The sequence below is a fragment of the Oncorhynchus masou genome, chromosome 17 (genome assembly GCF_036934945.1).
Source record: "Oncorhynchus masou masou isolate Uvic2021 chromosome 17, UVic_Omas_1.1, whole genome shotgun sequence".
Taxonomy (NCBI): domain Eukaryota; kingdom Metazoa; phylum Chordata; class Actinopteri; order Salmoniformes; family Salmonidae; genus Oncorhynchus; species Oncorhynchus masou.
The window spans coordinates 37,941,769-38,067,488 of record NC_088228.1 but is presented as its reverse complement, the minus strand read 5'-3'; the positions used below and the strand labels follow the sequence as shown (position 1 = coordinate 38,067,488).

The following is a 125,720-nucleotide window of genomic DNA, read 5'->3' as shown; positions in this document are numbered from 1 at the left end:
AGTTGGACCGCAGATTGAAGGTAAAGCAGCAGCAAGTGCTCAGCATGTGGGAACTCCTTCAAGACTATTGGTAAAGCATTCCAGGTGAAGCTGGTTGAGAGAATGCTAAGACTGTGCAAAGCTGTCAGGGCAAAGGGTGGCTACTTTGAAGAATCTCAAATATAAAATATATTTTGATTTGTTTAACACTTTTTTGGTTACTACATGATTCCATGTGTTATTGCATAGTTTTGATGTATTCACTACTATTCTACAATGTAGAAAATAATTAAAATAAAGAAAAGCCCTTGAATGAGTAGGTGTGTCCAAACTTTTGACTGGTACTGTAAGTCACCTTGTCCGAGAGAGATTTACACAGTTATCAAAACATCATACCAGGGAAAGCCTACATGAAAGACGTACCTTGTTTGAAGTGGTTCTAAAATCCCCTATGGGAAAAATGTATGTTGAAAAAACGGTTGGAACCATTACCATGTTTGACTTCTAGATTTTATGTTTTTATTTATTTATTTATTTATTTCACCTTTATTTAACCAGGTAGGCAAGTTGAGAACAAGTTCTCATTTACAATTGCGACCTGGCCAAGATCAAGCAAAGCAGTTCGACACATACAACGACACAGAGTTACACATGGAGCAAAACAAACATACAGTCAATAATACAGTATAAACAAGTCTATATATGATGTGAGCAAATGAGGTGAGATAAGGGAGGTAAAGGCAAAAAAAGGCCATGGTGGCAAAGTAAATACAATATAGCAAGTAAAACACTGGAATGGTAGATTTGCAATGGAAGAATGTGCAAAGTAGAAATAAAAATAATGGGGTGCAAAGGAGCTAAATAAATAAATTAATTAAATACAGTAGGGAAAGAGGTAGTTGTTTGGGCTAAAATATAGGTGGGCTATGTACAGGTGCAGTAATCTGTGAGCTGCTCTGACAGTTGGTGCTTAAAGCTAGTGAGGGAGATAAGTGTTTCCAGTTTCAGTGCTTTTTGTAGTTCGTTCCAGTCATTGTCAGCAGAGAACTGGAAGGAGAGTATTATGACTCGTCCACTGTGGGGCTCTATCGGTCTACTGCAACACAACCTTGTTTTCGGTGTTAGTGAGCCCCCGAGTGGACTCATTCCTTTACATGTTCATGAAGGGATGTCAGATTTCATAACTTGTTGCTGGAGGGTATCTCAGTTCTGCGGTCTGGCAGGGGCAGACCAAAGGCACTTTTGTAAGACTTGCTGTCTCTGATGAACACATCAGAAAAGAAAAGAAAAAAAGCCTAACTGAAAGTGTAAGTGAAGAACTGACAGTCGTCATTGCCGCAGACACATAAGATACAGGCCGAGAAGCAGGTCACCCTTGCAAAGTAGACAACAATGAGTTAAACAGGGAAGGGGAGAGGGAGACCACGATTGACGTGCCAACGAACCAATTGTTACACGGTGTGTCCTCCAATGACCTTGTTGGCACCCGCCTACTGGGCATGGCTAATCTGATAAAGAGGAGGGAATTGACATGGGAGCAGAGCTAGCTACAAAGAAGTGTTTGCTATGGTACTGTGTGTGTCGATACAACATAAACCACACACCCTTACCCAAAGTTAACTGGAGTGCATTGTTGTGTGGTGACAATAAAAACTATTTGGCCTGACATCCTTTGGCTCTGTTCTTGTCATACATCTCTGTGGTCCTTCACATATCCCTGAATCAGTGCATTGTGTTTATGAGAGGTCATCCAGACCTTTTCAGTTGTACAATTCCCTTTCGTTACCACATAGTAGTTTATCTTCAACCTCATATAGCTTTGCAACAATATTGACAGTAGCTGTGTTCGAATACTCATACTAACCGCACTAACCGTACTATTTGTGACGTAAATTGAGTATGTAGTATGCTTATTGGTCATAGTATGGCTATAGTTAGTATGCCAAAAGTTCCCGGATGTCGAACTACTTTCGTCAAAATTCGAAGTATACATGCAGTGGACACTATTTCCGTGCTTTTAGGGCCATAATGCAATTCTTCAGAAATGGGCGTGGCTTCACAACGTTTTCAGATTTCAAGAAAATGGCGAAATATATGCAGTCAAAGTCCGACGAGAGCGGATGCAAAACAATTAATTGCAAAAACAAGTGCAAAAACAAAACAATTAATTGCTTTAACTAATTGTGACAAATGTTAAGAAATTAAAAAGTCATGACTTTTCAAATAAGTTACGTTACACGTAATGTTGGCTGACAATTCATTAGCTACGCTAGCCTTACTAACTGCATAGCATATTATAACAGCAGTTGCTTTTATGTACCGGTATGTTAGCTAGCTGCCTAACATTGAACTTGCCAGTATATTAACTATATTCTAACTACCCAAAGTTTATTGACTTGATTATTCACGTAATTGGTTATGCATTCTCAATCAACATTGTTAATGAAGTCGCAAGATGTCTAGCTAGTCATTTGTTATGCTAACAAGAAGTTGCATAATAACAGCATCAACTTCCGGTAGACAGGCGAAGCGCTAGTACACTCAACTGAAAGGATACCATTTGTTTACAATATACTAAAATTAAATTGTAGTATATAGTATGTAGTATATAATTATTAAGTATGTATTAAGTATGTAGTATACAGTATGGGTATTCGAACACAGCTATTTTCTTCTAGTTATTTGACAGAAAATCTAGTATAAAATAGGCTATGTCACATGTAACCTACAGTGTATACCATTGTGGCATCCAATAACTACAGCTTGGGAAACAAAATGCCAGCCACTGTTTTGATGACACAGTGTACCTGCATGCATCTGAGTCTTGACACAGAAACATCTGAGGGAGGAATCTGTTATTCACCCTTTTTTTTTTAATTCTATTTGACTAGGCAAGTCAGTTAAGAACAAATTCTTATTTTCAATGACGGCCTAGGAACAGTGGGTTAACTGCCTATTCAGGGGCAGAATGACAGATTTGTACCTTGTCAGCTCAGGGATTCGAACTTGCAACCTTTCGATTACTAGTCCAACACTCTAACCACTAGGCTACCCTGCCACCCCTGTGCTGTACACTCTTCACTTGAAAAGAAACAGCTGATCAAGTTTTTGTGAACAGACTGCATTATGCCTTATACATTATACCATGAATCGTGGTCACAGGCAGGCAGTGGTCAAACACAGGAAGACAGTCAAAAACAAACAATACCTCACGACCATACAAACAGAATCAACTGAACTAAATAGGGAGCTGATGAGACCAGGTGAGAAACAAACAAAGGTGAAATCAATTAACAAAAATGAAAGACAGGGCAAACGTTCTAGAACACAAAGAAACAGGGCTACGTTCAAGAACACAAAGAAACAGGGCTCGTTCAAGAACACAAAGAAAAAGAACACAAGGTTGACTAAGAAAAGAAAAGTGGATCCTTACACTGAGACACCATCATTAGAATAATTCACTGGATACTACAATCAAAGTCACAAAACAGCTACCTTTGCATGGAAGTGTATGGTTACTGTGAACAGAAGGATTAGTGTTTCATAATCGCGTTGTGCATTTTCAGACAGGCATTGGGAAAGAAAGTGATGGACACAGGAAGGTCTGAACATGTGTGTGGTAAGTTATTCAGTGGTATCTGCCTGCACTTTTAGATTTTGAGATACAGTAATATCCAAATTGTAATGCAGTAATACTTTTGAATTCTGAACGATAGTGGCTGGGATGTTCATCTAAGGGAGTATGGAATGGGAACAAACCGGTTGCATCACCTCAGGGCAGAAGCGGAGCTAGAGTGTGATTTAAAAAATACATTTTCAATGATGATGTACCAAAACCCAAAGAAAAAACATTATTTAACACTAAAAACAGGACAAAATTTGTATATGATATCATATATAATATGATTTCAGTAAATCCTGCAATTGGTCTGAGCTGATATTGCTTATTTTATTATGCAATGTACAGCTAGCTGAGTCTGTCTCAATATCCCCTTGATGGGCCCCCTGTCCTGGAACAGATTATTAGGTTGAACTATAGCTAACAAGCACTTGGGATTCAGTTCCTTGTGCTAGTCTACAGAAAGCAATATCAAATATTGATGTGGTGGTGTCTGATGCTTAATGCTTTATAGGTAGGTAGGTAATTTATGTGCCAGCAGGTAAATCTGTCTGTCTGTATGCCTGTCTAGATGTCACACCCTGACCTTAGAGAGCCTTTTTATTTGAGAGCCTTTTTAAAATGTTCTATTTGGTTAGGTCAGGGTGTGATTTGGGTGGGCATTCTAGTTTTTCTATTTCTTTGTTGGCCGGGTATGGTTCCCAATCAGAAGCAGCTGTTTATCGTTGATTGGGGATCATACTTAGGCAGCCTTTTTTCCACGTTTAGTTGTGGGATCTTGGGGGGCACACGGGGTGGCGAGCGGAGCAAAGGTGGGAACAAGAACCAATTCCCTGTAATTACAATGAGGAGTTGGTCACGGTTCAGATACCATGTTTTCCGGTTCTGCGCACCGTGCCTCCAGTGCGCACCCTTAGCCCGGTGCGTTCTGTGCCTGCTTTCCGTACTTGCCGTGCTAAGGTGAGCTACTGTCCAGGACGGATTGTGCCGGCTTAGCGGTCTTGGTCTCCAGTGCGCCTCCTCGGTCCAGGATATCCTGCGCAAGCTCCACGCACGGTATCCCCAGTTCGCCAGCACAACCCAGTGCGGCCTGGCCTGTGCCAGCTCCCCGCACTTGCCGTGCTACAGGGGGTACTCAGCCAGGACGCGTTGTACCAGCTCTATGCTCCAGACCTCCAGTGCGCCTCCACGACCCAGTGGTGATCCATGGCACGAAGCCTCCAGTGATGATCCATGGCACGAAGCCTCCAGTGATGATCCATGGCCCGAAGCCTATAGTGATGATCCATGGCCCGAAGCCTTGATCCATGGCCCGAAGCCTCCAGTGATGATCCATGGCACGGAGCCTCCAGTGATGATCCATGGCCCAGAGCCTCCAGTGATGATCCATGGCCCGAAGCCTCCAGTGATGATCCATGGCCTGGAGCCAGCAGTGATGATCCATGGCCCGAAGCCTCCAGTGATGATCCATGGCACGAAGCCTCCAGAGACGATCCAAGGTCCGGAGTCTCCAGCGATGGTCAGCTGTCCAGAGCCTCCAGCGACGGTCGGCAGTCCAGAGCCTCCAGCGACGGTCGGTGGTCCAGAGCCTCCAGTGGGTGTTCCCAGTCCGGAGCCTCCTGCGTGATGATCCATGCCCCGGATCTACAGTCCGGAGTCCCCGGCCTCAGTGATGATCGATCTGGTGATCGATCCGGATTCCCCTAGAGCGATGATCCACGGTCCGGAGCATCCGTGATGATCCATGGCCTGAAGCCTCCAGATCCACGGCCTCCAGGTTCCTCCTCCAGAGACGACAATCCACGGTCTGGTTCCTCTGGCGACGATCCACGGTCCGGTTCCACAGAAGCGGAGGGATCAGCTAGCGGAGCGGGGTCTACGTCCCAAACCGGAGCCGCCACCGTGGCTCGATGCCTACCCGGACCCCCCCCCCCATAGATTCAGGTTTTGTGGCCGGAGTCTGCACCTTTGGGGTTACTGTCACGTCCTGACCTTAGAAATACTTTTTATTTCTCTATTTGGTTAGGTCAGGGTGTGATTTGGGTGGGCATTCTAGTTTTTCTATTTCTTTGTTGGCTGGGTATGGTTCCCAATCGTTGTCTCTGATTTGGGATCATACTTAGGCAGCCTTTTTTCCATCTTTAGTTGTGGGATCTTGATTTGTTAGTTGCTGTATAGCCTGCAGAACTTTACGTTTGTTTTTGTATTTTGTTGTTTTTTTTTGTGTTAATTTTAAATAAAAGTAAGATGTTCGCCTACCACGCTGCACCTTGGTCTAATTCATCTAACGAGACGTAACACTAGAGGACTATCTGTTGCTCACTATCTGTTGGTGAAGGAGCACATCAAGCTTCTGGGTATTGATGCATGGAGACATGCCCTGGTGATGTTTAGCTGGTGTTACTCGCTGGGGGACACCACCATAGGGCAGTTAATTGAGAGTGAGGGGAGAGCCCTCCAGTGGCTCCTCAAGAAGTGTGACAACAGATACCACACCCTCAACATCAAAAACAGGGGTGATGTCACTCAGGTCACAGAGTTTTTGGAGAGGATTAAGCTAATGGTAAAAGTGAATGGAGTGCTAAAACCACAGAGGAGCAGTCTGGTTAGGCAGATATATGGGTGGGGGAGGAGATCATGGAGTTGCCGTGGAGAACGAGGGATTCACTTATTGAGTTGTTTGACGAGGTGTGCTGTAGGAGAGAGAGAAAGTTTCTTGAAGACATCAGGAGGTTGCTGTTCAAACCAAAGAGAGTAAACAGCTTAACTGAACCGTCATACAGTGAGTATCCATATATTATAATTCTAAACAAAATATATGTCCAATTATACATTACTTATTACATTTATAGAACGTGTCATGTTGCATGAATGGCCAAATGTAAACGCAGACATTTTCTGGGTGAATTCTCAATCAGTGAATTCTATTGTGCTGTGTTACCAGTGAGCTCGGCTGAACACGAGAGGGTGTCTGACTGACTGAGAGAGGGGACGTCTAGGAATGTTGAAGATGTTTCCGGATATGAGACCAGTGAGTCCAGTGAAGCAGAGAACTAGGAAAACAAGTAACCTTTTACTAGGGGAAAATAAATTTATGAAATCTTGAAAGTGAAACTTGGTATCCACATGATCAGACCATGTAAATTCATTTAGCTAGTTTGACAAAAACAAAAGCTGTATGTAATGTAGGCCTATTTCTCTGTGTGAAATTGCCCAATGTTGTTCCTACATGTACTGAGACGACATGGCTTGCTTGTGTCGTGTCGTGGAAATTCTTACACAGGGACACTCAAAGTTAATCTTAATGAATTATTGTTTATTGTCAGCGCACCTGAGAGGTTCCAACCAACTCAATGCACCATAGTACACATGTCAATCAGGAGCTCTCCCTGGGCAGGCCCAGCAGTTGTCTTATATACGGCTATACACAGACAAGTTATATTTGCATGAATAAGCATAAATTAATTCATCATTACCGTTTTGTTTCATTCATTTTGACTGACCAATACTGGTTCATAACATGTGACAGACCAATGAGGGTTCTTCTCTCTAAGCTGAGACCTTGAAACTGAGATATCTTTCGTTCTCAAAACAAGGTCTGGGTGGACTGCCAAATTGCAGCTACTGATAGTGAGGATTCGTTCAGTCAGCCACTTGTATGAACACAGAAATTGGTTTATTAGAACAGCACATGAATTGAACACAGAAATTAGTAATAAGAAAAGCACAAACATTAAAATTCCCATTATACTTGTTTCAACTTTCAAAGTGTACTGTGCCTTTATAAAGTATTCACACCCTTTGACCATTTTTCTACTTTTTTTGTGTGTTACAGCCTGAATTTAAAATTGATTAAATATAGATTTGTGTCACTGGCCTACACAAAAGACCCCTTAATGTCAAAGTGGAATTATCTTTATTGAAATGTTCACACATTTATTACAAATGAAATGCTGAAATGTCTTAAGTATTCAACCCCTTTGTTATGGTAAGCCTATTTAAATTCGGGAGTAAAACTGTCACATAATAAGTTGCATGTACTTATTAATAGTGTTTAACATACATTTTGAATGACTACCTCATCTTTGTACCTCACACATACAATTCTCTGTAAGGTCCCTCAGTCGAGAAGTGAATTTCAAACACAGATTAAACCACAAAGACCAGGGAGGTTTTCTAATTGCAAAGAAGGGCACCTATTTGTAGATGGGTAAAACAAAGCAGACATTGAATATCATTTTGAGCATGGTGAAGTTATTAATTACACTTTGGATGGTGTATCAATACACCCAGTCACGACAACGATACAGGTGTCCTTCCTAACTCAGTTGCCAGAGAGGAAGGAAACCGCTCAGGGATTTCACCATGAGGCCAATGGTGACTTTAAAATGGCTGTGATAAGAGAAAACTGATGATGGATCAACAACAGTGTAGTTACCCCACAAAACTTACCGAATTGACAGAGGGAAAAGAAGGAAGCCTGTACAAAATACAAATATTCCAAAACATGCATTCTGTTTGCAACAAGGCACTAAAGAAATACTGCAAAAATATGTGTCAAAGCAATTAACTTTTTGTCTTGAATACAAATTGTTATGTTTGGGGCTAATTCAATACAACCCATTACTGAGTACCACCCCTTATTTTCAAGCATAGTGGTGGCTGCATTGTGTTATGGGTATGCTTGTAATCATTTAGAACGGGGGAGATTTTCAGGATAAAAAATAAACGGAATGGAACTAAGCAAAGGCAAAATCCTAGAGGAAAACCTGGTTCAGCAGGCTTTCCACCAGACACTGGGAGATTAATTCACCTTTCAGCAGGACAATAACCTAAATCACAAGGCCAAATATACAGTGGAGGTGCTTACCAAGACGACAGTGAATGTTCCTAAGTAGCCGAATTACAGTTTGTACTTAAATCTGCTTGAAAATAATATAATGTAAATAAACACATGAGAAAGAAGATAAACATGAGATTGTGAGCTATATAACAGGGTCAGTGCCATGAATAATTTACAACAATTTTATGTGGGAAGATGCACATAATTTGTTGAGTATTGTAGAGATATTGATATTAATAACATAGACTCAGTTGAAACAGAAAGTATTGGCATACTCAAGTACTGTATAGTAGGCTATAGATAAATACAATTGCTAATGCAAAGTGTCTGTATGCTTCTCCATCACTGCATTGTGTATTTTTTCTTTATTTTTTTCTCCCTTTTTCTTCACACCAAATACAAACATAAACATACTGACAACAACTTACAGATGCACACAAACAATGACTACATCTCCTTTGCCCAGAACCGCATGCTCACACCCCCATCCCTAGTGTCTGCATTATAAATAGCCACATGGCATTACATTTTACAAATTTGTTTTTCTCAGTCACCCATGCTATTTCAATAATAAATCATTCAATTTTCCATTGTGTTACTGATGGTGGATGAACTGATTTCCAAATGTTTTGAAAATGTATACACTGAGTGTGCAAAACATTAAGAACATCTGCTCTTTCTATGACATAGCCTGACCAGGTGAATCTAGGTGAAAACTATGATCCCTTATTGGACTTTTAAGTCTTGAGACAATTGAGACATGGATTGTGTGTGTGCATGCCATTCACAAGGTGCTTTTGAACAAGGTATGGTAGTAGCTGCCAGGCGTACCGGTTTGTGTCAAGAACTGAAACGCTGCTGGGTCTTTCACTCTCAATAGTTTCCCATGCGTATCAAGAATGGTCCACCACCCAAAGGACATCCAGCCAACTTGACACAACTGGGAAGCATTGGATTCAACATGGGCCAGCATTCCTGTGGAACGCTTTCGACACCTTATAGAGTCCATGCCCAGACGAATTGAGGCTGTTCTGAGTGCAACTCAATATTAGGAAGGTGTTCTTAATGTTTTGTACACTCATTGCATATGCCTAACGAGAGTCGGCAACCTGGCGAGTTTAAGCAAATGCATTCACTGGCCTGCCACACAACCTTGTTTTTGGTATTAGTGAGCCCCCTAGTGGACGCATTCCTCTACACTTTCGCGAAGGTACAGTATGTCAGATTTTATAACTTGTTGCACGAGGCTCTTGGTTGTCATCAGTGCTGGCTGGGTCAGACCAATATACACTCACCTAAAACATACCCTTGCTATCTCTTATGTGCCTTGAAGTGTGAATACTGTCTAAAACACAATGAGAGACTATATACGCCGGGTCTGATAAGAACACATACACACCGCCTGATAACAGTTGCTTTGGTGGGGAGTTCAGTAGGCCGACACGCCTGACAGAAGACTGATGATGAGCATGATCATTTACATAGACCTGTGTGTGCGAGATGTGGGGTGACATTTTGACTGCTAAAATGTGTCACTGACTGTTGTAAACGTTCTTCATGTCATGTGCCATTTATGTGCCGTTTATTTTTCTAAAGGCCTATGCATTCTTTCCATGGTCCATAATGAATTTCCTCTATGAATAGGAATAGAATGGGGTCTGTTCCAAGAGACATATAGGACCATTATTATGTTATAGTCTAGTAGTTGACAAAAATGATAGCCAGATGGAAAAATAACAGTCCTGCATTGGAACTTCTAGGTTAGGACCTATTCAAATAGTTCCTAGGTGTTAGGCCTACACGAGATTTGCACAATGCCCCCATGGATTTAATACGGGGTAGATATGTGAGTCGGTAAAAAAAAATGTTCAGTCGGTAGGCAAGTCTAGTCGTGGTCAGTCTGTGTCCTATATAGTACAAGTCATGGTGGCGATGAATGTCATTAATTACAGTGGGACAGGGTCCGGATAGGACGAACAGACAGCCGCCACTGCCGCAGAAACCAGACACAGACCGAGAAGCAGGCCGCCCTCGCCAAATAGCCTACAAAGAGGATTGAAAAGGGAAGGGGAGGAGGATGACAGGAATACTAATCCAATTCCCTTTCATTACCGCATAGTAGGCTAGCCTATCTTCACCCTCCCCCGCCTCTTTCTCTGGGTCAGTAAAAACAATGAATTGATACATTTAAGATACCAAATAGTCCCTCTACACTGCGACGATATAAATAAATAATTTGCCAATGCGGTGTTCCGCCCGTCTGTCTCAGGGACGACTGCGCATCTTTGTGGCTGAATGCCGGAAAAGGCTATGTCGATGTCCCGACTGGGAGACTTAGCCTATTGCCCAACATATTTTATCATTTTGTAAACCACAGTCAAATATCATCGATTCTAACATGGTGAGTAAATTCCGTTATTTTATTTATGTCGACGACGCAAACGAGGGACATGAGCAATTTGTAGCGATATTTTAGGGCAGTCATAATAATTTATGAAATCATAACTTGTTATGATCGGTGCGCGCGCACGCATGCAACAGGTCGCCGGTACAGTAGCGGGACAGCAGAAGTTATAGCGCTGTTCTCAAGCGTTTTTAAAATGTTAGATCGTCGATTTAAATGTCATGGTGCGATGCTACGAAAAACACAAATGCTTTGTTGGCACAATAGGCTATGCTTAAATATAATTAAATAGTTTGCGATACACGAACAACGGTTTTGATATATTCATCGTTTTTTTTATATACTATAAAACACTGTTTCTAGTGATGAAAGGTTGTAAAAATATATCGTACGTCTCTGAAAAACGAATTCTAAAATGTATACGTGTAGGCCACATCAAACAGCCAAATCAGGATAGGCCTATACATCACTGTCTGGCAGCAGACACGTTGATCACAACACATTAAGCTATACATTCAATGTCCAAATTATGGGAGGCAAGGATGACAACTGTATTATGAGGAATACATTGTTATTGACTCAAAGCATAGCCCCCAAATAGAATAGTCCTACTCATGGTGCCAACTGTGAATGGGAAACCTATTTTAGAGGTAACCCAAAATAGGCTTGGTGAATAACTGTCTTTTTTATTTTAATGTTCAGATATTTGTAGGCCTATAATCCACAATACCAAATTATATTTAAATTGCTTGATATTTACAAGATGTATGTTTATATCAATCGATTTTGAATGGTTCTTTAAAACTGGTTTGGGGAAACAGCAGAGGGTGTGTGTGTGTGTGTGTGTGTTTGGGGTGGTGATGTGCGTACCAGATGTGCGGGCCTATGTGGAACAGGAGGATACGGTCAAAATCAGGGCAAAGAAATGTGCATTTTGGGCAAAAGATTACACAATTGTGCACAATCCTGTTCACACATGATATGATGCACTATAGCATACTGTACATTTCTGAAAGGGTTTCATGTTGACCATAATGTGATGTAAGTGCAAGTGCAACACAGGGAACTAAGTATCCTATAAAATAAATGAAGAGCAAGCTGCCCAGCTTTGTGGGCACTACAGCTATATAGTAGGCTAAACGTGCGTCATAAGGCCTTTCATTTCTTTAAGCCTTCTGTAGCGTTTTCTGTTTGTTTTCTGTTAACTTGTCATGCAAATCGACTGTGTGGCAGGCCTGCAATGTAGCTGTGCATATGCAATTATGGCCTTAATGTAAAATGTGTGTGTGGTAAGGTAAGGGTTCTCCACCCAGCAGTAGAAACTCAAGGTTTATAATCACTAAATAGTTGAAAACACGCCTAGGTGGATTAGTATGTGATTAAAGGCTATTATAGTTTTGCAGTTTTTCTGTTTGTTTTTATTTCTATTCGTTGTTCGATTTTTTTTATTTTATTTTAGTTTAGTTTCACTTAGTTTCCGGACGTGATTTACTATTTTTTATTAGGTATTAGTTTGATAAAAACATTCCTATTTCGTGTTTACATTATTTTGTTTCCGTTTTAGTGTTAGTAAAAGAGAGTATTCTACTGGTTTGAGACCCACTGACCCTGCCCCTGGTTAGAGGGGAATAAGACATGCCCAGAGTTGATACACACAATAACTTTATTGACACACTCTGGAGATGTACATGGGGATGAAAAGTAGGAAAGGTAGTGGTTCTATAATGGACAGAAACAAAGGTAATGAAGACACACATACAGTGCCTTGCGAAAGTATTCGGCCCCCTTGAACTTTGCGACCTTTTGCCACATTTCAGGCTTCAAACATAAAGATATAAAACTGTATTTTTTTGTGAAGAATCAACAACAAGTGGGACACAATCATGAAATGGAACGACATTTATTGGATATTTCAAACCTTTTCAACAAATCAAAAACTGAAAAATTGGGCGTGCAAAATTATTCAGCCCCTTTACTTTCAGTGCAGCAAACTCTCTCCAGAAGTTCAGTGAGGATCTCTGAAAGATCCAATGTTCACCTAAATGACTAATGATGATAAATACAATCCACCTGTGTGTAATCAAGTCTCCGTATAAATGCACCTGCACTGTGATAGTCTCAGAGGTCCGTTAAAAGCGCAGAGAGCATCATGAAGAACAAGGAACACACCAGGCAGGTCCGAGATACTGTTGTGAAGAAGTTTAAAGCCGGATTTGGATACAAAAAGATTTCCCAAGCTTTAAACATCCCAAGGAGCACTGTGCAAGCGATAATATTGAAATGGAAGGAGTATCAGACCACTGCAAATCTACCAAGACCTGGCCGTCCCTCTAAACTTTCAGCTCATACAAGGAGAAGACTGATCAGAGATGCAGCCAAGAGGCCCATGATCACTCTGGATGAACTGCAGAGATCTACAGCTGAGGTGGGAGACTCTGTCCATAGGACAACAATCAGTCGTATATTGCACAAATCTGGCCTTTATGGAAGAGTGGCAAGACGAAAGCCATTTCTTAAAGATATCCATAAAAAGTGTCATTTAAAGTTTGCCACAAGCCACCTGGGTGACACACCAAACATGTGGAAGAAGGTGCTCTGGTCAGATGAAACCAAAATTGAACTTGTTGGCAACAATGCAAAACGTTATGTTTGGCGTAAAAGCCACACAGCTCATCACCCTGAACACACCATACCCACTGTCAAACATGGTGGTGGCAGCATCATGGTTTGGGCCTGCTTTTCTTCAGCAGGGACAGGGAAGATGGTTAAAATTGATGGGAAGATGGATGGAGCCAAATACAGGACCATTCTGGAAGAAAACCTGATGGAGTCTGCAAAAGACCTGAGACTGGGACAGAGATTTGTCTTCCAACAAGACAATGATCCAAAACATAAAGCAAAATCGACAATGGAATGGTTCAAAAATAAACATATCCAGGTGTTAGAATGGCCAAGTCAAAGTCCAGACCTGAATCCAATCGAGAATCTGTGGAAAGAACTGAAAACTGCTGTTCACAAATGCTCTCCATCCAACCTCACTGAGCTCGAGCTGTTTTGCACGGAGGAATGGGAAAAAAATTCAGTATCTCGATGTGCAAAACTGATAGAGACATACCCCAAGCGACTTACAGCTGTAATTGCAGCAAAAGGTGCCGCTACAAAGTATTAACTTAAGGGGGCTGAATAATTTTGCACGCCCAATTTTTCAGTTTTTGATTTTTTTTTAAAGTTTGAAATATCCAATAAATGTCGTTCCACTTCATGATTGTGTCCCACTTGTTGTTGATTCTTCACAAAAAAATACAGTTTTATATCTTTATGTTTGAAGCCTGAAATGTGGCAAAAGGTCGCAAAGTTCAAGGGGGCCGAATACTTTCGCAAGGCACTGTACAACATGAATACACCAGGGCACAAATGCACAGATACTGAATCTTACAGACTATAGCTGTAAGGACTGTATAGATTGCATATGCCACCTGCAGAGTATTACACAACACAGTAAACTCAGAGGGGCAACATACAATAGGCAATAGTAGTAACTAACTATGAAGAACAATATACAAATGTACAAACTCACTTTGGGCACACACACCATCCCATAAGTCCAGATATATAAATGAGTCCAGGTGTTGATGGGCAGAAACAGAGATGTTGCTCTCTGCCACTGCCTGAGGGAGACTTCCAAGTATTTTGTGACCTGTATAATCAAGAGGATGGGCAGATGTCTGGCCCCCTAGTAAACTCCCTAGCAACCTATCACGACACAGGTCAAAGACAGTTTGAGAGGCAGGTTACCTCCTAGACTCTCAGGAACTGGTCATGGGGGATGGAGAGTGGAGTTCCTAACACTTAGGGACAGAAATAAGCATATGTGAGAGAGGCATTTATGTGGTGTAGGTTGCATTTCTCCCCTGTTAGCTAGTGATAGCTAGTAGTCTCGGAAATCCCAGGTCTAGAGCAACAGCTCTAGGTATGTGGAAGATATCAGATTCTCTATGACTTTTCGGAGAAGAAAAATAATCTGGGAAGGGGCAAAACCTTTGCAGTGGTTTTAGTGACGGGAGATGATGCAAACTAGCCACTTGCAAAATGCACTCATTAAAAATAAGCTCATCTTTTTCCATCTCGCTAACTAGCTAGCTACTAATTTGTGTCCGATGGGGATGTTGATGCTAGGGCAACAAGCTGATAAGGCTGTGATGTCACCAGATAAGCCAGTGATGTGCTTCCCTGTTCCATAGAGATGTATAGAGATCATTACATGGAAATAACACGTTCTTCCACCATTGTAAAGCAGTCAACTGGGTGGGGATTCCTATGGGTTGGATTGATTAGCCAGTGATCAGAGCCGTCTTCTTCTTCAAATTGGTTTGCCTAGTTTGTAAATGGCTTTAAGCTATATGACCGCCATCTAGTGGGCACAATAAATCAATCATGCAGACTCCAGCACTGCAGGTGGCGGTTGGTCACCAAAATTAGCTTGACACTTTTTTCAAACATAAAAACAAGAAGAAAATGGACAACTTTAAAATGGGGATAACCTCAATGGCGAGCCCAGAAGGGATCAACCAATTAATTATACTTGTGAGCAAACATTCCATAATTGCAGGTGGCAGTAAATCACCAACCTTGGCTTTATACTTGATCAAACAACACACTCCAGGTGGTAGTATGCACCCTTTCATTTTTTTTAACCAATTTATAGAAGTAGTAGAAGAAGAAAATAGGCTACTTCAAAATGGAGATGGCCTCAATGGTGCTGCCCCGTGCGCTCACAGACGCCATAATCTCACCCACCAGCCTCTGTTGAACCATCTGGTTTCCAAGCGCCTCAGATCGGGAGTAACCTTGAAGCCTATGGCGGGAGCGGACCAAAAAAACACTGGTTTTAATCTCTCAGTCCGTCATCATCTAGTGCAACCCTTAGAAAGAGGACTTGGTTCGCTCGCGAAATATGGATATTCTTTTTCTCAAAATAAACCGCCTATTCCGGCCAATTCAAAGACACGTTTGTAGTGTCTTCTAAGAAGGGTTTTAAAGAAGAGTTTGACACTTCGCAAACTGCCTGTGGCAAGCCATCTCCCACAGAGATGTGTCCAACAATTTCCCCCAGGGCTTTAAAGTAGTCTTAGCGTTCTGCATCATTGCCATTGGTACGGAAATGACTCGTTCTTGTACTTTTTACCGGGGATAGTGTTCCGCACAACTACGACGCCTTTTCTATTTGAAGGGAAGGAAAAGGGGATACCTCTTCAGTTGCACAACTGAATGCATTCAATCATGTTACAGGACGGCTAGCAGAGTTACGCTGGCTAGCTATGTATTAGCATGAACAGCAATATTTGAATTGAGTATCATGTCACCCAGTAAGTCCACACCCCAAACAGTCCCACACTGTTACCAGGCTCTATGCACCAGCAATTTGGGCCTGGGGACGAGGAAACAAACACCACAATGGGACAGCTACAACGTTGCGATCTCTATTCATCTCTAAGGCTGGAAAATTGTTACATTGTGGGAGGCACTAGATAGCTAGTGATAGTGATTTGAAACATCACCATCTCCTGGCACAATTTACCTGCCAGGTTCATAAGCGTGTTAACCCCATTGGAAAAATAAGACAAGGTGTATGTGTGTGTTTTTAGTTTTATTATCCTTGTGGGGACCAGAAGTCCTCAAAAGGACAGTAAAACGAGGAAAATATGGACGAGTGGGGGCATTTTGGCTGTCTCCACAAGGAAAAAGGCTATTTTAGGCTTAGGGGTCAGGTTTAGGGTTAGGAGTTAAGGTTAGGTTGAGTGTTAGGGGTTTAGGGTTAAGGCTAAGGTTAAGGTTAGGTTTCAGTTAAAGGTTTAAGGGTTAGGGGTTAGGGAAAAGAAGATTTTGAGTGGGAATCAATTGTTTGGTCCCCACAAGGATAGAAAAACAAACGTGTGTGTGTGTGTGGTTGGGTGAGCATGTTTCGTGCATGTTTGGGTACAGGTTGGCCTACCCATAAAATAGCATCCTCCCTTGATTATAGATATACTATTCAAAGAGCTGAGTCCAGTCAACTCTTTGTAATGGATGATTGACGGACGGTGAGCAGCGGTGTCCAGCCAATCTATTGGTGGAACCCCAACTTGGAATTCCATCTACCTCCCTTCCAGCGTTCCCGATGCGAAAGCTCCATTAACAGGCCACTGAATGAACAGGAATTCGCGACAATGGCGCTAGGACACAGCTGAGTGAGCATCACCCTCCGTGAGCCTCTCGAATACACAGGACCACTGACGCGAAGCACAATGCTTCCTTTTCAACATCCGGCTCTACTGCTTACCACGTGGAGAGGTAATGAAAATGAGGGGCAGCCAGAGTGAGAGATTTTTTTAAATGTTTTTTTTTACTGGATCTACCCCCCCCCACACGCACGCACGCACGCACGCACGCACGCACGCACGCACGCACACACACACACACACACACACACACACACACACACACACACACACACACACACACACACACACACACACACACACACACACACACACACACACACACACACACACATAGCTATGCCTTACTATACTTGTGAGGACTTTTTGGGGACCAACAATTGATTCCGATTCAAAATCCTATTTTCCCTAATCCTTAACCATAAACCTAACCATAACCCTAATTCTAACCCCAACCCTAAACCTAACCCCTAAAATAGCCTTTTAATTTAACAAGTGAGGACCGGAAAAATGTCCTCACTTCTCTGAATTTTAGTTGGCTTACGATTCTTTTGAGTACTTCTGGTACTCACAAGTATAGTAAACCGTGTACACTGATACAAAGAGACAAATGAAATCAAGTGAGAGGTGTAAATTCATTGGCCTACTGTTCTTCATCAGATGGAGGCTATATGGACTAAGATAAAATGTAGTGCAGTATTGAGGTTTTATTTGCGTCATGGGGATGCAAAACTTTAGTATTTAAATCAATGGACAGCACTTTTTGGGGTCCACATGATTATGTTTGTCTGAATGACAGAACGTGATGGGCTTTTGTGGGTGAGGTGGAGGCAAGAGGAGTGAGGAGGGAGTCATGGCTCAAAAGAAGTGGTGTTCATTCGCCATTTGAATGCAAATGTAGTGGTTGAACAAGAGGACTATGTGTGTGTGTGTGTTTTGTGAGAGAAGGGGGGGGGGTCTAACGGTGAGTTTGAGAAAAGAAGACTTGTTGAGAGAAAGAATTGAAACACATGCCTGTAGTCTTCACAAGTTTTTCACTTTTGCACCACGATGCCACCAGTGGAGTTGGACATTTGTGGTGGAAAATTCACCTGTGCTTCTCTTCTAATTCGCGTAATTTAGTTAACCACTTTTTCAGTGTGCAGGGAGAAAAAAATCTAAGCATTCTGTTGGCCCATGTACCGCTGCATCAGTCGCGTCCTGCTGAAGCATGTCTCGTCGGAAACAGAAACGACCCCAGCAGCTCATGAGCCCGCTCCCTGCCGCCTCTCCAATACTAGAGCATGGTGAGAAATGGACTATTATTGATATGCAAGTCAACAGCTGAATACAGTAGCTATTAGTATGGAAATAATTCACTTTTTTTATGTTGTGTTGTCAAATGTTTGTTTTTCTCCATTTGTGTTTTTCAAAATATAGCTTGACATGATTTTTAAAATAAATAGGCCAAGTTGTTATGCTGTTTTTTGGAAATATATTTTTCTGGGTAGTTAATAACTTGATTTCCTCCACAGAACAGTGCTTGTGTAGTGGCACATGTTTAAAGAGGCTTAAAGAGACAGTATATAGTACCTGTCACCTGGAAAGTTTTGGCGAGAGTTTTTAGTGAAAACGTTGACCCTATCTCTGTCAGTTCAGAATCTAAAGGTGTGGGGATGCTATGATGCTCATTTTAATATGTCAGCAATGGTGTGATATTATTGCAATGATTGTGTCTGAGGAGTCTTGTTTTCTTCTTTCTAATCCTATGTATTAGTGTATGTGTTTCTTTCCTTCTCATTGCCTTCACCAACCCCCCCCCCCCTTGTATTGGCAGATTCAAAGACACAGACCACCCAGTTAGTTGGCATATGAAGAGGAGGAAAGATGAAAACGTAGAGGCAATAGAGGATAGAGAAGATGTTACAGTGTTACACTAAAAAGTCAAATAAACTCTATCGTTCCAAATATGCATGTTTTCGATTTTGGAATGCCATTTAGGAGATGAGAGGGAGATGGTACAGGAACTGATGAACGCGAGAGGTGCTTTATAAGGTGTTGTAACTGCAATAACATGCAATCCCATTGTCCCTCTAGGGCTTTGTCGTTGAGCAGTGAGGCATGAACACACCCAAGAACTAGTGTGTGTGTGTCTATATGTGTTTATATGCGTTGGTAAGTCTACAACCAGTCACTGAGGGCTAATTAGGTGTAATAGTTTAGTAGCATTGTAGTGGTAGGTTTTAGTAATATTGTGTGTGTGCGTGTGCTTGTCTCTGTGTGTGTGTGTGTGTGAGTGTGTGCGTGTCAGGATTCCCCAACTGCCGGCCCACGGCAGTTTAATTTGGCCCCCAAGTTTTCTGAGCCAAATATATGTATATATATGTGCTATGTATATATATATATATATATATATAAAATATATATATATAAAAACACCAGGATATCAGATCCAAGCGATTTTAATTTTGGAAATATGTTCCCAAGTATTCCCACGAATAATAGAGAGATGTGATCGTATACAAATAATAAATGATAATTGATTGGATTTATATAGCGCTTTTCTGCCAACTGAGGTACTCAAAGCCTTTTACATACAGTGGTGGGAAAAGTACCCAATTGTCATACTTGAGTAAAAGTAAAAATACCTTAATAGAAAATGACTCAAGTAAAAGTAAAAGTCACCCAGTTAAATACTACTTGAGTAAAAATCTAAAAGTATTTGGTTTTAAATATAGTTACGTATCATAAGTAAATGTAATTGCTAAAATATACTTAAGTTTTTGAAAGTAAAAATATATAAATATATAAAATATATAAATCATTTCAAATTCCTTCTATTAAGCAAAACAGACATTTTCCCCAAAATATTATTTCAAATCCAACACTGACATAATTTACAAATGAAGCATGTGTTTAGTGAGTCCACCAGATCAGCGGCAGTAGGGATGTTCTCTGTTTAGTGAGTCCACCAGATCAGCGGCAGTAGGGATGTTCTCTGTTTAGTGAGTCCACCAGATCAGCGGCAGTAGGGATGTTCTCTGTTTAGTGAGTCCACCAGATCAGCGGCAGTAGGGATGTTCTCTGTTTAGTGAGTCCACCAGATCAGCGGCAGTAGGGATGTTCTCTGTTTAGTGAGTCCACCAGATCAGCGGCATAGGGATGTTCTCTGTTTAGTGAGTCCACCAGATCAGCGGCAGTAGGGATGTTCTCTGTTTAGTGAGTCCACCAGATCAGCGGCAGTAGGGATGTTCTCTGTTTAGTGAGTCCACCAGATCAGCGGCAGTAGGGATGTTCTCTGTTTAGTGAGTCCACCAGATCAGCGGCAGTAGGGATGTTCTCTGTTTAGTGAGTCCACCAGATCAGCGGCAGTAGGGATGTTCTCTGTTTAGTGAGTCCACCAGATCAGCGGCAGTAGGGATGTTCTCTGTTTAGTGAGTCCACCAGATCAGCGGCAGTAGGGATGTTCTCTGTTTAGTGAGTCCACCAGATCAGCGGCAGTAGGGATGTTCTCTGTTTAGTGAGTCCACCAGATCAGCGGCAGTAGGGATGTTCTCTGTTTAGTGAGTCCACCAGATCAGCGGCAGTAGGGATGTTCTCTGTTTAGTGAGTCCACCAGATCAGCGGCAGTAGGGATGACCAGGATGTTCTCTGTTTAGTAAGTCCTCCAGATCAGAGGCAGTAGGGATGACCAGGATGTTCTCTGTTTAGTGAGTCCACCAGATCAGCGGCAGTAGGGATGTTCTCTGTTTAGTGAGTCCACCAGATAAATGTAATGTTCTCTGTTTAATGAGTCCACCAGATCAGAGTTGTTCTCTGTTTAGTGAGTCCACCAGATCAGCGGCAGTAATGTTCTCTGTTTAGTGAGTCCACCAGATCAGCGGCAAGGGATGTTCTCTGTTTAGTGAGTCCACCAGATCAGAGGCAGTAGGGATGTTCTCTGTTTAGTGAGTCCACCAGATCAGCGGCAGTAGGGATGACCAGGATGTTCTCTGTTTAGTGAGTCCTCCAGATCAGCGGCAGTAGGGATGTTCTCTGTTTAGTGAGTCCACCAGATCAGAGGCAGTAGGGATATTCTCTGTTTAGTGAGTCCACCAGATCAGCGGCAGTAGGGATGACCAGGATGTTCTCCTGTTTAGTGAGTCCACCAGATCAGAGGCAGTAGGGATGACCAGGGTGTTCTCTGTTTAGTGAGTCCACCAGATCAGCGGCAGTAGGGATGACCAGGATGTTCTCCTGAGAAGTGTGTGAATTGGACCATTTTCTTGTCCTAATAAGCATTCAAAATGCAGCGAGTACTTTTGGGTGTCAGGTAAAATGTACATTATTTTCTTTAGGAATGTAGTGAAGTAAAATTAAAAGTTGGTAAAAATATAAATAGTAAAGTAAAGTAAAGATACCCCCAAAAATGACTTACTTTCAAGTATTTTCACTTTCGTACTTTACACCACTGTTTACATAGTAGGAGGAAACTCTACTATTCCTCTAGGAGGAAATGTGTAGCACCCACCTCAGTGATACACGGCGACCATTTTTGTGCCAGAACGCTCACCACGCATCAGCTATCAGGTAGAGAGTGATATATGCCAATTAGGAAGGAGGGGGATGATTCGGTGGCCATGATGGAATGTAGCCAGGTTGGGAATTTAGCCATCACATCGGGGTGAACACCCCTACTTTTACAATATGTTCCATTGGATTTTGAATGACCACAGAGAGTCAGGACACCAACTTTAACGTCCCATCCGAAAGACGGCACACTACGCCAGGCAATGTCCCCAAATGTAATCAAGGCTTGAAATTATTATATTTTAGTCAAATATTATATTTGTTTAGGCTTCTTGCAGTCAATTTGCAATCTAAAAATCTTTGTTTTATTATGTTCCGGCCCTCTGACCAGCCACTCAAGAAGTAAATTGGCTGGTGGTTGAATCTAGTTGATGATCCTTGCTATACGGTGCATTCAGAAAGTATTCAGACCCCTTGACTTTTTCCACGTTTTGTTATGTTTCAGCCTTATCCTAAAATGGATTAAATAAAAAAAATCATCATCAATCTTTTTATTTATTCCACCTTTATTTAACCAGGTAGGCAAGTTGAGAACAAGTTCTCATCTACAATTGCGACCTGGCCAAGATAAAGCAAAGCAGTTCGACACATACAACAACACAGAGTTACACATGGAGTAAAACAAACATACAGTCAATAATACAGTATAAACAAGTCTATATACGATGTGAGCAAATGAGGTGAGATAAGGGAAGTAAAGGCAAAAAAAAAGGCCATGGTGGCGAAGTAAATACAATATAGCAAGTAAAACACTGGAATGGTAGATTTGCAATGGAAGAATGTGCAAAGTAGAGATAGAAATAATGGGGTGCAAAGAAGAAAAATAAATAAATAATAATTTACACACAATACCCCATAATGACAACGTGAAAACAGGTTTTTAAAAATGTTTGCAAATGTATTAAAAATAAAAACAGAAATATCTTATTTACATAAATATTCAGACCCTTTGGTAAGAGATTTGAAATTGAGCTCAGGTGCATCCTGTTTCCATTGATCATCCTTTACATCTACCTGTGGTAAATTCAATTGATTGGACATGATTTGAAAAGGCACACACCTGTCTATATAAGGTTCCACAATTGACAGTGCATGTCAGAGAAAAAATCAAGCCACGAGGTTGAAGGAATTGTCCGTAGGGCTACGAGACAGGAGTGTGTCGAGGCACAGATCTGGGGAAGGGTACCAAAAAATGCCTGCAGCATTGAAGGTCCCCAAGAAGACAGTGTCCTCCATCATTCTTAAATAAAATAAGTTTCAAACCACCAAGACTCTGCCTAGAGCTGGCCACCCAGCCAAACTGAGCAATTGGGTTCAAGGGCCTTGGTCAAGGAGGCGACCAAGAATATGATGGTCACTCTGACAGAGCTCCAGAGTTCCTCTGTGGAGATGGAAGAACCTTCCAGAAGGACAACCATCTCTGCAGCACTCCACCAATCAGGCCTTTATGGTAGAGTGGCCAGACAGAAGCTACTCCTCAGTAAAAGGCTCATGACAGCCCACTTGGAGTTTGCCAAAAGGCAACTAAAGGACTCTCAGACCATGAGAAACAAGATTCTCTGGTCTGATGAAACCAAGATTGAACTCTTTGGACTGAATGCCAAGCGTCACATTTGGAGGAAACCTGGTACCATCCCTACGGTGAAGCGTGGTGGTGGCAGCATCTGTGGGGATATTTTTCAGTGGCAAGGACTGGGAGACTAATCAGGATCGAGGGAAAAATGAACAGAACAAAGTACAGTGAGATCCTTGATGAAAATCTGCTCCCAAGCGCTCACATCCTAAGACTGGGGGCGAAGGTTCACCTTCCAATAGGACAACGACCCTAAGCACACAGCCAAGACCAAGCAGGAGTGGCTTCTGGACAAGAATCTGAATGTCCTTGAGTGGCCCAGCCAGAGCCCGGACTTGAAATCAATCAAACATCTCTGAAAATACCTGTTCCCTATCCACCCTGACAGAGCTTGAGAGGATTTGCAGAGAAGAATGGGAGAAACTCCCCAAATACAGGTGTGCCAAGCTAGTAGCATCATACCCAAGAAGACTCCAGGCCGTAATCGCTGCCAAAGGTGCTTCAACAAAATACTGGGTGAAGGGTCTGAATGTGATATTTCAGTTTTAGATGTTTTATACATTTGCAGAAATGTCTAAAAAACTGTTTTTGCTTTGTCATTGTGGGGTATTGTGTGTAGATTGATGAGGGGAAAAAAATATTTAATCCATTGTAGAATAAGGCTGTAACGTAACAAAATGTGGAAAAAGTCAAGGGGTCTGAATACTTTCTGAATGCTCTGTGTGTGTATATATGCATGTGTAGGTCTGCAAGCAGTATAGTTGGGTCTAATAGTGTCTGGTATGGTGGTATGGTGTAGTAATATTGTGTTTGTTATTGTAGATGTGGGAGTGTGTGTGTATTTGTGTGTGTGTGTGTTTTGGTAGTGAAGTGTGGTCGTTGCCGGTCTGCGAGTCATCGAGTCTGGTAGCCTGTTTGTTTTATTTTGCCCCCACCTCTTCCTCTGCCTGCCCAGAACTAGAAGGAATGTGTGACCCCAGTGTTCTTAAGGTCAAGTCTGCCTGCCAATCACAGCCACTGTCCAGTACCCACAGACTGCCTGTCCCTGACACCCTACTGGGTTATGGGGGAAGGGTGCAACAAGAGATGAAAGACAGAACAAATGGAGAGAGAGAGAGAGAGAGAGAGAAGGAGAGAGTGTGATAGAGGGCATGTCTATATATGCGTGTCTTTTTCAGAGGTCAGGGTTGTAAGAGGCTTTAGGGACCATTGTCCTCTGTCCTGTGTTGCCATGGAAACAAGGTAGGCTGCTCAGTGTGGATGGTGTAGTCTTGCAAGCCAGGGGAATTTGTGTGTGTGTGTGTGGGGGGGGAGTTGACAAGGAAAAAAACCAATAAAGGGTGAAGTAAAGAGGAAAGAGAGGGGGAGTTTGGATGATGAGGTGGTGGAGAAGAGAATAAAGAGGCAAACTGGGCAGGGTTCTGGTGTTCACCTGACTGCATGGTCTCCGAATGTATAGATGTTATCTGAGGGCTTCGGTCCTATCTGCTACTAATTGAAAAATCAAATCACAATTCTCAGAGGGACCGAGGCATTTAATTTACTCGTAGTTGTTACCTGTATGATGGATTTGCTTCAGTTGCTTTTCTTTGCTATCCACTGATCATCATTGGTGTGTCAACACTCACTGTCAGATAAGGTTGACTGGTGGAAAACACTCTCAAGAGGGCATTCTGAGCAGTGCTCAAATAGATTTCACTGAGTTTTATGAACCCAAAGTAGTAAAAGTGTGTTAAGTAGATTCAAAGCTCTGTCTTGCTCAAAATTACAATAACTAAGTCAACCTTCTCTCTTGTCTTCTTTCTCTTCTTTTTCAGATGACCAGTTGGCAGTGAAGTCATTTTCCTTTCCTCTGACCACAGACTCCTCCTCCTCTTCATCTTCCTTCTCTCCTCAAAGATACCACCCCCCCCTGGCTCAAGGTCCCAACTTCGGGGGGCTTCACACCCCCTCTCTACCAAGTGAGGGCTCCCCCCTCTCCCGCTCTCCCTGCCAGCCCACTCCCTGCTCCATCTCCCTCGCAGACCCCCAGTCCTCCCTCTCCCCTGACTTCCCCGATCCCTCCCTCTCCTCCCAGACAGTCCTGAGCCTCCCCGACCTCACCTCCACGTCACCTTCCAGTCAGACCCACCCTCCCCGCTCTCTCATGGCCTCTCCCAAGCTAGGCGTGTCAGCCACTACCACCTCCTCCTCCTCTTCATCAGCTTCCCTCTGCCCCCCGCCCCACCCCGGCAGCCCTAGCCCTGTTCCAGAGGGCCCCCCCAGCCCTGTGACGCCTTCCCCAAGCCCGGGCACTGCCTCTGCCCCTCCACCCCGTGCCCACCTTAGCATAGCAGTGATCCTGGAAGAGCTGCGGGTGCTGCAGCAGAGGCAAATCCACCAGATGCAGATGACGGAGGAGATCTGCAGGCAGGTGCTGCGGCTGGGTGGGGCCTCCTGTGCCCTGGAGGTGCCCCAGATCCTCCTGCCTCCTCTGCCCCAGCTCTGTCTGGAGGGCAGTGAGAGGACGTCCAGTCCTCCCCAGCCTACACCCACTCAGCCTCCTAACACTGTAGCCCCTCTCCTGGCCTGCTTCTCCACCTTGCTCCCTCCCCAGCCTGCCTCCAAGCCCTCCAAGCCCAGCCACAGCCTGTCCCATGTCCTGCGTCCACACAAGCCTCAGATGGAGGGTGCAGGAGGGGCTACTGGGTCTTATCTTTACCCTGGGACCAGTGTCCGCCCTTCCTCCTCCTCTTCTTCCTCCTCTGCCTCGTCTGCCATCTCCACCATGGCTTCCTCCAACTACCCCCTGGCCCTCTCCCTGGCCTTGCCCACTCGTTTCCTCCATGAGAAATCCCCCAACACCACCTTAACCAGTGGCCACAGTGGTCTGCCCTTCCTCACCCCGCCCCTGCCCACCACTGCCTCTATGGCACCGCCCTCCTCTCAGGAGCCCCACCTGTCTGTCTCCTCAGCGGGGTCCTCATCATCCTCCCTGGGGCGTCTGCAGCATGCCTGTCGGTTCTGTGGGAAGCTGTTCAGCAGTGACTCGTCCCTGCAGATCCACCTGCGCTCCCACACGGGTGAGAGGCCCTACCAGTGCCCTGTCTGCCTCAGCCGCTTCACCACCCGCGGCAACCTCAAGGTGCACTTCCTCCGCCACCGCGAGCAGAACCCAGAGCTCTCGCTCTCCCTCCTCCCCCCCTCCCTATTTGGAATGGGTATAGGACCAGTGGGGGGGTCTGAGCCCCAGGGTCAGCCAATAAGCAGCACTGGCCTGAGCGTAAGCGCAGCGCAGGCTCAGAGGCGTCGTAAACGGCGAGCCGAGGATGACCCGTATGGAGACGGTATGGAGGTGGATGGTGCCGGAGGGGGATTTTCTCTGGGGATATCCACCGGTGCTCCCCCTCTTCACTCCCCCTGCCCCCCAGTGTGGACCTGGCCCTCATCTCCACCGCCCACTCCCTCCTGCGGCTCAACCAAGCCGCTGCTGCAGCGGCCGCTGCCTCCATATCCTCTGCTGCTTCCTCACTCACATCCTCTTCTTCTTCCTCTGCGTCCTCCTCCCTCGCCTCATCTCACCTCTCTGTCCCCTCCTCGGCCGCCTCCGCCATTGCTGGGTTCTTTAAAGGGGCCAAGCAGCAGTGCTTTGATGAGAACACGCCTCCTCACCTTCCCATGATGTCTCACTCTGCTTACTCCCAGCTGGCCCACCTCCCTAAACTCCTCTTCCCCTCTGGTTCCCCACACCATCACCCTGCTTTGGGCCTACTCCGCCCTCCACCCCCTGCTCCAGGCTCTTCCCACCTCTCCTCCACCCACTCTCAGCTCTCCTTCCCTTTCTCCCACTACCCCAAAGCCCAGGCCTTCACCACCTCCACCTCCTCCTCCACTCCCTCCTCAGACACCTCCAAGTTGCAGCGGCTGGTGGAAAAGCTGGAGAAGGAGCCTCCCACCTCCTCTTCCTGGGCCTCCTCCTCAGGGGAGACCTCTCACAGCAGCATGGCCTCCACTGGGTTGTTCAGCAGCGGCCTCATGGGTGCTAGTACCTCCAGTACCTATGTGATGGCCTCCCCATCATCCTCCACCCACGTCCCCACCTCTGTCTCCAACTTCACCAGAGAGATGGTGGCCGCTCTGGGCATGAGTGCCAACGGGGGCAGTGCTCTGGCAGGCACCATTCTCCCCGGCCTAGGCATCATGAGCACTGGCTCCCTGGCCCCCAACCAGTGTGGGGTATGTCTACGTGTGCTGAGCTGCCCCAGGGCACTGCGTCTGCACCAGGCCACCCACCTGGGTGAGCGCCCCTTCCCCTGTAAACTGTGTGGACGCTCCTTCTCCACCAAGGGCAGCCTGCGGTCCCACCTGGCCACCCACCGTGCCCGCCCGCCCAACTCCCGTGCCCAAAACTCCTGCCCACTGTGCCAGCGCAAGTTCACCAATGCACTGGTGCTACAACACCACATCCGCATGCACCTGGGAGGGCAGCTGCCACCGGAGGGAGCTCCGGAGTCTCTGTCAGAGCCAATAGCAGAACCAGACGCTGTATCCCAGCCCCAGCCCAATGACACCTCCGATGTTTCTTTTGAGAGCTTCACTGCAGCCTCAGGCAGCCAGTCAAAGAGCTCAGCAGCGTCCACCCACATTCAAACCCTAGTAGGAGCCTCTGCCCCCATATCCGTCAGTGTGACATCACCAGCGTGTGTCGGGGAGCCAAGCAGATCTCACTCCTCCAGCCCTGACCTGATCCCACCCTCTGACCTCAGCCCTGACCCTTTCCTAAACCCCACCTCACTTACCCCTCCGCCTGGCAGCGCCGACCCCCCGGTCCTGTGTGTCAGCGTGCCCTCCCCACCTCCAGCCCTGGGCGATTCAAGCTCCCCAGTCAGTGATGGCAAACATGCGGAACTCCTTGATACAACCATTGATACTCCAGCGAGTAAGACAAGCCCTGCTCACACTTCCTCCAGTGTTCTCAAAACCACCCCCTTGTCCAGTCTCATGATGTCAGACTGTCTATTGGGTGAGAATTCCCTTCCTCTCGATGTCTTCTTCCCTGGCCCAAGATCAAACCTGGAAGATCTACTGAGCACTCCAACACTTGGTGCCCCAGTAGCACACCCTAGCCCAGCCCCCTCCTTTACCCCTGTCCTTAGCCCAGAGTACCCTAAAACCTACCTAGCACCCACACGAGACCCTGAACAGCCTACTAAACCCAACACCCCAGAGCCCACAGAGGAAGACAGGGTTGAAACCTCCCCACCTGCAGCACCAACGCAAGCCCCTGTGCTTGATATGGACCACAGAATGGCACCACTGTCAGAGTCTACAGAGACAGGCAACACTGAGGCTGGGGATGTTCCCCAGAAAGCTGTCGCCTACACCAGGGAGACGAGGCTGGGGGCGTACCTCAGCTCCCATGGGAAGGAGGATGGGATGGGTGGTGTCAGAGACCGACTGGAAGGCACTGTTCCAATCAGTCTGGCTCCCACTCTCCCCCCTCCCATGTCTCGCCCTGAGAAAAAGACCTACAGCTGTGTCGAGTGTGGGAAAGAGTATGCCAGCCGCAGTGGACTGAAGGTAAGAGAATGTGGAGAGAGAATGATGTGGGTATAGATTGGTGTGGGGTTGGTAAAAAACTTGGTCCTCTCTTATGGACTACATGTTTAATGGACTACATGTTTATAGCTGCTTTGAAGTGGTTTATTAATATGTTGAATTGTACATTCGATGTCAAAAACATTGCAACCTATGAACCTGACATTACTTCTAAAAACTAGTTTGATCCGATAGTTGGTTTTCAGGTTACATTGAACTGAAACATTCACTGATGAGAAGGCACCGTCCAGACTGAGGTGAATCAGTCAAGCTAAATGTTTGTGATATAAATGTTATATCCAGCCAGGGTGACTCAGTGGTTGGTCGGAGTGGCACTTATAAAGTCTGTTATTTTCATGTTCATCCACAGGGACACATGAAGCATCATGGAGGGGTTGTCAAGGCAACACGTCCCCCTGTACGGAGCGGTCGATCAGCGTCTGAGCGACTTCCTGCTAACACACCTACAATGTCCTCCACCCCGCCAGCCACCAGGAGCAATGTGGGCTTCTGGAACCAGTACCAAGCATTCCTCAACACTAGCAATGACCCGGCAGACGACCCAGCACAAGGCCCGACCAGTGGCAGCCAAGGAGAGGACGGGGAGATGCCCCGATTGGCTGAATCTCCTGTTAGATCCCAACTGTCAAAGGAGCCGACCACTGGGAGGGGCTCAGGTGAGGGATCTGATGAAGGGCCTACTCTAGAGTCAATGTGATTGGCTCTGTGATGCTCTGGTGCTCTCAATGGACATTCACTGTTCCTTTGGGTCAAATCGTATGGGCTTTTGTATTTGTATTGCTTCCAAAATAATTTGAGTAGTCTGTCGGTTTGGTAGTCCCTGAGTAAATTGCTTAGTTAGTTTGTGAAAACTGTAAGTTGGCCATCCTGGCCTTTTGTTTTAAAAGAGAAGGACAGCTGAAGAATGCAAAAAGATGACATGACTCCAGGATTGGGAGCTTGAGGAGGCTAGAAGTCACTGTCAAGATGATGAGAGTTGGAGCTGGTTTCTAGAATGAGAGCTCTGTTAGACAGAGACCTCTGTTAGCTCTTCTTTAGCTAGTTTTAAAGGTCATTTTCCTGAACAGAGTCTGACTCCATGTTTATTTGATAGATAGAATCTCTAATAAAGACATGCATTGGAAAATGAGGCAAGGTAGAGAGGAAGTAACACTGTTCACACATAAACCATTCCTTCGTTCAATCATAAAAGGGTAAGGTAGGTGGAACAGATTGGGAGGGGTCACTAAACTAAACTCGTACAGCAGCTTCAACCCTGACAGCCTATGGAGATGCAGTCTCTCATCCTCAACCTGCTACTCTACAAAACCTAATTGTTTATGTCATGGTGAATAACTCTAGATTACTCCAGACTCTTCTTCCAACTGATGGGCAGAGAAGCGCAGAGTAGAGGAGGTTGTGGTCTGCCAGATAGAGACCCTTTCCTTTGGATCTTATGAATCAGCTGATTGTTGTTTGGTCTCACAGTGATGTCCGTTTTCTGTAACTCGTTGTCTTCGGTTCATGTTTGTGTCTTTACAACGACAGCAAAAAAAAGAAGAAAAGAATCAGAGGTGTATGTCTGATATTGTTGTGAGTTGTACTTTCAGTGTATGCCAGAGAATTAAGATTGATTACAAAAATAAAGAAACAACAACTGGGAAGGATGACGGTTTCTCTGTGTTTTGGACGCCTATCATGCCTGTTCTACATTCTGCTGCAGAGCTGTGTGTTTTGTTGATTTGTGACATAAATATGTGTGCGACACACACCGCCGTTAGGGACAACAAATAAATGGCTACATGCACGCAAGAACATAGTGTGTGACCGGGCGTGCGTGTTGGCACAGCACTGTAGTAGACCCTAACTGCCTTCATCTTGGCAGGTTTCCTGACACACAGGCGTCACTAATTCCTGCTCTCTTTCAACACAATTCAACTCCTCTGCCTTCTTCTGTGTCTGTCACATCAACCGAAAGGAAGAGAGGGGAAAGAGGCCAGCTGTCCCCACTTCAGCCCCTAATCTCTTCAGCCATGACAACCAGAGCAGCCATGTAGTGTGTGTGTGTGTGTGTGTGTGCGTGTGCGTGTGCGTGTGCGTGTGCGTGTGTGTGTGTGTGTGTGTGTGTGTTGCACCCTGCACGTGCATTGTGAATGAAACCTGAATCTCTGTGTGAAAGGTCAGGAGGGGGCTGATGGCTCAGACAGTGATCACTGGCCATTGAGAGTTGCAAGGATAGCCAAGGTGTAAGCATTACAATTCTAGAGTGTGAGTGCAACTAAACACACACAGATGCACCAGGTACTGAATATTCTGTGAGTTTGGTGTCTGTGTGGATCTATTTAGCTAGTGCCAATTCATCTAACCACTTACAAAAGAGCATTGGTGCATGTGGCATACAACTGATCACCACATGCATGACATGTATACTAAGTAGGAAAGATTAGTGTGACTGTACAGCAGGTGGCAGTGTGCACAGTTTCAGATGCCTTCCGGACAAAGAGGTGAAAGGAGGAGTGGAAGTGGTGGAACAAAACAGCCCATAGAATAACCTCAAGTATGACTGGCAAGGCATTATTGTACTGTGTCACTTTTCTTCGAGAGTTTGGGCAGAAAAAACAACAACTTGATATACAGTGCTGTACACAACCTTCAGGATTTTTAAAAAATGTAGTTAGATACGTTCAATAATATAGTACTGGTTAAAGCCACCAGGTGACAGTGTTAGGCCTTCAACATGAGAACTTGTTGGATTGTCCAACTGAACTAACTGACCCATTTGGGCTGAGGTAACCTAACTAGCAGCTTTTCTCTCTTTTTGGCCCTGACCACAAAAAAACTGTCTGGGAAGGTTTTCTTCTGAATTGTTGAACCAATCCAGTAAATGTGGAGGAGGAGTTAACATGGTGTGCTGCCTTGTTAACCCTTTACACTCATGGGAATTGGCCTATATGGATAGGGCTTATTTTAAATGTTTCTGACAGATGAAATATTCAAATGCATAACCTTTATAGAAATTGAAAGGGAACAGTTGGGAGATAGTGGGGAAATTATTAGACCAAAGGTGAGGACACAACAGTTCACCTGACACCAGACTGAATCCAAACATTACACTGTTTATTTTATTTGCATTTTACATTTACTGTACTTTTCGGCTGCATTTGTTGACAACGAAATCTGATAGTACTCTGCATACATTCAGTACCATGATAAGAATATTCCTGTAAAAGTGGAGTAGGTGCAACATAAGACAAAAAAACTGGCGTCTCCAAGTGGCCACACACCTCTCCAAAGTGTGCACAGTTCCTAATCAATTTCAATGCACTTTTATGACTCAAACAAAAGTATTTTATTATAAGGTACTTAAAAAAAAAATAATCTCCTGGCTGTGCTGTTTCGGAACTACAGCAAGTACAAATTTGTAGATGTTTTGTTTGGAGCGCAACCCTGCATCCCCGCCATCACACAATTACTGTTGTTGTTGACGCCGTCCAAAAACAGACCATTCTAAAGGTGGACATGATTTGAAAGCTTGTTCTATTGCCGACATGACTAGCTAAGTTTTAAAAATGTGGCGCGCATAGAAAGGAGTCAGGAGCGTCAGCTGCTGCGAATGTTCTTTTCAATAAACAAACATAGGCTCATTTAGTTCAGAACAACCCAGGGTATGACGCAATGTCAACTTGGAATTGTACATCAAACATAGTGATCATGAACGTTGACACGGTATATGACATCAGTGTTAGGATATGGAAATGGGGAAGTGCACATTTGGACTCACAGGTGTTTGGCTTGCTCGTATGACATCAAAGCGGTATTTATTATAATCCTCAACATATCATCTTTCAAAACACATAGTCCTCTTAATTTTACAGCATTTCCCTCACTCAAACAACAAACATTTAGCAAAAGTTGCCCAATCAGCTGGAGGGACGGAAGACATGAGCAATGCTCAAGTGCAGAACATCTGTCAGTCAAAACACATACAGCACTTTGAAGCGCAGAGCCAGAGCTCTGACATCATGTATAGCATATTACTGAACAGCAACTTCCAATTTAGGTGCTTGTTAGTGCCCAAATCTACGATTATCAAGCCGTATACGTGTACAAGTGTAAACGGCTACAGACATGCTCTGGAACTTTGGCAACTAGTAAGTGTTTTTTAAACCTCTCGCTTTGGGCTGGATGTGTCAATGTGTCGTTCATACATGCAGAATCTATGAGCATTTCTGTTTTACCTCAATTAGCTACGAAATCCCTAGTTTGAAAGCGACTATTTATTGGAATCTGTGCAGCGACATTTTCCCTACATTTTCCTCCCACACAATTCTAGTTCCAGTCGAGGAGGTACAGCCCCTCGCCATTTGAGTAACAGCTAGCAAAATGCACACAGAGCAGAGAGAGAGAGAGAGAGAGAGAGAGAGAGCAATGACGTGGTGCACACATCTGAACATATGTGACGGAGTTTTCCATTTTCGGGGACCACTTTTGACTTTTGAATGCTACTTTCAGGACAACTAGCTAATAAGTATACAACATCACTGGAGAATCTTTTTCACGTCCAAAAGCGGAACTCTTGTTGCAGGCTCTCTTTCCATTTCTCCTGAAACCCGGATGCATCTGGTTGTTTCGACCCCAATGAGGGTGAGGCTGAGGTGACCCCTCTACCCTCATTCCTTAACAAATATCAACGGCCCATACTACCTACCATTACGTATGACTGCCTGATGAGAACTGTGTCATTTATCTGGGAGCAACGATCTTCTATCACAGAACATTTGAGCATGTCCCCAGACCATGCTACCGACGAACATTTCAGAAAGAATGTGAATCGTATTCATTGATATACCTATTTGCATAATACTTGAAATACATAATAAACATTTATCTCATGTATTGATACTTTTATGGAATGACCTGATGTGTGACTGTAGACAGTGTTGGTGATATGCTTATTAACTCGTAATAACTCCTTTATCATGTAATTACTCAGAGGTAGGCTTACAGAGGCTGACTGAGCACCATTTTCCCTAGCAGAAGACAGCCATACATCTCTGCCAAGGTCATGAGCTAAAACGTTGACCATACCCCTTCATGCAAAAGCAGAAGGGAAGGGCCAATGTTGAAGGGGGAGGTTTTACTATTTTCTAGCAAAGGCCTCGCGGGACTGTCAAACTAGCAGTTGCTGTGTGGCAGAGAGAGAGGGGGTGAAGAAAGAAGAATCAAAACATCCCGACCATCCCGACACAAGAAACATTTAGGGGAAGCTGCAAATAAATATATAGGCCTAAAACGCTGAGACGGCGACAAAGAGAAACAAGGTTGTCGTTTATAATTATTGTGGAATGTGAGCTGTTAAAACGTTGCCAAATTATTGATGCAACCTCTCGCAGCTCTTTAATCAAGTTACTCCTCAGTTTATGTTTACAAATACATCTGGTTTTGATTTTAGAACAAGTAAAGAATGTCCGGCTTTCATCCAACGCAAATTGCTGTTTAAACAATTATATTTTTGATCCATAATTTTGAATTTGGAAGCGTTCTTCCAACCGGTGTAGCTTCTTCAAGAATCAAGGAAAAGTGATACAGGGAAAACAGAGCCTATTTGGTCGTTTTTGCCGGTGTCGTGGTCGAGGAATGGCACTCCGTGTAGAGGCATATGCCCAATTGCTGTTGCTCGTGTTGGCTTTGGACCTGAGCGTGCAAGGAGCGGCGCCACAGTATCAAAAACCAGAGGTGAGTGAGTCATAGCCTGCTCTTGGGAGGTCACTCGAAAGTAAATAACAGGGATTGATCGTTTGTTGCCAGATTCCTCAGAGTTAACGGCTACCCTGGAGCGATGGGGGTTATGTGCCTTGCTCAGGGGCACAGCGACATATTTTACACCGTGTCGGCTCCCGGAATCGAACCCGTAGCATTTCAGATTACTGGCACAACGCTAGGCTAACCACTTGGCAATAACTATGTAAAAATATATATATATATATATATGCATTGTGATTGATGTTTTAACCTGATATATAGCAATGGGCCCTACTGTTAACCTCAAAAACGCAAATAACTTATTATTAAATTAAAAGAGACAAATTGGTAATGATTGCAGAGAGAGACACGGTCTGTCAAGCAGTAAGACTTTTCATTTGATTAAGTAAATGGTTTAAATTCCGCAAAATAAGCATATATTTTAAACTGTTTACACATTTATAGTCCAAATTGATGATTCAAAATAGACGTTTTGAACAGATATTTTGATCAATTTCACCCATAGGCAATTTGTATAAACATTTGTGTATTATTCATTTAAAGTGTTGTGCTTCCGTCATACCCAGAGCTGAGAAATTGGAATTGAGCTAATCTGATATTTTTTAAATATGTTTTTTTTTTTTTCACTTTTATAGCCTAATGGTATGACCTAAGATGTCAAACCTATATGAGCGATATGCGATATGCCATCAAACTTTTGGAACGGTATAGTCTATCAACTCAGTTCCAACTGCATCTGAAACATCAGACTCTCCACTTGATATAGAGACATTAACTGGAAGCTAAATATGTATTTACATTTAAGAGTTATTTTTGATATATAGTGGCTGCCATGTTCCCCAGGGGCCAAATCTGGGCTGGCTCCATGCCTATATCTTTTCGGGGTACATACATCGACCTTTGTGCCAAATCTGGTGCTTTTAACACGTTTTTCAATTGAGTTCACATGTTCAGCTTAGCCAGCTTAGCCACACACCACTAGTATACACAATAGATCATTTTGAATTCCTCCATATTAACACAGAAATCATGGTAAATTGGGGTGTTTGGTTGGTAACGAGTTTTTGAATTTGTTACATTTCTGACCTCATGGGTTCAGAAATGTACCCTTGTTGGCGCTTTTAGGGTTAAAAAGTTGTACCCCAAAAAGCAAGGAAATAATTTCCCAGGTCTGGGATGTCAGACTGTCAGTAGAACTGGGGGGATGGATCTGACCTCAGCTAAAGGACGCAGACCACAATGAGGATGGCTCACATGACAACATTTAGAAATGCTGAGGAGGCAAAATAAAAGAAAAAGAGAAGAAGGCACATGGGGAGAAATACCATGGTCTCTGTATTGTGGTCAGGTACAGAGGCACTTCCTGAAAGGATAGGGGATTTAGAGTTGTGGGTAGGACCCAACTTCAAAGACATGCGGAAATATAATTGTTGACATCTGTCCTGAGTTAGGGTTGAACTGGGGGAAGGGAGTTTTACAGAGAGAAGGGCTGTGTCTGAAGAGATGATAGTCTGATGATGGTCAGCAGTGGAGGAGGGCTCACCAGCGGTCAGTATCCCTAGCCAGAGAGATATGAAGTTTCTTTGTTTCAACTACAGGAATTCACCATCATGTTAAACCCCAACGCACCCCATACTCCTACTGACAGACATCTATCATTTATGAAAACAGTCAGCTAAATCATGTCACATGAAGCTCTGACAACATCACTGTAGATGTCAAATGTCCTTTTGATGTTTTTAATCTGACTGCTGGCGCCTGAACTGTAATCTGAGCATACTGTAAGGGGCCTGAATTGCATTTCCAGCTGTGCAAATGGAAAGAATAATTTATCTACACCAGGGATGGGAAACAGACTTTTTCCAAATAAAAAAAACTGAAACTCAGTCGGGAATAGTAGAATAAAAAAGGTGCAAATTTGAAATGTGATTGTGCATCAGCTGTTTTTCTCTTGTTATATCAGTCAATGACAGTCACTCAATTAGCCCATGTCAGCTGAAATGTTTCAGAATGGTAAATTAGTCTAGCGGCCAGTGCTTTTAAATAAAACTATACTAAATATATATTCACGTCACCAAATAATTGATTATAAAACATTGTTTTGCAATGAAGGTCTTGTAGCCTCAGCAGCACTCTGTAGGGTAGCACCATGGTGTAGTCGGAAGACAGTTAGCTTCTGTGCTCCTCTGGGTACGTTGTCTTCAATACAAAGCCTAGGAGGCTCATGGTTCTCACCCCCTTCCATAGACTTACACAGTAATTATGACAACGTCCGGAGGATGTCCTCCAACCTATCAGAGATTTTGCAGCATGAACTGACATGTTGTCCACCAAATCAAAGGGTCAGAGAATGAATCTAGTACTGAAAGCATAAGCTACAGCTAGCTCGCACTGAAGTGAATAAAATGTGGAGAGTAGCTGACTCAAAGAGAGAGAAAGACAATAGTTGAACATTTCTGAATAAATTAATTTATTCCAAAATTTCTGGAGAAGCAGGAGAGAGAAAGAGAGCTATCTATATTTCGTAGTGTATATTTTTCTCACTGTCAGTTACTTAGCTAGCATCGAATGAAGCTAGCTAGTTTCGCCTACTCAAACACCTGGCTCAAATAGAGACGGATGCTATGTTAGCTAGCTGACTATGGCTATTCAACACTGGAACTCTTCCAAGGCAAGGTAAGCTTTTGGTTTTATAAATGTACTGCCACCGGGGCCCACCGGTGTAACTGCTGAACTGCTTGTTGCTGACTATACTATACTGCATGATTGTAGTGGGTTTACTAACACGTTAGTTCTAGTAACTTTGTTGACTACGACATGACAACAATGTAGGCTGTGTGTGTAGCGCTTAGTGCTCATTATATATGAAGGTTTGGCTTGGCTTTTTTGAGTTGTCACAGACAGCTGATGTGTTGTACAATGAAGTCCACAAGCAAAGGGGAAAAGTGAGAGGAGGAGAGCGCGTAGATATATGCTAGAAGGAATTACACATGCAACAAGCTGTTTGAATGTGGCTGCTATGAAAGTGAACTGTATGTGAACAGGGGTGTATTCATTGCGCCGATTCTGTTGAAAAACGTTTCTTAAACGGATGCAAAAGGAAAGAAACGGGGATTAACATACCTGAACCAGAACTAAATTTTGCTTAGGGCCCCAAAAAAGGCTAGGGCCGACTCAGACTGCGTGTGGGGGTATGGATGTGGGTATGCAGACTCGTAAGTCACTGCGGACCCTCATGAGTTCAGATTTTTTGTGGCCCCCACCTCCATCAAAGTTGCCCCTCCCTGACCTAGATTAGACTGTCAATTTAGCAGAATGTAGGCTGTTAGGTCTCTCAGAGGGAACTGAAGTGCTGATAATTGTTACATCTGCTCCTGCCACACCCTCTACTGCTCATCCTGTGTCTACTTGACCCGCCACAACTCCCCCAGTGCTCTCCCACTCTCCCTATCTCTCTCTGTGTGTGTGATTGTGTGGGTGGAGACAGGTGTGCTGGAGTATAAGCACATCCCCACCAGCTGCAACCTGTTCCATAATTAAGACCTCTACAAATACTCAGTCCTGCCACTTCCACACTGCAAGATCGTAATCTCTGCTCAGTCAGTCTACGTTTCTAGCCATTTGTTACTATTTAGATCCTGTTTTCCTTGCCTGACACGGTTTTCCTCTCCGCTACAGTTTTGCCCGCTCTGACTCTGGTCCCTGTCTCCAGTCCCACGTCTCCTCATCCTGCTACTCCGCTCTTGACTCCCCCACTCTACTGCTCCCTTGGATTCCATTCCGGACCTGCTTACCCTGTCCCAACCACTCTCACTCCAGCCTCAGCCTCCGTACCTGGTTTCCTGCAACCCGCCCGAGCTTCCCCTGGCCTGCACTCCATCTTCCCCCTGTGTTTCAATAAATAACTTTAACGTTACTTCATTCCTGTCTTCTTGTCTGAGTCTGCTTTTGGGTTTCCCTGTTCCACTCCACGTAACAATCATGTCAGTCAACGAGTTTGCCATTTAGACAGATAAATCCGTTTTTTACTTGAGAAGCAAGTAAAGAATGCGCAGCTTTCATCAATGAAAATGGCTCTTTAAACAATTATATATATTTTTAAACCGGGCCTTTACTACCCGGGCCTTTCTTTACTTCACGGGTGTCATGGTCGAGGAATGGCACTCCGGATAGAGGGAATGCCCAACTGCTGTTGCTCATGCTGGCATGGGACGTGAGCGTGCAAGGCACCGCACACAACTCTTGGGGGGTCACTCGAAGAGAAATAACAGGGATTATTGACTTATTGCCGGACTCACCAGAGTTAACGGCTACCCTGGAGCGATTGGGGTTATGTGCCTTGCTCAAGGGCACATCGACATATTTTTCACCTCCCGGAATTGAACTTGCAACCTTTCAGATTACTAGCACAACGCTCTAATCAATAAGCTACCTGCTGCTCATTTGAACACAGCAATCCATTTTTTAATAGTTAGAGGGGCAATATCCTCTGAAACTATGCATTGTGATGCTCTTACCTGATATAAAGCAATAGGCCCTACTGTTAACCTTAAAAGTGCAAAGCTTTAAAGTGCCAAATTGTTAATGATTGCAAAGAGACAGTCTGTCGTCCATTAACACTTATTTTTGTAACAGTCAAATGGTTTACATTCCGCAAAATAAGAATATACACTATACAGTACCAGTCAAAAGTTTGGACACACCTACTCATTCAAGGATTTTTCATAATTTTTACTGTTTTCTACATTGTAGAATAATAGCGAAGACATCAAAACTATGAAATAACACATGGAATCATGTAGTAGTAATTTTAGACTCTTCAAAGTGGCCACCATTTGCCTTGATGACAGCTTTGCACACTCTTGGCATTCTCTCAACAAGCTTCATGATGAATGCTTTTCCAACAGTCTTGAAGGAGTTCCCACATATGCTGAGCACATGTTGGCTGATTTTCCTTCACTCTGCGGTCCAACTCATCCCAAACCATCTTAATTGGTTTGAGATCGGGTGATTGTGGATGCCATGTCATCTGATGCATCACTCTCCTTCTTGGTCAAATAGCCCTTACAAAGCCTGGCGGTGTGATGTGGGTCATTGTCCCGTTGAAAAACAAATGATAGTCCCACTAAGCACATACCAGATGGGATGGCGTGTCGCTGCAGAATGCTGTGGCAGCCATGCTGGTTAAGTGTGCCTTGAATTCTAAATAAATCACAGACAGTGTCGCCAGCAAAGCACCCCCACACTATCACACCTCCTCCATGCTTCATGGTGGGAACCACACATGCAGAGATCATCTGTTCACCTACTCTGCGTCTCACAAAGACACGGCGGTTGGAACCAAAAATCTCAAATTTGGACTCTTCAGACCAAAGAACAGATTTCCACTGGTGTAATGTCCATGTCTCATATTTCTTGGCCCAAGCAAGTCTCTTCTTCTTATTGGTATACTTTAGTAGTGGTTTCTTTGCAGCAATTCGACCATGAAGGCCTGATTCACACAGTCTCCTCTGAACAATTCATGTTGAGATGTGTCTGTTACTTGAACTCTGTGAAGCATTTATTTGGGCTGCAATTTCTGAGGCTGGTAACTAATGAACTTCTCCTCTGCAGCAGAGGTAACTTTGGGTCTTCCTTTCCTTTGGCGGTCCTCATAAGAGCCAGTTTCATCACAGCACTTGATGGTTTTTGCGACTGCACTTGAAGATACTTTGAAAGTTCTTGAAATGTTCTGCATTGACTGACCTTCATGTCTTAAAGTAATGATGGACTGTCGTTTCTCTTTGCTTATTTGAGTTGTTCTTGCCATAATATGGACTTGGTCTTTTACTAAATAGTGCTATCATCTGTATACCACGCCTACTTTGTCACAAAACTGAATGGCCTTACTGAAGAGCTCAGTGACTTTCAATGTGGCACCGCCATAGGATGCCACCTTTCCAACAAGTCAGTTCTTAAAATTTCTGGCCTGCTAGAGCTGCCCCGGTCAACTGCAAGTGCTCTTAATGTGAAGTGGAAAAGTCTAGAAGCAACAACGTCTCAGCCGCAAAGTGGTAGGCCACACAAGCTCACAGAACGGAACTGCCGAGTGCTGAAGCGCGTGGCGTGTAAAAATCGTCTGTCCTTGGTTGCAACATTCAATACCAAGTTCCAAACTGCTTCTGGAATCAATGTCAGCACAAGAACTGTTCGTCGGGAGCTTCATGAAATCACCATGCACAATGCCAAGCGTCAGCTGGAGTGGTGTAAAGCTCACCGCCATTTGACTCTGGAGCAGTGGAAACGGGTTCTCAGGAGTGATGAATCACACTTCACCATCTGGCAGTACAACGGATGAATATGGGTTTGGTGGATGCCCGGAAAACACTACCTGCCCGAATGCATAGTGCCAACTGTAAAGTTTGGTGGAGGAGGAATATTGGTCTATGTTTCTACAACTTGATTGGAGTCCACCTGTGGTAAATTCAAATGATTGGACATGATTTGGAAAGGCACACACCTGTCTATAAGGTCCCACAGTTGACAGTGCATGTCAGAGCCAAAACCAAGCCATGAGGTCGAAGGAATTGTCCATAGAGCTCCGAGACCGGATTGTGTCGAGGCACAGATGTGATGACGGGTACCAAAACATTTCTGCAGCATTGAAGGTCCCCAAGAACACAGTGGCCTCCATCATTCTTAAATGTAAGAAGTTTGGAACCACCAAGACTCATCCTAGAGCTGGCCACACATTTATAGTCAAAATGTATGTTTCAAAATAGACGTTTTTGTATGTTTGGACAGATATTTTTTAATAAATTTCACCCATAGCGACTTTATTGTAAACACGTGTGTGTTATTCATTTAAAGTGTTTCTGTGATACACAGAGGCTGAAAAATCGGCAATTGAGCTAGTCTGGTATACAGTCTACCGGTATGACCTAAGATGTCCACAGATATGGGCCGTATGTTATTTGGGCGCCAGTGCCATCAGACTTTTGGAATGCTATAGTCTAACAGCACAGTTCCAATTGATAGCTTTTCACTGTTTCTGTTCTACATTTGGGGTAACTCACCAACAAACCAAATATAATACTACTGGTAATTTGAGTGACGTTTGGCCATAATCTTTGCACCAGTACGCTCACTAGTATTGAGAGAGAGATAATACCCTAAAATAACAGTAAATCAAGATCTGCAGGTCTGTGTAATAGCCAATTAGCTTTTTCAAGACCATAGTGCCAGACAGAGCATGGAAGGTAGGTGTGTCATATATTGTGGCCTCATGGAGAGCGAGAAAGTGGGCAGAGGATTTCTTCTTTGCTTGACAACACCTTGTATTGGTCTCACTGTGGCAATATGCCTGCAGCCTGACAATACACAAAGCGAATGACACAGGAAGGTGGAGGAAGGCGGAGGGTCAGCCAGTACAAAGAGGGAACCAGTCTGATGGAAATGTGAATAAGTGGGAAATGACGGAAAGCAACAGGAAGGAGAGAGAGAATTAGAGGTAAGGAGGTCATACCCACAAGAAGGAAGAGAACATAAGTAATTGTGATAATGCAATTTGGGAACAAAACAGTTTAGGTTTATGAATGGTGCAATTAGGCTATACCCAGTGGGACAGGATGTTTAGTCATTGGTCACAAATGCATAGTACACTTCTGCAAGCAGGACTGCTGGGTACAAACATGGCCACCTGCCTACATCCCAGGGACCAGGAAAGTTTCCTGACCATATGACCTGAACAGGAAATACTCAGGATCTTAGTTATAACCTTATGATAGGTCAAGTCATCTATTCATAAAAAAAACCTCTGGACCCAATTGTTGGTAATGATACGATAATGAAGGAGATTAAACTTTGACCATCTGTAACGGCGTTCTTCGTTTGTCGCAAGAAAGTCGGACCGAAATGCAGCGTGGTGGTTACTCATGTTTTTAATGAATGAATCGCGGTACATGAAATAACTGATGCAAAATACAAAACAACAAAACGGAACGTGAAACCTAATTACAGACTATCTGGTGAAACTACACAGAGACAGGAACAATCACCCACGAAATACACAGTGAAACCCAGGCTATACGGTTCCCCATTAGAGACAACAAGAATCACCTGACTCTGATTGAGAACCGCCTCAGGCAGCCAAACCTAAACTAAACACACCCCTAATCAACCACAATCCCAATGCCTACAAAAAACCCAATACGACAACACAATAACATAAACCCATGTCACACCCTGGCCTGACCAACTAATATCTAAAACACAAAATACTAAGACCAAGGCGTGACAGAACCCCCCCCCCCTAAGGTGTGGACTCCCGGACGCACCTCAAAACCATAGGGAGGGTCCGGGTGGGCGTCTGTCCATGGTGGCGGTTCCGGCTCGGGACGTGGACCCCACTCCATAAATGTCATAGTTCCTCCCCTTCACGTTCTGGGATAATCCACCCTCGCCGCCGACCATGGCCTAATAGTCCTCACCCAGAACCCCACTGAACTGAGGAGTAGCTCGTGACTGAGGGGCAGCTCGGGACTGAGGGGAAGCTCAGGACTGAGGGGCAGCTCGGGACTGAGGCGCAGCCCAGCACTGAGAGGAAGCCCAGCCAGGCAGTTGAATCCGGCAGATCCTGGCTGGCTGGCAGTTCTGGCAGATCCTGGCTGACTGGTGGATCTGGAAGAGTCTGGTTGACTAGCAGATCTGGAAGAGTCTGGTTGACTAGCAGATCTGGAAGAGTCTGGTTGACTGGCAGATCTGGAAGAGTCTGGTTGACTGGCAGATCTGGAAGAGTCTGGTTGACTGGCAGATCTGGAAGAGTCTGGCTGACTGGCAGATCTGGAAGAGTCTGGCTGACTGGCAGATCTGGAAGAGTCTGGCTGACTGGCAGATCTGGAAGAGTCTGGTTGACTGGCAGATCTGGAAGAGTCTGGTTGACTGACAGATCTGGAAGAGTCTGGTTGACTGGCAGATCTGGAAGAGTCTGGCTGACTGGCAGATCTGGAAGAGTCTGGTTGACTGGCAGATCTGGAAGAGTCTGGCTGACTGGCATATCTGGAAGAGTCTGGCTGACTGGCAGATCTGGAAGCGTCTGGCTGACTGGCAGATCTGGAAGAGTCTGGTTGAGTGACAGATCTGGAAGAGTCTGGCTGACTGGCAGATCTGGAAGCGTCTGGCTGACTGGCAGATCTGGAAGTCTGGCTGACTGGCAGATCTGGAAGAGTCTGGCTGACTGGCAGATCTGGAAGAGTCTGGTTGACTGGCAGATCTGGAAGAGTCTGGCTGACTGGCAGATCTGGAAGAGTCTGGCTGACTGGCAGATCTGGAAGAGTCTGGCTGACTGGCAGATCTGGAGGAGTCTGGCTGACTGGCAGATCTGGAAGAGTCTGGCTGACTGGCAGATCTGGAAGAGTCTGGCTGACTGGCAGATCTGGAAGAGTCTGGCTGACTGGCGGATCCTGGCAGACTGACGGCTCTGGCTGCTTCATGCTGACTGACTGCTCTGGCTGCTCCATGCTGACTGGCGGCTCTGGCTGCTCCATGCAGATTGACAGCTCTGGCGGCTTCTTGCAGACTGACAGCTCAGACTGTTCCATGCAGACTAACAGCTTTGGCAGCTCCTTGCCGACTGGCAGCTCCTTGCAGACTGGCAGCTCCTTGCAGACTGGCAGCTCCATGCAGACTGGCAGCTCTAGCTGCTCCATGCAGACTGGCAGCTCTAGCTGCTCCATGCAGACTGACAGCTCTAGCTGCTCCATGCAGACTGGCAGCTCTGGCTGCTCCATGCAGACGTGCAGCTCTGGCTGCTCCATGCAGACTGGCAGCTCAGGCTGCTCTGAACAGGCAGGAGGCTCCGGCAGCGCTGTAGAGGAGGAAGGCTCTAGAAGTGCTGAACAGGCGGGAGACTCCGACAGCGCAGGAGAGGAGAAAGGCTCCGACAGCGCAGGAGAGGCGAGGCGCACTGTAGGCCTGATGCGTGGTGCTGGCACTGGTGGTATTGGGCCGAGGACACGCACAGGAAGCCTGGTGCGGGGAGCTGCTACCGGAGGGCTGGGGTGTGGAGGTGGTACTGGATAGACCGGACCTTGCAGGCGCACTGGAGCTCTTGAGCACCGAGCCTGTCCAACCTTACCCGGTTGAATACTCTTGGTCGCCCTGCCAGTGCGGCGAGGTGGAATAGCCCGCACTGGGCTATGTAGGCGAACCGGAGACACCGAGCGCAAGGCTGGTGCCATGTAAGCCGGCCCAAGGAGACGCACTGGGGACCAGATGCGTAGAGCCGGCTTCATGGCATTTGGCTCGACGCTCAATCTAGCCCGGCCGATACGCGGAGCTGAAATATACCGCACCGGGCTATGCACCCGCACTGGGGACACCGTGTGCACCACTGCATAACACGGTGCCTGCCCGGTCTCTCTAGCCCCCTGGTAAGCACAGGGAGTTTGCGCAGGTCTCCTACCTGGCGTAGCCATACTCCCTGTAAGCCACCCCCCAATAAATTTTTGGGGCTGATTCCAGGGCTTCCCTCTGCGTCGTCGTGATTGCCTCTCCAACTCCATTCTCCTATAGCCCTCTTCGCACTGCTCCAGCGAATCCCAGGCGGGCTCCGGCACTCTCTCTGGGTCGACCGCCCACCTGTCTATTTCCTCCCACGTCGTATACTCCATACTTCTGCTGTCCATAACGTCCTCCCTTCGCTGCTCCTGCTGTCGCTGCCTGTTACCACGCCGCTCGGTCCGTGTCTGGTGGGTGATTCTGTAACGGCGTTCTTCGTTTGTCGCAAGAAAGTCGGACCGAAATGCAGCGTGGTGGTTACTCATGTTTTTAATTAATGAATTGTGGTACATGAAATAACTGATACAAAATACAAAACAACAAAACGGTACGTGAAACCTAATTACAGCCTATCTGGTGAAACTACACAGAGACAGGAACAATCACCCACGAAAGTAGAGAATAGGTAGAGAATAGTCAGAGGTCATGGAGGCTTATCAATAACATCCACATAATGTTGCAACACCACCCAGACACACACATTTATGATTAATGACTCTGATGATGTGTGTGTGTGTGTGTGTGTGTGTGTGTGTGTGTGTGTGTGTGTGTGTGTGTGTGTGTGTGTGTGTGTGTGTGTGTGTGTGTGTGTGTGTGTGTGTGTGTGTGTGTGTGTGTGTGTGTGTGTGTGTGTGTGTGTGTGTGTGTGTGTGTGTGTGTTCTGATTTGTAATAGTGTGTTCAGTCGCTCCTAAACCAAGTGTCTTGTACGGGCCAGATCATTGTGCCAGTATATTGTGTATTTAGCTATGAGCTATGAGCCTTCTTTCTCATGATCAGCTGTTACGTTAGTGTGTTGGGGCACAAGTTGATCAGTGATCTGGAGCACTGACACATATTCCCTGTAAAGCGCCTTCACTGTCGACCAGAGTTTTTCTCCCCATTGGCAAAGAGCAAACGGAGCAACTGACTTAGTTTTTTTTCCCATTGGCACAGAGCAAACGGAGCAACTGACTTAGTTTTTTCTTCTCCTTTGAAATGTAATTCAGTCATCTTTCTCTATTTCTATGCAGGGGCGCGAGTGCACGCGCACGCACGCACATCCTTCGAACTCTCATTTTTTAAGGCCAGGGAACATCCTTACCTCTAAAATGTGTAGGCCTATTAGTTTGCTACTTTGTTTGTGTAACAGACTACATACTAGGTCTGACTCACTCAACTAAAGTAAAGAAATGGACCACTATAACTGCCCACTCTTTAGGCTTCGGTGATCAAAACTGCTACAGTCAGAAGTAGTGAAAAACACTTGAAAGACGTTGTTTTTTTTTATGGACCCACCAATGGGACCATATATGGGAGGACTGGGACTCACTAGGCTTATGGTTGAAAGAAGTGTTCAGTGTTACTGAATGGCTCTTTTGCACGTACATCCATTTTAAATGCAGCCTAACGACATACACTATGGAAGACCCAGATGAAAGACGAACAAAAGGTATAGTGGCTTGAGAAAGAGCTGCTGTGGTCTTATACCATGCATAGAATTGAAACTTGTCCTGAAACAAACTCTTCCTCCAGACATGTCCTCCCACCTCCATTATATTTAAACCATCATAACCCATTAATTACACACTTTGCCACCCCCCTCTCTTTCATGATGCTCATCGACCTCTCTCCCCCTCACTCCTTCATACAGATTTACTATACTGTAATACAGTGAGTTTCCCCCACCCACACACACACAGTATAATGAAACTGCTGACATATAACTGGAGTACATTTTGATACAAAGAAAATTCTGAAATGACATAATTACTAGTTAATTAAAAGTGTTGTTTTTTGTTCATATATTCATTGTGTTCCTGGAACATGTACAATAACCTACCAGGCAGTAACTGTACACTAACGATGTACTGACTGTGCACTGGGTGTGGTTGTTCACAATTATTTACCCTCAGGCCTCTGGGTTTTCCGTAAGATAAAAGAGTGGGAGGAGGAGTGTGGAGAGAAGACGACAGAGAGACGGGAATGGGGGGAGGGGTTTTGACTTTGGTTTGTATGGGATCACAGAGAAGTTCTCAGTAAAATGACTGACTGACTGACTGTGCTGTTTCACAATACACTGACACTGTTAAGGCAACAAAAGAGCTGAATAGTTTCAGGTCAAACATGCAGCCAAACAATCCATATTTTAAAGTTGTGAAAAACACTTCCTGGGTGTGTGCTCACTTATTCCTAGCTTATTGACAAGGTTCAAGTCAGGGTGTGTTCAGTAGAGAATATCAGATAGGTGGGTCTCGGGTTTACCTACTTCGCATTAGCCACAACTCCTGTTTTTTTTTTTTGGGGGGGGGGTGAAAGGGCAGAGCTGAAAATGTATGAGAGAGGTTTGGAACCCAGCCACTGGATCTGCCACAGATAAAGATAGGGAGGCACCAGAGTTTGATGAGCTTCCAGGGAAATGCAAGGTCAAATATATACTGTAATCATCCGACCCCGAGGCCAGTCTAGATCTATAGTGATGTAGGTTCAAATTTTACCTACAGAATGTTTTTAGTTTCACTGTTAAGTTTTTTTCTACCAAGATTTGGGCTTTTCCCTACAAGGGCTTGAGTGAAATCTGAGCTGTCTTTGTATGGTGCCATTTTGTCCTGGTTTGGTTTCAGTGTGTCAGCTTCAGTCAAATTGGCCTTGGTTTCATCCATCTGGACACAGCCACTGAAGAGTACTGTTTATGTTTGAATACTTTTATAGTTACTCATTGGAATGGCCATTGCCTGTCTGTGGACCTTGTGCTTCTCACGCAAGCCAAAACATATGAAAACATAAATTGGAAGATTCAGTTGAAGTCGGAAGTTTACATACACTTAGGTTTGAGTCATTAAAACTCGTTTAACAACCATTCCACAAATTTCTTGTTAACAAACTGAAGTTTTGGCAAGTCGGTTAGGACATCTACTTTGTGCATGACACAACAAAACAAAGGAGATGATCGTGGACTTCGGTAAACAGCAGAGGGAGCACCTCCCTATTCACATTGACGGGACAGTAGTGGAGAAGGTGAAAAGTTTTAAGTTCTTCGGCGTACACATCACGGACAAACTGAAATGGTCCACCCACACAGACAGCGTGGTGAAGAAGGTGCAGCAGCACTTCAACTTCAGGAGGCTGAAGAAATTTGGCTTGTCACCAAAAACACTCAGAAACTTTTACAGATGCACAATCGTGAGCATCCTGTCGAGCTGTATCACAGCTTGATCTGCCCACAACCGTAAGGCTCTCCAGAGGGTAATGAGGTCTGCACAACGCATCACCGGGGGCAAACTACCTGCCCTCCAGGACACCTACACCACCCGATGTCACAGGAAGGCCAAAAAGATTGTCAAGGACTGACATCATTGGAGTCTATTGGAGGTGTACCTGTGGATGTATTTCAAGGCCTAACTTCAAACTCAGTGCCTCTTTGCTTGACATTATGGGAAAATCAAAGGAAATCAGCCAAGTACTCAGAACAAAAATGGTAGACCTCCACAAGTCTGATTCAACCTTGGGAGCAATTTCCAAATGCCTGAAGGTACCACGTTCATCTGTACAAACAATAGTATGCAAGAATAAACACCATGTGAGAACGCAGCCATCATATTGCTGAGGAAGGAGACGTGTTCTGTCTCCTAGAGATGAACGTACTTTGGTGCGAGAAGTGCAAATCAATCCCAGAACAACAGCAAAAGACCTTGTGAAGATGCTGGAGGAAACAGGTTCAAAAGTATCTATATCCACAGTAAAACGAGTCCTATATCGGCATAACCTGAAAGGCCGCTCAGCAAGGAAGAAGCCACTGCTCCAAAACCGCCAGAAAAAAGCCAGGCTATGGTTTGCAACTGCACATGTGGACAAAGATTGTACTTTTTGGAGAAATGTCCTCTGGTCTGATGAAACAAAATTAGAACCGTTTGGCCATAATGACAATCTTTATGTTTGGAGGAAAAAAGGGGAAGCTGACAAGCCGAAGAACACCATCCCAACCGTGAAGCATGGGGGTGGCAGCATCATGCTGTGGGGGTGCCAATTGTGCGTCGCCCCACGGACCTCCCGGTCGCGGCCGGTTACGGCAGAGCCTGGGCGCAAACCCAGAGTCTCTGGTGGCACAGCTGGCGCTGCAGTACAGTGCCCTTAACCATTGCGCCACCCGGGAGGCCTGGATATAGTATTTCTGACTTATCTGTGGTGTATTCATTCTTCAACCATTCAGGACATTTTAACATTACAGCCTCTTCCTGTTCCATGTTTTAGGTGTGGCTGCAGCAGTATGGCTACCTGCCCCCAGGTGACCTGCGGACACACGCTGCCCGTTCCCCTCACTCCATCACCACGGCCATTGCAGCCATGCAGAGGTTCTACGGCCTGACCATCACTGGCTCCATTGACCCCAAAACTGTAGAGTGAGTGCCTCTCACGCTAAACAACTGTTGCAAGTTCAGGACCATACTACCCTGTTTGTAGGACCAGGAGCTTATAACTTGGCCGTTAAAAACAAATCGCCTTACTTGTGTGAAATCACTGATTCATAGTTATTGTAAACAAATGCCGGTTTGTGTGACTAGTCCCTGACTTGTGTTTGCCAGGGCAATGAAGCGGCCACGCTGTGGAGTTCCAGACAAGTTCGGGACTGAGCTGAAGAGTAACCTGAGAAAGAAGCGCTACGCTATCCAGGGCCTGAAATGGGATAAGACTGATCTCACCTTCTGGTAAGTTATCCCTTCAACTGATCTCACCTTCTGGTAAGTTATCCCTCCAACTGATCTCACCTTCTGGTCAGTTATCCGTCCAACTGATCTCATCTTCTGGTCAGTTATCCCTCCAACTGATCTCATCTTCTGGTAAGTTATCCCTCCAACTGATCTCATCTTCTGGTAAGTTATCCCTCCAACTGGTCTCATCTTCTGGTAAGTTATCCCTCCAACTGATCTCATCTTCTGGTAAGTTATCCCTCCAACTGATCTCACCTTCTGGTAAGTTATCCCTCCAACTGATCTCACCTTCTGGTAAGTTATCCCTCCAACTGATCTCACCTTCTGGTCAGTTATCCATCCAACTGATCTCACCTTCTGGTAAGTTATCCCTCCAACTGATCTCACCTTCTGGTCAGTTATCTGTCCAACTGATCTCATCTTCTGGTCAGTTATCCGTCCAACTGATCTCATCTTCTGGTCAGTTATCCGTCCAACTGATCTCACCTTCTGGTAAGTTATCCCTCCAACTGATCTCACCTTCTGGTAAGTTATCCCTCCAACTGATCTCACCTTCTGGTAAGTTATCCCTCCAACTGATCTCACCTTCTGGTCAGTTATCCATCCAACTGTAGGGTAACAATGAAAAGAACAGCCACAATGCATATGGTGAAGTCATGTAAAGTCATACTAATCTTAACCAGATTTTCTGAAATTTCCCAGTGATTTATTACGTGGTAAAATGAATCACTGTTTTCCCCGTCTCTTCTCTTTACTCACTTCATTTCTATATTTTTCTGTCACAAACTGTGCTCTTCTCTCTCTAACGGGGCTCCCCCTCTCCCTCTTAGTATACAGAACTACACCCCTAAGGTGGGGGAGTATGAGACCCATGACGCTATCAGGAAAGCCTTCAAGGTGTGGGAGAGTGTGACCCCTCTACGCTTCCGGGAGATCCCCTACAGTCACATACGGGACAAGGTGGAGGACTTTGCCGACATCATGCTCTTCTTCGGTGAGGGTTTCCATGGCGACTCCAGTCCCTTTGACGGCGAGGGGGGTTTCTTGGCACATGCCTACTTCCCCGGTAACGGCATAGGGGGAGACACACACTTTGACTCTGCAGAGCCTTGGACGGTCGGCAACAGTGATCTGTCAGGTGAGTGACCTCGAGTGTTTGGAAGAGGGAGAGGAATGTTGTGATGGGAAATTCACTGGCGGGATGTCAGATTCAATCTGTTGGGAGTTGCCATGCTCCCCGGGCGGTTGTGAGCGGCAGGCCACAAAAACACATCATCAGCAGGCCCCGACGTGTGTGTTTTGAACTTATCCCCAGGGCGTGTTTGTGTGGGGAAAATGCATAATATACAGTTTTTTTACTTTTCGTTTTGATGGTGAGATAGAGGCCTGCTATTTACCACAGGGATATCTTGTCAATGCTTTAGAAGTTCCCAGCCAGTTCAATTTGAATAGTGCTTTTGCTATACATGCACACATACCATTGTTATAACAAGCTTGAATTTAATGGGACAATTTAATGTGATGGTGATGACATAGTTCTGTTGGTCTTAGGTAATGACGTGTTCCTGGTGTCGGTACATGAGTTGGGTCATGCCCTGGGTCTGGAGCACTCCAACGACCCCTCTGCCATCATGGCTCCATTCTACCAGTGGATGGAGACAGAGAACTTCCAGCTGCCTGAAGATGACCTCAGGGGAATCCAGCAAATCTATGGTAAGCACAGGCTTTGAGAAAATTCATTATAATTACTGTTGGTTGTTATACTGTATCTAGGCTATAACTAGGGTGCAAAGTTCATTTGAGTCAGATCACGAAAAAAAATGAAGGGCCTAGGTATTGATAGTATTAGAGGATTACATGTATTACTCTCTCCCTCTACCGTGCAGGGGGTAGATCAGGTGGTGGCCCCCGCCCTCCCCCACCTAGCCCACGCTCCCCTCACCACCCACCCAAACCCACTCACACCCCATACAACCCTCGCTTTGGCCCTGACATCTGTGAGGGACACTTTGACACCATCGCCATCCTCCGAGGAGAAATATTTGTCTTCAAGGTACTTCATTGCAGATATGTATAGCTGAAATGAGCTTTGTCGTTGTATGTATATTTATAAACTGGGTGGTTCGAGCCCTGTATGATGATTGGCTGACAGCCGGGGTATATCAGACTGTATACCATGGGTATGACAAAAGATTTATTTTTACTGTTCTAATTACGTTGGTAAGCAGTTTATAATTACAATAAGGCACCTTGGAGGTTTATGGTACATGGGATATATACCATGGCTAAGGGCTGTGTCCAGGCAACCCTTAGCTGTGGTATATTGTTCATATACCACACCCCCTCTGGCCTTATTGCCTAAATATACAGTACCAGTCAAAGGTTTGGACACACCTACTCATTCCATTTTTTATATTTCATACATTGTATAATAATAGTGAAGACATCAAAACCATGAAATAACATCATGTAGTAACCAAAAAAGTGTTTAACAAATATTTTATATTTGAGATTCTTCAAATAGCCACCCTTTGCCTTGGCAGCTTTGCACACTCTTGACATTCTCTCAACCAGTGTCATGAGGTAGTCACCTGGAATGCATTTCAATTAACTGATGTGACTCGTTAAAATTGAATTTGTGGAATTCATTTCCTTCTGAATGCGTTTGACCCAATCAGTTGTGTTGTGACAAGGTAGGCGTGGTATACAGAAGATAGTCCAATTTGTTAAAAGACCAAGTCCATATTATGACAAGAACAGCTCAAATAAGCAAAGAGAAACGACAGTCCATCATTACTTTAAGACATGAAGGTCAGTCAATGCAGAACATTTCAAGAACTTTCAGTTTCTTCAAGTGCAGTCGCAAAAACCATCAAGCGCTGTGATGAAACTGGCTCTTATGAGAACTGCCACAAGAAATGAAGACCCAGAGTTAACCTCTGCCGCAGGGGATAAGTTCATTAGAGTTACCAGCCTCAGAAATTGTAGCCCAAATAAATGCTTCACAGAGTTCAAGTAATAGACACATCTCAACATCAACTGTTCAGAGGGGACTGCATGAATCAGGCCTTCAAGGTCGATTTGCTGCAAAGAAACCACTACTAAAGGACACCAATAAGAAGACGAGACTTGCTTGGGCCAAGAAACACGAGCAATGGACATTAGACCAGTGGAAATCTGTCCTTTGGTCTGAAGAGTTCAAATTTGAGATTTTTGGTTCCAACCACTGTATCTTTGTGAGATGCAGAGTAGGTGAACGGATGATCTCTGCATGTGTGGTTCCCACCATTAAACATGGAGGAGGAGGTGTGATGGTACTTTGCTGGTGACTCTGTCTGTGATTTTTGGAATTCAAGACACACTTAACCAGCATGGCTACCACAGAATTCTGCAGCGACACGCCATCCCATCTAGTTCGCGTTTAGTGGGACTATCATTTGTTTTTCGACAGGTCAATGACCCAACACACATCCAGGCTGTGTAAGGGCTATTTGACCAAGAAGGAGAGAGATGGAGTGCTGCATCAGATGACCTGGCCTCCACAATCACCCGACCTCAACCCAATTGAGATGGTTTGGGGTGCGTGGGGAACCCAGAGTGAAAGAAAAGCAGTCAACAAGTGCTCAGCATATGTGGGAACTCCTTCAAGACTGTTGGAAAAGCATTCCAGGTGAAGCTAGTTGAGAGAATGCCAAGAGTGTGCAAAGCTGTCATCAAGGCAAATGGTGGCATCTTTGAAGAATATAAAATATATTTAGATTTGTTTAACACTTTTTTTGGTTACTACATGATTCATATGTGTTATTTCATAGTTTTGATGTCTCACTATTATTCTAAAATGTAGAAAATAGTACAAATAAAGAAAAACCCTTTCCAAACTTTTGACTGGTACTGTATATATATATATATATATATATTTAGTTTGTACAGGTATTATCCATGTCTCTCTCTCCTCTAGGATAAGTGGTTCTGGAGAGTCCGTAACAACGCAGTTCTGGACGGATACCCAATGCCAATAGGCCATTTCTGGAGGGGCCTGCCATCAAACATCAATGCTGCTTATGAAAGGGATGATGGGAACTTTGTATTTTTCAAGGGTAAATATGTCCTTACTCTTTACTCTATTACCACCCCTGCATAATACTATTCTATAGACCTTTATTTTAACATTTATTTAACTAGGCAAGTCAGTTAAGAACAAATTCTTATTTACAATGACAGCCTACCAAAAGGCAAAAGGCCTCCTGCGGGGACAGGGGCTGGGATTTAAAACATCTATATATAGGACAAAACCCACATCATGATCAAAACCCACATCATCACAACACTACATAAAGAGATACCCAAGGCATCAAAATACCATGGCAGCGACACATGACAACACAGCATGATAGCAACACTACATGACAAGAGCACGGTAGCAACACAACATGGCAGCAGCACAGCATGGTAGAAGAACAAAGCGTGTTACAAACATTTTTGGGCACAGACAACAGCACAAAGGCAAGAAGGTAGAGACAACAATACATCACGTGAAGCAGCCACATCTGTCAGTAAGAGTATCCATGAAGAAGATATATAGACATATAGAAGACATTGTAATTCGTACTGAGGAAAACCACTCATTCAGATTCTATCTCTCTCTGTGTAGGAGACAGGCACTGGGTTTTCAAGGAATCTATTCTGGAGGATGGTTATCCCAAGTCTCTAAAGGAGATGGGCAGTGGTCTACCCAAAGACAAAATAGATGCCGCCCTCTTCTACACCCCCACCGGCAAGACATACTTCTTCAGAGGAAATAAGTAAGTCTCTTTACATCTGAATGTCTCTGTGTTGGAATACATCAACATGACATGACTGAGTGGAGTGGAAATGTAAAAACACTAAACCAAAGAATGTTGAAAACGTAACATTATGACATTAACTATTGTTCCCTGAAGGAGGGAAACGAGATATAACATACTATGGGTAGTCTCACTCTTGCAAATTTGGTTGAAGAATCTACAGTCATGTGGGGGGGGGGGGCATTCAATGAGTTATAGCCTGTACCCCGACATCATTGTTCGCATTACCCAGGGCGACACTGCGCATGAGCGCCATTAGTCAGAGGAGGCAGCGAGTCTCCCATAAATCCTCATCTGAGGCCTCATGGACTTGGAGAAATATACATTTTTTTTTATCTCCACCACTCTTGACAACCTTGTGTCTGAATGTGGAGGGACCTGTTTTATTGAACTCACATGTGGAATACACAACACCCTTGAAACCTAAAAACAATGGTTGAAAAAATGTGTTTCGGTGCAAACATTTGCCTGAAGCACGGTCCACTCTGGGTTCGAGGCTTCGTCCATTCATGACGTACCCAAATTGGCAGTGCCACTTAGTGGTACTGTTGTGACCACAGGGTTTTGGGGAGGCTGGCAAGTGAGGACGATCTCGTGCCATCCCCAAGCTAGGTGCATGGGGGCTGTCACCTTCCAGCAGGACCATCTCTTACCTCGCCTCTGGAAGTGGGGTGACGCTTGTGTCAGGCAGACTGGCATTGTGCCTGGGAACCAGAACAGACTGACCTGGTGCTGGGCTCGGTCCCCGGCACAGCCTGCTTAGCTGAAGGAGCTCCGCCTGCCAGCCTTCCGGAAGGTTCCCCCTCCGGCATCCCGAATGAACCTCCAAGGGAGAAAAACGTGCAACGCCTCTTCCTGCTTCTTTTTGGCCTCGAACCAGGCCTGCATATCCTCTAGGTCCGAACCGAACAACCCTGTAGGAGAAATCAGCTCATTGAGGTACATCTGTCTGTCCCTCTCCGGCACCTGCGAGAACGTCAGCCAAAGATGACACTGTGCCTCCACAGTAGCTCCCATTCTCTTCACGGGCGCTAGAACGGTGCTCCGGGACACATGCAGAATGAAGTAGACCATAACAAGGATATCATCCAGGAGCTCTGCGTGGGGCTCACCTGGGGCCAAAGCCATGCCCCGCCTCCTCCAGCATCTCGGCCTGGTAGACCTGCAGCATAGTAATAGACAACAGTGAACGGGCAGCCATCCCCTCAGTCCTATACACCTTCTCCAGCTGAGCAGCCGAAAAGCTACAGTGCTTGTTAGGGAGCGTAGGATTTTCATTAGCCACGCCCTAGTTAGTCAATGGGGATAGGTTAGCCAGCTAGCTTGCCATCCACCTGAGGCGTGTGCACCAGCCCTGTCCCCTCCAGCCCTTCCCGATCCATGAAGGGGGCACACCCATGCAGCATCAGCTTAGCTGAATGCGGGTTGGACTAGGTTGTTGTCAATTCTTCGATGAAATCCAGAAAAAGGGGTAGGTGGTGCTTCCCACCGAACCTTCATGACTTCTGCTGCGGGGGTGAACACGCCCACTTCAACTCCAAACGTATAGGCGCCCTGCGGAACAGTTCTATGAACGATGCACTGGATACCACGTTTTCCACCGCTACTCCCGTAGCGTGAGGAGTTGGCTGTCCCAGAACTAAGTTCTCTTTGTTACCCGCGGAATCCCTGGAGCCGTCCAGAGACACCAAGTCGTCATCTGAACATGGCCCACATATGTAAGCAGCCATGTCACTATCTCCCTGTTGGACGCTAGTTCCACCTGTTCTGACCACAGCCCCAAGTCTCTCTCGGCTTCCTGCACCTTGGTCCCAGCCGAGGTACCAGCATTTGAGAAAGGAAAGTCGCCATCGGTAATCCTAGTATCTTTTAGAGAAATACTATAACCGTATGCCTGGGGGGGCATGATCTCAACCCCGAACCCGGCTTAGCCATCGTCGTCTCGGTTGCATCCTTCTCCATCTCACTCATTGCGATAGCAAATTGAAGAAGAACTATTTGTTTTTGATTAGGAAACTTGTGAGAACCAGTATGAACTTCTCCATCCAACGTCCGCGGGGTGAGCCCGCTCTACCGCTCTGGGACGGTTTAGTTGGTGCAACGTCAGATAGTCTCATTTTCCCATTGTTTGTTCAAGTTGCGAGAATTGCTCCTGTTCACACTGAGGGGAAGAGCGAAAATAATTGGGGGAATGAATCCGAGCCTCACGCTTATCACCTGACCAAGGCGGGGCTTCCAGCGAGGCATGGATTTCATTGTCGGGTGTGATTGTGGATCCGTCAACCAAAGTCTGAGCATGCGACTCCCCATAGTATGTTGTACTGAAGTTGACTGACTGAAAGGGGACATTGTATTTCTCTGTCATGAATTGCTATTCGGCCAAAAGATGCTAATTCCCCAAATAAGTACTGACACTTTTGCTCTTAAGAGGTCGCTGACATTTGAGTTAAAGAAGTCAAAACCAGAGATGAGAAACACAGAAATGCTATAATTATACTATTCATTGCACATTGGTTATCCTGCTGAACTCAGTTAATTAAGAGGCTTAGCTAAAAGAACTAGAACATCATTCTGTCTTTGGGAGGCTTTGTCTTTCACTGGCCCACCAAGCTAACATCTCATAACTCAGACCACACCAGCTGAGCAGCCACATCTTTGGATGAACAATAGACCTGTAGGTGTGTGTCAGCACATACCAGAGGTTTGGAGATATGCAGATGCACTCATGTTAAACTGAAACATGTCTGTCTCTCCCCATGTTAGGTACTATCGTTACAATGAGGACTCACGCTCTGTGGACCCTGAATACCCCAAACCAATAAATGTGTGGCAGGGCGTCCCAGACAATATTAAAGCTGGCTTCATGAGCAGAGACCAAGGTAACGGTCCCGTGTGTTTTTGTGTCTGTGCATAGGTGCATGCAAGCGTGCAGTGTGAGTCTTTTTTTATGTCCTAATCTAAAGAAAACAAATGTGTTTTTTTTGTGTGTGTGTGTATTCTCAATGGATAAAGTTATCCCAACTTTGTATTTCTTATTTTACATCTTTATCTCCCCACTCTTTTTGGCTCTCAGGACACACCTACTTCTACAAAGCCAATAAGTATTGGAAGTTCAACAACCAGAAGCTTCGTGTTGAGCCTGGATTCCCCAAGTCTGCTCTGAAAGACTGGATGGGCTGTCCAGAGGAGGACCCCAAGACCGACGGAGGAAGGGGGGGTGGAGGACATGACCGGGAAGACAGAGAGGAGGATAGAGATGAGACAGAAGTAATCATCATCGAGGTGGAGGAGGAAGGAGGATCTGGCGGAGGGGCGGGTGCGGCGGCAGTGGTGGTTCCCCTCATGCTGTTGGTGTGTGTGATCCTCACTCTGGGGGCACTGCTGTTCTTCCGCAGGTATGGCACCCCACGCCGTCTCCTGTACTGCCAACGCTCCCTACTGGACAAGGTGTAGAGGGGAGGAGAGGGAGAGGAGAGAACGGGAGGAGAGAGAGGAGGTTGATGAGTTGAGAGGGGCTGTAGGGGAGAGAAGAGAGCAAATAGAGAGTAATACTAGTGGAGATAAAAAGAGAAGTCTGTGGACCTTGAATGAGGGTTAGCCAGAGCCAAGATATACTTGTTAGCTATAGCTAAAATATTCCTACCACTACCAACTTAAACATGGAGGACATTCCTTTTTCTCTTCCACTCCCACTCTTTTCTGCCATTTCTGTCCCCTCTTCTCTTCCCTCCTTTCTCTCTCGTTCTCTCTGTGGTTGTTGACTCCAGCTCTTCGCTGTTTGTTTAGCCTTTTTAAATGTCCTTTTTTTTTAGTGGGTGTCGTCAGTGTTTGTGTCCTTGCGAATTTCAGCTTTGAACATAATTATGTTCAGTGCCTCCAACTGCCCATTTTAGTGTCGACCGTGTTAAAGAATGCAATCAGCATCATTTCATGCCATGTGGATGTTCTGCTCCATGATAGTACATGACGCTAGATTCTGTCTAAGCCTTTTACCCATTAAGCGTTGTCTCCTATATCTCAGTTCTATCACATGAACTATGAACTGTCTAAAGAGAGGGGGTATATATCAGATAAGTCTATTCACTAAACACTCAATGAAACACAAAAAGTGCTGCAGTCAATGCGTGCCCCCAGTCCATCCTTACCAGAATTTGATATCTCGATATTTCAGAGAGCCAGTATTGAACAGAAGAAATGTCAAATTATACACCTACAGTGTCCCTTTGAAGCATATATAACACTAATTTGAAAGCTGAGCAATTTGTTTGTGTCATTAATATTCCTTTATGTCATGCAGTGTTTTAATGATTATTATTATCAAGGATGTTGTCATTATTATTATGTCTATTACTATTGTTATTGTTGTTCTCCATGTATAGAATGTGTTTGTGTACATTGTCATTAAATGTCCTGCTGGACAGGGAACTACATTTTGAAAGTGGCCTTAATTTTATATTCATTTTGGGGGAAAGTGAATGGGATGGGGATATTATTTTTGAAACTTGATTGTTTTTCCGTCTCAATGCAATAAATTGAAGATATGGAAATGACTCCTTTTTGTCAATGCACTTGTTTACAGTTCTCAATTCATGGTGCTGTTTTTTTTATTTTTCAGGGATGAGAGGGTTTACTAGTAGCAAAAACAATAATAATGATATTAATTTTTATGATAATAATGATAACTATCGGAACTATTTGAATAAGATTGTGTCTTTTTCACTTTTACACTTTTTTTTCAAATAAAATGTTTTGAAAAGTTTGAGCGAGATCTGTTATTTCTTTAGGTTTTCAGAGCTAAGTGGTCAGTCACGCACACTCACACACTCACACACTCACACACTCAGAGGCACTTTAACAAACGACATTGTAAAAACAAATGCAAGTAAAATCCTAACTGAAGCTCAATACCACCTTGGTATTGCATTCACCAATTACCTCTTAACAAACTGTCCACATAGCACTTCCTTATCCACATTATTATCAGACCGCAACTGGTCCCATACTCACTCTTCCTTTACCTCCAGGGTTCTTGCTCCCCAAAAGCTCCATTGGTGCTTGGAAACTGGCAGGCCTGAAACTGGGTTGGAAAATAAAGGCTGTGTCCAAGGATTAAGTGAAACCAGGAATGAAGAGGATTGTGTAAACCCTTTGGCATTCACAGCAGAAAAACATGTTGGCTATTGTGTGTGTGTGTGTGTGTGTGTGTGTGTGTGTGTGTGTGTGTGTGTGTGTGTGTGTGTGTGTGTGTGTGTGTGTGTGTGTGTGTGTGTGTGTGTGTGTGTGTGTGTGTGTGTGTGTGTGTGTGTGTGTGTGTGTGTGTGTGCGCGTGTGTGCGTGCGTGCACGTGCGCGTGTGCGCGTGCTATATGTGTGTTATATGAGCCAATGAAGCAGGTTCAAATCAACAGGCTAAGGCGTTTCCTCTCAGCTAATGGGCCTTTGACAAACAGCTGAGGTGCATGGGAGAGGGCAGAAAGACAGAGGAGATGACTAGTTAACATAAGATATTCTTATGATTAAAGAATGGCGCAATTACATTGATGATGTACTGTATTTTCCTATTGTGTTAAAACGATTTAGGCAGACCAGCCTTTCCATCTGCTACAGTATGTTGTGGAGTTGAGTTTTGGACTGGGGAGAGAGTCACGAGGCTCACTCCGGTTGGGAGGGGGGAGGGAGGGTCAAGTTACGACATCTGGAATTCCGACTGCATCTGAACTGCCAGACACTCAGCAGGACAACAGGATGGGGGATTGGAGGGGGTATTTCCATTGTGTGTGTTCAGTTTATGCCTGTGTCTTGCTATACTAACTGCAGAATTAGCTGAGAGAAGAGAATGTGCACACTTACACAAACAAACACACACACACACACACACACACACACACACACACACACACACACACACACACACACACACACACACACACACACACACACACACACACACACACACACACACACACACACACACACACACACACACACACACACACACACACACACACACACACACACACACACACACACACACACACACACAGTCTGACAAGTTAGCAAGACATGGAGGATATAAAACACTTCAAACACAGTATGTGTTTTGTCCTTCATGCCTTGTTAACTTGTCAGACATGTGTGTGCAGGCATTTGTGCGTGTGTGTTTGTGTGTGTATGCGTGCACATTATCTTCTCCCGGCTAATTCTGCAGAATGAAAAACAACCTCAGCATATTCCTCCCCACAACTCCCTCTCTCTCTCTCTCTCTCTCTCTCTCTCTCTCTCTCTCTCTCTTCTTCTTCCTCTCTCTCTTTCTCTGTGTAACTGGAGACAGTTTCTTTCCTTTCTGCTAAATGACTCACTTTATTCACAAGTCTTAGCAAAGACCACTTCGCTCAATGCCATCCTCCTCTCCCAGCCCCTCATTCATCATCCATCTCTCATCTCTCTCTTCACCTAAACAGATGAAAACATACTCTTCCTTTTCTAATGGAGCCTACATTTCTTGCAGTCCCTTTATTTTGCTTCCTCTCTATTTTCCCAGTCCTTCCGTCTCTCCAGGAGAGACTTCCTGTGGCTGTTGTTAGTTGCCGTGCAACTGACCTGCTAATTAATGGACCTTGGATGATGGGGAAGTCACACTCTGTCTGCTCACAGTGTGACATCACAGTCTGGCCAGACAAAACATGAATAGGACACAGAGTTTTTTGCTGACCACAAGACTTGACCAGGAAAAACTCAGGCTCCAGTTGTAGACTATAGCTAGGAACTGAAGTTGTTTTGGTCAAGCCAATTGGTCAGGAAAACTCAAGGCCCTCATGAACCCAATACCGCAGCAATACTCTACAGGTGGACCGCGGTCCGGATCCAGACCCGTGTCAATATGGACCGTCAGTCTGGCTTCGATCCATGGTACGATATGAACACACGTAGACATGGCAAAATGTGTAGAATTGCAGGAGATTAGCTTTAAAACTGCAACATTGTATCTCCGCCAACCAACAGGGGTGTGAACAGTTTGAACACCCACTGGGCACAGATGTCAATTCAACCTCTATTCTACGTTGGTTCAATATAATTGAATTGATTCAACCAGTGTGTGCCCAGTGGGCAGTTTGGGTTGTGATGTGGGGATTTGTTACTACACCAATAAATTACAATGTCCATTCTGACCTTTGTCACCTAGGATATGTGTGTGACCAAACCTTCTCAAATAGTACTTGAGTACCCCTGCATTACTGTAAACTGTCCTGAGATATAACTAATAGAATTGAATGTACTGCCCTACCAAAGCAAAAAGGCAGTAACTGCTCATAGCGTGGAACTGAGAAAGAAAATGCTTTAATTTACCTTGGTTTCACAGTAACTTAATGCAGTTACTGCTAACATGACCCCACCATTGTCTTCAAAACACAATACAACAGGGGCAGGATACTTGTCCAGATGAATAAGAATGTATTTAATGTTGCAAAAATGACATTAACTCATTTTTGACCAAATGAGCAGTTACTGCCTTTTTGCTTGGTAGGGCAGTGTACTTGTACAGTGTATCCCAAACCTCTCCTCCAGTACCCCCCAACTATTTGACTTATTCAATGTATTCCAGTACTTACACAGGGTAAAATCCCTTGGTAGTGAGTAAGTATATAGGCTACATATGGCTTCAATTTCAAATAGCCAAGTCACATCCTGCACAAGCTCTGATACACCAAAAAAAACTTTATCTACACTCCAACACCACAGAAATTCATTCACACACACACAGACACACTGACACAAACACGCTTGCACACACAGAAACAGAGACACCTACACTTGTTTGTATGGCACTTTCTCTGTGCGCATACAGTGTTGTATGGTGGTGTGTAGCTGGACTCAATGGAAAAGGGTGGAAAGAGGAGGGGAAAGACATGAGATGTCTATAATATTCACTCCATTTGTCTCGCTTCATTTCCCTTGCAAGTCTTCTATTAAGTATTCTATTAGTTTCACTGGAAAGATAACTGGAGAAAAATGTACTCTTTCGCTCGCTAAGTGGCCTACATTTTATGTGTGTGTGTGTGTGTGTGTGTGTGTGTGTGTGTGTGTGTGTGTGTGTGTGTGTGTGTGTGTGTGTGTGTGTGTGTGTGTGTGTGTGTGTGTGTGTGTGTGTGTGTGTGTGTGTGTGTGTGTGTGTGTGTGTGTGTGTGTGTGTGCGCGTTCTTGCAATGTGCTAATCTTCCTTTTTTCCTCTCCAACTCAAGATCTTCACATCTCCTTCCCAACTGTTTTATTTCTAATAGTTTCTCTGTTTTCCTCTGTGGTACAGTATGTCTCTCTCCCACCAGTGCTGAATCCGCACACAGCTATCGTGGTATGGGCGAAACTGCTGCATTAATGTGCTATGCTATGTAAGTCTGTCTGCACTTTGACTAGTGTGTGTTGAGCTCTTTTATAGCCAAAAGTATCGTGTGAAAATAATACAGGTTATTCTCAGGTTCTACTCTTATAAACCTCATCGTGCTTTTCCCCCCAAACTGAGCAGGAAGAGATTTCCCATCAGGAGCTGCTGAATCAGACTCTCTCTCCTTCCCACCTCCCCCAAACCCCAACCACCTTCGTTCTGACCAAGTCACATCCGTTAGGAAACCCCCCTGCTTCAATCTGGGCCTGGTCTGGACGACTGGCACTTTGAACCTGGCAGCTAAATATACACACAATGTTAGTCTAGACCATAGGAGAGGGCAGAGAGACCCCTTTTCCCCTCATGCTGTTTCTACCACCCTTCCACCTCTCTCTCTCGCTCTCGTTAGTTAATGAACTGAACTTACAACCTTGTGCTCAGTCAGTTATTCTGTCTCCTCCACCTCCACTTTAATGCAATGGCCTACATCTGGTTCTCATCACTACGTTGTGGGGGAGAGACAAAGAACAAGAGGCAGAGAGGGTAATAGGTATACAGTGAGTGCATACACACAGTGAAAATGCAGTTTTTGTGCATTAGATCTCTTGTGTGTATATGGCAAAGACAACCGATTACCCAGATATCACTGTCTTTCAAGTTGTCTGCTCCTTATCTCTGTATTGTCCGGCAGGTCAATTTCATCAGTAAAAGGACGCGAAGAAAGTGAAAGAGAGCGGTTGAGAGAAAGTTCTGAGCAGCCACATCAGAGGAGCCAGGGGCTCCTGTCAGTTTTATGTTCCTGTGAGAGCTGGTCTGAACACAAAGGGCCATGTGGTTTCATTGAGCCGGGTAGGCTGCTTACAGGGCCTAAACTGTGTTTTTACTGCCCAGTCATCAGCATGGACTGACCTGGCTCAGCTCAGTCTCTAGAGAGGACTGGAGGGGCCTGTACTAACCGGAGTATACCCCAGACAGAGGTGGGCAGAGGTTCTGCTAGACCTAGCTACAACCAGAGAGCCATGCATTTGAGCTCCTTCTTCCCACACCAGAAAGTTGCTGTGCTCAGGGAACTAAACCGAGTCAGCCTACTGGCAACCCACAGGGCGAAAATAGCCAAGTATCCATTTCGTCCTCGAGGCCGGCCGGCGCTCTATCCTGTAGCACTTAGCCTACTTGGCCAGCGGAGCTATTTCCTTGTCCTCTTCACTCACTCTCTCCACAAAGAGATTTACTTTGCCAAACTCTCCCGGGCTCACTGTAACTACTGTCTCATACAACAGGCTCCAGGCACATGTCATGGATAGAAGGGATACAGCTTTTGTCAAATTAAAGTCATGCATTTATTTTTATTTTGCATTTTAGCTAACCTCAACCTAATTATCCTAACCGGCTATGTTAATTCTCCTAACCTGTTACGAAGTCAAATCGTACAAAATCTGTATTCATTCTAATCAAAACAACTACAAATTGTCAACACCCACAATGCATTACACAGACACACACAATGTCAACTCTTTGTCTACTGCTACTTCTAAATACACTCATCTGCTAATATTGGTAATTACAAAAACCCTTCAGTCTTCACACATAAACAAACACAAGGCAGGGTTGTTAATCGAGGTAAATACTGTTCCTTCAGTTAACTACTTATTTTAAAGATGTGTCATACACAATTCTCTAATTCCTAAAGTGGGTTTCTCCATAGAGTGTGCCGTCCAGGCCGGGGTGCCGGAGACAGGAGGGTCGGCCCAGTTCACTTGAGCCGCCCGGCACAGAGTTGCATCAGGGCACAAAAATTTTCCGCTCAGCGACCAGAGAGCTGTAATTATAGAGAAGCTCTGCTGAGCTCAGTAGGAAGAACGTCAAGGCCTGAAAGAAGGCCTAAGGATTGGCACTTCACGATGCACTAAAGGAAAAGAGGAAGGGTGGGATAGAAGAGAGGGAGATAAGAGAGAATTGGGTGTGAGTAAGATGTTCTTTTTTTTAAACATTCACTGAGGGAGAGATTGACATACGTTTCCATAGCAGCCTCTCAAATGACTCACAATGACATTTCTCATCTAAAGCTTTTTGCGTTCAGCAATAACGTAAAAGTCACATTTACACCAGAAAACCTTTCCATTACTATTCCCTATTCATTACTCACCTTCATCAGCCTATCTTCATCTACTTCACTCCAGTGCCCTATACAAACCTATTCAATCGCTCCCAATCCCAGTCTGCTGTCCCCACATGCTTCAAGATGGCCACCATTGTTCTTGTACCAAAGAAGGCAAAGATAACTGAACTAAATGACTAACGGCCGTAGCACTCACTTCTGTCATTAAGTGATTTGAGAGAATAGTCAAGGAACAAATCACTTCCACCTTACTTGCCACCCTAGACCTACTTCAGTTTGCATACCGCCCCAACAGGTCCACAGATGATGCGATCGCCATCACACTGCCCAGACTTACATGCCCTCCAGGACACCTACAGCACCCGATGTCGCAGGAAGGCCAAAAAGATCATCAAGGACTACAACCACCTGAGCCACTGCCTGTTCACCCCACTACCATCCAGAAGGCGAGGTCAGTACAGGTGCATCAAAGTTGGGACCGAGAGACTGAAAAACAGCTTCTATCTCAAGGTCATCAGACTGTTACACATCAGACTGTTATCACTAACAGAGGCTGCTGCCTACATACAGACATGAAATCACTGGCTTCTTTAAAAAATGGATCCCTAGTCACTTTAATAATGTTAACATATCTTACATTACTCATCTCATATGTATATAATGTATTTTATACATCTATTGCATCTTGTCTATGCCGCTGGGCCATCGCTCATCCATTTATTTATATGTACATATTCTTATTCCATCCCTTTACAAGTAATCTAACAATTCCCCAACAACTATCTTATACACAATAAGGTAGTTGTTGGGGAATTGTTAGATTACTTGTAAGATACAGTTGAAGTTGGGAGTTTACATACAGTCTTAGCCAAAAGTTTTGAGAAAAACACAAATATAAATGTTTACATAGTCTGCTGCCTCAGTTTGTATGATGGAAATTTGCACATACTCCAGAATGTTATGAAGAGTGATCAGATGAATTGCAATTCATTGCAAAGTCCCTCTTTGCCAAGCAAATGAACTGAATCCCCCAAAAACATTTCCACTGCATGTCAGCCCTGCCACAAAAGGACCAGTGGACATCATGTGAGTGATTCTCTCGTTAACACCGGTGTGAGTGTTGATGAGGACAAGGCTGGAGATCACGCTGTCATGCTGTTTGTGTTTGAATAACAGACTGGAAGCTTCAAAAGGAGGGTGGTGCATGGAATCATTGTTCTTCCTCTGTCAATCATGGTTACCTGCAAGGAAGCATGTGCCGTCATCATTGCTTTGCACAAAAAGGGCTTCACAGGCAAGGATATTGCTGCCAGTAAGATTGCACCTAAATCAACCATTATCAGATCACCAAGAACTTCAAGGAGAGCGGTTCAATTGTTGTGAAGAAGGCTTCAGGGCACCCAAAAAAGTTCAGCAAGTGCCAGGACCGTCTCCTAAAGTTGATTCAGCTGCAGGATCGGGGCACCACCAGTACAGAGCTTGCTCAGGAATGGCAGCAGGCAGGTGTGAGTGCATCTGCACGCACAGTGGGGCGAAGACTTTTGGAGTATGGCCTGGTGTCGAGAAGGGCAGCAAAGAAGCCACTTCTCTCCAGGAAAAACATCAGGGACAGACTGATATTCTGCAAAAGGTACAAGATTTGGATTGCTGAGGACTGGGGTAAAGTCATTTTCTCTGATCAATCCCCTTTCCGATTGTTTGGGGCATCCAGAAAAAATCTTTTTCGGAGAAGACAAGGTGAGCACTACCATCAGTCCTGTGTCATGCCGACAGTAAAGCATCCTGAGACCATTCATGTGTGGGGCTGCTTCTCAGCCAAGGGAGTGGGCTCACTCACAATTTTGCCTAAGAACACAGTCATGAATAAAGAATGGTACCAACACATCCTTCGAGAGCAACTTCTCCCAACCAACCAGGAACAGTTTGGTGATGAACAATGCCTTTTCCAGCATGATGGAGCCACTTGCCATAAGGAACAAACATCAATATTTTGGGTTCATGGCCAGAAAACTCCCCAGACCGTAATCTCATTGAAAATTTGTGGTCAATCCTCAAGAAACGGGTGGAAAAACAAACTCCAAGCATTGATTATGCAAGAATGGGCTGCCATCAGTCAGGATGTGGCCAAGAAGTTAATTGACAGCATGCCAGGGCAGACTGCAGAGGTCTTGAAAAAGAAGGGTCAACACTGCAAATATTGACTCTTTGCATCAACTTCATGTAATTGTCAATAAAAGCCTTTGACACTTATGAAATGCTTGTAATTATACTTAATAATTATATAGTAACATCTGACAAAAATATCCAAAGACACTGAAGCAGCAAACTTTGTGGAAATGAATATGTCATTCTCTAAACGTTTTGCCATGACTGTACACATTAACCAAATACATTTAAACTCAGTTTTTCACAATTCCTAACATTTAATCCTAGTAAAAGTTCCGTCTTCGGTCAGTGAGGATCACCACTTTATTTTAAGAATGTGAAATGTCAGAATAATAGTAGAGGGAATTATTTAGTTAAGCTTGTATTTCTTTCATCGCATTCCCAGTGGGTCAAATTTACATACTCAATTAATATTTGGTAGCATAGCCTTTAAATTGCTTAACTTGGGTCAAACATTTCGGGTAGCCTTCCACAGTAAGTTGGGTGAATTTTGACCCATTCCTCCTGACAAGAGCTGGTGTAACTGAGTCAGGTTTGTAGACCTCAGTTCTGCCCACAAATGTTCTATGGAATTGAGGTCAGGGCTTTGTGAAGGCCACTCCAATACCTTGACTTTGTTTTCCTTAAGCCATTTCCCCACAACTTTGGAAGTATGTTTGGGGTCATTGTCCATTTGGCAGACCCATTTGCCACCAAGCTTTAACTTCCTGACTGATGTCTTGAGATGTTGCTTCAATATATCCACATATATTGCATATAAGTGCATCAGTCCCTCCTGCAGCAAAGCACCCCCACACCATGATGCTGCCATCCCCGTGCTTTACGGTTGGGATTGTGTTCTTCGGCTTGCAAGCTTCCCCCTTTTTCCTCCAAACATAAAGATGGTCATTATGGCCAAACAGTTCTATTTTTGTATCATCAGACCAGAGGACATTTCTCCAAAGAGTACGATCTTTGTCCCCATGTGCAGTTGCAAACCGTAGTCTGGCTTTTTTATGGTGGTTTTGGAGCAGTGGTTTCTTCTTCCTTGCTGAGCAGCCTTTCAGGTTGTCAAAATAGGACTAATTTTACTGTGGATATAGATACTTTTGTGCCTGTTTCCTCCAGCATCTTCTCAAGTTCCTTTGCTGTTGTTCTGGGATTGATTTGCACTTTTCGCACCGAAGTCTAGGAGACAGAACGCATCTCCTGCCTGAGCAGTATGACAGCTGCGTGGTCCCATGCTGTTTAAACTTGCGTACTATTGTTTGTACAGATGAACGTGGTACCTTTAGGTGTTTGGAAATTGCTCCCAAGGATGAACCAAACTTGTGCGGGTCTACAATTTTTTTTCTTGAGGTCTTGGCTGATTTCTTTAGATTTTCTGGAATTTTCCCAGCTATTTAAAGGCACAGTCAACTTAGTGTATGTGAACTTCTGACCCATTGGAATTGTGATAGTATATTATAAATTAAATAATTTGTCTGTTAACAATTGTTGGATAAATTACTTGTGTCATGCACCAAGTAGATGTCCTGACCGACTTGCCAAACTAGTTTGTTAACAAGAAATTTGTGGAGTGGTTGAAAAACAACTTTTATTGAAGTGTATGTAAACTTCCGACTTCCAACTGCACTGTTGGAACTAGAAGCAAAAGCATTTCGCTACACTCGCATTAACATCTGCTAACCATGTGACCAATTTGATTCAATTTGTAAAATGATTAAGCCCTATTGTGCATCAGTGACACCTTGTGGATCTCCAATATTACTGAATATTTTTTTCCTGCTGCATAGTAATAATGACTATGTTACTTGGAACATGTAATGGTTGTAACAGCAAAATTCCATTTTACAATGATAATCTAAAAGAAAGTTCTACTGATATAAGTACTCTTGCAGAAAACAAGCGCAAAAGGTTTTTCAAACTTATTTTTTATTTATTTGTACATTCACCACTTACAGGGGTAAACCAAAAAACAATAAAGTATTCTTTAATAATGATTAAAAACAATATTAAATCCGCTTGTGTGTATTAATACGCACCCCTTTTCCAGCCTGCGTTGACCGGGGGGGGGGCGGCAAAGGATGGACAGAAAGAAGCAGATAGAAGATTCTAATCTCTTGCAGAGAATATAGTCTCTCATCTTTCAAACTAAACAAAGACAGAACTTTGCGCAACACCGTCAGTCCTCCACAGGAATCAAGGTGGAGGACGGCAGACTGACTGGGACAGCACGCAGCCATGACAAAGCACCCCACAGAAACCAGTTGTGGAATACACAACCCAGGGGAAGGAGAAAAACCGCTGTGTGTGTATGCATAGAACTCTACATAGACCACTTACTCTTCAGATATGCACGGGGGGGGGGGGGAATAAGGGGAAAAGAGTTGGTTGCCAATCTGCCAAGAATATTTAAAAAACTAATAAGAATATACTTAGGCAAAATTAACACATATAAAATCTAAACTTTCAGACTGAAGCAAGACAGACTGCAGTCTGGGGGAAACACTGCTCAAACCATGGTCCCAGTGTGTGTGTGTGTGCATATATATATATATATATACATATATATATATATATATATATATATATGTGTGTGTGTCAGTGTGTGTGTGTTGGTCCTCTGTAGGGTCTTAGTTCTAACAAAGTACATGTAGTGATGGGGAATGGGGGGTTATTTTAAGACAATTTCAGCCACACCAATTCCCTCTAGCGTCGTCTGTCACGAGGTGGAGGATCACTGCGGCTGCGAGAGCGTCTGCCCACCCCTGCACTGTTGCCCCCTGGTCTGCGGTGGCTGCTTTCTCTGTGTTTGTCACCCTCTCTGTCTCGGTCCCTGTCTTTGCCCCTTTCCCTGTCTCGCTCTCTGTCCCTGTCCCCCTCGCCTCTTTCGCCAGATGCTTTTATCCTTTCTTTGCGCTCTTCCTCCCTTTTCTTCTCCTCCTCCTCTTGCTGCTCCTTCCTCCTCTTCTCTCGCTCCTTCCTCCTCTCTTGTCGAGCTACTTCCCTCTGTGTAAACTGGCCACAAAGAGACAGAACAAGGGAGGATGTTAAGAGTGGATTGTGAACCATTTAAAATCAACACTTTCAACAAAACGTAAGGAAGGATATGTGGACCCCATATCATCAATAAGAAATCTTGTTCAGATAGTTGAGTTTTGTGTATATATATCTGACCTGCTCTTCTGTGAGGGGGAGCCAGTATATACAAGGGGCTGCTTTGGTTTTATTGAACAGGTCATCCAGCAGTTTGGCAGGGGCTTCTTCTGCAGCTTTCTCTGGAGACACAACACAAAAAAGTGTAAACGTACAGTTGACCCGACAGGGCACAGCTCTAAAGCACCATCACCACTCTTCACCTTTCTTGTCCATCTTCCTCTCCTTGCGCTTCCTCTCTCTGGAGCGCGATCGTCTGGGGCCCGCATCCTCTCCAGGTTTTCCGGGACCAAAGTCCCGGACCTTGTCCCTGTCCCACTCCCTCTCCGCCCGGGTCCTCTCCCTGCGCTCCATCTCACGCTCTCGCTCTGCCCACTGGCCACGCTCGGGCAGAAGAGGGGGCAGGGCCGCCCCCCGACCTCGGCCAGGCACCGATGAAGCCCCCCGCTCCTCCTCTCCAGCCCCCCCAGGGGGTGGCAAGCCTCTGTGGAAGTCAAGCTACAAACACACACACACGAGGGGGAAGGTTACCATAAGGAACATCATAAGCACTCAAATATTAGAGAACTGGGGAATGATATGCATCATCACATAGGGCAGAACTACAAGGGACAAGTTAGTCTCACCTCCTCTTGCTGACTGAAGTCCACACAGAGGAACTTGGGGTTGCTCTGAGGCCATTTCACCCCATGTAGTGCTGCACGAGTGGCCACTGCCTCCTCTGCACTGGAGTACTGACAGAAGAGGGAGAGCAAGAACGGACATCCATTAGGAACATTGAGGCTTGCCTTAGATAAGACACAGAAAATAGAAAACTGTAGGAGATCTGAGCTGCACCTAAAATGACACCCTATAGTCAAGTGCACCAGCTTTGACCAGAGCCTCCTATGGCTGGTTAAAAGTAGTGCACTCTACGGGGAATAGGATGTCAGTTGAGACGCAGACCTGTATTCAGGACAACAGCCAGCAGACAGAGACGTACGGTGACGTAGCAGTGAGATTTGATCTTGTCGATCCAGAAGCCGTCCTCCAGTACGGTGCCAGTCCTGCTGAGCAGCTCCTTCAGCTGACCCAGGGTGAACGGCCGAACCAGGTTGGACAGGTGGACAATGTTGGACACTTTGCCTCGTGGAGGAGAGGGCTGCTTGGCCGTGCGGACAGGGTCGTCTATGGTGATGGACACGCCAGACTTCTGCTGGCTGATGGAGCGACGGATCAGGGTGTCACTTGGGGTCACTGAACAGATGAGACCAGAGAGATGCATCAACCTGATAACTCACAACATATCAAAAGGCTAGAATCTAGCCCAGGGTTATCAGAGGTTTTGAGAAATCTGACAAGATAATTAAGTTGATCTTTAAATTTGGATCCATCTATCACCTGTGTTCATCTCCATGTCATGGATGGGGGGAGAGGGGGATTGTGTCTCCATGGAGTCTCTCTGGAATGAGTCGTCCATCTTCTCCTCTCTGTCGCTTTTAACCTCCACTCCATCCTCTCTGTTCTCCATGTTCTCACTCCTCTTGGACTCCTTCGGTCCATTCTCCTGGGTCTCGGACAGGACCACCTACATACAGTACATTGGAAGTGGGTGGGGTAGAGGAGGCGGCACACAGATGTTTTAAGACATTCACAATGTAATACGTTTGGGTCAATTACGAATGTTAGCCGTTATAGTAAATCTTACTTTAAAGCACCTTTATAAATGACTGCCGCAAAACCAATTTCCAGTAATACATATTACTTCTTGAATCAAGATAAATGTACAGTCCACAAAATAGGCGAAGTAGAACCCTGACCTGTGTGACCGTGCGTCTGATCTTGAAGTCTTGCTCGCCCTGCTCCCTGTCCTCCTCTCCCCCAGAGAGGTGAACTTCCTCTGGGTGTAGATCCACCACCGCCTCCTGTCCTGGACTCAGCCTGATGTCTGGGATCAGAGACTGGGCAGCGCAATCAATATATTACAGATGGGAGAAGGCGAGAAACTTCAAGACTCAACAGATAGTAAAAAGTTAGGTTAGTATTCATTATCATGCTGTGTTTGGATAGAATTCATTATCATGCTGTGTTTGGATAGAATTCATTATCATGCTGTGTTTGGATAGATGATTTGTAATATGTACAACAGTATATTTTGCAGTGTAGTGACGATGATACTGTACCTTCAGAGAGTCTGTGGTGATGCTGATGGATGGTTTCTTGGCTGTGACCGCAGTGCTGGAACCCCACCTCCTCTTCCTCCCGGGGCCAGCCCCAGACTCTGCCTCGCCCTCTGCACTGACGACACCTGGAGAGGCCTTGCTGCCTGGAAGACAAAGGATGATTGCACAACTGGCCAAACGCGAACGTAAGCGCCTCATCTATAATTGTCTCTCACCCACACGCACAGGCCAACTCAACTAAAAACGACGTCTACCTACTGAGCCGAAGAAAACAAAGTATACTCACTGCTCAGGGAGATCCTACGGGCTGTGAATGCCTTTGGCGTCAGACTCTGAAACAAAAATAAATAAAACACACCCAGAAGTACAGGGGAAAGGTGAGAGGCAGAGATGGAGAGGTGCATAAACAGATTAGAGGGAAGACAGGACAAGAGAGAAAGTGTGGGTGAACAAGGGAAGAAAAACTAGATGAGAGAGACTGCTACTCCAGTCTAGGTCACTTTCCATCCCAACATATTAGTCAAACAATGAATAGCACCAGTAATAGTGATCTCAATATATGGCTCTCAATAGCACACTGCAGTGAGCAGACAGCGGGTAACATCTTTGCTTGGTCTCAAAACAGTGTGCATGGCTTTAAGATATGTAGTAATATTAATGACTGGGGCCCAAATGTCAGTTTATGTTTGGCGTAGAAAGATGTTCAGGGATGGAGCCACAGTCTCTATCACACATACAGAAGGACAGATAGTAGTCTGATGACAATACTGCAGTTTAAATTCCTTAGAATTAAATAGCTGACATTTCAATACACTTTCATAACAACTACGTGGCTGCCAGGATTACTGGGCCATAAAGCAAGACTATAATATTGGGTGGTTTACAACAATATTCATTCAAAAACATCAGTAGCCATAAATATGTAAACTAAATCATTTGACATCTATGTCAGAGTCAATTCCCCCATTTTAGGCTAAAAGGAGGGAGTCGACTGAAACTATACATTTTCTAAATATTGTGTATTTCTTTGTAGAAAATAACATTGAGAAAAGTACTACTTATTCCCTGGTACCACTGACACCTGATCCTTACTGGGTTGGATATGGCCCAATCTCGACTGCATGTACTGTATCTAGGCAACAAGGGTCCAATCAAAGGTGGTTGTGAAGTTTGGGTGGAAATCTGACAGCTGGTTGGCAGGATGGGCTCTGTAGATCAATGGGGGTGGGACTTGAGTGGCTTTTGGAAATGTATTGGGGTCAAGTCCTTAGCGCTTAAGCATCAGTCTTTCAGATCTTTGTCATGCTTTTCTGTTGGGATACTGCCTGGCTGAGGTTTAATGGGAGATGGGATAGTCAATGTTGAACAAGAGTAACTCCAAAAACTAGCAGGGGCATAGTTCAGCAGACAGTCTGTTGGGTGCTAGGTAGTAGCAGAAAAAAGGGACCCAATTGGCAAGTACCTTTTCCAGCCAACAATCAGATGTTTGGTAGTGAGTCCAAAGAAATGCTGAAGACCATTGAGAAAGGTATCAAATGTTCGAGATCATGACTTTGGAAAACAGCCACGAAGAGAAGACCCAAGCTGTCCTCACGACTCATCAGGTTCATTTGGATCTCATTCTGAATAGGTGGAGAACACCCAAAATGTCCTTTCTCAGAGAAACCGTTTAGTCCAGAAAAAAAGATTGACCAGTTAAAACGGTCCACGCAAGTCCATTGAGCAGCACATTCATCTGTAGGTGGTGAGAAGAAAAATGTACTGCAGCAACCCCGTTGGAAGCCATCCACAGGCATGTCATCGAAGTATTTGAAACAGTCTTACTGAGTGTCAGCCTCACCTCCCCTCCGACCCATTGTGAAGTGAGGTTGTATGTGGCCATACAGGTGGTGTATGAGCCAGTCGCTGGTGTTAGAGACGAGATCAGTCATCCTAAACCCTCAGCCCATTAGTCCAATCAAGTGCCATCTCCGTGGCAACATGGCCTTTGTTGCCACAGTTGTCCCACTGCAGTGCAGAATCAGGGGCCTATGTGTGGGATACCCAGGGCTCTTGGGGACATTGGAACAGGTGCAGCAGTAGTAGTGGCAGAAGTAGTATGCAGGTACCATTAGGGGCAATGGAAGAGGCATGAGCACCTTTATAACAAAGCAATCAATGGGGTTTTAAACATCAGCCACAGTAAGCATCTCCCCTGCTGCTTCTGTCTGAGACAGCATCAGCAAAGGGTCAAAAACACAGCTAAAATTGTTTTGTTTTTTACTAGCTCATCAAACCTCTTAAAAAAGGGTCAGGTTAACCAAACCAGTAAGTAAATATTACAAATAACAGATTGTTACTTTTCATTTATAAATGTTTGAAATGTGCTTCTTATTTCTTATCACTAAGCATTTTCAGGACCTAAAAGCACTTCATTGTCTACAATGATATGGGGTATAAAGCAAAATTGAAACGAGACATCATTAACGGGAGAGGATGGAGCACGGATGTGCCCAATATCACAACCTAAAAACTATGACCAAAAACACCCCATTTCTAATTCCTAACTAAAGTATTTTTGTTTGATGGCTGACAACTGGAGGGAGGTCGCCTCACAGGTTGGCCAGTGACAGTCCAAGCCCGGAGCACACCCCTCTTTAGAGAGCCATGGTACAGTGAGGATGTCCCAGTGTTCCTCCGTGGCCTTACCTCCTCACTGCACTCAGGAGCCCGCTCAGGCTCAGCCATGGCAGCCTCCTTCACCTCGCTATGGAGAGAATGAAAGAAATGAAGAAGAGGAGTGATGGAGAGATAGAAGGATGAAGAGACAGGAGGATAAAGAGGGGGTAAAGTTCCGGTTAGTTGCAAAAAGGTTTTCAGAACAATGGGGTCCAAAAATATGCAACGGAGGGATTTCAGACTCGAGTTACACGAGGCCGTGAATTTAACTTTATTCCCCGTTTATGCACTTCTCTCTAGCATGTTGACCTTGAACTTAAGCATGAGGAAAAGCCGGTACCAACAAGATACAAGTTTGGGGTGGAGATCAAAGAAATGGAGGTGTCTACAGATAAGCAGTATCCTGACCTCGACTTACAGTACCAGTCAAAAGTTTGGCCACACCTACTCATTCAAGGGTTTCTTTATTTGTACTATTTTCTACATTATAGAATAATAGTGAAGACATAAATACTATGAAATATCACATACAGAATCATGTAGTAACCAAAATCATCATATATTTTATATTTGAGATTCTTCAAACAGCCACCCTTTGACTTGACAGCTTTGCACACTCTTGACATTCTCTCAACCAGCGTCATGATAGTCACCTGGAATGCATTTCAATTAACAGGTGTGCCTTGTTAAAATTTCATTTGTGGAACTTCTTTCCTTCTTAACCTCTCTAGCGTATATGAGACACTAGCGTCCCACCTGGCAACATCCAGTGAGATTGCAGAGCTCCAAATTAAAATACAGAAATACTCATTAAAATAATTCAGAAAAGATACAACTATTTTACATAGGTTTAAAGATTAACTTCTTGTGAATCCAACCACAGCGTCAGATTTAAAAAATGCTTTACGGCGAAAGCATATCTTACAATTATTTGAGAACATAGCCCAGCAGACAAATCATTACAAACAGTAACTAGCCAAGTAAAAGAGTTACACAAGTCAGAAATAGAGATACAATTAATCACTTACCTTTGATGATTTTCATATGGTTGCACTCATAAGACATTAATTTATTCAATAAATGTTCCTTTTGTTCGATAGTCTCTTTATATCCAAAAACCTGTTTTGTTTGCACGTTTTCTTCAGTAATCCACAGGATCGAATGCAGTCACAGGCAGACAAAAAATCCAAATAGTATCCGTAAAGTTCGTAGAAACCTATCAAACGATGTTCATAATCAAGCCTCAGCTTGTTTTTAGCCTAAATAATCGCTAATATTTCAACCGGACTATAACGTTGTCAATATAATTAATACTCATTCAGACTGCTCTTACTCCCTCATTTTTCAGAATACAAGCCTGAAACAATTTCTAAAGACTGTTGACAGCTAGTGGAAGGCATAGGAACTGCAATGTGAGTCCTAAGTCAATGGATACTCTAATGATATTGAATAGAAAACTACAAAAACAAATCCTGCTTCCTGAATGGATTTCTCTCAGGTTTTCGCTTGCCAAATCAGTTCTGTTATACTCACAGACACTATTTCAACAGTTTTGGAAACTTGAGTGTTTTCTATCAAAATCTACCAATTATATGCATATCCTATCTTCTGGGCCTGAGTAGAAGGCAGTTTAATTTGGGCACGCTTTTCATTCAAAAATCCAAATGCTAGCCCCTACCCTAGAGAAGTTAATGCTTTCGAGCGAATCAGTTGTGTTGTCACAAGGTAGGGGTGGTATACAGGAGATAGTCCTATTTGGTAAAAGACCAAGTCCATGTTTTTGGCAAGAACAGCTCAATTAAGCAAAGAGAAATGACAGTCCATCATTACATTGAGACATGTAGGTCAGTCAATACGGGAAATGAGGAACTTTCAAAGTTTCTTAAACTGCAGTCGCAAAAACCATCAAGCGCTATGATGAAACTAGCTCTCATGAGGCCCACCACAGGAAAGGAAGACCCAGAGTTACCTCTGCTGCAGAGGATAAGATCATTAGAGTTATCCGCACCTCAGATTGCAGCCCAAACAAATGCTTCAGAGTTCAAGCAAGACAACTCAACAACTATACAGAGGAGACTGTGAATCAGGCCTTCATGGTCAAATTGCTGCAAAGAAACCCCTACTAAAGGACACCAATAAGAAGAAGAGACTTGCTTGGGCCAAGAAATATGAGCAATGGACATCAGACTCGTGAAAATCTGTACTTTAGTCTGAGTCCAAATTTGAGATTTTTGGTTCCAACCGCTGTGCTTTTGTGAGAAGCAGAGTAGGTGAATGGATGATCTCCACATGTGTGGTTCCCACCATGAAGCATGGAGGTGGTGTGTTGGTGCTTTGCTGGTGACACTGTCAGTGATTTATTTAGAATTCAAGGCACATTTAACCAGCATGGCTACCACAGCATTCTGCAGCGATACGGCATCCCATCTGGTTTGTACTTGGGACTATAATTTGTGTTTCAACAGGACAATGACCCAACACACCTCCAGGCTGTGTAAGTGCTATTTGACCATGAAGGAGAGTGATGGAGTGCTGCATCAGATGACCTGGCCTCCACAATCACACAACCTCAACCCAATTGAGATGGTTTGGGATGAGTTGGACTGCAGAGTGAAGGAAAAGCAGCCAACAAGTGCTCAGCATGTATGGGAACTCCTTCAAGACTGTTGGAAAAGCATTACTCATGAAGCTGGTTGAGAATGCCAAGTGTGCAAAGCTGTCAAGGCAAATGGTGGCTACATTGAAGAATCTCAAATATACTTTGCTTAACACTTTTTTGATGATTCCATATACATGTTATTTTTCAGGTTTGATGTCTTCACTATTATTCTACAATGTAGAAAAGAAAACTGTTTTGAAGACTGCTACTGTATACACAGTAATAGTTGAATAGCATGGCATTGACTAGAACACAGCATATACATGAAATGAGTAAAACAGAATGAAAACATGAATAAAGTGACCAGTGATTCCATGTCTATGTACATAGGGCAGCAGCCTCTAAGTCGCAGGGGCGCTGGGTGGTAGCCAGCTAGTGATAGTGACTACATTCTGGGTGGAGGCTGGCTAGTGATGGCTATTTAACAGTCTGATGGCCTTGAGAAAGAAGCTGTTTTTCAGTTTCTCGGTCCCAGCATTGATGCACCTGTACTGACCTCGCCTTCTGAATGGTAGCCAAGTGAACAGGCCATGGCACGGGTGGTTGATGTACTTGATGATCTTTTGGGTCTTCCTGTGACATCGGGTGTTGTAAGTGTCCTGGAGGGCAAGCAGTGTGTACCCGGTAATACGTTGGGCAGACCTCACCACCCTCTGGGGAGCCCTGCGGTTGCGGGCGGTGCAGCTGCAGGCTGTAATACAGTCCAACAGGATGCTCTCAATGGTGCATCTGCAAAGGTTTGTGAGAGTCTTATAGGCCAAGCTGAATTTCTTCAGCCTCCTCACCACACTGTCTGTGTGGGTGGACAATTTCAGATTGTCAGTGTTGTGTACGCTAAGGAACCTGAAGCTTTTCACGTTCTCCACTGCGGCCCTATCGATGTGGACGTGCTCCCTTAGCCGTCTCCTGACGTCCACAATCATCTCCTTCATTTTGTTGACGTCGAGGAAGAGGTTATTTTCTTGGCACCACTCCGCCAGGGCCCTCATCTCCTCCTCCCTGTAGTCTGTCTCGTCATTGTTGGTAATCAGGCTTACTATTATGTCGTCTGCAAACGTCATGATTGAGTTGGAGGTGTGTGTGTCGAGGATCAGCAGCCCATCAGGAGGTCCTGGATCCAGCAGCACAGGGTTAAGACCCAGGGCCCCAAGCTTAAAGATGAGCTTAAAGGGTACTATGGCGTTGAAGGCTGAGCTATTGGCCATGAACAGCATTTTTCCACAGGCATTCCTCATCCATATGGGATATGGCAGTGTGCAGTGCGATGGTGATTGCATCGTCTGTGGATCTATATGCAAATTGAAGTGGGTCTAGGGTGTTAAGTAAGTTGGAGGTGACATGATCCTTAAATTAGCCTCTCAAAGCACTTCATGATGACAGAAGAGTGCTACGGAGTGAGTCATTTAGTTTGGTTACCTTTGCTTTCTTGGGTACAGGAACATTGGTGGACATCTTGAAGTAAGTGGGGACAGCAGGCTGGGATAGGGAGAGATTGAATAGGTCCGTAAACACTCCAGCCCATTGGTCTGCGCATATTCTGAGGACGCGGCTCGGGAGGCCGTCTGGGCCGGAAGCCTTGCGAGGGTCATCTTGCTTAAATGTCTTACTCACGTCAGCCAAGGAGAACGACAGCCCACGGTCCCCTGGGGCGGCAGGGTAGCCTAGTGGTTAGAGCGTTGGACTAGTAACCGAAAGGTTGCAAGTTCGAATCCCTGAGCTGACAAGGTACAAATCTGTCGTTCTGCTCCTGAACAGGCAGTTAACCCACTGTTCCTAGGCCGTCTTTGAAAATAAGAATTTGTTCTTAACTGACTTGCCTAGTAAAATAAAGGTAAAATAAAATTCAAAAAAACTACTGTCTTATCCCTGGCACGCACTGTCTTATCCTTGAAGCGGGTGAAGGTGTTAAGCTTGTCTGGGAGCAAAACATCAGCGACGTAGCTGGTTATGCTTTGTAATTTGTGATTGTCTGAAGTCCCTGCCACAGAAGTCTCGTGAAGCCGTTGAATTGCAACTCAACTTTGTCTCTGGGACGTTTTGCCTGTTTGATTCACTTACGGAGGGCATAAATGCACTGTTTGTATTCAACCATATTCCCAGTCACTTTGCTGTGGTTAAATGCGGTGGTTCCGGCTTTCCGTTTTGTGCGAATGCTACCATCTATCCACGGTTTTTGGTTTGGGTAGGTTTTAATAGTCACAGTGGGGAACAACATCCCCTATACAGTGCCCTTGGAAAAATATTCAGTCACTGAGTTCTTCAGTACTATAGCCAATGTTTGTCTATGGAGATTGCATGGCTGCATGCTCAATCTTATACACCTATCAGCAACATGTGTGGCTGAAATAACCAAATCTACTAATTTGATGGGGTGTCCACATACATTTAGCCATGTAGTGTATATCTGACCATTTTATAAATATTATAATTACGTAATATGACAGCATTAAGAAAGAAATGCTTTCCCCGGCATCCCAAGATGAATGGCTTTGACTGCTAAAGCTCCACTGCTTTGATTGGTGTAACACTTAATTTGCTCCATGGCTCAGGCAGCCAAGTGGATACAAGGCTGTTTGGCTCATCGCAGTCACAAAAATACATTTGCAATGGTTTCTGCTAAAGAATGCCATGCTGGTGGGTGGTAACATTAAAATAAAACCCAGCTCTGAAACAAAATGTAGGCTGACATTTTTTCATGTCATATCATAGGAAAAGACACCACATTCACACTAGGCAGTTCGGGTGTCACTTCAAGCCCAAATATACTTTTGACTAAAACTATGATTTATTGACTTAAAACCTTTGTGCAACATCATGGGTAAGCTCAGGCCATTGTCTTGCAGCTCGAAAAAGTGGATTTCTAAAGGTGTGGGCATTTATTAAAACATGTAAAAAAGGAACAGATTTCCTAAGTCTGAATCGGGCCCTATGGGAATAGGATATACAAGCAATATGATAGTGTCCTGCTCATACATAAGGGCATGCCTAACAGGGTGATCCATACAGATTGGTGTAGCAGAGAATAGAGGTGCAACATTAGCAGCAATTTATACATCACAAAGTAAGGCACAAATCCCTTATTTGCACATTTGCTTTTTGAGCATTAATTTCCATGACAACAAAACTCAAAGATAAAATAGACCTATGTTTTGTGCTAAATCAAATCCCAAAACGTATTCTATTAGAATGTAATCATGATTATTATCATGTTAAAAAAATGAATTTGATATGAAATGAGAGGTAGTCTTTCAAAATAGTCAACACCTCTATGCTTGTGATTGCCATTCGTGCATTATCTATTTCCAATTCATGCAGATTCCGCGGTCACTTTTTTTGTTGTATGAATGGAAAAGAAAAGCAGGGCATTTCGGGAATATACTACTCAAAGTGCAATCCCCTTTCACTTGGTTGATTCATTCTGTCAAGGAGCGGCACAGAACAATGAGAGCGGTTACCGAAAGACCCTCTTACCACTCCCGTCCACATTATACACACATCAATACTTCACACGGACAACTCTGCTGCGTCATTAAAATGTAAGAGCACAACATTTATCGCTACAAAATTGCAATGCGTGTTAAAAAAGACATGGACGTGAAACGTCGCTACAATGCAACACCGCAAACGGTCTGTTGATATAAAAAATTCCAGCGCCACGACGACCAGTGTTTTCTCTTCCTACCTCACGCTCACCGGCTTTTAATCCCCTCGGACAGCATTTTTACCGAACCCGGTAGACAAATATCTCGGAGAGATTAAACGATACAAGTTTTGCGATACATTCTGCTGCTGGCCAAAGCAGTGCATTGTTATCGGTTACAACCAAAACATACACGCAGCACAGCCATATTGAATTGAATGAAAAATGAGACACAGGGGAAAAAAAGGACCCTCATCTCCTCTGGATGAGGCTTCCAGGCAAATTGGCTTCCAGGCAGTCGCATGAAACGCCTGACAGGAATAATATTAACCTGGCATTCTTGAGGACAACCCAGTGCATGTTTTAACGGTTTATTGTTATTTTCTTGCCGTTTTATCATTTGCGTCTTAAGCAACAATAAAACTATTAAAATGTTTAACGATGCGTTGATTCTCAAAAGGGTGTTATTGTTGGCACATCTGAACAGTCAATCTACAGTTGTAAGGCTATACATAGTTTTATATTTTACTAAATACTGTTTTCTTGGTTTAGTTTTTCCCTGTCCCCGACTTTTATAGAATATTTAAATATTTATAGATTTTCTAAGTCCACAACAATGCTTAAACCATACCAGGAGACTACTTTGGACGTCTGGGAACAATCCCCAAAAATTATTGGAGGGTGTAATTGCCCTATAATTCAATTGCGCCCAGCAAGTGTGTTGGCTAACAGCGTTGTGATTGGCTAGCAGTGTTTTTGTACTGTACAATGTAGGCTACATGTGATAGCAGAGTTCGCAAAACAAACGCCCCACAATTGATACAAATCAGTATGATATCATTCTGCCAGGTTGGCCTACTTTGCAGTCAACATTTAATTGGGAAGGTTTTTTGGAAAAGCCTTTAGAAATGCTAATTCAAACAGTCGCAAATGCAGGTGGTCACAATTTCAAACCCTGGCATAACGCACAGCCTCATTTGAGTTTGCGCAATGTCACTGAAAAGAATGGAGGCGTGCTTAATTAGCCACCTGTATTTGTATGTTTCTGATTTCAATGCTTGACACATGTAACATGAAATACCTCCCAAATTAAATGTTTAAGTGTTACTGAATTTTCTACCTTGTAAAACGACAGGGGAAATTCTTAATTGAATTTCGTGCTCGTTTTATTATTATGTGTTTTATTATTGTGTAACATGACTTACATAATTCAATTCACAAGTGTGTCCCGAAGTTGATGGGTTTATTTGATCCCCTTGCCACTCTTGAAGTCACCCTCAGTTTCATCAGCAACATGTGACAACTGAGGGCCTCTGAGCGAGTGGGTAGGGGCTAGGGGCTGGTTTGAGATTCACAAATGCACTCCCCTCCACATGAATTTGGACAGTAAAATAATAATTTGGCTCCATACTCCAGCATTTTGGATTTGAGATCAAATGTTTTACATGAGGCGACAGTACAGAATGTTAACTTTTATTTTAGGATATTTTCCTATATCTGTTTAACCACCAAAAAAAATAGTCCCCCCAATTGAATAAATATTAAGAAATGAATTTATAGTGTATTAAATTAGTCAAAGATGTAGTATTTGGTTCCATATTCCTAGCACACTGACTACCTCAAGCTTGTGACACCACAAACTCATCGGATGCATTTGCAGTTTGTTTTGGTTATGGCTTTCCAATAGGAACTGAATGGTGAATTATTTGAGTAGATGAGACGTTTCTGAATACTTCTAAATTCATCCTGATAATTCCATGATTAAGAAAACCAATGAATGATGATGATTGGGAAGGTTACAGACTACAACAAAACATGAAACGCCAGCAGCATACCACCCTGCGTACCACTGCTGGCTTGCTTCTGAAGCTAAGCAGGGTTGGTCCTGGTCAGTTCCTGAATGGGAGACCAGATGCTGCCGGAAGTAGTGTTGGAGGGCCAGTAAGAGGCACTCTTTCCTCTGGTCTAAAAAATGATCCCAATGCCCCAGGGCAGTGATTGGGGACACTGCCCTATGTAGGGTGCTGTCTTTCGGATGGGACGATAAACGGGTGTCCTGACTCTCTGAGGTCATTAAAGATCCCATGGCACTTATCGTAAGAGTAAGGGTGTTAACCCTGGTGCCCTGGCTAAAATCCCAATCTGGCCCTCAAACCATCACGGTCACCTAATAATCCCCCGTTTACAATTGGCTCATTCATCCCCCTCCTCTCCCCTGTAACTATTCCCCAGGTCGTTGCTGAAAGATTTGGTGAAGTGGTAAAAAGAGTCTTATAGCAGTGTCGGCTTTGTTGTGTGTGATGATTGTGAGACACTATACAAATTCAACAGTTAAAAAAGACAGGGACTTCAAATAGGCCTATGGCACAAAGAAAACTGTAGCCTAATGTTCATACGGGTTAAATGGAAACTGAAATCTGGACACTGACTGTAGGTCCATAACCGGTCACATAGCATTATTATTAACTTGGGGCGGGAAGGTAGCCTAGTGGTTAGAGTGTTGAACTAGTAACCGGAAGGTTGCAAGTTAAAATCCCCGAGCTGACAAGGTTCTGTCATTCTGCCCCTGAAAAGGCAGTTAACCCACTGTTCCTAGGCCGTCTTTGAAAATAAGACTTGGTTCTTAACTGACTTGCCTAGTTAAATAAAGGTAAAAAAACTTATGCAGAATTACCCTTTTCTTTCAGTAAAATAATAATACACCAAATGTAGGCAATTCTTTTTTCTCAAATCGGGAACAGCATCTTGAGAGAATGGTAATGCTGAGTTAGCACCTCTACAGGCGGCATCTCATTATTAGCATCATAAAAGCTCATAGTATTTCAACCATATAAAATATCAGAAACATGTCGATTTCACAGCTTTCTGTAATTTGGACATTTTGCAAAGAAAATCTTTCCAGTTTCTTTAGAGTTACTGCATTTTCTCTGCGGTCCCTACATGTCTTTGGTCTGTGAAAGAAGCAGAGATGACAGAAAACTTTACCAATATCAATTAGATAGAATGCTTCAATCAATTTATGACATTCTGGTAAGCACGGGTTTATTTTTTACTCTAAATCTAAATACTCTGCATCTAATTATAGACAAGTTGATAAACAAAGCCTACCAAAATCTCAGAAATAACCAGAAACATCTCAAATCAGGCAAAACAAATCTTGCACCCCGTGTAAAAAAATAAATGTATACGCTGTCTCTGACTGTAGCATACAGAGCATTTTCTATGTTAGCGTGTGTGCAGGCCTCAGAATTTCTCTATCACAAATAATCGGTTGGTTGCGGATGGATTACAACTGCGGGCGGGTGAACAAACACCTGACCCATGCACCACTATAATATACTAGAAGGGCCCAATTCCGATTTTGGAAATTAAACATTTCATACGCACTTCTCAGAAGTTGGTATTCAGACTTACATAAGAATAGACTGAGGAGTTTCAGAAGAAAGTCATAGTTGCTGAACATTTTGAGCCTGTAATCGAACCCACAAATGCTGATACTCAACTAGTCTAAAGAAGGCCATTTTAATTGCTTCTTTAAAGCAGAACAACAGTTTTCAGCTGTGCTAACATAATTGCAAAAGGGTCTTCTAATGATCAATTAGCCTTTTAAAATGATATCCTTCACTAAAACGGGCCGCATCTTATGGTCAAGTCTGCCAGTGGGTCCTGACAGCGTGGAGCATTGTCAAAAAAAAATCCACTATCATCAACGGGTTTCGAAAGGCTGGACTGCTGCGTGTTGAAGGGACAGCATGAGCTCAGTGGGGTATTTGCCTTCGGATGAAAGTGACGAGAGCGACAATGAAAACGATCCAACATCGGATGAAGCAATTCTGAGGCTATTCAACTCCGACACCGAAGGAGATGACTTCAGTGGTTTCAGTGCACAGGAGGAGGAAGATAGTGACCAATGACTTTCTTGGTAGGCTACTGTTTAAATTTTTGTTACAAGCCGTGTTTCGTTAAAGCCTATTTATTATTGTTACAAGCCGTGTTTCATTTAAAGGCTGTGTATAGTTAATTTGTTGTTTCAATGTACCGGTAGGCACCTGCGGCTTATAGACATGTGCGGCTTATTTATGTACAAAATACATATTTTTTTAATAATTCAGTGGGTGCGGTTTATATTCAGGTGTGCTTAATAGTCCAGCAATTACGGTAAATCACTGCCAAAAGTACTTAAACAAATTATTGAGTAAAGGGTCTGAATACTTGTGTAAATGTGATGTTAGCAAAAGTGAAAACCTTTTTGCTTTGTCATTATGGGGTAGTGTGTGTAGATTGACAAGCGGAGAAAACCCCCTGATTTAATCAATGTTAGAATAAGGCTGTATCGTAACAAAATGTGAAAAAAAGTCTGTCTGAATATTGTCCGAGGTACTGTGTGTGTGTGTGTGTGTGTATATATTTTATATATACTCAACAAAAAAATAAATGTCCTCTCACTGTCAACGGAGTTGATTTTCAGCAAACTTAACATGTGTAAATATTTGTATGACCATAAGATTCAACAGACAAACTGGACACGTTCCACAGACATGTGACTAACAAATGGAATAATCAAAGTCAAAAGTCAATACAGATATTAAGTACTGCATCATCTCCTCATGGACTGCACCAAATTTGCCAGTTCTTCCTGTGAGATGTTACCGCACTCCTCCACCAAGGCACCTGCAAGTTCCCAGACATTTCTGGGGGGGAATGGCCCTAGCCCTCACCCTCCAATCTAACAGGTCCCTGACATGCTCAAAGGGATTGAGATCCAGGCTCTTCGCCGGTCATGGCAGAACACTGACATTCCTGTCTTGCAGGAAATCAGCCATACTGCTCGTTTTGTGCGTGGTGGCATTGTCATGCTGGAGGGTCATGTCAGGATGAGCCTGCAGGAAGGGTACCACATGAGGTCTTCCCTGTCATGCACAGGGCTGAGATTGCCTGCAATGACAACAAGCTCAGTCGATGATGCTGTAACACACCACCCCAGACCATGACGGACCCTCCACCTCCAAATCAATCCAGGCCTCGGTGTAATGCTCATTCCTTCGACGATAAATGCAAATCCAACCATCAGCCCTGGTGAGACAACTACGACTCGTCAGTGAAGAGCACTTTTTGCCAATCCTGTCTGGTCCAGCGACGGTGGGTTTGTGTCCATTGGCAACATTGTTGCCGGGGATGTCTGGTGAGGACCTGCCTTACAACAGGCCTACAATCCCTCAGTCCAGCCTCTCTCAGCCTATTGCAGACAGTCTGAGCACTGATGGAAAGACTGTGCGTTCCTGGTGCAGTTTTTGTTGCCATCCTGTACCTGTCCAGCAGGTGTTATGTTCGGCTGTACCGATCCTGTGCAGGTGTTGTTACACGTGATCTGCCACTGCGAGAGCTATCAGCTGTCCGTCCTGTCATAGCGCTGTTTTAGGCGTCTCACAGTACAGACATTGCAATTTATTGCCCTGGCCACATCTGCAGTCCTCATGCCTCCTTGCAGCACATTCACGCAGATGAGCAGGGACCCTGGGCATCTTTCTTTTGGTGTATTTCAGAGTCAATAGAAAAGCCTCTTTAGTGTCGTAAGTTTTCAAAACTGACCTTAATTGCCTACCGTCTGTAAGCCGTTAGTGTCTTAACGACCGTTCCACAGGTGCATGTTCATTAATTGTTTATGGTTCATTGAACAAGCATGGGAAACAGTGTTTAAACCCTTTACAATGAAGATCTGTGAAGGTATTTGGATTATATACATATAAAAATATAAATGCAACATGGAAAGTGTTAGTCCCATGTTTCATGAGCTGAAATAAAAGTTCCCAGACATTTTCCAAAAGCACAAAAATATTATTTCTCTAAAATGTTGTACACACATTTGTTAACCTCCCTGTTAGTGAGCATTTATCCTTTGCCAAGATTTCTATTTTTTATTTATCCGTTCTCATTTGCAGCAACGACCTGGGGAATAGTTACAGGGGAGAGGAGGGGGATTAATGAGCCAATTGTAAACTGGGGATTATTAGGTGACCATGATGGTTTAAGGGCCAGATTGGGTATTTAGCCAGGACACCGGGGTTAACACCCCTACTCTTACGATAAGTGTCATGGGATCTTTAGTGACCTCAGAGAGTCAGGACACCCGTTTAACGGCCCATCCGAAAGACGGCACCCAACACGGGGCAGTGTCCCCAATCACTGCCCTGGGGCATTGGGATACCTTTTTTTTTTTAGACCAGAGGAAAGAGTGCTTCCTACTGGCCTTCCAACACCACTTCCAGCAGCATCTGGTCTCCCATCCAGGAACTGACCAGGACCAACCCTGCTTAGCATCAGAAGCAAGCCAGCAGTGGTATTCAGGGTGGTATGCTGATAATCCATCCACCTGACAGGTGTAGCATATCAAGAAGCTGATTAAACAGCATGATCCTTACACAGGTGCACCTGGTGCTGGGGACAATAAAAGGCCACGAAAATGTGTAGCTTTGTCACACAACACAATGCCACAGATGTCTCAAGTTTTGAGGGAACGTGCAACTGGCATGCTGACTGCAGGAATGTCCACCAGAGCTGTTGTCAGAGAATGTAATGTTAATTTCTCTACCATAAGAGAAATTGGCAGTACATCCAACCGGCCTCACAACCGCAGACCACGTGTAACCATGCCAGCCCAGGACCTCCACATCAGACTTCTTCACCTGCGGGATCGTCTGAGACCAGCCACCGGACAGCTGATGAAATTGAGGATTATTTCAGTCTGTAATAAAGCCCTTTTGTAGGGAAAAACTCATTCTGATTGGCTGGGCCTGGCTCACCAGTGGGTGGGTTGGCTGCAACTCTGCCCAGTCGTGTGAAATTCGTAGATTAGGGACTAATAAATTTACTTCAATTGACTGATGTCTATAAGAACTGTAACTCAGTAAAATCATTGAAATTGTTGCCTTTATATTTTTGTTCAGTATATGTGTGTGTGTCTTTTGCAGCAATTTTGTAAACAGACCTTGTAGTGTCTGTCATTTCCTCCTCTCCCTCGCTGTCCTTCTGCTCATTGTCTTGTCCAGCAGGTATTCCAACAAACGATTTCTGATGGTCATCAAAGGGGGGTAGTGTTAGAGAGGGGAAGAACAATTTTGTAAAAACAAGGGGAAAGAATAAAGAGATGTAGAGATTTGTGAAGAATAAAGAGACTACAGTTTAAATCTCAGCTGACCTTGCCGTGTCTGGCTCCATCGATGGTCATGTCCTTCTCCCCAGGTACTCGATTTTTGCGCTGGGGTGCTTTTGGGGACTCCTCAAGTTGACTAACTGTCTCCTTATCCTGGGATATGGTTTTTGTCTGAGGTTTCTCAGGCTAAAGGATAGAGAATATCATACATTTGAGCAGGTCAAGTCACAGTTCTAAGCATACATCCCTTATTTAACCAAAATATGGTTTAGAGGTCCAACCGATTAATCAGAATGGCCGATTAATTAGGGCCGGTTTCAAGTTTTCATAACAAATCGGAAATTGGTATTTTTGAGCGCCGATTTTGCTGATTTTTTATACCTTTATTTAACTAGGCAAGTCAGTTAAGAACACATTCTTATTTTCAATGACTGCCTAGGAACGGTGGGTTAACTGCCTTATTCAGGGGCAGAACTACAGATTTTCACCTTGTCAACTCGGGGAACCAATCTTGCAACCTTACAGTTAACTCGTCCAACGCTATAACCACCTGCCTCTCGTTGCACTCCACAAGGAGACTGCCTGTTACGCGAATGCAGTAAGCCAAGGTAAGTTGCTCGCTAGCATTAAACTTATCTTATAAAAAACAATCATAATCACTAGTTATAACTACACATGGTTGATGATATTACGAGTTTATCTAGCGTGTCCTGCGTTGCATATAATCGATACAACGCAGGGGGATGATTTAACAAAAGCGCATTTGCGAAAAAAAAAGCATAATCGTTGAACGACTGTACCTACCCATAAACACCAATGCCTTTCTTAAAATCAATACACAGAAGTATATATTTTTTAAACCTGCATATTTAGCTAAAAGAAATCCAGGTTAGCAGGCAATATTAACCAGGTGAAAGTGTGTCCCTTCTCTTGCGTTCATTGCACGCAGAGTCCAGGTATATGCAACAGCTTGGGCAGAATTTTTTGTCAGAATTTTACGTAACTTGCCAGAATTTTACGTAATTATGACATAACATTGAAGGCTGTGCAATGTAACAGCAATATTTAGACGTAGGGATGCCACCCGTTAGATAAAATACTGAACAGTTCCGTATTTCACTGAAATAATAAACGCTTTGTTTTCGAAATGATAGTTTCCGGATTCGACCATATTAATGACCAAAGGCTCGTATTTCTGTGTGTTATGTTATAAGTCTATGATTTGATAGAGCCCCGCGGCTTTTGTGGAGCGATTGATAACGCTGCTTTGAGTGTGGCTGTTGTCGATGTGTTCCTGGTTCGAGCCCAGGTAGGTGCGAGGAGAGGGACGGAAGCTATACTGTTACACTGGCAATACTATAGTGCCTATAAGAACATCCACTAGTCAAAGGTATATTAAATAAAAATGGTATAGAGAGAAATAGTCCTATAAATACAATATTAACTACAACCTAAAACCTCTTACCTTGGAATATTGAAATCTCATGTTAAAAGGAACCACCAACTTTCATATGTTCTCATGTTCTGAGCAAGGAACTCAAATATTAGCTTTTTTACATGGCACATATTGCACTTTTACTTCTCCAACACATAGTTTTTGAATTGTTCAATTTGGTTTGAATATGTTTCATTATTTATTTGAAGCTATATTGGTTTTTATTGATCTATTATATTAAGTTAAAATAAGTGTTAATTCAGTATTGTTGTAATTGTCATTATTACAATTTTTATTTATTTTGTATTTTTAAAAACAGGCCAATGAATCGCTATCAGCTTTTTTTGGTCCTCCAATAATCGGTATCGGCGTTGAAAAATCATAATCGGTCGACCTCTAATATGGTTACAATAAACATTGTGAGTTTGTGTTTTGGCATCATTGTCTCCTTAAGTGGTCTCTGCTTGTCTACTAGGCTATTAAGTAAAAATGACAGTACATGACAACAGACTTAATAACCACGTAATTTTATCACCACCATTGTGTGATATATTAGTAGACCTAAAGAGATTCCAGCAAGAGGAATCTATACCAAGCTATACCATGTACTTTATGACAACATACAGTACCAGTCAAAAGTTTGGACCCACCTACTCATTCAAGGGTTTTTCTTGATTTTAACTATTTTCTACATTGTAGAATAATACTGACGACATCATGTAGTAACCAAAAAAAGTGTTAAATATTTGAGATTTTTCAAAGTAGCCACCTGCTATCCTTTATATTATCCTAATAACTACAACCTTTCCATTTTTTTCATTAATTTGATGCCAATAAATGTATTTGTTTTTGTTCCTTCAATATATTTGCTGTGTAGTGTTACTAATCTTAAGAGAAACAGTGTAGTTTATTTTTCTTTGCATACTGAAATGCCTTGATGACAGCTTTGCACAATCTTGGCATTCTCTCAACCAGCTTCATGAGGTAGTCACCTGGAATGCATTTCAATTAACAGATGAGCCTTGTTAAAAATTAATTTGTGGAATTTCTTTCTTCTTTAATGTGTTTGAGCCAATCAGTTGTGCTGTGACCAGGAAGGGGGGTATACAGAAGATAGCCCTATTTGGTAAAAGACCAAGTCCATATTATGGCAAGAACAGTTAAAATATGCAAAGAGAAACAGTCTAACATTACTTGTTATTGTTTACTCCATGTGTAACTCTATGTTGCTGTCTGTTCACATTGCTATGCTTTATCTTGGCCAGGTCGCAGTTGTAAATGAGAACTTGTTCTCAACTAGCCTACCTGGTTAAATAAAGGTGAAATAAATAAAAAATAAGATCAGTCAATGTGGAACATTTCAAGAACTTTGAAAGTTTCTTCAAGTGCAGTTGCAAAAACCATCGGGTGCTATGATGAAACTGGCTCTCGTAAGGACCGCAACAGGAAAGGAAGACCCAGAGTTACCTCTGCTGCAGAGGATAAGTTCATTAGAGTTAACAGCCTCAGAAATCAACAATTAACTGCACCTCAGAAATTGCAGCCAAAATAAATGCTTCAAGTAAAAAGACACATCAACTGTTCAGAGGAGACTGTGTGAATCGGGCCTTCATGGTCGAATTGCTGCAAAGCAACCACTACTAAAGGACACCAATAAGAAGAGACTTACTTGGGCCAAATAACACAAGCAATGGACTTTAGACCGGTGGAATTTGTCCCAATTTCTACATGATTTCAAGTGTTATTTTATAGTTCTGATGTCTTCAGTATTATTTCACAACGTGGAAAATGGGAAAAATAAGGGAAAACTCTTGAGTAGGTGTGCCCAAACTTTTGACCGGTACTGTATTTTCACACTAAAATATCACTTTTCCTCCATCTTTCACAACTTCAGAAAAACATGTAATTCATAAATCAGAAACCGTTCTGGTAAACATCTTGAACATTTGGACAAGGTTCCCTTGAAACATTAATGAAATAACGTCTTCAGATCTCCAATGTACCATTGATTGTCACTGCTTGGGTGGTCCTGTCAAACCTAGGCCCTGACAGAATAACAACCAAAAGAGAAACCTAAAAAGAAAATCCAAGTACTACATGGTTAATGAACATTACTTTCCCATATTGCTGTTTGGGTTTGATCATTGTTATTCCACTGACTGAGTGAAAGAACACCTATAGACCACTCACCTTTCTACCACTGGGAGTGGTGAGAGTTTTGCCCTGGGAGGACGAAGATGAACCAGACGAGCGTGAGGAGGATGACCCAGAGTCAGAATCTGAGGAGTCACTAGATGAGGAAGCTCGTCTTCCACGCTTCTCTTGTTTCTTTTGACTTCTCTCCCTTCCCCGGTCTACATTGCCCTCTTCCGGTGGGGGTGAGGGAGGTACCACAGATTCTGCTGGACTCAAGGGGACGTTTCCTGCATCCACCCGTTTAACACCTCTGGCTCTCTCTCCCACTTCCTGTTTGTTTGTCTCCTTATCTGCTAAGACATGCTCCTTGGCCTTTTCTTCTTCAGGACTCTTGCCTAGTGTGCCAATCACTGGGGTCTCTGGCCCTGTCGTGTCTGACGTGTCTGCTGCAGTTGGTCCAGAAACAAGGAACCCCTTTCTTGCAGGCATCTGTGATGCTGCCTGTCCAGAAGAAAGCTTGGACCCCTGCAGAGTACTTTCCTGCTCTTGTTCCCCAGGTTTTCTTGGGGACTGGAGAGCGGAGGCCTGAGTATGGGGGCTGTCAGAGAATGTACGGGGCCTCTTGATGACCAGGGATGCAGAGCAAGATGGGGACAGAACTGGGGGGTCTCTCAAGAAACGGAACTTCTTGAAGGAGGACTGGGGTGACAAGGGCGTACCAGATTCAACTGGCTGGTTGTCTCTCGATGCTGTTTGGGGTAGGGATGGCACGTGGGGCTCCCCACCCTCCTCTGTTGCCGCCTTTCTACCTGCTCCTGTGGAGAGGGGAGGAGTGGGCAGGGGGGTAAGACCAATCTCACGACCACGTTTCCATGGAGGAAGATGACTCTCCCTCTCAGCCACCATAGCCCTTTCCTTATCTTGTTCCAAAACACTCTCCCTCTCTTCTTTTTCTCTCTGCAGGGCCTTCTGTTCTAAAGCCCTCTCCTTCTCCTCTCTTTCACGTTCCAAAGCTTTTCCCCTCTCCACTCTTTCTTTCTCCATGGCTCTTTCTTTCTCCCTTTCAATTCTTTCTTGGTGCAAAGCCCTTGCCTTCTCCTCCCTATCTTTCTCCCTCTCCTCCAGTTCCCGCTCTAAAGCTTTCTGCCTCTCTAGCTCCAAAGCTTTCTCCTTCTCAACTCGCTCTTGCTCCAGCGCTTTCTCCCTCTCCTGTTCTCGCACCAGCGCCTTCTGCCTCTCGAGCTCCAGCGCCTTCTGCCTCTCGAGCTCCAGCGCCTTCTGCCTCTCGAGCTCCAGCGCCTTCTGCCTCTCGAGCTCCAGCGCCTTCTGCCTCTCGAGCTCCAGCGCCTTCTGCCTCTCGAGCTCCAGCGCCTTCTGCCTCTCGAGCTCCAGCGCCTTCTGCCTCTCGAGCTCCAGCGCCTTCTGCCTCTCGAGCTCCAGCGCCTTCTGCCTCTCGAGCTCCAGCGCAGTCTGCCTCTCGAGCTCCAGCGCAGTCTGCCTCTCGAGCTCCAGCGCCTTCTGCCTCTCGAGCTCCAGCGCCTTCTGCCTCTCGAGCTCCAGCGCCTTCTGCCTCTCGAGCTCCAGCGCCTTCTGCCTCTCGAGCTCCAGCGCCTTCTGCCTCTCGAGCTCCAGCGCCTTCTGCCTCTCGAGCTCCAGCGCTTTCTGCCTCTCCTCCTGTTCCCGCTTCAAAGCTGTCTGCCTCTCTAGCTCCAGCGCTGTCTGCCTCTCTAGCTCCAGCGCTGTCTGCCTCTCTAGCTCCAGCGCTGTCTGCCTCTCTAGCTCCAGCGCTGTCTGCCTCTCTAGCTCCAGCGCTGTCTGCCTCTCCTGTTCCCGCTTCAAAGCTGTCTGCCTCTCTAGCTCCAGCGCTGTCTGCCTCTCTAGCTCCAGCGCTGTCTGCCTCTCCAGCTCCAGCGCTTCTTGCCTCTCCCGCGCTTCCTGCCTCTCTCGCTCCAGCGCTTCCTGCCTCTCTCGCTCCAGCGCTTCCTGCCTCTCTCGCTCCAGCGCTTCCTGCCTCTCTCGCTCCAGCGCTTCCTGCCTCTCTCGCTCCAGCGCTTCCTGCCTCTCTCGCTCCAGCGCTTCCTGCCTCTCTCGCTCCAGCGCTTCCTGCCTCTCTCGCTCCAGCGCTTCCTGCCTCTCTCGCTCCAGCGCTTCCTGCCTCTCTCGCTCCAGCGCTTCCTGCCTCTCTCGCTCCAGCGCTTCCTGCCTCTCTAGCTCCAGCGCTTTCTGCCTCTCTAGCTCCAGCGCTTCCTGCCTCTCTCGCTCCAGCGCTTCCTGCCTCTCTCGCTCCAGCGCTTCCTGCCTCTCTAGCTCCAGCGCTTTCTGCCTCTCTAGCTCCAGCGCTTTCTGCCTCTCTAGCTCCAGCGCTTTCTGCCTCTCTAGCTCCAGCGCTTTCTGCCTCTCCTCCTGTTCCCGCTTCAAAGCTTTCTGCCTCACTAGCTCCAAAGCTTTCTCCTTCTCAACTCGCTCTTGCTCCAAAGCCTTTTCCCTCTCTATACGCTCCATCTCCAATGCTTTCTCCCTCTCCAACTGTTCTCGCTCCAAGGCTCTCTCTCTTTCCTGTCTCTCTCGCTCCAAGGCTTTCTCCATCTCCACCCTTTCTTGCTCCAACGCTCTCGCTGTCTCCACCCTTTCTTGTTCAAGAACTTGCTCCCGCTCAAAAGCTTTAGCTCTTTCCCTCTCCTCTCTCTCTTGCTGCAAAGCTTGCTCTCGTTCCATGGCTCTCTGCCTTTCTAACTCCACAGCCTTCTCAAGCTCAAGGGCCCTCTCTCTTGCCACAGACTTCTCTCTCTCTTCTGCCAAAGCTTTCTCTCTTTCCTCCCGCTCTTGTTCAAGAGCTTGTGCTCTCTCTCGCTCTAAAGCTCTTTCACTCTCCATCCTTTCTGCCTCCAAGGCTTTCTCCCTCTCCTCCCTCTCTCGCTCCAAAGCTCTTTCCCTCTCTTGCTCCATGGCATGCTGTTGCTCAAATATTCTCTGTCTTTCCAGCTCCACGGCTCTAAGTCTCTCTTGCTCAAGGGCCTTTTCTCTTTCGCTCTCTGCCTGCAGCTCCCTTTCCTTGTTTTCTTGTTGCCATGCAGAATCTCTCTCTTCCATTATAGTGGGCCTAAGCACACTCACAGGAACTTGACTGTGGGATAGATGGCCTCCAAGGACACCCTGGTTGGTAACTGGAACCAGACTGGGGAAGGGCAAACTGGCTGCAGCATTGGCTGTGTGGGTGATGGCAGACACTGTGCCCTCTTGAGGACCTCTACCAGGAAATATTGTTGCAGTTGCAGCATTGTTGTCCTGCCTTTCTGCCTCCCCACGTCCATGCCACCCAACTCCAGAGAAGGCGCCTTCTGATGCCATCTTGCGTGCCAGCAGGGTCAGTGGGCCAGGCTTGCGCTCTGCGTTGCTTTGTGGTTCTGGACTGCTACTACGACTGCCACTGCTAGAGGAGCCAGAGCTGGAGGTACTGGAAGTACGCTGCCTAGCCGGGAGCTCACCTGGACTAGGGGGGCTTTGTTTAGGGGTATCAGGCAGTGGGAATGATAACTCTGGGGGAGGGGACGGGGGAGGGGTAGGCTGTCGAAGCTGCGGAGACAACAGGGGGGTTGTGCTGTGGGGGTTGGCGGGATCCTTCAGACCTCGCTCTTGTTAGCTGGCCTCTTGGTGGCTCTCCTAGATTCCTCCTCCTGGCACCTCTATCCCAGTCCTCATCCTCGCCATCCTCGTCACCTCCGTCGCTGTCATCATCGCTATCTGCTGGGACTTGGCTAGAGGTTGGGACTCTCTCCGGTCGCTGCTCACCATCAGCTACACACACAGACAGAGAAGCAACGGCAGCAGGGGCAGAGGTAGGAGAGGTAGAGGCAGGTGGACCAGACACATGGCCGTCTTTGGCCCTGTGTCCCTCTCCCTCGTTTGCTGGGCCTGCTAGTCCCTCTCCCTCGGAGGGGCCAAGTGGCTTGTGCTGGCCAACCAACACGGGTACGTCATCCTGATGAGGACGGAAAGGGAGATGAGATTGAGTTTGTTGCAGGACTATACCAGAGTTCCTCCCATACATGCAGTTGTTCAGGCATACATTAAACTGCATGCAAGATTGTGTTAATCATGAACGATTCTTAGACGTGCAAGCTTCTCTCAAACATGCAGGTTGCACAACAGGGGTGTGTATTCATTACACAGATTCTGTTTGCAAAAGGAATGAAAACAGGGAGGGACCTAGCTGAATTTGCCCATTAGACACTCTTGTTTTAGTTACAAAATGGAATGCAAAGGGAAAAATGATTACGCCCCTGAAAAAAAGAAAGAACACAGCAATTCGTCTGCAACTAACCTGGTCTGGGGCAGCACAGGCAGAGCTGTTATTGCCCTGTGTGTGGTCCTCTTGGTCTGTATCTGGAAAAACATAGTAGTGAAATGTAATGAGACAAAGTACCCTGAGCAGGAGATGAGTAGCTGACCTGATTTGATTTATAAAGGAACCGCGCTCAGTACAGGCATAGAACTGACATGTAAACTACTCAGGCTTAAAACCCAAGCCAATATGTAAACGTGAGGAAGTAAACTGCCAACTTACCATCATCTTCGACTGCTTCCCGGGCCTCTTTCTCAAGACGCTGCCTCAAGAGCTCCTGCTGTTTTGCCAGATACTGCTTAATGAAGCTATTCTGGCTCATCTCTTCACCAATCTGAAATAATCAGACAGACCATAAGACTTAACATCCTTGCCCATATCCAACATATTGAAGACTGACAAATATCTACACAAACAGCTGATTGAATTTTTATGGTTCATGCAACTTCTTCATACAGTAACTCTCACCTGAGAGTTTGGCTGCAGTCCTATGTGATGGTGTGAGGTTCTCTGGAGGTTCTCCAGCATGAGAGCCTGTCACAAACATAATACATGATCACACACACACACACACACAACACACAAAACAGTAAACAGACTTTCACAAAATAAATTAATAATTGTTGCATCTGATAATCATGTTAAGCTGGTTACATGATGGGCTCATTAGAAAACATTCACACTAAGAGGGCTTTAACAAAACAAATTCAATATCAAATATTCGTAGTAGCAGAAGCATATACCTCTCATTACCTCTTTCCCTACTGTATTTATTTTATTTTTATTTATTTTGCTCCTTTGCACACCATTATTTGAATTTCTACTTAGCACATTCTTCCTCTGCAAATCTACCATTCCAGTGTTTTACTTGCTATATTGTATTTACTTCGCCACCATGGCCCTTTTTTTTGCCTTTACCTCCCTTATCTCACCTCATTTGCTCACATCGTATATAGACTTGTTTATACTGTATTATTGACTGTATGTTTGTTTTACTCCATGTGTAACTCTGTGTTGCTGTATGTGCTTTATCTTGGCCAGGTCGCAATTGTAAATGAGAACTTGTTCTCAACTTGCCTACCTGGTTAAATAAAGGTGAAATAAAAAAATACTGTCCGATATCGACTAAATACAAATAGTTGTATTTTCAACTGAGAGGAAGCTAGTTAGCTAGATTGATTAAACTACACTTGAAAGCGACAATGGTTGCTAGCTAACGTTAGCTGTTTGCATCTCAAGCTGCTTGCAATTCACTTGGATTGCTAACATTACATCTTCTAATTATACAAAGAAGGAATAATTCCCCGAAGATCCGGGCCCCCAAAACGTTTAGATTACTTTTATTAATCCATGAATTCCTTCATTCAGTATTTTGTTTACTACGCCTCCCAAAGCTTGCTAGCTTCAAGTACAGTAGATAGCAAGCTACTTTACAGGCGCGTCCACGTTGTATAACCTCCCCCCAACTCGTGCACACCAACAAAGCGCGGACCGTGCAGCCGCAGACTACAAAACTACCAGTAGCTAGCAGCTAACGTTAGCTACCAGCCGTGTCTCGCATAAACAACAAACGTCCATTTAAACTTTGGTTAACAACTTATTCAACAAACAAGCAATTTCAAATGGTAGAACATAGCAAAGCTTCCAACGACGACAAAACATGATCAGAAAGTAAACAGCACACAGTAATTATTTTCATTTTATTTTTTTTAAACTAGGCAAGCACTCCGGCCTGCAAGGCAAGCATCGGCCAGTCTCTAGCAACACCGAGGTTTAGCGACTGCAGGTTACAAACGACCTCAAATTCTTAACAAAACTCACCCCTTTGAGCCTCTTAATGAGAGCATTTTTCTGTCCGCTTTTAGGAAGCCCCCGCTCCTCCAAAGCAGCTTTCAAATCCGCCACCCGTAGAGATTGTAGCGGCCTCCCGTCCAGTGTAACGTCTTCGAGGTCCGCCATTTTCCCTTTCCTCACTAATTCGCTTCAGCAACGCCTTCAACCAACGTCTGAGTAGTCAAAGTATAAATCGAATTTTATTATTACATATTGTTTGATTTTATGCATACATTCGATGGTGGAGTGTTATGCATACATGCTATTCACAATGCATTTGCATTAATAAGATACCTAAAACATTATTTGGAAAATGTCATTTCCTGGATTATAATTTTATTTGTACCAACAGGAGGCACTCTTTCACGTGTCAAACTAATCTCCGTTGAATCATGTCAGAGTGCAAAATGTCTTGGTGCAGCATCAGTTGTAACAACAACTGTAATTGTTCTTTGACAAATCTTTAGCGGTCACGTCTTGCTCGACTGGGGGTGCTTTCCTAGGGGTGTCCTGGCCAGAGCCCTTTCGCAAGCCCTGTTCCTTATTAGGCTATAACACAACCATGTTTTTCCACATCTCTAAGGTCCCATGAATGAAATGGATGGTTGTGTAAAAATGTTTTACGGCAAAAGTGGTTAAATTGATACGTATTGTGACACACACAATAATGCCTGGCTGTAGGTGGGGGTGGGCCAATCTCATGTAACCCGATATTGCTCACATTTGGTAGACAATTGTCTGCCTACATACAAATCACATCACAATCACATCAAATCCAAATCAAATTTATTTGTCACATACACATGGTTAGCAGATGTTAATGCGAGTGTAGCGAAATGCTTGTGCTTCTAGTTCCGACAATGCAGTAATAACCAACAAGTAATCTAACTAACAATTCATAAACTACTGTCTTATACACAGTGTAAGGGGATAAAGAATATGTACATAAGGATATATGAATGAGTGATGGTACAGAGCAGCATAGGCAAGATACAGTAGATGGTATCGAGTACAGTATATACATATGAGATGAGTATGTAAACAAAGTGGCATAGTTAAAATGGCTAGTGATACATGTATTACATAAGGATGCAGTCGATGATATAGAGTACAGTATATACGTATGCATATGAGATGAATAATGTAGGGTAAGTAACATTATATAAGGTAGCATTGTTTAAAGTGGCTAGTGATATATTTACATAATTTCCCATCAATTCCCATTATTAAAGTGGCTGGAGTTTAGTCAGTGTCAGTGTGTTGGCAGCAGCCACTCAATGTTAGTGGTGGCTGTTTAACAGTCTGATGGCCTTGAGATAGAAGCTGTTTTTCAGTCTCTCGGTCCCAGGTTTGATGCACCTGTACTGACCTCGCCTTCTGGATGATAGCGGGGTGAACAGGCAGTGGCTCGGGTGGTTGATGTCCTTGATGATCTTTATGGCCTTCCTGTAACATCGGGTGGTGTAGGTGTCCTGGAGGGCAGGTAGTTTGCCCCCGGTGATGCGTTGTGCAGACCTCACTACCCTCTGGAGAGCCTTACGGTTGAGGGCGGAGCAGTTGCCGTACCAGGCGGTGATACAGCCCGCCAGGATGCTCTCGATTGTGCATCTGTAGAAGTTTGTGAGTGCTTTAGGTGACAAGCCGAATTTCTTCAGCCTCCTGAGGTTGTAGAGGCGCTGCTGCGCCTTCTTCACAATGCTGTCTGTGTGAGTGGACCAATTCAGTTTGTCTGTGATGTGTATGCCGAGGAACTTAAAACGTGCTACTCTCTCCACTACTGTTCCATCGATGTGGATAGGGGGGTGTTCCCTCTGCTGTTTCCTGAAATCCACAATCATCTCCTTAGTTTTGTTGACGTTGAGTGTGAGGTTATTTTCCTGACACCACACTCCGAGAGCCCTCAACTCTTCCCTGTAGGCCGTCTCGTCGTTGTTGGTAATCAAGCCTACCACTGTTGTGTCGTCCGCAAACTTGATGATTGAGTTGGAGGCGTGCGTGGCCACGCAGTCGTGGGTGAACAGGGAGTACAGGAGAGGGCTCAGAACGCACCCTTGTGGGGCCCCAGTGTTGAGGATCAGCGGGGAGGAGATGTTGTTACCTACCCTCACCACCTGGGGGCGGCCCGTCAGGAAGTCCAGTACCCAGTTGCACAGGGCGGGGTCGAGACCCAGGGTCTCGAGCTTGATGACGAGCTTGGAGGGTACTATGGTGTTGAATGCCGAGCTGTAGTCGATGAACAGCATTCTCACATAGGTATTCCTCTTGTCCAGATGGGTTAGGGCAGTTGGTCATATGCGCTGGATACAACAGGTGTAGACTTTACAGTGAAATGTTTACCTACGAGCCCATTTCCAACAATATAGAGTTCAAAAGTAAGACAAATATTTGCGAAATAAAAAAGAGAATAGTAACACAATAAAAACAATAACGAGGCCAGTGGTGGAAAAGTACCCAATTGTCATACTTAAGTAAAAGTAAAGATACCTTCATAGAAAATAACTAAAGTAAAAGTGAAAGTCACCCATTTCTTTTGTTAAACTAGGCAAGTCAGTTAAGAAAAATTCTTATTTACAATGACGGCCTGCCCCAGCCAAACCTTCTCCTAACTTGGACGGCGCCGGGCCAATTGTGCACCGCCCTAAAATACTACTTGAGTAAAAGTCTAAAAGTATTTGGTTTTAAATATACTTAAGTATCAAAAGTAAAATATAAATCATTTCAAATTCCTCATATAAAGCAAATCAGAAAGCATAATTTTATTTTTTTCATTTTTTTATTTACAGATAGCCAGGGGCATGCTCCAACACTCAGACATAATTTACAAACGACTCATGTGTTTAATGAGTCTGCCACATCAGAGGTAGTAGGGATGGCCAGGGATGTGCTCTTGATAAGTGTGTGAATTAGGCCATTTTCCTGTCCTGTAAGCATTCAAAATGTAACTAGTACTTTTGGGTGTCAGGTAAAATGTTTTAATGTAAAAAGTACCATTTTTTTTAGGAATGTAGTCGAAATAAAATCAAACTTTATTTGTCACATGCGCCGAATACAACAAGTGTAGACTTTACCGTAAAATGCTTACTTACAAGCCCTTAACCAACAGTGCAGTTCAAGAAGAGTCAAGAAAACATTTACCAAGTAGACTAAAATAAAAAGTAATAATAAAAAGAAACACAATAAGAATAACAATAACGAGGCTATGTACAAGGGTCACCAGTACCGAGTCAGTGTGCGGGGGTACATGTTAGTCAAGTTAATTTGTACACAAAGTTGGGGGTGAAGTTCAACACCATGTGTGGACCCCAGGAAGAGTAGCTGCTGCTTTCGCAACAGCTAATGGAGATCCTAATAAAATACCAAATATTAACCGACTTAAATTCATTACCTGAATGCTCTATTTATTAATGTGAAACTTTTCTCCACGTTGTCTGTGGCAATGCCCTTCACAAAGAAAGCTGGCCAGAGTACTGCGATTTACATTCCTCGCTGGCAGTGGGTTTTCCAGTAACTCTTGTGGACGTAGGACATTAAGCTAACTCTGGTCACCCACAAATCTGATCACTAAGCTAAGCACTCTGGGACTAAACACCTCCCTCTGCAACTGGATCATGGAATTCCTGACAGGCCTCCCCAAGGTGGCAACAACACGTCTGCCCGCTGATCCTTAACACTGGGGCCGCTCAGGGGACTATGCATAGATAATAAACAGCGAGTAGCAGCAGGGGGTTAATGTAAATTGTCCGGTGGCGATTTTATGAATTCTTCAGCAGTCTTATGGCTTGGGGGTAGAAGCTGTTGAGGAGCCTTTTGGTCCCAGACTTGGCGATTCGGTACCGCTTGCCGTGCTGTAGCAGAGAAAACAGTCTATAACTTGGGAGACTGGAGTCTCTGACATTTTTATGGGCTTTCCTCTGACACCGCCTATTGTATATGTCCTGGATGGCAGAAAGCTTGGCCCAGTGATGTACTGGACCATTCGCACTACCCTCTGTAGCGCCTTGCGGTCAGATGCCGAGCAGTTGCCATACCAGGTGGTGATGCAACCGGTCAGGATGCTCTCGATGGTGCAGCTGTAGAACCTTTTGAGGATCTAGGGACCCATACCACTGTTGTGTCGTCAGAAAACTTAATGATGGTGTAGGAGTCGTGTTAGGTCACGTAGTCATAGGTGAACAGGGAATACAGGATGGAACTAAGTGCACACCCCTGAGAGGCCCCAGTGTTAAGAATCAGTGTGGCAGACGTGTTGTTGCCTACTCTTACCACCTGGGGGTGGCCTGTCAGGAAGTCCAGGATCCAGTTGAAGAGGGAGGTGTTTAGTCCCAGAGTCCTTAGCTTAGTGATGAGATTCGTGGGCAATATGGTGTTGAGCGCTGAGCTGTAGTCAATGAACAGCATTCTCACATAGGTGTTTCTTTTGTCTAGGTGAGAAAGGGCAGTGTGGAGTGCGATTGAGAATCATTTTCACACCATTCATTTTTCCCATAAGGTATTTTAGAAACACTTAAAATAAGGGCTGTGTATTGTGAATGCTTACCCTGGCATGATGTTTTGAAAACCGTGTAAATCTCTCTGACTTTTATCAATATATTTGCCTGTATTTACCCCCAAAAAATGAAATGCTAATTAGCTGATAATGTGGCTATCATAAAGAACTACAAATGCCGTGATTTATCTGAACAAGACTGCCAAATTTAGGCAAAGATAAGAATCTCTGGATTAACTATCTGATGTTAGGAAATTTAGTAATTAATAAATTGGCTACATTTCTTTAAATTGACAATTCTGTGAACTGTCTTCTGCAAGTTTTAAATTGACACAATACCTGTTAGCAAAGGTGTCCGCTCGAGATGACGTGCATAAGCTTGCAGGGATTTGTTGTCTTCATAATGACGTCTTTTTGACGTCATTGAAATGGTTGAAATCTGATTAAACTACTGACCAGTTATCTAAATGCTACTTAATTAATAGAAACCAATCTATATTAACATGTGCATAGTGAGACCCAGGGGACTCGGCATGGACTCCGACTTGGGTGGGGTGGGAGAGCATCATTCGGGGCGAGCTCTTCCCAAATCCAGCAGAATCATATTAGTCTGTGCTCCGGCAAATGGGAGTCAGGCCGACTCCACTTCAGCTTATCAGGCCCAATTAACTATTTCAGGAGTGAGTCCTGTAAGGGAATTCTGCCCTATGCACGTAAAAGATACCACAGGAAACTTCTTTGATCAGAGGTTAGTTTGTTTAATAAGGATTGCAACCCAGAGTACATACTTACAGCAATTTGCAAGCAAGACACTCAGTTCTAAAGACTGTGTTTTCCCTTTCTATCCCCTACTATGGTTCACCCCGCCCAGGGTGATGTCCCTTAACTTTAATACCGTATAAGCTCATAATTATCAGTTGCTAATACAAAATTGTCTCTGCTTAGGCAGAGTTCAGTTTATTGTGCTATTGACAGTTAGTTTCCCATTCCTTCTTTCTCTTATTGCTATCATGTGCTAGCATAAGACTGGAACATAGCATCAACAGAAACTGACTTAGTTCCCTTTATCTGTTACAAACAGTATAGTTCAACACACAGGCATATGACTGTGCAGAAGGACAATTGACCTCTTAATGCACTTGTAATGTGTCTACCACTGATCCTTAATCTCAAGCTAAAGTAAAACATCAAACATTGTACTTTTGTAATTACAGGTGTTCCTAAGTAACAGTTCATGCATAGTATGTCTTTTCCACACCCAAGTGTGTTCCTATAATGTACAGATATTATAAAATTCCTTACAGGCCATTTGAGGTGTTTATTCGGCAGGTGATGATATAGCCATTTTAAAAAACTAAGAAATGTGATATATTTCACCTCTAAGTCATCGAATTTACTCGGTCATTAAAAGCAAAAATGTGTAACAGTCTCTGGTCCTATAGCTATCAGAGATGGTCCCTAATTTAGAGAATCTCTGATGTTATAAATCTTTTGCTGGTACTACAGGCAATGGCAGTGTTTTTTGTAGTTTGCAGTCCATCCAATTGAAAAGTGCACATTCACTTCCATAACATTTGTTCTAGGTACCAGCATGTAAGATAAACATGCACAATAATATAGGATACCCTTACAAAAATTCACTGCCGTTAAAATGCAGTAAAACTGCAGTACAATGAAATAATGGTTGTTAAATGATCTGGACTGCTTGCTGTGTGTTGGCTTCTAATGGTCATCTTTTGTGTTAGCTAATTGTACTGTTTTTTTGTGCTGCACATTTTCTTCTTTTCCAATGAATGCTGTTTTGATGTTCTAATATGACTAATTACATTTGTTTTCAGAATTTAACAAATCACATTTTATTTCAATATCCTACTATAATCCACCAGGATTTACACAACCCTATTTTTATTGCAATAATGTGTCTAAAATAATTGCACCGAAATTTGACCCTGAAAATATGACTATTATATTTTTCTTTAAAGCTTTTAAGCAATTATCATAATGCATACAGTAATTTGAGAACCATTTATTGCTCCATATAAAACACTTATGAGGTGAAAACCATGAGGATAATTTTTTTGACAGATTCAGTTACAGGGTTCAAATTAAGATCATTCACAGCCTTAAGCGTTTTGGTGATCTTTACACTGAGGTAGGTTACAGTATATTTTTCAGAGATGTTACAATCTGCTGGATTGACAGCTCCTTTCAAAAAAATGCTAATCTAGTTTATGACACATTTTTCAAAAAAAGTGAGGTGTCGTCCGCCAGTTGGAATATCTTGATCTCTCTGGCCTGGAATGTAATGCCTTCAAATGGACTTTTATGAACTAATGAGCATTGTCAGGATTTGGCCAGGGTTGTTCCGGGTTTTGGTCAGTAGATGTCCCCATTGTGCTTTTTGTCCCTATGTTTTTCCCTTGATCCCCATTATTATTTGCACCTGTGTCTCGTTTCCCCTGATTGTATTTAAACCCTTTGTTTCCCTCAGTTCGTTGCTCTGTGTTTGTATGTTAGCACCCTGCCCTAGTGTTCTGTGTGCTCTTGTCGATTCCGGGTGAAGTTCTTGTGGTATTCTGTTTTTTGTTTTTGTTTATTTTTGGTGAGTTTCTTTTGAGGTCTTTTTGTGTTTTTCCTACCACCTTTTGGATTTGCCATTTTTTGTATTTTAGGTTTTTTTCTTTATTAAATACACCGTCTTAAGTACTGCTGTGTCTGCCTCATCTTCTGGGTTCTGCTGTCTATTCGTGGCTCAGTTGGTTAAGTGACTGTTTCTCACTCCGGAGACCCAGGTTCGAAACCGGGTCCTGACAAGCATAAAATTTGAGATACTAACAAAAATAAAAAAGGTGAAATTGGGCAACCTTGTCATATTCCTTTGTAAATGTTAAACCTTGAGGATGTTCCATGACAGAGTTTGATGCAGCTATTGCCCCCATTATACAGAGTTCTAATAGCATCAACAACAAAAAAGACCAAACTTCAAATGCTTAAGACAATCAAAGATCAATTGTGAATTACTGTATCAAATGCTTTATGAAAATCCCAAAATAGGATAACAGAAAAGTCATCCAATAGATCACAATAGTCAACCAAGTCTAACACCAGCCTCAGATTATTAGATATATGGCGCCCTTTCTTAAACCCTGATTGACATTCATCAATCAGATCATTCAAGCAAGAATTTAACCTTTTTGCAAATTTTACCCCCTTTTTGTCCCCAATTTCATAGTATCTAATTGTTAGTAGTTACTATCTTGTCTCATTGCTACAACTCCTGTAAGGGCTCGGGGGAGACGAAGGTCGAGAGCCACGCGTCCTCCAAAACACAACCCAACCAAGCCGCACTGCACGCATCCAACCCGGAACCCAGCCACACCAATGTGTCGGAGGAAACACCTAGCAACCTGGCCAGCGTGCACTGCACCCGGCCCGCCACAGGAGTCGCTAGTGCACGATGAGACAAGGATATCCCTAACCTGTACGACACTAGGCCAATTGTGCTTCGCCCCATGGACCTCCTGGTCGCAGCCGGCTGCAACAGAGCCCAGGCTTGAACCCAGAGTCTCTGTCACTGTGTCACTGGGATGCAGTGCATTAGACCACTGCACCACCTGGGAGGCCCTCTCCAGGGTTTTTAACTCTCCATATGTCAATTAAGTCCAAGCTTTGGCAGAAATTCACTAACTTGTTCACACCAATGTTAGGCCTATGGGGCAATCTATCAGTCTCATTAGAATAAACCATATTAAAATCTCCACCAACTACAATCTGACTGGATGAATATTTTCTCAGAAGACTTTTAAGAATTTCTTCAATTTCCTCTAGAAGTACGTTATTTGGAGGACAAGAACAGTATCCATATACATTACACAGCACAAATAATCTGTCCATGTGGTTGACGACCGCTACTAGCCAATGTCCATTGGTGTCCATTTGAGTAAACAAAATTTCCCTTTGAAATTGTGTGCTAAAATTGCAACCCCAGCTGAATGATTAGTCCCGTGGACCAAAAAAATGACAATGCCCCACTGATTTTTCTAATAATTATAGTCCTGCATGAATGTGTTTCTTGAACGAATACAAGATCTGCGTTGCAGTCCTTACAAAACAAAACAAAAAGCTTTTCTCTTCAACAGGTTTCGTAACCCCCTGGCATTGATTGCCATAAACTTGAAACACAAAATCATAGAACTAGAAACTAGAAATACAAAATCATAGAAAAACAAAACATAGAATACCCACATCACAACCTGACCTAACCAAATAGAGAAATAAAACAGCTCTCTAAGGTCAGGGCGTGACAGCTGTTCTCTGTTGTGTTTACTGTAAGCCAATGTCTGTTACATTTAAGTAAGTTTGAGAGGGATAAAAGGTTACTCAGAGCAACCTAAAATCTTGTCTGCACTCACCGCCATCTTCAGCCGCCCTTCACGCACTCGATTCTTCATTGTTACGACTTGCTTACTAGTTGACATTTCTGATCACGTTAGGCTGCGTTTCATTTTATTTTTTATTTTGGTTTGATTGCGGGGAAGGCACTAGTAATGTCTGCAGTTTTCGGTTTGGCTATTTGTTTCAAGTGTATTCTGAATATGTATTGCTTGCCTACATTTTACTCTCTCCTCTATGTTTAATATAACACACATACATTAATTATTCATTTGGGTGCCTATCCTGATGTGAAGTTTGTTCTATAGAAAGTATTTGACTCTAGCTACAAAATTAAGGAAATTAGACGGGAGGGAGGATTTCGGCAAGGCCATTTTCTTGCCTCCTGAAATTCCCCCCCCCATCTATCTTGGGACTGCAAGGCCTGGCACACTTCAGAATAATTTTGGTGACCTATCATGCCCTCTGATGTGTGCCACAGGAGGTGTTAGACTCAGTATTAGTCACAAAAGGAAGTAGTTATTTCACAATAATTGTTCTCTACCTGTTCTCTACATCCCACAATCCCCCATCCCATCGTGCTTTTCCGTCTTATGGCTTTTCCTACATTCTTTTTTTTAAACACTTTTTCTGTTATAGTTTTTAAGAATGTAGGTACAGTGTTAATAATAACAATAATAATAAAAAATTGTACTCTGGGTGAAAAAGAAAGTTCAAATACATGAGTGCATAACCATAATCGCAGTAAACTGTTATAACAATAGAAAAAAAATAGAAAAAAAATGTATAATAATATAATAAGCAAAACTACGACTGAATGTGCCTCCATGAAGAATCCCCTCCCCAACAGGTGTAACGGCCGTTGTCGGTGGAAGAAGATGAGGACCAAGGTGCAGCGTGGTAAGTGTTCATGATTTTTAATATAATCAAAACTGAACACTAAACGAAATAACAACTAGGAAGAACGAACAAACGAAATAGTCCTGTTTAGTGAATGACACACAAAACAGAAAATAATCACTAACGAAACACTGGTGGGAAAAGGCTACCTAAGTATGATTCTCAATCTGTTATGTACTTGAGTGAAGACCCAAAAGCGGTTTTAACAGAAAACAGAGTTCTTTAATGAAAAACAGGAATGGCATAAATCCTCTTCCAACGTTGACAATGGAACAAAAGAACATAGTATAGTGCAGGATGCACCTGCCAGGCAGACTCCGACAGGATAGGACAAGGTGGAAGCAAACGAGACGACAGCTTGCTTCTGGCATCAAAAACACAAACAAGAATCAGACACTGAAAGTAGCAGGAACAGAGAGAGAAATAGAGACCTAATCAGAGGGGAAGAGAGAACAGGTGTGAAAGAGTGAATGAGCTAGTTAGGGGAGATGTAGAACAGCTGAAGAATGAGAGACAGAGAAGGTAACCTAAAAAGACCAGCAGAGAGAGACAGAGTGAAGAGAAAGGACAGGAACAGACATAACAAGACATGACAGTACCCCCCCCCCACTCACCGAGCGCCTCCTGGCGCACTCGAGAGGAAACCTGGCGGCAACGGAGGAAATCATCGATCAGCGAACGGTCCAGCACGTCCCGAGAGGGAACCCAACTCCTCTCCTCAGGACCGTACCCCTCCCAATCCACTAGGTACTGATGACCACGGCCCCGAGGGCGCATGTCCAAAATCTTACGAACCCTGTAGATGGGTGCGCCCTCGACAAGGATGGGGGGGGAGGGACGAGCGGGGGCGCGAAGAACGGGCTTAACACAGGAGACATGGAAGACCGGGTGAACGCGACGAAGATAGCGCGGAGAAGAAGTCGCACTGCGACAGGATTAATGACCTGGGAAATACGGAACGGACCAATGAACCGCGGGGCCAACTTGCGAGAAGCTGTCTTAAGGGGAAGGTTCTGAGTGGAGAGCCATACTCTCTGACCGCAACAATATCTAGGACTCTTGGTCCTACGCTTATTAGCGGCCCTCACAGTCTGCGCCCTATTACGGCAAAGTGCCGACCTGACCCCCTTCCAGGTGCGCTCGCAACGCTGGACAAAAGCCTGAGCGGAGGGGACGCAGGACTCGGCGAGCTGAGATGAGAACAGCGGAGGCTGGTACCCGAGGCTACTCTGAAAAGGAGATAGACCGGTAGCAGACGAGGGAAGCGAGTTGTGGGCGTACTCTGCCCAGGGGAGCTGTTCTGACCAAGACGCAGGGTTACGAAAAGAAAGACTGCGTAAAATGCGACCAACAGTCTGATTGGCCCGTTCGGCTTGACCGTTAGACTGGGGATGAAAGCCGGACGAGAGACTGACGGAAGCCCCAATCAAACGGCAAAACTCCCTCCAAAATTGAGACGTGAACTGCGGGCCTCTGTCGGAAACGACGTCAGACGGAAGGCCATGAATTCGGAAAACATTCTCGATAATGATCTGAGCCGTCTCCTTAGCAGAAGGGAGCTTAGCGAGAGGAATGAAATGAGCCGCCTTAGAGAATCTATCGACAACCGTAAGAATAACTGTCTTCCCCGCTGATGAAGGCAGTCCGGTGATGAAATCTAAAGCGATGTGAGACCACGGTCGAGAGGGAATGGGAAGCGGTCTGAGACGGCCGGCAGGAGGAGAGTTCCCAGATTTAGTCTGCGCGCAGACCGAACAAGCGGCGACAAATCGACGCGCGTCACGTTCCCGAGTGGGCCACCAGAAACGCTGGCGAATGGAAGCGAGCGTACCCCGAACGCCGGGGTGGCCGGCTAACTTGGCAGAGTGGGCCCACTGAAGAACGGCCGGACGAGTAGGAACGGGAACGAACAGAAGGTTCCTAGGACAAGCTCGCGGCGACAGAGTGTGAGCAAGTGCTTGCTTTACCTGCCTCTCAATTCCCCAGACAGTCAACCCGACAACACGCCCTTCAGGGAGAATCCCCTCGGGGTCGGTGGAGACCTCAGAAGAACTGAAGAGACGAGATAAAGCATCAGGCTTGGTGTTCTTTGAGCCCGGACGATAAGAAATAACAAACTCGAAACGAGCGAAAAACAGAGCCCAACGAGCCTGACGCGCATTAAGTCGTTTGGCTGAACGGATGTACTCAAGGTTCCTATGGTCAGTCCAAACGACAAAAGGAACGGTCGCCCCCTCCAACCACTGTCGCCATTCGCCTAGGGCTAAGCGGATGGCGAGCAGTTCGCGATTACCAACATCATAGTTACGTTCTGACGGCGATAAGCGATGAGAGAAAAACGCGCAAGGATGGACCTTGCCGTCAGAGAGAGAGCGCTGAGAAAGAATGGCTCCCACGCCCACCTCTGACGCGTCAACCTCAACAACAAACTGACTAGAGATGTCAGGTGTAACAAGAATAGGTGCGGATGTAAAACGATTCTTAAGAAGATCAAAAGCTCCCTGGGCGGAAACGGACCACTTAAAGCACGTCTTAACAGAAGTAAGGGCTGTGAGGGGAGCTGCCACCTGACCGAAATTACGGATGAAACGACGATAGAAATTAGCGAAGCCCAGAAAGCGCTGCAGCTCGACGCGTGACTTAGGAACGGGCCAATCAATGACAGCCTGGACCTTAGCGGGATCCATCTTAATGCCCTCAGCGGAAATAACGGAACCGAGAAAAGGGACAGAGGCGGCATGAAAAGTGCACTTCTCAGCCTTCACATAAAGACAGTTCTCCAAAAGGCGCTGGAGGACGCGTCGCACGTGCTGAACATGAATCGAGAGAGACGGTGAAAAAATCAGGATATCGTCCATGTAAACGAAAACAAAAATGTTCAGCATGTCTCTCAGGACGTCGTTAACTAGTGCCTGAAAGACAGCTGGAGCGTTAACGAGGCCGAAAGGAAGAACCCGGTATTCAAAGTGCCCTAACGGAGTGTTAAACGCCGTCTTCCACTCGTCCCCCTCCCTGATGCGCACGAGATGGTAGGCGTTACGAAGGTCCAATTTGGTGAAAAACCTGGCTCCCTGCAGGATCTCGAAGGCTGAAGACATAAGAGGAAGCGGATAACGATTCTTAACTGTTATGTCATTCAGCCCTCGATAATCCACGCATGGGCGCAGGGACCGTCCTTCTTCTGAACAAAAAAAAACCCCGCTCCGGCGGGAGAGGAGGAGGAGACTATGGTACCGGCGTCGAGCGAAACCGACAAATAATCCTCGAGAGCCTTACGTTCGGGAGCCGACAGAGAGTATAATCTACCCCGGGGGGAGTAGTTCCCGGAAGGAGATCAATACTACAGTCATACGACCGGTGTGGAGGGAGAGAAGTGGCCTTGGAACGACTGAACACCGTGCGCAGATCGTGATACTCCTCCGGCACCCCTGTCAAATCGCCAGGCTCCTCCTGTGAAGAAGAGACAGAGGAAACAGGAGGGATAGCAGACATTAAACAGGTCACATGACAAGAAACATTCCAGGATAGGATAGTATTACTAGACCAATTAATAGAAGGGTTATGGCGCACTAGCCAGGGATGACCCAAAACAACAGGTGTAAAAGGTGAACGAAAAATTAAAAAAGAAATGGTTTCGCTATGATTACCAGAGACAGTGAGGGTTAAAGGCAGCGTCTCACGCTGAATCTTGGGGAGAGAACTACCATCTAAAGCGAACAAGGCCGTGGGCTCCCTAACTGTCTGAGAGGAATGTCATGTTCCCGAGCCCAGGTCTCGTCCATAAAACAGCCCTCCGCCCCAGAGTCTATCAAGGCACTGCAGGAAGCAGATGAACCGGGCCAGCGGAGATGGACCGGAAAGGTAGTGCGTGATCCAGAAGGAGAGGCCTGAGTAGTTGCGCTCACCAGTAGCCCTCCTCTTACTGATGAGCTCTGGCTTTTACTGGACATGAGGTGACAAAATGACCAGCGGAGCCGCAGTAGAGACAGAGGCGATTGGTGATTCTCCGTTCCTTCTCCTTGGCCGAGATGCGGATACCCCCAGCTGCATAGGCTCAGCATCCGAGCCGGCGGAGGAGGGTGGCAGTGATGCGGCAGGTGGCAGTGATGTGGAGAGGGGAGCAACGGAGAACGCGAGCTCCTTTCCACGAGCTCGGCGACGAAGATCAAACCGTCGCTCTATGCGAATAGCGAGAGCTATTAAGGAGTCAGACTGGAAGGAACCTCCCGGGAGAGGATCTCATCCTTAACCTCGACGAGGAGACCCTCCAGAAAACGAGCGAGCAAAGCCGGCTCGTTCCAGTCACTAGAGGCAGCGAGAGTGCAAAACTCAATAGAATAATCCGTTATGGATCGATTCCCCTGACATAGGGAAGACAGGGCCCTGGAAGCCTCCTCCCCAAAAACAGAACGGTCAAAAACCCGTATCATCTCCTCCTTAAAGTCCTGATACTGGTTAATGCACTCAGCCCTCGCCTCCCAGACTGCCGTGCCCCACTCACGCGCCCGTCCGGTAAGGAGAGAAATGACGTAGGCGATGCGGGCTGCGCTCCTGGAGTAAGTGTAGGGCTGGAGAGAGAACACCACATCACACTGAGTGAGGAATGAGCGGCACTCAGTGGGCTCCCCAGAGTAACAGGGCGGGTTGTTGATCCTGGGCTCCGGAGACTCGGAAACCCTGGAAGTGGGCGGTGGATCGAGGTGGAGTTGGTGAACCTGTCTTGTGAGGTCGGAGACTTGGACGGCCAGGGTCTCAACGGCATGTCGAGCAGCAGACAATTCCTCCTCGTGTCTGCCTAGCATCGCTCCCTGGATCTCGACGGCGGAGTGAAAAGGGTCCGGAGCCGCTGGGTCCATTCTTGGTCTGATTCTTCTGTTATGTACTTGAGTGAAGACCCAAAAGCGGTTTTAACAGAAAACAGAGTTCTTTAATGAAAAACAGGAATGGCATAAATCCTCTTCCAACGTTGACAATGGAACAAAAAGAACGTAGTATAGTGCAGGATGCACCTGCCAGGCAGACTCCGACAGGATAGGACAAGGTGGAAGCAAACGAGACGACAGCTTGCTTCTGGCATCAAAAACACAAACAAGAATCAGACACTGAAAGTAGCAGGAACAGAGAGAGAAATAGAGACCTAATCAGAGGGGAAGAGAGAACAGGTGTGAAAGAGTGAATGAGCTAGTTAGGGGAGATGTAGAACAGCTGAAGAATGAGAGACAGAGAAGGTAACCTAAAAAGACCAGCAGAGAGAGACAGAGTGAAGAGAAAGGACAGGAACAGACATAACAAGACATGACACAATCAGAGACAACTAACGACACCTGCCTCTGATTGAGAACCATAACAGGCCAAACGCAAAATACAACATAGAAAAACAAACATAAACTGCCCACCCTAACTCACGCCCTGGCCATACTAAAACAAAGACAAAACAAAGGAACTAAGGTCAGAATGTGACAAACAGGTCCCTTTTAATAATTGAAATTAAAATAAAGAAAATATATACCAAGATATTTACACACACGTACAGTACATTTACATTTACATTTAAGTCATTTAGCAGACGCTCTTATCCAGAGCGACTTACAAATTGGTGAATTCACCTTATGACATCTAGTGGAACAGCCACTTTACAATAGTGCATCTAAATCATTTAAGGGGGGGTGAGAAGGATTACTTTATCCTATCCTAGGTATTCCTTACAGAGGTGGGGTTTCAGGTGTCTCCGGAAGGTGGTGATTGACTCCGCTGTCCTGGCGTCGTGAGGGAGTTTGTTCCACCATTGGGGGCCAGAGCAGCGAACAGTTTTGACTGGGCTGAGCGGGAACTGTACTTCCTCAGTGGTAGGGAGGCGAGCAGGCCAGAGGTGGATGAACGCAGTGCCCTTGTTTGGGTGTAGGGCCTGATCAGAGCCTGGAGGTACTGCGGTGCCGTTCCCCTCACAGCTCCATAGGCAAGCACCATGGTCTTGTAGCAGATGCGAGCTTCAACTGGAAGCCAGTGGAGAGAGCGGAGGAGCGGGGTGACGTGGGAGAACTTGGGAAGGTTGAACACCAGACGGGCTGCGGCGTTCTGGATGAGTTGTAGGGGTTTAATGGCACAGGCAGGGAGCCCAGCCAACAGCGAGTTGCAGTAATCCAGACGGGAGATGACAAGTACCTGGATTAGGACCTGCGCCGCTTCCTGTGTGAGGCAGGGTCGTACTCTGCGGATGTTGTAGAGCATGAACCTACAGGAACGGGCCACCGCCTTGATGTTAGTTGAGAACGACAGGGTGTTGTCCAGGATCACGCCAAGGTTCTTAGCGCTCTGGGAGGAGGACACAATGTAGGAGAGAATGGAGTTGTCAGACTGTGATGGCGAGATCATGGACACCAGTGGTGAGAGCACGTGGCGAGGAGACAGATTCTCGCCACGCCACCTGGTAGGAGCGACCTGTCAGGTAGGACGCAATCCAAGCGTGGGCCGCGCCGGAGATGCCCAACTCGGAGAGGGTGGAGAGGAGGATCTGATGGTTCACAGTATCGAAGGCAGCCGATAGGTCTAGAAGGATGAGAGCAGAGGAGAGAGAGTTAGCTTTAGCAGTGCGGAGCGCCTCCGTGATACAGAGAAGAGCAGTCTCAGTTGAATGACTAGTCTTGAAACCTGACTGATTTGGATCAAGAAGGTCATTCTGAGAGAGATAGCGGGAGAGCTGGCCAAGGACGGCACGTTCAAGAGTTTTGGAGAGAAAAGAAAGAAGGGATACTGGTCTGTAGTTGTTGACATCGGAGGGATCGAGTGTAGGTTTTTTCAGAAGGGGTGCAACTCTCGCTCTCTTGAAGACGGAAGGGACGTAGCCAGCGGTCAGGGATGAGTTGATGAGCGAGGTGAGGTAAGGGAGAAGGTCTCCGGAAATGGTCTGGAGAAGAGAGGAGGGGATAGGGTCAAGCGGGCAGGTTGTTGGGCGGCCGGCCGTCACAAGAAGCGAGATTTCATCTGGAGAGAGAGGGGAGAAAGAGGTCAGAGCACAGGGTAGGGCAGTGTGAGCAGAACCAGCGGTGTCGTTTGACTTAGCAAACGAGGATCGGATGTCGTCGACCTTCTTTTCAAAATGGTTGACGAAGTCATCTGCAGAGAGGGAGGAGGGGGGGAGGGGAGGATTCAAGAGGGAGGAGAAGGTGGCAAAGAGCTTCCTAGGGTTAGAGGCAGATGCTTGGAATTTAGAGTGGTAGAAAGTGGCTTTAGCAGCAGAGACAGAGGAGGAAAATGTAGAGAGGAGGGAGTGAAAGGATGCCAGGTCCGCAGGGAGGCGAGTTTTCCTCCATTTCCGCTCGGCTGCCCGGAGCCCTGTTCTGTGAGCTCGCAATGAGTATTCGAGCCACGGAGCGGGAGGGGAGGACCGAGCCGGCCTGGAGGATAGGGGACATAGAGAGTCAAAGGATGCAGAAAGGGAAGAGAGGAGGGTTGAGGAGGCAGAATCAGGAGATAGGTTGGAGAAGGTTTGAGCAGAGGGAAGAGATGATAGGATGGAAGAGGAGAGAGTAGCGGGGAGAGAGAGCGAAGGTTGGGACGGCAGTGTGGGAAGTGTTGGATGAGGATGAGAGCGAGAGGGAAAAGGATACAAGGTAGTGGTCGGAGACTTGGAGGGGAGTTGCAATGAGGTTAGTGGAAGAACAGCATCTAGTAAAGATGAGGTCGAGCGTATTGCCTGCCTTGTGAGTAGGGGGAAGGTGAGAGGGTGAGGTCAAAAGAGGAGAGGAGTGGAAAGAAGGAGGCAGAGAGGAATGAGTCAAAGGTAGACGTGGGGAGGTTAAAGTCGCCCAGGACTGTGAGAGGTGAGCCGTCCTCAGGAAAGGAGCTTATCAAGGCATCAAGCTCATTGATGAACTCTCCGAGGGAACCTGGAGGGCGATAAATGATAAGGATGTTAAGCTTGAAAGGGCTGGTAACTGTGACAGCATGGGATTCAAAGGAGGCGATAGACAGATGGGTAAGGGGAGAAAGAGAGAATGACCACTTGGGAGAGATGAGGATCCCGGTGCCACCACCCCGCTGACCAGAAGCTCTCGGGGTGTGCGAGAACACGTGGGCGGACGAAGAGAGAGCAGTAGGAGTAGCAGTGTTATCTGTGGTGATCCATGTTTCCGTCAGTGCCAAGAAGTCGAGGGACTGGAGGGAGGCATAGGCTGAGATGAACTCTGCCTTGTTGGCCGCAGATCGGCAGTTCCAGAGGCTACCGGAGACCTGGAACTCCACGTGGGTCGTGCGCGCTGGGACCACCAGATTAGGGTGGCGCGGCCACGCGGTGTGGAGCGTTTGTATGGTCTGTGCAGAGAGGAGAGAACAGGGATAGATAGACACATAGTTGACAGGCTACAGAAGAGGCTACCTGGAATGACACTACACGTGGAATGTTCAGAAAGTTAAGTAGCAAGAATCTTATTGACTAAAATGATTGAAATGATACAGTACTGCTGGAGGGCTAGCTGGTAGTGGCTGCGTTGTTGACTTTGTAGGCCAGTGGCCACTAATCAAGTCGTTCCGTCGAGTGTAATAGTTTCTACAGTGCTGCTATTCGGGGGCTAGCTGGCTAGCTAGTGTTGATTACGTTACGTTACGTGAACGACAATAGCTGGCTAGCTAACCTAGAAAATCGCTCTAGACTACACAATTGTCTTAGATACAAAGACGGCTATGTAGCTAGCTAGCTACGATCAAACAAATCAAACCGTTGTACTGTAATGAAGTGAAATGAAAATGTGATACTACCTGTGGAGCGAAGCGGAATGTTGACCGGGTTGTTGAAGTTCTATTCGGTAGACGTTGGCTAGCTGTTGGCTAGCTAGCTAGCAGTATCTCCTACGTTAAGGACGACAAATAGCTGGCTAGCTAACCTCGGTAAATTAAGATAATCACTCTAAGTCTACACACTCTAAACTACACAATTATCTTGGATACGAAGACAGCAAAGACAACTATGTAGCTAGCTAACACTACACTAATCGAGTCGTTCAGTTGAGTGAATAGTTTCTACAGTGCTGGTATTCGTTAGCTAGCTGCTGGGCAGATAGCAGTGTAGACTACGTTAGGACGACGAAATACGATAATTACGCAATTATCTTTGATACAAAGACGGCTATGTAGCTAGCTAAGAAGAAATTGCTAAGATTAGACAAATCAAACCGTTGTACTATAATGAAATGTAATGAAAATGTAATGAAAATGTAATGAAAGTTATACTACCTGCGGACCGAAGTGTAGATGCGACCGCTCGCTCCAACCCGGAACTTAACTTTCTGTGATGTTTTTTTGTAATTGTGTGAGAATATTTGTGTATTATCTTTATTTTCTTAAACCTTACAAAATGTTTCTAAAATAAATGTTTATGTTTCTTAATACTGTAATTTTGCTTTCTGTGAGGGGAGAATTTAAGAATTTCAGTAACTAACTAACGTTACTGTAACGTTAGTTAGCTACAGTACTTGCTAATTTAGCTGGCTAATGTTAACGTTAGCTCTCCGTAATCCTCCATGGACATCTTACATTTTCATGTTGACCTGTTGTAAACCTTGGTTGTAGCTAGCTAGCAGACATTTTGATTTATGTTTAGGTAATTATAGTAAATAAGTGTGTATGCGTGCGTGCGCGTGTGTCTGTGTGTGTGAGAGAGAGTGAGAGATATGATCACTAACCTTAGAAAACATTGTCATGTCAACGTTGTCATGCTAACTGTGTGTATCTGTGAGTGAGAGAAAGCGGGGGGAGATTATTATGATCACAATAACTTACAGAAAAGATTGTCATCATGTCAACTGTGTGTGTGTGTGTGTGTGTGAGAGAGAGATATTTATTTTTTATTTTTTTTATTTCACCTTTATTTCACCAGGTAGGCTAAGTTGAGAACAAGTTCTCATTTGCAACTGCGACCTGGCCAAGATAAAGCAAAGCAGTGTGACACAGACAACAACAGAGTTTCACATGGAATAAACAATAAACAAGCCAATAACACAATAAACAAGTCAATGACACAGTAGAAAAAAAGAAAGTCTATATACAGTGTGTGCAACAGGCATGAGGAGGTAGGCAATAAATAGGCCATAGGAGCGAATAATTACAATTTAGCAGATTAACACTGGAGTGATAAATGAGCAGATGATGATGTGCAAGTAGAGATAGTGGTGTGCAAAAGAGCAGAAAAGTAAATCAAATAAAAATGGGGATGAGGTAGGTACCCGATTGGGTGGGCTATTTACAGATAGACTATGTACAGCTGCAGCGATCGGTTAGCTGCTCAGATAGTTGATGTTTAAAGTTGGTGAGGGAAATAAAAGTCTCCAACTTCAGCGATTTTAGCAATTTGTTCCAGTCACTGGCAGCAGAGAACTGGAAGGAAAGGCGGCCAAATGTGGATGATCAGTGAGATATACCTGCTGAAATGTGTGCTACGGGTGGGTGTTGTTATCGTGACCAGTGAACTGAGATAAGGCGGAGCTTTACCTAGCATTGACTTATAGATGACCTGGAGCCAGTGGGTCTGGCGACGAATATGTAGCGAGGGCCAGCCGACGAGAGCATACAGGTCGCAGTAGTGGGTGGTATAAGGTGATTTGGTAACAAAACGGATGGCACTGTGATAGACTGCATCCAGTTTGCTGAGTAGAGTGTTGGAAGCTCTTTGGTAGATGACATCTCCGAAGTCAAGGATCGGTAGGATAGTCAGTTTTACTAGGGTAAGTTTGGCAGCGTGAGTGAAGGAGGCTTTGTTGCGAAATATAAAGCCGATTCTAGATTTGATTTTGGATTGGAGATGTTTAATATGAGTCTGGAAGGAGAGTTTACAGTCTAGCCAGACACCTAGGTATTTATAGTTGTCCCCATGTTCTAGGTTGGAACTGTCCAGGGTGGTGATGCTAGTCAGGCGGGCGGGTGCAGGCAGTGAATAGTTGAAAAGCATGCATTTGGTTTTACTAGCATTTAAGAGCAGTTGGCGGCCACGGAAGGAGTGTTGTATGGCATTGAAGCTCATTTGAAGGTTAGTTAGTACAGTGTCCAAGGAAGGGCCAGAAGTATACACACTGGTGTTGTCTGCGTAGAGGTGGATCAGGGAATCACCCGCAGCAAGAGCGGCATCATTGATATATACAGAGAAAAGAGTCAGCCCGAGAATTGAATGCTGTGGTACCCCCATAGAGACTGCCAGAGGTCCGGACAACATGCCCTCCGATTTGACACACTGAACTCTGTCTGCAAAGTAGTTGGTCAACCAGGCGAGTCAGTCATTAGAAAAACCAAGGCTATTGAGTCTGCCAATAACAATACGATGATTTCCAGAGTCGAAAGCCTATAATACACGAATACACAAAACATTGATTGACTGTTTGTGTGGGTAAGACAGTAAGCTAGACTAATTATTGTAACTTGTACCCAATTTGGATGTGATTTTCTTGATTTTATCAGCGATCCTTGTATTTTTGTGTGTTTTGTATTTGAGAATACCATAATTTGCCAGTCCCTGCTTCCCCTCAACACACATTCTAACGTTACACCTCTCAACTGTCTTTGTCAATTCTTGATTCTCTATTTTTGCAGGACTCTTCTAGCTTGGATGACAGGTTGGAAGAGGAAACAAAGGGAAGGAAGTTATCTAGCCGGCTATCTAAAAAAATGTAAATAGCCTATTCTTTGCTGTCTATCTCTCTATCTCTTTCCGCCTGTCTGTCTGCCAAATTGCTGAGGGACAGCATAGTCAATGTACTTGCTAGGCTAAGCCTAACTTAGTGAAGATCTTAGGTAATGGTTAATCATGATTTGTCTCTGTCTTTACAGTTCTTGAAACATGTCAATGATCTGATGTATGGCCTCTACAGCAGTGCTTGGCCACCCATCCCAGGGAAAGGAGAGAACAGAACCACCCCTCCTTAGATCCATACTCAATGACAGCAAGTTGTGTGCAAAATGTTGATGTTTGATACTATGATCTTCAATGTGTATAGATTCCTTCCAACCAGCTCTGTACAAACTACAGTAGGGTTGTACTAGCTATGCTGATGATCATGATTTTTCTTCTCTGCATCAGGTCTTACTGAGACTGGATTTCCCAAGAGACATGCTATTCAGCTGCCCATGATTGTTTGATCTTACACTCTTAGAAAAAAAAGGTGGTATCTAGAACCTAAAAGGGTTCATCGGCTTTCCCCGTAGGAGAACCCTTTGAAGAACCCTTTTGGGTTCCATGTAGAACCTTTTCCACAGATGGTTCTACCTGGAACCAAAAAGGGTTCTCTGGGGACAGCCGAATAACTCTTTTTCCCCCTAAGAGTCTTTGAAAGATAAGTCGTAAAAATCCAAATACCTTCACAGATCTTCATTGTAAAGGGTTTAAACACGGTTTCCCATGCTTGTTCAATGAACCATAAACAATTAATGAACATGCACATGTGGAACGGTCATTAAGACACTAACGGCTTACAGACGGTCAGCAATTAAGGTCAGTTTTGAAAACTTACGACACTAAGAGGCCTTTCTACTGACTCTGAAAAACACCAAAAGAAAGATGCCCAGGGTCCCTGCTCATCTGCGTGAACGTGCCTTAGGCATGCAGCTAGAAGGCATGAGGACTGCGGATATGGCCAGGGCAATAAATGGCAATGTCCGTACTGTGAGACGGCGCTACGGGAGACAGGAAGGACAGCTGATAGCCCTCGCAGTGGCAGACCATGTGTAACAACTCCTGCACAGGATCGGTACAGCCGAACATCACACCTGCTGGACAGGTACAGGATGGCAACAACAACTGCCCGAGTTACACCAAGAACGCACAGTCTCTCCATCAGTGCTCAGACTGTCTGCAATAGGCAGAGAGAGGCTGGACTGAGAGATTGTAGGGCTGTTGTAAGGCAGGTCCTCACCAGACATCCCCGGCAACAATGTCGCCAATGGACACAAACCCACCAACGCTGGACCAGACAGGATTGGCAAAAAGTGCTCTTCACTGACGAGTCGTAGTTTGTCTCACCAGGGGTGATGGTCGGAGTTGCGCTTATCGTCGAAGGAATGAGCATTACACCGAGGCCTGGATTGACTTGGAGGTGAAGGGTCCGTCATGGTCTGGGGTGGTGTGTCACAGCATCATCGGACTGAGCTTGTTGTCATTGCAGGCAATCTCAACGCTGTGCATTACAGGGAAGATATCCTCCTCCCTCATGTGGTATCCTTCCTGCAGGCTCATCCTGACATGACCCTCCAGCATGACAATGCCACCAGCCATACTGCTCGTTCTGTGGGTGATTTCCTGCAAGACAGGAATGTCAGTGTTCTGCCATGGCCAGCGAAGAGCCCGGGTTTCAATCCCATTGAGCATGTCTAGGACCTGTTGGATCGGAGGGTGAGGGCTAGGGACATTCCCTGGGAAAAACTCTGTCCGGGACAATGTCTTCAGGATTATGGCCTCCTCCCGTTATGGGGTCTGAGAAGCCGAAGCTTCCCACCATTAGCTCTGACAAATTAAAAACCCTAGTCATTGGTGACAGGGCTCTAACTCCTCTAGCTCCACAATGAAATAGGGTGCAGGCCTATGCAGGCTTAGTGGAGTCTGCCACTAACACAGTCAGTGTAGTCAGCTCAGCTATCCCCATTGAGACCGTATCTGTGCCTCGACCTGGGTTGGGCAAAACTAAACATGGCGGTGTTCGCCTTAGCAATCTCACTAGGATAAAGACCTCCTCCATTCCTGTCATTATTGAAAGAGATCGTGATACCTCACATCTTAAAATAGGGCTACTTAATGTTAGATCCCTTACTTCAAAGGCAATTATAGTCAATGAACTAATCACTGATCATAAGCTTGATGTGATTGGCCTGACTGAAACATGGCTTAAGCCTGATCAATTTACTGTGTTAAATGAAGCCTCACCTCCTGGTTACACTAGTGACCATATCCCCCGTGCATCCCGCAAAGGCGGAGGTGTTGCTACAATTTACGATAGCAAATTTCAATTTACCCCCCAAAAAATGACGTTTTTGTCTTTTGAGCTTCTAGTCATGACATCTATGCAGCCTACTCAATCACTTTTAGCTACTGTTTACAGGCCCCCTGGGCCATATACATCCTCATTAAGTTCCCTGAATTCCTATCGGAGCTTGTAGTCATAGCAGATAATATTCACATTTTTGGTGACTTTAATATTCACATGGAAAAGTCCACAGATCCACTCCAAAAGGCTTTCGGAGCCATCATCGACTCAGTGGGTTTTGTCTAACATGTCTCTGGACCTACTCACTGTCACAGTCATACTCTGGACCTAGTTTTGTCCCATGGAATAAATGCTGTGGATCTTAATGTTTTTCTTCATAATCCTGGACTACCATTTTATTTAGTTTGCAATTGCAACAAATAATCTACTCAGACCCCAACCAAGGAGGATCAAAAGTCGTGCTATAAATTCACAGACAACACAAAGATTCCTTGACGCCCTTCCAGACTCCCTCTGCCTACCCAAGGACGCCAGAGGACAAAAATCAGTTAACCACCTAACGGAGGAACTCAATTTAACCTTGCGCAATACCCTAGAAGCAGTTGCACCCCGAAAAACTAAAAACATTACTCATAAGAAATTAGCTCCCTGGTATACAGAAAATACCCGAGCTCTGAAGCAAGCTTCCAGAAAATTGGAACGGAAATGGAGCCACACCAACTGGAAGTCTTCCGACTAGCTTGGAAAGACAGTACCGTGCAGTATTGAAGAGCCCTCACTGCTGCTCAATCATCCTATTTTTCCAACTTAATTGAGGAAAATAAGAACAATCCTAAATGTATTTTTGATACTGTCGCAAAGCTAACTAAAAAGCAGCATTCCCCAAGTGAGGATGGCTTTCACTTCAGCAGTAATAAATTCATGAACTTTGAGGAAAAGATCATGATTATTAAAAGCAAATTACGGACTCCTCTTTAAATCTGCGTATTCCTTCAAAGCTCAGTTGTCCTGAGTCTGCACAACTCTGCCAGGACCTAAGATCAAGAGAGACAATCAAGTGTTTTAGTACTATATCCCTTGACACAATGATGAAAATAATCATGGCCTCTAAACCTTCAAGCTGCATACTGGACCCTATTCCAACTAAACTACTGAAAGAGCTGCTTCCTGTGCTTGGCCCTCCTATGTTGAACATAATAAACTGGTCTCTATCCACCAGATGTGTACCAAACTCACTAAAAGTGGCAGTAGTAAAGACTCTCTTGAAAAAGCCAAACCTTGACCAGAAAATATCTTTATCTGTCGGAAAGATATCAGTTTGTCTCTGTGAATGGTTTGTCCTCTGACAAATCAACTGTAAATTTCAGTGTTCCTCAAGGTTCCGTTTTAGGATCACTATTGTTTTCACTATATATTTTACCTCTTGGGGATGTCATTCGAAAACATAATGTCAACTTTCACTGCTATGCGGATGACACACAGCTGTACATTTCAATGAAACATGTTGAAGCCCCAAAATTGCCCTCGCTAGAAGCCTGTGTTTCAGACATAAGGAAGTGGATGGTTGCAAACTTTCTACTTTTAAACTCGGACAAAACAGAGATGCTTGTTCTAGGTCCCAAGAAACAAAGAGATCTTCTGTTGAATCTGACAATTAATCTTAATGGTTATACAGTCGTCTCAAATAAAACTGTGAAGGACCTCGGCATTACTCTGGACCCTAATCTCTCTTTTGATGAACATATCAAGACTGCTTCAAGGACAGCTTTTTTCCATCTACGTAACATTGCAAAAATCTGACATTTTCTGCCCAAAAATGATGCAGAAAAATTAATCCATGCTTTTGTTACTTCTAGGTTAGACTACTGCAATGCTCTACTTTCCGGATACCCGGATAAAGCACTAAATAAACTTCAGTAAGTGTTAAATACGGCTGCTAGAATCCTGACTAGAACCAATAAAAATGATCAAATTACTCCAGTGCTAGCCTCCCTACACTGGCTTCCTGTCAAGGCGATGGCTGATTTCAAGGTTTTACTGCTAACCTACAAAGCATTACATGGGCTTGTTCCTACCTATCTCTCTGATTTGGTCCTGCCATACATACCTACACGTACGCTGCAGTCACAAGACGCAGGCCTCCTAATTGACCCTAGAATTTCTAAGCAAACAGCTGGAGGCAAGGTTTTCTCCTATAGAGCTCCATTTTTATGGAATGGTCTGCCTACCTATGTGAGAGACGCAAACTCGGTCTCAACCTTTAAGTCTTTACTGAAGACTCATCTCTTCTGTGGGTCATATGATTGAGTGTAGTCTAGCCCAGGAGTGTGAAGGTGAACGGAAAGGCTCTGGAGCAATGGACCGCCTTTGCTGTCTCTGCCTGGCCGGTTCTCCTCTTTCCACTGGGATTCTCTGCCTCTAACTCTATTAATGGGGCTGAGTCACTGGCTTACTGGTGCTCTTTCATGCCGTCCCTAGGAGGGGTGCGTCACTTGAGTGGGTTGAGTCACTGATGTGATCTTCCTGTCTGGGTTGGCGCCTCCCCCTTGGGTTGTGCCGTGGCGGAGATGTTTGTGGGCTATACTCGCCCTTGTCTCAGGATGGTAAATTTGTGGTTGAATAGATTAGATTCTTAAGTGGGGGCCTCCCAGGTGTCGCAGTGGCTAATGGTTCTGTACTGCAGTGGCAGCTGTGCCACCAGAGACCCTGGGTTCGCGCCCAGGCTCTGTCGTAACCGGCCGCGACCGGGAGGTCCGTGGTGCGACGCCTCGCGTCGTCCGGGTTAGCGAGAGTTTGGCCGGTAGGGATATCCTTGTCTCATCTTGCACCAGCGACTCCTGTGGCGGGCCGGGAGCAGTGCACGCTAACCAAGGTTGCCAGGTGCACAGTGTTTCCCCTGACACATTGGTGCGGTTGGCCTCCGGGTTGGATGCGCGCTGTGTTAAGAAGCAGTGCGGCTTGGTTGGGTTGTGTATCGGAGGACGCATGACTTTCAATCTTCGTCTCTCTCGAGCCAGTACGGGGGTTGTAGCGATGAGACAATATAGTAGCTACTAACAATTGGATACCACGAAATTGGGGAGAAAAAGGGGTAAAATTTAAATAAATAAATAAAGTTGGTGGTTGAAGATATCCCTCTAGGGGTGTGGGGGCTGTGCTGTGGCAAAGTGGGTGGGGTTATATCCTTCCTGTTTGGCTCTGTCCGGGGGTATCATCGGATGGGGCACAGTGTCTCCTGACCCCTCCCGTCTCAGCCTCCAGTATTTATTGTCACGTTCTGACCTTAGTTCTTTTGTTATGACTTTGTTTTAGTATGGTCAGGGCGTGAGTTGGGTGGGTTGTCTATGTTCTTTTTTCTATGATTTGGGATTTCTGTGTTTGGCCTGGTATGGTTCTCAATCAGAGGCAGCTGTCAATCGTTGTCCCTGATTAAGAACCATACCTAGCAGTGGTGGGCCGTCAGGGCCAGAAAGGCCTTCTCTGCTGGCCTAAACATTATCAGAATATATATATTTTTTAAAATATATTTTCCCACAAATATGTATTAAATTATTCCCCAGAGTAAGAGTTACACTC

General features: G+C 44.7%; 2 protein-coding genes and 1 pseudogene across 2 annotated transcripts; 2 read left to right on the top strand and 1 right to left on the bottom strand.

Annotated features, from left to right (window-relative positions):
* Positions 1–10,330: 10,330 nt before the first annotated feature.
* Positions 10,331–30,428, top strand: LOC135558990 (sal-like protein 2; annotated as a pseudogene).
* A 3,482-nt stretch (positions 30,429–33,910) lies between these two features.
* mmp14b (matrix metallopeptidase 14b (membrane-inserted)) lies at positions 33,911–59,350 on the top strand. The gene is made up of 10 exons (XM_064993264.1): positions 33,911–34,497; positions 49,290–49,438; positions 49,622–49,744; positions 50,578–50,885; positions 51,299–51,460; positions 51,634–51,800; positions 53,706–53,844; positions 54,399–54,549; positions 57,355–57,470; positions 57,665–59,350. The coding sequence occupies exons 1-10, from the start codon at positions 34,399–34,401 to the stop codon at positions 58,042–58,044; spliced, it is 1,794 nt and encodes a 597-aa protein (XP_064849336.1). The 5' UTR covers positions 33,911–34,398; the 3' UTR covers positions 58,045–59,350.
* A 9,800-nt stretch (positions 59,351–69,150) lies between these two features.
* On the bottom strand, positions 69,151–98,568 carry LOC135558988 (apoptotic chromatin condensation inducer in the nucleus-like). The gene is given in 18 exon segments (XM_064993263.1): positions 69,151–70,255; positions 70,415–70,515; positions 70,597–70,891; positions 71,020–71,127; positions 71,376–71,629; positions 71,774–71,960; positions 72,193–72,333; positions 72,556–72,698; positions 72,842–72,887; positions 75,244–75,301; positions 88,498–88,580; positions 88,708–88,848; positions 92,288–95,827; positions 95,829–96,212; positions 96,555–96,616; positions 96,798–96,909; positions 97,044–97,109; positions 98,397–98,568. Coding segments are annotated over 18 exon segments (6,168 nt in total). The 5' UTR covers positions 98,535–98,568; the 3' UTR covers positions 69,151–69,946.
* Positions 98,569–125,720: the final 27,152 nt, after the last annotated feature.

Excerpts from the sequence above, each read along its gene's own strand:
- mmp14b (XM_064993264.1), top strand. The coding sequence starts at position 34,399 with ATGGCACTCCGTGTAGAGGCATATGCCCAATTGCTGTTGCTCGTGTTG. Across the intron at positions 34,498-49,289 it reads CACAGTATCAAAAACCAGAG|GTGTGGCTGCAGCAGTATGG; the intron begins GTGAGTGAGTCA and ends TCCATGTTTTAG. Across the intron at positions 53,845-54,398 it reads GAACTTTGTATTTTTCAAGG|GAGACAGGCACTGGGTTTTC; the intron begins GTAAATATGTCC and ends CTCTCTGTGTAG.